General features: G+C 31.6%; 4 protein-coding genes and 1 non-coding gene across 6 annotated transcripts; 3 read left to right on the top strand and 2 right to left on the bottom strand.

Moving 5' to 3' along the window:
• Positions 1–1085: 1085 nt before the first annotated feature.
• On the bottom strand, positions 1086–6539 carry LOC113404257 (uncharacterized). The gene is made up of 3 exons (XR_010309268.1): positions 6410–6539; positions 4470–4597; positions 1086–1273 (listed from the first exon to the last, which is right to left on the bottom strand). It is a non-coding gene; the product is annotated as an uncharacterized LOC113404257 (transcript).
• Positions 6540–57420: 50881 nt separating this feature from the next.
• On the top strand, positions 57421–102936 carry LOC113401412 (uncharacterized). The gene is made up of 7 exons (XM_064216083.1): positions 57421–57608; positions 79918–80123; positions 85536–85671; positions 87384–87517; positions 91308–91427; positions 100293–100458; positions 102809–102936. The coding sequence occupies exons 1-7, from the start codon at positions 57545–57547 to the stop codon at positions 102889–102891; spliced, it is 909 nt and encodes a 302-aa protein (XP_064072153.1). The 5' UTR covers positions 57421–57544; the 3' UTR covers positions 102892–102936.
• Positions 102937–121886: 18950 nt separating this feature from the next.
• Hyls1 (Hyls1 centriolar and ciliogenesis associated) lies at positions 121887–124079 on the top strand. 2 transcript variants are annotated; one of them, XM_026645358.2, is made up of 4 exons: positions 121887–122158; positions 122471–122800; positions 123065–123246; positions 123929–124079. In XM_026645358.2, the coding sequence occupies exons 1-4, from the start codon at positions 122032–122034 to the stop codon at positions 123974–123976; spliced, it is 687 nt and encodes a 228-aa protein (XP_026501143.2). In that variant the 5' UTR covers positions 121887–122031; the 3' UTR covers positions 123977–124079. The 2 variants fall into 2 exon arrangements, with proteins under 2 accessions (XP_026501143.2, XP_064072035.1); XM_064215965.1 differs by having other exon boundaries at positions 123065–123261; positions 123945–124079.
• A 3-nt stretch (positions 124080–124082) lies between these two features.
• Positions 124083–125487, bottom strand: LOC113404451 (large ribosomal subunit protein uL4m). Its single transcript, XM_026645347.2, has 2 exons — positions 124711–125487; positions 124083–124320 (listed from the first exon to the last, which is right to left on the bottom strand). Exons 1-2 carry the CDS (start codon positions 125358–125360, stop codon positions 124104–124106), a joined length of 867 nt encoding a protein of 288 aa, XP_026501132.1. The 5' UTR covers positions 125361–125487; the 3' UTR covers positions 124083–124103.
• Positions 125488–128172: 2685 nt separating this feature from the next.
• LOC113404241 (aminoacylase-1-like) lies at positions 128173–140847 on the top strand. The gene is made up of 9 exons (XM_026645097.2): positions 128173–128401; positions 132576–132745; positions 133545–133716; positions 135023–135169; positions 135584–135654; positions 136346–136462; positions 138289–138384; positions 138773–138906; positions 140551–140847. Exons 1-9 carry the CDS (start codon positions 128314–128316, stop codon positions 140753–140755), a joined length of 1200 nt encoding a protein of 399 aa, XP_026500882.2. The 5' UTR covers positions 128173–128313; the 3' UTR covers positions 140756–140847.
• The last annotated feature ends 3332 nt before the right edge of the window (positions 140848–144179 follow it).

Genomic DNA, 144179 nt, shown 5'->3' with positions numbered 1-144179 from the left:
TATGAACAAAAAGCCTAAAATTCGTATTTGTGGATTTCCATACAGACAGGCCTTTGAGAAGCAAATAACCCGGGTGACACTTGTTAGCGGTGTTACGCCGAAGATATTCAAGTCTGGTCCAGAACTGAGGCGCCTTAGATGTTATTTTAAAACTTTTTTAAGAGATCGCACCCACGCACTTGCGCAGGCGCTTACGCAGGCGCAGAATATATTTTAATAAATAAGCTTAGACAAAAGAGTTCACTACATTTTCTTCTTGAGTTCTTCTCTAGTTGGGAAATGTCGTTCTTTTTAATATTTGGTAACTGATGTTACGGAATCCGAAACATATTGATGCATGCATATTGTTATCAAATTTTCAACATTGGTTACGGTCAAATTATGACCTCTGGAGAAACATTCGTAAATTTAATTGTACCTATATACTTGAATTTCACTTGTGAAAAAGAGTAAATACTCAGTTTCTGATCGGTTCTTCTAAGTATAACCTACATTCCGAACTTGGCTTTGAACTTTATACTTATTAAAATCAATAAAAAATACCTTCAATTCAAAGAAATATTAATTAAGCTACATTCAAAAGGAATAAAAATAGAACTATTTTATTTTCTAATGCCTTTTCATGAAAGTAGACCTAATTAATTACACTTCAATCGTCAATCTAACCCACGTGCCTCACAAAATTGCAGACAGATGATATTGACATGAATGCCAATTGACAAGAGAATCAATATAAATGCTTAAAATATTATCTTTAGTAACAAATGTGAAGACGTTTTTTTGTAATGTACAATTGAAAAATAAATCTACGAAAGCAATGTACGTAGAACTTATGCCAGAAATGCAGCGTGTTTCGAAGAAGCTTTAAGTTTATATAAATTATTAAATATTATATATTATTAAGTGCGTGAACGTCATTGATAACATTAGGTATATGATTTAAAATATTTTAAAAATATAACATAATAACACGTCGGTGAACAATTTTCTTTAATTAAATTAACAAATATAATTTGTACATTAATGGATTAACCAGTAAATACAGTTTAAGGGTTTTTTTGAAAATACTGTTTTCAAAAAAAATGTATCACTTAGACGTCAACTCTTTGTTTTAAGTATATAATTTACCAAATCAAGTAATAAAGGAGCATCGAAGGGACATATTGAATATTTTTTTTTACAATGTTCCGGATTATTGCGTATTGATCTTCCCTTGGAGTATGCGGATTCGAATTCTTTCTGAGCTATTTTGTCCTCTTCCTTTACTTCTAAGCTGCAACAGAAAAAAGGGATTAAAGCCAGCTTTGAACATTTTTTGGTAGTGGTTATATAAGTACATAGTTCACTAGTTGTAGTCCGCGCCTTCGCTCGCGTTTTAAGGTTCGGACGTCATGTGTTAGGCATAAAAATAATGCTTATGTCCTTTCTTGGAGTTCAAGCTTGCTTTTTACCAAATTTCTTCAAATTCCATTTAATGGCTTGGCCTTGAAAGAGCAACAGACAGATAGACAAAGTTACTTTCACATTTTTAATATTAGTATAGATATAGGTAGGTATTAAATATTAACCCTTGTTTTGTTTTTATTTAAGTGTATGTTTTCTCCAAAATTAATCATAAAATTGTTGTTAATTGTTTCTGAAGATTCTTATGTTATTTGCTTAATATTTAGTACATTAGCAGCCTGCTCTCCCTTTGAGGAGAAGGTTTGGAGCATATTCCAACACGCTGCTCCAATATGGGTTGGTGGAATACACATGTGGCAGAATTTCGTTGAAATTAAACACATGCAGGTTTTCTCACGATGCTTTCCTTCACCGCCGAGCACGAGATGAATTATAAACACAAATTAAGCACATGAAAATTCAGTGGTGCTTGCCTGGGTTTGAACCCGAAATCATCGGTTAAGATGCACGCGTTCTAACCACTGGGCCATCTCGGCTCAATATTTAGTAGATAGTTTTATTCTGTTATTGAATTATAGTAGTTTTTTTTATCACAATCAGGATCAAAAACTATTCATTTTCCACAAAAGGTATTATGACGTCAGCTCAATTGCTGAGAACCGATCCGCCATCAACCTGTCGATGAATTTGGAAATAACCACGAGTATTGTATGAAAATTCTTAATATAACAGTATTGAATATCACAAAGTTGTCCAATTTAATTTTCACTTTTGAAATGACAGTTCTTTTTTTAACACGATATCAAATAATTTTGTGATATTTTTTTAAAATAAATGTTATATGAAACTTGCATATTAATATCACAATCTTATAGTATTTATAGTCGTAATAATCTACATAACTGTCCTGCTTCAAGTGTATGATGACCCCTATTAATGATGCTACTGGTTTCTAGAACTCCTTAGCGAATATCACAGCTACAGTTATAAACCTGACTGTCTCGTTTCCAAGTAAGATTGTTATGCAAACGTGAAAGTGCTTAATGCAAACAAGCAAGACGCATATCGTGCATAAGGGTCGAACGCATTTAGTAAACCTGTTTGAAGGCGATATATAAAAAACTCTTAAAGATAAAACTTATGGCTCAGTTACCTCACAACTTGCGACACTACCAACAAACGCATACTTATAATATTATTATTTCATGTACGTTGTATACGTTGTATGTACGTACATTACAGTTCGTAATTTGTAGGTCAATAGTCCGTTGAGCAAAGTCTTCTGCCTTGTTGAGAAGCAGTTGCCAAGTTAAATCTACAGAGTTCAATGTGCGTTTATAGATATACACAAGGCATAATTTCATCCGATTTTTTTTCCTCTCTATATATAGATATTTATATTAGGCGCTAAGTAGAAAATATATTATTAACACAACATTTGCGGTAGTATTTATCGCTATTGAAAATAATAAAAATTAAATCGGATACCAAAAATTTTTAGACAATTTATGTATTTTATTTAGTATTCTATTCTTTATTGGTGTTTTTATAACCATGGATCAAATTAAAAGTCATGGTAAAACCTAATAAGGTCAAATAAACTTCCCAATATAAACAGTTAAACGAATCAATAATGGACTAGGTAGCTACATATCTAATTGACAGAGTTGCACCCGCGAAATCGGCGACACATCGCAGAAACTTCAGACGTGCTACACGGTGCTCGTTCAAGTGATTTAACGACACACTTTTTGACAGTTATCGTTATCGACTTCCGAGTAAACACATTTACAATAGCAGACGTTGACATATACATATATTTATTTTTTACTAGCGACCCGCCCCGGCTTCGCACGGATGCAATGCTGATACTAAATATACTACAGAATGTCTTACAACGTTCACAGCTTTTCAGTACAATTCAAACCGCTATATCCCTGCGTTTTAAATCTGTAATATCTTCGTAAAAAATATTCATTTCAATTACATGCCGTAAAGGGCAATATTGATTTATATTAAATGCACAATGTATTCAAGGTACTTAATTGGAAAAGGATTAATGCTGTATTGCTTAAAATCGCTTCGAAAATAAGCCATTATTTCTCGTAAAAAGTAAAGGATAAAAAATGATTATTGTGAGTTATCCCTGAGAGATAGACATATACCCTCGCTGACTTTTTTGAATACTTTTTTGAGGTGTACTATACTGTAGTACATTATTTTGATGTATCTCGTAGGGTTCAGCCAGCGTTTGCAATGTAAGCGCAAAAAATGTGTTTATTTCCGACATCACTTCAGAAACCTCTAAAATTATCAGTGAATCAATCTATCCATAAAAAAAAACTGCATCCAAATCCGTTGTGTGAATTTATAGATTTAAGCATATATACATACAGCCGTAAGCGACTTTGTTTTATACTACGTAATGAAGTATTTCGGATTTTACCTATGCGTAACAGGTCTTCAAAAAAAGGTATAGTATTAAAAATAAATCTGTATCTAGTTTTAATGCAGTCGATTTCCGAAGAAAATGTTGCGCATTTATCTTTCTAGAAATATAATATAACAAGAAATTAGAATATTTATTTAAACGTACGTAAGTCACGCCACTCAGCAATATAAAGAATTTGTGCAGTAGAATGTTTGGTCAACTGGTGAATCTACATTATTACGGTAATCATTGTAAATCAATAACTTTTGACTTGCTCGGGGTTTGATATCAGGACTTAAATCCCGATCACGAGACCGTTGAAACTAAGTTGATGTAGTATATATATACATATAGGTACCAATTACCTTTGGCAACTTTTCCTGACACTCTCATTTAGCGAAAATGTTTGCTCCAAATATTCGTGATAACTATTTTCTGTCTCTACTAATTAAATAACTCGATTAGTTTTAACGTGAATCAATAAATCCAAACAAAGAGTCTTTATTAATATAATTATTAGTATACTCACAAAATCGTTTGTCCCGCCTGTCAACGCACAGCCAAATGGTAACTTTTCACGAAGTCGGGGAGGGCAGTGTTAATAATCAAGATATTTTTGTATTATAATACTTACGCCAACATGTATATTAAACCTCGTCGCAAGTCACTGTCTGCTGAACGAGCTCCAAGATCACAATAGAGGTACCGGGCACATTGTAGTGGATCGTATTTTAATATTCTCTTCCATCTTACTGTTGGAGTCTAGAAGTAAAAGCGTAAATTGTTTAACATCTTTTGTTACCAAATATTATTAATATAAACATTTTCGTATAAATTTCTTAAGCTCATTAAAGAAGTGGTGTTTAGTGTAGATATGATAAAAAATATCTTGAGGCTTATATTTTATGATCTACATTCGTTATATATTTCCTTGATGGCTATTAAACATAATGTAATTAATAATAATGTATTGAATTTTAAAAGTAAATTTCATATCTTTTAGTATAAATGCATTTTAAGGCCTTCATTAATTTTTATTACTGAGCATCGTGTATTTTATCTATATAAATGTATTTAAATTATCTATTGTGTGATTGAGATTAGTATTCTTGACCGTATTAAATGTTGGGATAACATAGTAAGTTATATAGAATCAACAAATAATAAAGAACTTCCAATTAATATAATTATAGAAAAGATGCTTGAAATTAATGATGACTTCAACTGCAGGATGAGGAAAAGATGCGTGTGTGTGATTCGTAAGCGTTTGGTGTATGTTGCTATAAGCCTACCAATTTGTCCATAGGTCTTTGTTTTTAACCAGTAAAAACATTTTTTTTTTAATCTTTAATATTGTTCGTATGTAATGTATTTTATAGTGGTATTTACAAATAAGATACTTAACATTTACCTATACAACGACAACATTTTTTATGATAGATTTTTTAGATTTATATTTTGCTGACAAGTTGAAATAAAATTATAAATATTCAAGTTTTGACTGTTTTAATACTGTTAGACTTCGTAGACTATATATAAGTATTTATTTTGTTCTAACAATTGTTGTTTTCGAACTACTAATGTTTTTATTGCTAAGGTCGGATAAGGTTAGGGTAATTTTACCATTTTAGTTGCCGCTTGACATCTGGCACCGAAACGGTAGATTTTCGATAAAACTATCGGAAACATTGTGCGTATTTTTTTATATCCCGTTGGACATTGAATTAGATGAGATAAATTTTTAATTAGTATATTTTTTATATGAGGTAAATATCAAGCCTATAGCCTTGTTATATAATAGGCAAAAGCAATCTTTGTTTTTAAAGAGAACGGATGGAAAACGAATAAATACATCCAGCAGAATCATCGGACAAAAGCAAATTTCTGAAGATTTTTCTATAACTGCGAAGTATGAAAGAAAGTCAATCAACTGAGTATTACTTATCCAGACCTTCACTCAAAACATATAATGTGATCTGAGGTATAAGTAAATTAACTATAGTATTTATAACATTTAAAAGACAAGTTTTCAACATTTCACAAGAACATTGAACCCTAAATAACCCAAACTCGGGTATACAATAGGGAGGAGCACCTCGATACAGGCGAATTAGGTTTTAGTTATTAACTTACAGCGGATGTTACTTGATGAATTTACAACTCATTTTTATGGGTAAAACAGCGATCTCTTTAAATGTATTTTTTTTTGTATTTTTTATTTATTTTTTTCAATAGATTCTATTAAAAAGAGACTAAACTTTTGTACAGTATCATTTCTTTAAGTAACTGGTAAATACTTAAGTCACAATCCCTTTAGAAAGTCTGAAGTTCTGAAAACGGCATAAGCCCTCTTAACTTACTGTTAGAAATATATAATATTAGTAAAAGTTTTGTCTATGACTAAATCTCATTGTCTTTGATTAAAAGGTCTATGATATATTGGAGGACTATGTTGTAATAATCAACATATATTATAAATATAGTATTAATAAACAATTTAGCAAAAAATAATTATTTAATAAACTTTTAACTGAACTGACTTTGAACTCTGAATAGTGACAAGTATACACTCACGTAATTGTTTGTGGAATTAATGTCTCGTTTAAAAAGTAGGCGCAGCAGTTTCGGTGCAGTGATGGCTTGGTAATCTTGAGCGAGGATGTGTAAACCATATAGTACTCCTACTAGAAGACTTAAGAGGACGAGCAATCTGTAACAAACAAAAACTGTAACCATTCTTGTTATAATTATGTCTCATTAACTTTACTTCGTGGTAGGGCTTTTTTTGTAGAAATAAACTTGTGCCCATCTGGTATCATCTACTCATCAGATTTTCTACCGTCAAACAGTATTGTTGTGTTTCGCTTTGAAAGGTGAGTGAACCAGCTTAACTACAGGCACAAGGAACATAACATCTTAGCCCCAAGGTTGGTGGCGCATTAGTGTATTCTAAGGAATGGTTATTATTTCAAAAGACGCCAATATCTATGGGCGGTCGTGACCTACCTATAAAATACAAAAAATGGATAGCATAATTTTATGAATTTGCTACCCATCCCGATTTCGTATGGGTAACATAAGAATCGAATTTATTTCTTTAATAACAATAATCCTAGAACCCTATTCTGGCGCCACCTAACGTGTCCAACCTATACCATCCAGGAACGCACTCAAATACAAAACAAAAGAAATCGTCAAAAAATAAAAATGACAAAAGGAATATTTTCATACAACACTGGGTTCCGGATTTTAAATGATGTACGTACTGCAATAACAGTTTTTATAGTATCATATTTTCACTTGCTTACTCAGCAAGACATAGTATCAATATAGAATAAATTCTTACTAAAATATTATTAGTATATGAAATATGCACATATATCAACGGCAGTATGCAAACTTGTGCGTCTATGCTGATGTCATTGTTCAAACAAGGGGTTAATTCTACTAACAAAATTCTCACTTTATAAAAATCCAATTGAAAGTAATCGTTGCCGCTTAACTGCCTCCCTATTTATTAACATAACGATTCAGACATAACGGTTGTTCGTCGTTGGGTTGCAATGGAATCGAAAACGTATACTAACGCGTAAAGTAGAATTGCCCCTTAGTTACGATTCAGCTGAGGTTTATTTTTGTGAGGAATAGTCAAAGTTGGATTGGAATAGAGTACTGGAATAGAGGAGGAACGTATCGTAACCAGTATGAACTAGATAAATAAGTATCGAGCCTTAGCGTCTGGTTAAAAAAGGATTCATTTCTAAAAAACTACGACAGAGATCAGAAACAATCCGTGCGCTTTGAACGCATGACAAACATAAAATATGTATTATGTTATGTTTAAATATTTAAATAATATTCTTTAAAATTAATTCTCTCCAGTAATACTATTGTTATTTTTGACTAAACTTTATAAATTTGAATATGATACCAAATTACGTAACTGAAGTAGAAAGTATAAAAAAAAACTATTATTTTTCACACTAATTATAAGTCTTTAATAAAAATGAAATAAGATACGCATAATTATATTACTGTTCATTAATAAGAAAGAAAACAAACATAAATTTAACAAAATTTCGAATATTCAATTAATTGTAGGCGACGAAAGATATTTTGATTTTATTTAAGTATAAATAATTAATTAATTGATTCATAAAATATATTTGAACAAGGACGTCAAATTATGGACATTGTACTAAAAAAAAATATTTTTTTGGATACGGCAATTTTACTTTATTTTTAAATGAAAATCAACTTTGTATTATTTTTTAAGTACCTACCTATAACTGATCAAATATACCGAAACCATGAATTTTACTAGAATTCAAAATAAATCCAGATCGACTACATTTTACTTGAAATAGTTATATTCCAAAATTTTAGATGATTACATTTTAAACTAACTTCGTCACTCAACGCTATGAAAAAACTAATTACGTTACCATGGTTACTTATTTCAAAAAATGCTTTATGTCTCAGAAGCTCAACGATAAAACGGTGAGCTTCGTTCTACTTTAGTTTCTGCTACCAAATGTTTTATAATCATGATTCTTAAATTGAGAATACGTTACGCGGTTGATTTAAATGAAAAATCTAGCTACAACTTTTTTTTTAAAAAAAGTACTACTGAGATTCTTGCTGATTCTACATTCCGTACCGATGATAACGTTACATTTAACTCAATGCTAAAATTGACGATTCGTTTGCCAATTATTTCTTTTATGAGTAAGGAACAACCGATTTTGATTAAGCTCGATTATAAATCGAATAAGGTCTAGAACGCTCACTAAGTAGTCACTTAAAATTCCTCCTCATGCGAACTTTAGTAACTTGCCGTTACTGAGATCACATTTGCATTTAAATATTAAAACTATTCTCAAATTGGTATCATATTTTTGGAATATTAAAGCATATTAAAGCAAAAATAATTTAAACATTTTATTATGTATATAAAAGATTCTGATAAAATCAATTTGGTTTAAAAAAATAAGCGGTTTATTTTAGTATCATTACATAGTATAAAACAAAGTCGCTTAACGCTGTCTGTCTCTATGTATGCTTAGATGGTTAAAATTACACAACGGATTTTGATGCGGTTTTTTTTAACCGATAGATTGATTCAGGCGAAAGGTTTATATGTTTGATACATACAATGTAGTAGAAAAACACTGATAATTTTAGAGCTTTCTGTCTGAAGATAAACATATTTTTTGCGCTTACATTGCAAACGCTGGCTGAACCCTACGAGATAGATCAAAATAATGTACTACAGTATTGTACTTACACCTTAAAAAGGTCTTCAAAAATGCGATGGTAGGTGTCTATCTCTTGGGGATAACCCACAATAACCATTTTTTATCCTTATTTTTTACGAGAAACAACGGCTTATTTTCGAAGCGATACAGCATTAATGCGTATCCAATTAAGTACCTTAAATACAATAGAGAAGAGCCGAGAATTTCAAATTTCCTTGCCGGAAAAAACACAAGAATACTTTATGTCTATCTTTTTATGTTTGTTCTTCAGTCTAAAAGTTGTATATACACCTTTTTATCCGCGTGAATAGTGCTAGTTTAATACAAAATTTAAAACTTGTTATAGGTTAGGTCCTACAGAAGCTTCAAACATTAGTCAACGACTATCGATGATCCAACAGCTTACAAACGCTTAAAAACGAAGTGATTAAAAACAAAATTGTCTAAATATATATCTCGCCAAGGCTTTCTTTTGTAAACTTAATTATCATAAATTACATCAAGACTACAAGGAACGTCCTTACACATTCAGGTCTATTAGACTTTAAATAACAAAAATGTTTATACGTAATACCGTTATCGAAGGCAACACGGGCAAAGGGCAACAAGTGTATTGTTGCCCTTTGCCTATAAATGTGTCTACCGTAAATTATTTAAAAAAAAAAAATTGTCACAGATATACACTTTTAAAGACGTTTACGTTGCAGTTGAACGACATGAATAATATTTGAATATCATTTTTCATTTCATTCATTTTCATTTTCATTCATTTTTCAAATTTGAAAAAAATAGTAAGAGATGAAAGAAATAATAATAACTTACTTTATTCCCATTTCGATAAACTTTGAACTGTATAATCACAACGCGAATTGAATTCCAAAGTGAGGTTTTTCTGTGTTTCCTTCTAACTACATGTTCAGTATAATCCTTTAGAAATGGGATGGTCACGTTGAATTTGATAGTGGGGGCGTGAATGAGATGTTTTAATATAGTCGTATAAGAACGCTTATGGGGAGAGGAAAGTGGTCGCGGTAAACCAAACTAACAAGTTATCATTTAAATGTATTTGATATTGTTACGTTTATTTCTGGTTTGTTACAAATGTTTAAACGCAATGGTAATCATTATGATAATTAAAAACAATGTGGTCAAAGTACGCCCCGCAAAAGCGAAATACGTAAAACGCTATTGAAATAATTTATAATTAACGAAAGCCAATAAATAAATACAGGGTATAATACATTAAAACTAAGAGTTTTGTTAATAAAATTAATGTATATTTTCTTATATTATATTATAACAACAAAGTATATTTCATACGAGCCAGGCACTCTTAATGTACTACACGTCATTTGCCGTCACGGCAAACAAGTAGACGTTAAATAAATACTTACTGTATTTATTTACAAGTAACAAAAATAACGGCCGATACGACTTGGGAACCTTCGAGAAAAAGCGTACCATTTCTTAACCATTAAATTGCCAGGAAAAATAATAAATATTTATTAAAAAAAAAAATTTATTGAAAATACAGTTTAGACTTTATTAATTATGTTACAGAAAAATGTAAAAAAAAAAATTAGCCTTCAGGTTTTTCAAGAAATGCATTTATGCCAAAGTATACATAGCCAAATGCACAGAAAAATAATGAATTAGTATTCTGTATGCCGGGACATACTTCACTAAATATAGCAATGTAATGCAACTCATAAAAAAAAAAACTAAGAAATGTGTTTGCCGTGTTCAAAACGCATATAACGGCCAAAAAATGATAGTTGTCGGGATCTTACATGAAACATCTTATAAACATATCAGGATATAAGATTTCAAATTAACATAGTTATTTTTATTACTACGAGTATTTAAAACGGGATATTTTTTTGTTTGTGTTTACCATGTCTTTTTTTTTTGTTGGAGCTTTACCAAATAAAAATAAAAAACATAGTAAATATCCCGTTTCAAATACTTGTAGTAATATCAGGATATTAATAATTAGCATTCAGATTACTTGTGAAGAATTATATGTAATTTTTCACCCATAATAATTATGTTGTAAATTAGGTACGATATGTTATCAATACTAAAAGGATCCGTCGCTTACTCGACATCGCATTAGCCCGGTTAACTGCAGTCAAGGACGGTCCACCACGCCACGATACCGCGCCCTTAGTAAATGCTTAAATTTTTCAAATATAATTAAAAACAAAACGAACATAAAATATACGTATTAATTATTCTCGTTCTTAATTATTTACTTTAAATTTAATTGAGCGAGAAAGAAATAATTTAAGGATATTTTAAAATCATTTTTTGTACCTACTTATATTTTTGTAATTAGAAATTCCAATGACATTTCAATTATTAATTGACTTTAGAAATCAAGAAAAATTATAAATTACAACTTAAATCCACTTTGTTGCATTAAAATGAATTAATCAATATCAAATGTTGAAATAATAGAATAGTAACAGCCTGTAAGTTTTCCACTACTGGGCTAAGACAATCTCATCCTTTAAGGACAGCTGATCCAATGCAGGTTGGTTTTTTTCGAAGTTCATTGAAATTAGATACATGCAGGTTTCCTCACGATGTTTTCGTTCACCGCTGAGTACGAGATGAATTATAAAAACAAATTAAGCGCATAAAAAATCAGTGGTGCTTGTCCGGGTTTGAACCCACAATCATCGGTTAAGATGCACGCGTTCAACCACTGGGCCATCTCGACTCATTGAAAGAATCATGACAAGAAATCCTTTATAATATATCTTAGAATTATATTTCATACATCAAGTTATTTACCGACTATGTGTCATTATTTGTTTAAAGAATATTTTCCGTGTAAGCCTGAATCAAATGAGCAGGACGTTTGATCTTTAGTTCTTTGTTTGCTACTTAAATATATTTTTTAAAGAGGAGGATGTTCTTTTCAAAACAACCCTACCTCACCTACCTACCTTAATGTCATGACATTTTTAATGATCATAGCTTCTCAATTACATTAATAATATTATTGTTATCCATAATTCTTAGAGTAATTTTAGTTCATAAATTTTTTTGTCAACCATTTCATTAACTCTATAATCAAATCGAATCAAAATATTATTCATTCAAGAAGACTCATAAAAACATTCGAATCGTCTTACGATATTGAACTGGCTATAAAATACCATCGGTTCGTAAAGTAGATACCGGACAAAATTTCAGTGGTTACTTTCATACAAGATTTTAATTACAGAGTTTATATATATCATGCCTTTTTTGGAAAGACTTCACTGGAAAAACACAACGAGTTTCCTCCACATTAATTGGGGGGGGGGGTGACTAACCGGTGCCCAGGATGCCTTATACACCGGAATACTCACAAAAAAACCAATGGTACCCTCTCCGTCTTTTCGGCGGGCGCCACAGGATCGCTTTCGCATGTTACTGTGATGATAAACAATGCATGGATAAGCACAGATTATAAAACAAAAAGCAGATGGATGGTGGGGATCATTATATTGACGATACAATACGAATACAAGCCCCCGGCAGTGAGTATTTTTGTTATTACATCAATTATAAATAATTAAAACGAGAGTCCTTTTGATGTTTCAACAAAGGGACGCGTCATTACGCACATAAAAACATAATATAAATATGTTACACACAAATGTTAATACATCACATTGAATTTGATAGACTGGAATCGTTATAATGAAGTTGAAAGCATAAATTATGTACAAATTAAGAATATTATGTACAATTATGTTTCGATGAATGCACTGGTTCCTAATGAAAACAGGCTATTTTAAACATAGTAGCTGGACTGACGTATTAATTATTACTAAAACTTGAATTTGCTCTGAATCCCTGCCATTGAAAATATTATTTTTTTTATTTATCCGATGGCATTTAACCTAAAATGCTACTAATGATACCTGCCACTTGTAGTTGATCGCATGACCAATATCATAATTAATGTTTCCTAAGTTGCAGTAGTATTCGGAAAAGTATCTCTTTAAAAAATCTGCCACTGGTTCGGAAAAAAATACGAGAACTAGGAAGTTCCAACGAAAGAGACAAAGCGATTTTTACTTAGTTTTTTTTATAATTGGAACACGAATGCAAATCAATGCGTTCATTGTGTGTGTCATTTGTGAAGCGCACTAAGCGCGCAAAGTCAGTGGCAGCACCAACAGCATCCTCGGCATGATCGCCAGCAGACTTGAATGCTAACGGAATGGCACAGCAGTGATTGTAACCAGTTTCATTTATTTTTATTCATTGTACTGAACACTAGGATAAGAATATGTTCACTAACAAAATCGGCATATACTCTGAAATATATAATTGATTAATTATTATTATAATTTTTTTCATTCGTGCACCAAATTTTTATTTGTATATGGAAAGTATTTTTGACATTGGTTCTATAGGAAATATTTACCATTCCTTACATCGACAAAGCGCTACCGACCTTGGGAACTAAGATGGTATACTTTGTGCCTGTAGCTGCAATTACTATTATCCATGTCATTTACAAAATGTATTCATGAAGACCACAATCGACTAATCATAATAAATAAATATATAAATATTGGACAACATCACATACATTACTCTGATACCAACGTAAGTAGCTAAAGCACTTGTATTATGGAAAATCAGAAGTAATGACGGTACCACAAACACCCAGACCCAAGACAACATAGAAAACTAATGAAATTTTTCTACATCGACTCGGCCGGGAATCGAGCCCGGGACCTCGGAGTGGCGTACCCATGAAAACCGGTGTACATACTACTCGACCACGGAGGTCGTCAAATAATGAGCGATATATTAAAATTTCTTAACATAAGAAAATTTGTGTTTAATCAATGTGCAAATAAAAATATTCGAAGCGTTGGTGTCGCTCACGCTTGACTACTAAAAATAAATTATCGAAGACTTAACGTAACGTTGCAACACGTATTATTAGTATATCATATTCTAGAATACAGAGTTCCTACTCTTATGACAAACTTAGTTAAGAGTTGAACGTAACGATAATACATCTCGAGAGACCAAAGCGTCTTAATATATGTTCAAGTTGCCTAATACAGCTGCGTTCCGATGTAGTTTCGAACAACTGCCACGCAGTGCTGAAATAACCCAGTACATAATCAGCCTGTAAATTTCCCACTGCTGGACTAAGGCCTCCTCTCCCGTTGAGAAGGTATGGAGCATATTCCACCACGCTGCTCCAATGCGGGTTGGTGGAATACACATATGGCAGAATTTCGTTGAAATTAGACACATGTAGGTTTCCTCACGATGTTTTCCTTCACCGCCGAGCACGAGATGAATTATAAACACAAATTAAGCACATGAAAATTCAGTGGTGCCTGCCTGGATTTGAACCCGAAATCATCGGTTAAGATGCACGCGTTCTAACAACTGGGCCATCTCGGCTTATAACCCACTGCCTTTTTGTAAAATAAAAACGATCAATACCGTGAAAGCATATCATCTCATCATTTATAAAGTCGATATATACTGTATTAGTGGTAGGGCTACGTGCCAGTCTGTCTGGGTAGTTACCACCTACTCATCAGATATATACCGGCAAACAACATCCAGTACTGTTGTATCCCGGTTTGAAGAAATGGTTAATATTACTTGCAGCGCCCTTGTCTATGGGTGGTGGTTAACACTTACCATAAGGTTCATTGGCTAGTCATTTTATTTATATCATAAAAAAATGTACTTGGCGTTTAAAATAAATATTTAAGGATTAATTTAGCTCAATTGCTCTATCATCAATCAGGGTCTATAGTACAATGGCTACGTGCCCACTTTACTGGGCGAACCACGTAAATTAATTAAATTAAATGGAAATTATAAGATTGATATCGTAAATTGAATAAAAATAAGAAAATGTTTATTCAGGACAAACATACATTGCAAACATAAATAAGAAAAAAATAAAAATACAAAAAATAAAAACCATAGGAAATATAAAACAGTAACTAATGACTATAAGAAAACAACAAAAAAATAACTAAATTGCATTGATTAACACTCTTATTTTGATACATAACTCAGATCTATATTACCAGACATTTGGATTACAAAACTTTGTACACATGCAAATTAATTACATTTTCAGGATTTCGTATTTGTATAATATAATTAATTATACGTCATCTGAACAATTAACGACTTTAATACAAGAGTTTTGTAAATCTTTTATTATATTTGTAATATAAGTTAAAGATAATTCTGAATAATTAAATAGATAGATTTATAGTACATAGATACTCAAAGGTACTGATATTTTTACTCAAATGATCCTACAAATGTCCTTACGAGGTAAAATTCGCTTTAATTTACACGGTTTAGATTTAGAACGAATAATCTTTTTCGAAATGTTATTAAAACTTTAGTTTCAGAATATTATATTTTATTATGAATCATGCTCCCGTAACTGAAACTGAAGAAACCGTGAATTTATAGTATAAATACATTTTAGTTCCAACAAAAAAAGGTTAAAAAAAATAACAGTTCTATGTTACATATTCTTGATAAATAGGTCTCGTTGTATGAACTACGACATTCAAAAAATTAAGTTGATATGTTGATCTATTGCTGCGCGGATTATTATATTAATAATTAAGTTTATTCATATCTTTCAAACATTCTAAAGTACGAAGATGACAACCTCTTTGTAATTTGTAAGAAAAAAATACGTGTAGCGGGAGACCTCGATGTAAGAATGACAAATTGCCACACTTTCACATTATATAACACAAAATATTACTGGTGTTACGCGTCTATGACATTACATTAATAGCTTGTCGCGGAAAGTCGTAAGTGGTTCGTATTAAGTATTCATGTAATTTAAAACAATCGCTGCTCACAATGAGGGTTGTTTTCACGATGTTTCCTTTTACCCGTTGCGCGAAATGAATTATTAAAGCGAATTAAGCACTGAATTTTATTGGACTCAAAAAAGTTACGACATTTTGGAGTTAATACATTCATGGTATATTATCTGTTTCGTTACATTAACATAGTATCAACTAATGCTATCGTATTATATCTTCAACGGATTATTTTAATTGATTTTATTTGGACTTATTTTTATAAATAGTTTCTGTAACCGTGAACAGTACGATCCAACAGTCAATCTCATTGCCAATGAAAATTGGTGTCGAAGTTTCATTCTTAAACAACATTTAACATTAACTTTTCTATGCAGAATATATTAACATTTAATTGAATTTTACTGACATACTATGGAATCAAAATTTTAAAGCTAAAATTTACAAGAGTCACTGAGTTTCTTGCCGGTTCTTCTCGATGAAATCTAAATTATTTTATTTTCAACTAAACAACCAACAGCAGATAAAATATCTCATAAAAAAAAAAAAAATACATTTCAAAATTATCTTGGCAAATGTTCTACTGTTTACAGGTAGTCTCACCATGCGCAATATATATTAAAATATAAATAATATAATCAATGATTAGATATAAGAATTATAATATATTTTTTTATCTATTATACCTACAATAAATATTAATTAATAAAACCAATAAATTATATATATAATAGAAATGAACACAAATACAATTATTTATTTTTCGAATGAACTGAGGGCGGCTGTCGTGACATGTTACGTCTAAATGTTTTACTTGATTACTAACGGTGATGTATAGCAATGTTAACCTCGATATGATGGATTTTTTTCCTAATTACGTTCTATATAACCTTGTATAAAAGAAATTACCCGTATTACGTGAATTAATGTGAGGGACGTTTAAGTAGAATCTTGATAAAAGTTCCGAACGGTCAATATTATTGTTAAATAAATTAAATAAAAATTTCATTGACATAATTTTTCGTCTATTCTCCAGACTTTGTATAGAAGACTATGCAAATAGATTGCATCTTTCATTATAAGACTTCAAGTTTATCCCAACTCTGTGTGATACGTGACGAAGAAACTTTTTTTTGAACCGGTGGTAGCTCTTATTCAACAATGTAAAATGCAAGCTCGTCTGGGTAGGTACCACCCACTCATCAGGTATTCTACCGCCAAACAGCAGTGCTCAATATTATTGTGTTCCGGTTTGAGTGAGTGAGTCAGTGCAACTACAGACACAACGGGCATAACATCTTAGTTTTCAAGGTAGGTGGTGCATTGGCGATGTAAGGAAGCTTTAAATTTCTTACAGTGTCATTGTCTATGGGCAATAAAGACCGCTTGCCACCAGGTGTCCCATTTTCCCGTCCAATTATAACTAAAAAAAGGGGCTTTTATCAGTCTACATGAATAAAAAATATTTTGATTTGGATTTTGATTTTATAGAGCGTATAAGAGTAGACTTTCATAACTCACTTTCAAATCTAATCTTATTGGACAGCATGCCGACGTGATTGGAATTAGATAAGGTGCAGAACCAACAGCCATTCGTGCTTTGCGAGGCCCGAGAATGTAACACTACTTATGTACCTCCTAACTTTGAGATGCTATTGCGATATTCCTCACAGATAAACGAAACAATTTTTAATGGCCCAGTATTTCAAGCTTAGCAAATAGAATTAAAAATAAAATAGAGGCATTATATTAAATATTAGTGGTGGACAAAATAGTTTTTCTTACAGATTCTATCGCTTATATAATAATAATAATGATAATCAAATACAATTTCGTAACATTAAGTTGTTAGCCACGCGAAGTATATATAGTTAATATTTTCCATTGAACAAAATGGTATATTTTGATTTAAAATATGATTTTTCTTTTATAAGTTACTATATTAAAGGCTGCATTTTATTTCGGTCTCGCTAACAGTACATGACACATGAATGAAAGGTATAAAAACCAAAAATAGAACAAGTGTTCAGGTATACGTTCCCTTTTAAAACACTGTTTTCTTAAATCTTGAATAATTTTTAAAACAGCTATAGTTCATTAAAATGTATTTATTTATTTATAAGGTAATCCCATAGCTTGTTTATAAAACTCATTACATTAAATATTATTTTACTAGTAAATCAAGACAAAATAGAAATACAAAAAAAAAATATGTTTCAATTTACATCTATTCAAAAGTAAAAATAAAAAATAGTTGTTACTTGAAGTTATAAGTATTTTATGCTCAGAGGATCGGAATTGCACTCAACCGGGAAATACTGCTAGCATTCTTGCCACCATTCCACGTGGTCATGATATGTACAGTCATTATTTTGAATTCTTATTTATATATAATTTTACGTATTCATTTATTACTCAAATTGACATCGAATAAAAACAAAATATATTTACCTAATTATAGATATGAAAATCTAACATGCGCATGCGTGCATTCAAACGTATGGATTTATATGCGTGTGTGTGTGTGTGTGTGTGTGTGCGTGTGTGTGTGCGTGCGTGCGTGCGTGCGTGCGTGCGTGCGTGCGTGCGTGCGTGCGTGCGTGCGTGCGTGCGTGCGTGCGTGCGTGCGTGCGTGCGTGCGTGCGTGCGTGCGTGCGTGCGTGCGTGCGTGCGTGTGTGTGTGTGTGTGTGTACAATGTATATACTTTATGTATAATTATAATTCAATTATATATATCACGGTATCGAATGGTACCGAATATATGTGTTTTTATGGGAGGTCAAAACTTAATATTATGCATGTTCATTCATTGCTTTTGTAATTTAATTTTGAATATCTGAATACACTGATCGTATTAATTCCCCCCCGTTTTAATGTTCTGCGATTTAAGATTTGCGTCTAGACGGCGCCCAGTATCTTTGAGTCATCGGTATATTTATGACGAACTAGCTACCAGTTCGTACATCGAGTAGTTTTTGACGAACGGAAATTGAAGGTACTTATCACATTTAAATATTGAGGTTATAAAGCAGACATTTCACGAACGACAAGCCAGTCGATATTATACGGGTGTAACATATTTCAACGAAAATTTAAATAAAATTTTATGCTTACTTAGAAAAAAAAAAGTTGTGTTTTTCTTTTTTTTTTATCAACACCCTGTGTTACATTTTAAAGAGCTCAGAGCCTTTACAGATTTGCAAATCTTACCACTCAATTTTTTTTGTAACGCAACTCCAGAGACCATATAATTGACTACAATACCAAATATATTCATATATTTATAGGATTCACTATTCTATAACAATTCAATCTTCTACACTTGGAATTATCGTTAAATTTTTGAACATCTGTATACTATACAATCAAGGCTCAATAAAAAGTATTGATTGTTTTAATTCGAATAAAAATTACAAAATACTTTTTCGCATATTTAATAAACATATACAAAAAAACGAATACGAAATACAAAATATATTCACGTATTTGAATATATTAAATACAAAATCCAATATTTTAATATTTTTATCTAAAATACAAAATAAATCCAGAAACTTCGGTTCTAATAAATTATCATAAGTGCCCTAATAAATAAACGATTTAAACTCGCAATCCTGAAAGTATCATATTGCTTATGTCAATTTGAAACACGGTATAAGTAGAGATTTTCAAATTATTTCTTGTACCAAATACAAAAGTAAAAATTGTCAATATTTGGAATATTTTTCCATGGTAAAATATACTTGAAATGTTTTGTGGAATCAGCCGTGGACTCACGATTTTTGCTAAATGTATTTTGAACCCATAATAATTTGTCAAGTAATTGAAATTTTAATTTTGAAATATTCAACGTCAGATATTTGAAATTCTAATTAAATATTACATGTTTGGGAAGTAATTAAATAAGAAATATAAGGTAATTCAAATACTACCCTCGGCTGTACAATATGATTTGCGGAAAATTCTCCGAAAACAATTCACCGAATAACAATTCACCGAAAACACAATTCACCGAATCACAATTTGTGCATGTCAACTCATTAACTGAGCAAATTTTACGGAGTCTTCCAGGATAACCGAACTCTCTGTTATACGAAAAGCATGAATGTAATTAATATATTTACTTTTTGTCTAATATACATAATACACTATATACTATCACTTGGTGGTAGGGCTTTGTGCAAGCCCGTCTGGGTAGGTACCACCCAGTCATCAGATATTCTACCGCCAAACAGCAGTACTCAGTATTGTTATGACTACAGGCACAAGGGACATAACATCTTAGTTACCAAGGTTGGTGGCGCATTGGTGATGTAAGGAATGGTTAGTATTTCTTACAGGTCCATTGTCTAGTAGTAGTAGTATGTGGTCACAACCACCCAGGTGACACATTCGTATGCGTACATATTAATGCTAAATTTAGCTTAACGTTAAGATAAACCAATAATAACTTTTTAATAATTGTACTAGTGCGCAAATCACGTGCGATATTAAGCGACATGTTCACCAACATTTCATCGACCGTTTAAATACATATATGTACAGTTTATGTAACATTTTATGTTCACCGTATCTCAAACAGCATTAATAGTTGTTAATCGGGTGGTCGTCTTAACTTAAGCTACAATCGGTCAAATATATTATACATCATCAAAACTTGTTGGAAATGTGATGACAATACTTGGACTGTTTAAAATTTATTTTAAAAATATCACGAAGTTTCATTTAAGACCAGATATCCAGGTACAGAGCAGTTCGTAATTTAAGTTTTATAAATTAAAGATGTGCAACAGCCCTTATAAACTTCGTGACTTTGCGCAAGCACATCTCGGTAGGTACGACCCACTCATTAGATATTATATCACCAAGCAGTACAGTGGTACCAGTACTTTGTATTGTTGTGTTCCGGTGTGAAGGGTGAGTAAGTGATCTGAGTTCTTAAGGCAGTTGCACATTTTTAATATTGGCTTGGTTATCATTTCTTAGTCTTTGAGCAATGGAGATCGTTTACTATCAAGTGGTCCATTTACTGCCTGCCTATTTTCAATAAAATAAAAATAAAATATTTTATATATTATACAGTTGCAAAGTAAAGCTTGTTTCGCTTTACCCGAGCCCGAATTTAATAAAATTATGATCAACTGTTACATAAGTCATGTCACGAACTTTACAATTATAGAGGTGGGTTAGTCATATTCAAATATTATCATCACATACCAAATTCTGTACTTTGAAGGAATTTATTTTAATTACACCAATGGAATAATTAATTTGTATAGTAAAATTTTGTGAGTAATTTCAATTAAGGTTCTAAATTATTAGGCCAATCACGTTTCATTTAATTTTCAATAATATAAGCTGTGTGTTCTAGTTATTCGCTTAAATACGTACAACCGATATAACTCAGTAACTAGTACACGTAAACTGGAATCGCACTTTTTATGTTCTTAATGTGAGTTTATAATATTTTTTTTTTAATGCATAGGTTGTCGGACGAGCTTACGGGCCACCTGATGATAAGTGGTCACCACCGCCCATAGACAATGGCGCTGTAAGAAATGTTAACCATACCTTACATCGCCATTGCGCCACCAACCTTGGGAAATAAGACGTAATGTCCCTTGTGCCTGTAGTTACACTGGCTCACTCACTCTTCAAACCGGAACACAACAATACTGTTGTTTAGCGGTAGAATATCTGATGAATGGGTGGTAACTACCCAGACGGGCTTGCACAAAGCCATACCACCAAGTAAAACAACAATTCATTTCACGCTTGTTAAGAAAAACTTCTAACGACGATAACGCAAAGAAACCTGAGCTCAAGAACTGCCTGTTCTTTCTTACGTCTGCCATTCGTTGTCCGTTTCCCTTAATTTTTCTTCTTGAATACGTCACATCCTTATCAAATATCAAAATGATGCTTTCTAATTATCTACTTGGTACCAACATAGTATACATTGCTACAAATACGGCTACAATGAGTAACATAGTACGCCTGAAGTAAGAATATGAAAATATGAAGGATGGTACTTTTATAGAAAACTGGAGCGCGAGGCTATACGGGCTTTAAGTATTAGCTTATACATAAAAAATAATAATAACAAAGATTGATTTATTATACAATCATCATTAAGGAATTTAATTAAAACAGATTTAAAATTCTGACTTCCCGTACCGAGATTGAGACTCAACTGACTGTCTTCATCGCTACACCTTAGCCTCATAGTGATGAGATCAGCATATTAAAAAAAATTAAGATTTGTCATTAAAGAATAATAGAAAATATATTTATTAAGTTAAAATATAATTATGTATTACATAACACAAAAAATTAAATAAAATAACAAACAAACAATTCTCCATATCAAACTCACAAGAAAATATAAATATAAAAAAGGGAAAGATTTGATAAAACAGTTGTGAAACTTGCCAATGTCAGGAATAATTTGTACGTATTCGAAATACAAAATATAATCTTTTTTATATCATCTAAATCTCATTCTACCCTCAGATTAACTTCACAAACACAAATTAACTTACAAACAATACAATATTACATCGTATAAACCTTTATGCATACTAATTTAAATTTGAATTCAAAAATACTTTTATTTTAGCAGAACATCTAGTTAATACGATTATGTTACACAAAACACGCTTCACTACCATTGACACACATATAATTGCCTAAATATGGATATATTTATTCAAATGATACAAAAAGACTGGTATGATATTTTTATACTATTGCAAATACGACTCTATACACAGTAAGAGAAAAAAAAAACGAAGTTTTGTAAACAAAGTAAACTAAACACTCTGTTTATCCTACAACATGGAAAAACAAATGACTAAATCATGTTACAAACCTTTTTTTCAGTTAAAACAATTTATTCAAAGTATTTGTTTGCATATATTATGCAAAAAGACATAATACCAAAAGGCATTCTCTTCCAGTCAACCATAGGATGGACAAAGAATTAAAATGCTAAAATAAAAATAATAATATATTTTTTTTTTATTCAATTGAGCACTATTATATTTTTTTCCAATATTTTCTGTATTTGGAATTTGGCTCAAATCATTTCTCTTCCCAGTTAAATAAATTATTTTATTTTCTATCTTTAATAGATAAAAACATTTTGTACTAATTTGTTAAATTATTTGTAATCATCAAAAAAATAATCAAAAAAATGTAAACCAGTTTACCTGGTCGTCGTAAGTCAATTCACAACTAGAGATAGAGGTCTTCCAGTCTTCCAAGATGAGTCAAAGATTATTTTCTTGTTCTTAGCACTGATAACAAGTATAAATATATTTATCAGCACAAATAGAACTTCATTAACGAGTAACATTAAATATTATTCATTACTTATAATATTCATTTGTTATTCTTGCTCGATAGAATGATCCGAGCTTTTCTACTTTTTTTTTTCTTTTATAACTTGATAGCCAGTTCGCGCCCGCAATAAATAAAAATTGGATTTGGCTTCAAATTGGATTTTCGATAATCCATCGTCAACACATTGAAACGGGGGTACTAACTGAGATGTTAGTATTAAAATCCTGGGAGCTTTTTGACTGAGCATCTCGGAGAGTTGAAAATAGGCAGATATGTTCCGTACCTACGCTTAGTCAAGTAATACTGCTGGGTTACGGCCGACTCTCTTTGTATACGAGCAGGTTAGGGATTTCCAACTTGCTGCTCCAATGCAGATTCTAAGATTCTCATGTAAAAGTTTTTCACTGCACGCATGCAGGTTATCTAAGGATTTAATTCACCACCGAGCACGAAATGAACTAGAAACGTAACAATTCAATAGTGTTTACCCGAATTTGAACCTGTAATAATCTGTTGATATTCACTTTTTCGAGCTACTAGGATCTCTCTTTAATTTAGTTAATTAGCTTTGTAATCATATCAGTTGGAAGACGTCCACTGCTAGACAAAGGCCTCTAATTTATGAGTATCTGCTAAAATATTATTCGCAAAAAGCACTTCTAGCGGAAAAACCTAAATTGTCAAATACTCTTAACCCGTCCCGACTTTTTGCCAGTAAAATAAGGATTATCTCGCGCTGTATGTACCCAAGTAAGTACTTATATTGTAAAAAGGAAAGTTTAGTGTGTTGGATTTTTTCTGGTTTCACGCAAAAGCTATCATTTATTGATATATTGCTCAATATGCCGACGATACGTTGACGTCTATGACGAATGGGCTTTATTAAAAAAACTTTTTTTTACTGACGAGTGGTACTTTTTGCATAAATATTGAATATATTGGTTTTTTTGATTAAATATAAACGAAAAACTATATACTAGAATCGGAACAAAACAGTGCTAAGTATTGCTAAGTTTGGGTGTAAAATATCTGATTAATGGGTGGTACCTACCCAGACGAGCACGCACAAAGCCCAAATGAACTCACTAAATAAATATATATTTTGAACTTAATCTATATATTTATAGACAGAAATAAGGTCTTTATTACTTCTATATTTATACTAGCGACCCGCTCCGGCTTCGCACGGGTGCAATGCCGATACTGAATATACTACAGAATGTTTTACAACGTTCACAGTTTTTCGGACATTAGACAATACTAAACGCTATGTCCCTGCGTTTTAAATCTGTAATATCTTCGAAAATGTTCACTTAAATTACATGCTGTAAAGGGCCATATTGATCTATATTAAATGTATAATGTATATAAATTATTGTAGGCTATCCCTAATAGATAGACATATACCATAACGGATTTTTCTGAAGACCTTATTAAGATGTACAAAACTGTAGTACATTATTTTGATCTATCTCTTAGGGTTCAGCCAGCGTTTGCAATGTAAGCGAAAAAAATATGTTTATTTACGACATCACTTCAGAAACTTCTAAAATTGTTAGTCTTTTTCTACTATATTGTGCATGTATCATAAACATGAACATTCCGCTTGAATCAATCTATCTATTAAAAAACACCGCATCAAAATCCGTTGTGAAATTTTAAAGATCTAAGCATACATACGGACAGATAGGCTTTATTTTATATAATGTAATGTAATGGTGATGATATGGACATAATACTGATCTTATTTATTCTGTTCACCTAATAATCTTACTTATACTGGTAGACTTTAGTACTGCACCGTAAATGTCCGGTAAATCTCGTGATCTAAGATGTTATATCTCTTGTGCCTAAATTTATACGTTGTGTATGTGTGTGGTGTTTTTATTGTGTGTGTGTGTGTGCATTGTAATCATTTCTTAGTAAAAGTGTTAGTATCAACGCCAAAACCGACATCGATATCGTTTCATATTACTTTACTCTATATTATGTATGTAATCTCAAACACATATGTATATTATGACGACATTATTTGTCATGATGTAATGGAAAGTATGACGTCATGATAAATATTTGTGAACTATATTCGCGTATGACTAAACACGTAACGTATACGTAACGTTGGACCATAAAAATAATATATTGTTTCTCTAATCTATATGAAACTAATAGATACCCTGATAACCTTATATCGTGATATCTTATGGGAAACATTGGAGCGGTTAAAAATAAATTGGTTAATTAAAATAATTAGTTCATTACCCCACAGAGAAGAGAGACTGAGAGACAGAATAATTACTGACTCTATCCGGTCGACTAACGGGAGTAACAAGCTTGTGTTCGTTTCTTGTACCAATGCTATGAGTATCACATTTTCTCATAAAATCATTAATATTTTTCCGTACATACGTAACATTACAGAATATATGTATATTGAGAAGCAACAGTTAATATCTTCATTTCTTTAAATTTATATCTCAATGATTCTTTAGCTCCTAGGATAATAATTTTCTGGTCACACAATGGAAGTATGCATTGTGAAGATGTTATTTATGATATGATGAAAATATCCCCTTACAGACAAGCGACCGTCAATACCAAAGAACCCTCGTGCGGATGTATTAAATTAAAGCAATTTATAAATCTAGTTCCCTCACCCTCCAAACAAGCCCGCAATGTGTATTATGAAAATTTTTGGTTTATCGGTAATATTAACAAAAGTAATGTCATGGTACAAAATGTTATATTCAGAGGATAATATATGATATATTCATTCGCAGGCCGATTAAAAATAAGCAATTTCGGAAGAAATATATGTTGGTTTTTAGTGAGTATTCTGGTGTACTCTAGCGCGCCCAAGGCACCAGCAAGTCCCATATATCAGCCCTCTCCCCCCTAACACCTCAAATTAGGAAAAGGTAATACGGTTTTCCAGCGAGATAAAAAAGGTACGTTAATTTAATATTATAAAATTATATATGAATCATTAAATTACGTATAAAACAAAAACGATTTCTCAATTCGAAAAAAAAATCCCAAATCAAAATTCAGATATAATTGTATATATAAAATAAAAGTAAATACTAAAACGAAAATTCAAGATGGTCTCATATAAAGAACACGTGGATCTCAACGGACGAATACGGGTCAATTCCGGTCAAGCACCAGTGTGCACTCATTTTGTTCAGTTTGTGTTTATAAGTTATCTCGTGTGTGGCAGTTACGGAAGACATCGTGAGGAAATCGGCACGTGTACGGTGATATGGCGTGAGATGTTTTTATTTCATCAACCTTTGAAATTAGTACAAAATCTTGGGCTGTTACTTATTTTATTTGGGTATATGATGAATTCAACAGCATATATTTTTCAAATGTTTGCATACGTGTTTTTATTTATAGAGTCTAGCACTAAATGTATCTCTTCCTGTTTTTACAAGACTGCACAAAAATGTTATCAGGATTCATGTGTGTATGTATGTTTCTTTATTCCATCACAACAGATTTGGTTGTATGTTGAATCATTAGAACCCTTATATATTGTGTATCCTATATACCTTCAATATATATTAAAAAAATATATTTAAAGGTTCACTAACATACTGCAGAAACAGGCTATTTGTGCAATTTATGACCTGGATGAATTTAAGGAAATAAAAGTTTTGACTGTCGTTTATTACAAGAATCAAATATAAACTAGGTACTCCTGTTACCTGGTGCCACAGTAAGTAATTCTTTCTTGGGGCATTGTATACGCTTTTACAACAGGATCTCAGAGAACATACCCTGGGAATGAAACGATAGCCTCCAGAATGTTTAAAAAATAAATAATTTATGATAACAATCAAGCTGATACGTTTATTCCGAAACGGTGGTAGAGTGTTGACAATCAATAAGAAAGTCAAATAATAAAATACTTCCATGTTAAATAAAGATATTTGATCTTTTAAAATCAAAAGTTCTGAGAGTTGTGCTTTATATTGATCTCAAGGAAAGTAACGGTATATGTTTTAGCAAGGTAATTATTTCTCTTTGAGATATTTATGAATTCAGAGAATCAATCATAATCTGTACAATGGTATTACAGTCAATAATTTACTTGTTAAATATAACATGCGTAGGCAATCTGTATGGATTAGTATATGAGCATTACATGTATATCAAATTACGCATCAACCACAACTACATGAACTTCAAAGATACTTGAATTAATTTTGTAGTACATTAGTACATTAAATTTCATAGAGAATTATATACTATATACTTTTATAGTTAAAAGTGAAGAATATTTGGTGGTAGGGCTTTGTGCAAGTCTGGGTAGGTACCATCCACTCATCAGATATTCTGTCGCCAAGCAACAATACTTGGTATTGTTGGATTCCGGTTTGAAGGGTGTGAGAGCCAGTGTATTTACAATGTAAGGGATGATTAATATTTCTAACAGCGCCAATGTCTGTGGGCCATTGCTACCATTTGCTAGTCCGCCCACGTATATCATAAAAAAAAAACAATCAACAACTATCTGTATCCACCGCGTACGGTTTATGTTACTGTGGTTGGTAATCCCTGCCGTTATCGTGTGCTCATACTGACTCATCGGTTGTCGTTCTAGCAGATTGCACTGCAAAATGACCTCATAATCATATATTTACGATCTGACCCAATTCTGTTTCATATATTATATTCGATGAAACGAAATTTTGTGTCGACTAAGAATGCCTTTTATTTTAGACCAAACGTAACCGTCACAAAATTCGCGCTGAGTTAAAATTCATGATAGTTTGTCATTTATAAATTGTCTTGGATTAACTTTTTTGTATGCCGACATGACCCAGTGGTTAGAAAGCGTGCAACTTAAACGATCATTGCGGGTTCGAACTGAATTTTCATGTGCTTAACTTGTGCTTATAATTCACCTCGTGCTCGGCGGTGAAGGAAACAATCGCGAGTAAACGTGCTACGTAAGCCTGCATATGTCTAATTTCAACGGAATTCTGCCTCAAGTATATCCACCAACCCGCATTGAATACGCTCAAAACCTATCTACCTATCTATTCAAAGGAATATGCCTTAGCCCAGCAGTGGGAGATTTACAAGCTATTGTTTTACTTGTGGGTTTATTTTGGATTTAGATAGTAGAGTAGTTAGACTAAGAATTATCATTGAATGTAATGTTAGAACTTAATACGGCTAATTTCTGTGCTCTTTATTATGTAAATGGTATAGGCAGCTATTATCTTTAATTGTTATATAAATGCCCGGAATAAGGCTGTGCCTAGTGTAACGGACTATACTATACAATTTACATATATACGTGAAAATGAATTATTGATATATCAATACATTTTTTTTTCAACATAACATCGGTCGCAGCGCCACCTACCAACATAAGCCGTCCGTAGACGCAATTAAGCACATATTAAAATTTAATCAAAATTGGTCGAGTTGTTTTGGAGAGTTTACATACATACCTACATACATACATACATACATACATACATACATACATACATACATACATACATACATACATACATACATACATATAGAATCATAAAAACATACCTACAAATAAATTCATGAGATTGCATAGTAAATGTATACATATACATGGAATAATAAAGGATATTTAAAGGAATTACATTATATTAAACATACTTTTTTTTCATACGTTTTTGGTGAAATCGTTCGTGTATTGAAGGATATGTTCGTGTATTGGCGAAGAAAATGACGTGCCACTTTTTGAGGAAAAATCTCGGCGCCAGCTTTTTTCCATACACAATTCTATAGATTTCAGGTTGACCCGCGCCGAATGTCATACTCGTTGCGGCGCTTATATAGGAGTATGATGCTTGACAGCTCGGTTCAAACTGTACGCGAGGAGCAATGGGCTCGCCGCACCGGCCGCGTGCAATAATGCATATCAAATTACATAATTAGAAATGATACTAGGCGGTGCAGCTGTGCGGGTTATAATGCGAGGCTGCTAGCTATGATTGATTATTCTGAAATATGGGAATGGCGCAGATCCGTGTGACAGTGTAGTGTCTACTCATATATCAACGGTGGATGCATGGCAAAATATAATTATAATGAGAATGTGCTTCGTGCACTTTACCTATAAATAATACAAATTATTATTACAAATGACGGTATGGCAGGCCGTTATATGAATGAGTGTTCTCAATGAGACATTATATTTATTATATAAAAGCGATATAAAGAAGGTCAGCGTTTACCTCGTATAAAGTATAATAATGAAATTAATATGATATAGAAACGGTTTGATGGTAGCCTTGCAACTTGGTAACTTGCGAGAATATCTAATTAAAAATACGTATGTACTGGGCGATACATACTGATAGTAGGGGGTTACCTCGGTGACTATTAATTATGAAATTTAAATCAAGTATATTAACAAATAGTAATAAGGCTATAAATAATTATTGAACTTCCTTCAATAATAATTAATTTGTTTAAAATAACTAAACATATTGCTTGTCAACTTCGTCTTCAGGTTGCAGATTCTTGTGAACCGTAAGCGAAGCAAGTTGTAGTGATATTATATATATATTGTAAAACTGTGACGATCGACGGATGCAAGTCCGTAAACCGGTCGTTATAAAACTCTTCAAATATTATCAGTAAACAGATCCAAGTTTGGTATAACTGTTTGGTACGATCATGACGACAACGATCTAATGATGTTGATGTTTTCAGATTTTTATTGTTAAATAACAAAACCTTTATAATATATTTGTACTATGCACCTGTAAAATGATCGCGCACGAGTACTGTACTGAATATACTCTGGTGAATTCTTGATGATTCGACGCGTGGTATGAGGCTGTGTGGCTCGACCGAGAGTCGCTGCATTAGTGTCCCTCGTGGCGATGTCGTCTTGAATTTGCTTAAGAGATGCAATTTGCGAGGTTTGAGGTTACTGTATAACGTCTTCGGCGATACGATAGTGTCCCTCCTTCTGTTACTAATGAGGCTGCCTACGTGAGATAGTTTCGGGGTTTGAGGTTACTGTATAACGTCTTTGGCGATATGGTAGTGTCCCTCACTCTGTCTTACCGGGTTGCTAGAGTAGTGTATGTACTATGTGGTACTGAGCTATTGCTGGTTGACGTTACGATGTCGTTATTGATGTCTCTCATCAATCGGTAGTACCAGAATCACGACCGAATGTTGCAGGGCGTTGCGGAGTCTGCAATAATGCTGAAGTGAGACGTTCATGCAGTGAAGGACTCAAATAATGGATTTCATCCGTGCTAGCAACACTATATATGGCGCAGTAATCGCTTTATACGAGAAGTGTCGTTTGTAGCAAAATGTTCGTCCTTTTAGGGACGCCTCCTTAGCTCAGTGTTAAGGATATTATAAAAGACATTGTAGTAGGGCACCTAGTTTAGTAATAAGGCTGCGTATATCTCTTTGAAATTGGTTATCACGTGCAAATAATGATCTGAGTTCTAAGCTGGCTTAGGTAATCGACTATCGGGTGTGTGCCTGTTGTAGGCTAGAGTTAAGTATATCCACTGTATAGTTATAGATTTAAGTAAAACGTAATACGCGAAACGTTTATAAGGTTTATAAGCTAGTTAATAAAACGTTCGATTTAGTTATAAGTCTTAGATATAAGTCTTAGTTATACGATTATACGTTTATGATATATATTCATATTTTATAAACTACTACCGTAGAAAACATAACAAATTATGTTAAATCCACTTAAATGATTCCTACGCGGTAATCTATGAGTTTCATTGAATATTATCCATTATGTTTGGAATTAAAACGTATTATCTTACGATAAAACGACACCCTGCGACAGTGGATATAGCAACGTTTTGCTTGCATTAGACCGCCTGATGGTCGTGCACTTGAACTGTTTTGAGAAACAGTGATTTAATGAAATGATAATCCAGGGTTTAACCTATTGACTACAGATTTCCTCAGCTATGACTGATTGACTATTTATGGGACATTGATCCTTATTTTTATTATTATTTTTAAAAATATGTATCCGAGAATCAATTTTCCCGCCATGGCGAGTATCTGTCAATGTTTTTTTTACCAGATTAAAAAAATAATTTTATAATGTTTAAGAGACAAAGTGACAGATAGTTGTCAATAATACACAGATAATAATAATTCATATAATATTGATTACAAGCTGTGCCCGCGACTTCGTGCGCGTTTGAATTTAACAAAAAAGTTATTGTTCAGTTGGCAGATTTAATATAACTTATGACTGTATTAGGCAGCTTTTGTGATATTAAGTCGTTGGTAGGAGGCACCTGACGTGACGGCGGAGTGATAGTACGCGCGAGGGCTGCGCATGGTACTGGACAGTATTTGGACATTGCAGCGTGACTTTATTATTATTTTATTAATAATTCTAAAATAAAAAGCCTAAGCTACTCCTTATTACATCAGCTATCGGCCAGAGAAAGTCCTGTCAAATTCGGTCCAGCCGGAACAAACAGACAGACAGACAAAAAATGTAATAAATGTTATTTTGGTATATGTACCGTGTACACATGCATATGCATGTAGTAAAAAGCGGTTATTTTAATATTACAAAGAGACACTCCAATTTTATTATGTGTGACGACGTAACCCTGACAAAGGTGATCTCTCGCCTTTATATGTATAGGTATAGGTAGATAAAGTATTACATTTTATAAGATTTTAAATTAACATGGTTATTTTCATTACTAACAGTATTTAAAACGGGATATTTACCATGTTTTTTATTTTTATTTGGTGGAGCTCGATATTTCGACATTTTCTACGAATGTCTTGTTCACGAGTTCTCGTGAACTAAATATCCCGTTTTAAATACTATTACATTTTAATTGAATCTCACACATAACAGAATATGCTGTTTTGACATGCTCCAAATTATATATTCCTTTTTTATTATAGTCAATTAAATTCTTAATTATTTATCATTGGCTTGTCTTTTTCTTTTCTATATTAAAGTCCAAGCTGTATATTCTGACGCAACAAGAAAACGAATTTGGCAGACTTAAAAGTGTAGCTGAGCAGCAGTTACTGAAGCTAGCCCTTCTATTCCTAGCATGTTTTTGATTTTTCGCCACCATTATTAATATTGATGGATGCGTACCTATAATATAAAAATTGTTTTAATCAGATCTTACGACACGCACGAATAAAGATCGAATATAGACCAGGGGCTTTATCCTACTCTGTCTGAAACGACCGGCCGTTTATTTTTATGTTATATATGTTATGTTATATGTAAGTAACTAGCATCAAAGTAATATCGGCGTTCCATATCCAGTGCCAATTGACAGTTACGCCGAGCTACCCTTTATTGAACGTCCCACCCCACCGGCCTTTTTCCTTTTGCGTTTTTTTTTCGGTCACGTACACTTTTTTATCATCGAAACTGTTAAATGTGATATCACTAAAGATTAATTTTAAAGGACTCATCCTCTAAAAGCCTGATGTGACGAATACACTGGTTTGCCGAAATACAAATTTGAGGGGAAATTCTGTAAGCTCTGTAGTCATCGTTCGATAGCCAAAGTTTTTAGATCAATGAAATTTAGATTCTTATTGTTAGTTTTGTGTTCTGTCATTTAAAACCCCATTTATCAATAATTAATTTTATGTAATAGAGCCGAGCTGGCCCAGTGGTTAGACGCGTGCATCTTAACCGATGATTTCGGGTTCAAACCCAGGCAGGCACCACTGAGTTTTCATGTGCTTAATTTGTGTTTATAATTCATCTCGTGCTCGGCGGTGAAGGAAAACATCGTGAGGAAACCTGCATGTGTCTAATTTCAACGAAATTCTGCCACATGTGTATTCCACCAACCCGCATTGGAGCAGCGTGGTGGAATATGCTCCATACCTTCTCAACGGGAGAGGAGGCCTTAGCCCAGCAGTGGGAAATTTGCAGGCTGATTATGTTTATGTTATGTAATAGGTAGGCGGTAGGATAAATAGAGCAACTGATTGTAAGTGATTACCACCGCCTAAAGATTTACTGCTGTAAGAGATATTCAACATTCCTTACATCACACCATGCGCCTTGAGATCTAAGACGTTATATCCCTTCTGCCTGTAGATACACTAGCTCAGTTACTCTTCAAACCGGATCATAATAATACTAAGTATTGCTGTTTAGTGATAGAATATCTGATGATCAAGATAAATACATATCATGTTTCATAATAAACTACATATATTATATTATTTGTATGAACATTACAGTCGCTGGCACGAAACTCTAGTAAAGTGGATAAAACTGCGAAGCGCAGTCAACTATATGACAAAATTATATAACATTAAAACCTTCTTCGAAACGAACTGCATTTTCTGGTTTTATGCATCTTAGCTTTTTTTCAGTCGAGATTTAAAAAAAAAAATAAACGTCTCTATACTTAGTTATATAGTTACAGATTTGTAAAATATTTAATCAAACATGTAAATTGAAAAAAGTGTTGCGCTCAAAAAAAAAAAGGTAATAACGGCATGAAGTTCATGATATTGAAAGATGTTGAGTATTAAAACATTTTTGCTAATTGAAAGGGCATATAGAATACTAATTGGATACGCGGAGAACTGTTGCATCAGAACGTAATCAACTTAAAAGCACCGCGCGCCGCGAGAACGCCGATCCCTCTAAAACATCCATATTATCAACGGTGCTCGTGTAAGTGTAGAGTTAATAAAGTTAGTCAATAGACAATTTCATAGTTTACCTTTATCTGTGAAAATATATTTAATAAATAATAAAGTGTTTACGAATTATAAAAACAAACGTTTAAAACAAAATAACCGCGTTTGCCTTATTAATATACAATATACTAGCAATACCGGGCAAACTAAATGACCTGGTAGTTATATATAACATAATATATATATAAGTTACATATAAGCGAAAAACTAATTATCAGGGAACCTCTGAAACTATATTATTTTAAATTTAACATAGGTATATATATAATATTTTACTTATTAGCAACCTCGCTTTGATTTAACTAAGATCTTAAGCGAGCTTGATCATTATGATATATTTTATCTTTACTAATATTATCAATGCAAAAGTAACTCTGTCTGTTTATCTGTTACACTTTCGTAGGCATAACACTGAATCAAATTTGATAAAATTTAGCATGGAGCAAGCTTGAACACCAAGGAGATTATCTTAGTCCAGCACAACTTTTTTACTGACTACGGTTATTTTATTAACTTCACTCTAGCAGAGACTATTAACATTCGTACAAGAAGCAAATTATATAAAATCAGATGCACGCTAAAAACTCCCACTACCAAATTAATATTATGTAATATAAGACCACTTGAAATAAACTACAGTTACTGCAATTTGTAACAATGAATACGTACATAACTACTGCTTTATGTGAGCGGTAATTTTTTCTCGCTAACAAGAAGACTGTAAACTATCGAATGAGAAATCTATTTTTCGTCTGTATTAACAAAAAAAGAAACATTCATATTGGAAATTTTTCATTTGAAACAAATATTCACGTTGGGCGTTCTACTATTCCGTATATTGCTAATCACTTATAACGTTTTCAGAGTTTCGTAACGTTACGTATAACAACCAAGCAATAAAACCTTTGTAGTAGAATCAATCTCACGTTAGCCCGTCTGTCTATTTTCTCCAAATCCACTCGTCAAAAGTGATTGAAATTTCGTTATCCTATGGGACTGATTACAGCTTTATGACATAAATAAGCAAAGTATTATTTTGAACGTTCATTTTGAGACATAATTGAGAATCACTTTTTCAAGATACATATATGTATCCACATGACTAGTAATAAAATAAATAGGCTATTATATATATATATATATATATATATACGGCATACAAAAGATTTATATATCAAAGGCTAACTGATTAATGAACGCTCAGATTAAACTAAGCGACAAAGAGACTCCAAATGTGGAGGAAAATCGTTTCTCAATGAAGACTAGCACAGAAAAATGATGTTCTGAAATATTATTTATAGCATCACTGAACTCCATAATCCCTTCAACCAATCGCCCCATTAATGAATATATAAATATAAATATTGGACAAAATCACATACATTACTCTGATCCCGATGTAAGTAGCTAAAGCACTTGTGTTATGGAAAATCAGAAGTAACGACGGCACCCCATACACCCAGACCCAAGACAACATAGAAAACTAATGAGCATTTTCTACATCCACTCGGCCGGGAATGGAACCCGGACCTCGGAGTGGCGTACCCATGAAAACCGGTGTACAACTACTCGACCACGGAAGCCGTCAATAGTGTTATTTACTTACATCCAGGAAAATAAATATTATAGTTTACGTTTATGAAATAAAACCAAAATGCACTTAAAACGCTATAATACACATGTATATTTTTAAATATATATATTTTTATTGGCAACGGCGAAGCCGCCCGAAGTATTTTCTACTTAAGCATAAGACTTATGACTTGCCAAAATAGCTTCAGCTATCATCAATTCTTACAATGACGAATAATTTATTCCTTCCCAAATTCATGAGCCGTGAAGAATAGGCCAACAAGGACTACATATAAAGTAGGACAGTCATCGCTGTGTAACATATATATTACAGTATATTTCTTTACATATAGGTATATATAATAACGTAAAAGTCGGATAGTATTACATTGCCAATACAACATACTAATTAAAATTTTAGATTAGGACCCAGATGATGCTCACTCGACTTCGATCCGCGATCATTACTAACCGGTGTACACCGAGATTTGCAAAACTTAAGCAAAATAATAATAATAATAAATGGGTCACCCATAACGCAATATACGGAATGCGGGCAATTTTTCAAAAACTTGTTGCTAATATTTTAAAATCGTGTGGTTCCCACAGAGTGTAATGTCATATGTACTAGTGAACAGAAATGTCGTAAGAGCCGACTAAGGTATATATATATATATAACAGGTACAAGATACCGTATGTTCGCGAAACCGGCAATGAATTATTTTCATTTCGTACAATTTACAGATTGTAATACTTACTTGGTTGTACCCACACATTAGAGTCATTCATTCTACCGCCAAACAGCATTACTTAGTATTATTCTGTTCCAATTTGAAGGGTGATTCAGAAAGTGTAACTACAGGCACAAGGGACATGACATCTTAGTTCCCAAGCTTGGTTGCGTATTGGTCATGTAAGGAATGGTTAATATTTCTTACAGCGCCACTGTCTATGGGCATCGGTGACCATTTACCATCAGCTTTCCCATTTGCCCATCCTTATAAATATATCATTAAAATATAAAAAAGCGAATTGAATTTACGAACTTAACAAATTATTTATTATTACTTGACTTGAAATATTTCATTACTTGCTGAAAAGGCATACTCTTTCCTGAAAGACCGGCAACGCACCTGCAAGCCCCCCGGTGTTGCAGATGTCCATGGGCGGTGGTAATCACTTTCCATCAGGTGAGCCTCATGCTCGTTTGCCACCTATGACATAAAAAAAAAAAAAATACAAAACAGGTTGCATCCAAAAATAGTTGAAATATGAGAAAAGCTGATCAGAATCAAAGTGCGAACACCTAATATTACGTACGCACATCATAACAACACACAAATAGACCTGGCAAGACTATCTACCATTATCAATATTAAAAATCCTAATTTAAAAAACATAGAATGACAAAAGCGAGCATACTCCATGCGAGTAAAATTAATACAAAGTTACCTCTCTATCAAACCCATTAAAGTTGCGTCGCAAAAGCAATAACTACTAAATTTCAAGTCAATCGGATCTATGGTCTCGGAAATCTTGAGATATGAGTGAGTCAGTGTAATTTCGCTTCTAAATGTATTGAGTTAAATATTTTATACTTTATACAGCGTTATATTTAAGTTTTGTTCAAATTCAAAAATATTTTGTATTACAGAACACCTACTTAAAAGTCTCGTATTCAAAATGCAAACTATTAGCCTGTCTATGACGTTCGTATGAATGAATGCTATTCATGAAGTCTCAATAATATTAGAAGGAAATTTTATAGTTTGTAAGCCTCGAAAACATAGTGTTGTTCTCTCTTTAGAGCGTGTCGTTGAAGTATCCTGTGTATAATATCAAATGTACTGGATAGTTTGCTTATACGGCCCTATTTTTCGGAACGAAGTTCTTTTGCGCGGATTACAGTAGAGTCAAGGTAGAATTTGTCACGTAAGGGAAAAGCATTTTTTTTAATGATATCGGTTGGCGGCCGAGCAAATGGGCCACCTGATGGTAAGTGGTCAGCACCGCCCATAGACAATGGCGTTGTAAAAAATATTAACCATTCCTCACATCACCTTGGTAACTAAGATGTTACGTCCCTTGTGCCTGTAGTTACACTGGCACACTCACCCTTCAAACCGGAACACAACAATACTGAGTACTGCTGTTTGGCGGTAGAATATCTGATGTGCGGGTGGTACCTACCCAGACGGGCTTGCATAAAGCCCTACCACCAATTATGCTCACCCCAAGCGGACCTTCCCTCTCTGTATCTCTCTCTAACTTTTTCTGTTTTATACGGTTACATTTTCTATTATGAAAACTTATTTCTTGTTACTGTATTAATTTACACGATATTTTAAATAACAACTACATTTTGTTATCGTCATTATATATTTATTTTAATGTTGATAATTTATTTGATTGTATCTGATATTTAATACATTATATATAAATATTTTCTAAGCCTACTTATATAGTACATTTACATAACTATCCAAACAAACATACAACCAAAGTTCAACCCAATCTATAATTAATAAACTTACCAAGCAAAGTAGTATGTACCTACAGTTTTTTTTTATAATAAAATCTAACCTAACATATAATATATTCTACTATCCTAACATAATAATATTATATAAAACTAATAATTCTAAGCACAGATTTTTTAACAAACAAAATTATACTTACAGTATTTTTAACTATAAAGCAAACAAACAACGAACCAGCCTAAGCTAAACCCTATTTCTGACTACATTAATGAGAGCTCAATCTACATTGGAATATGTTGGTTATTCCTAAATCTCTGAATCTACATTTTTTTTTTACTTTGTGTTCATATTAACTTATACATATTAAATTATTACGGTTGTCCATACTATAGCTTACCAAAGTTTCAACCAAATCAACTTGACGATATTTTACCAATAAATATTTAGACGTATTTTTTTTAATTGACATATCTTTATTATTTATGAACCGATTCAAAAAAATTAACGCTATATGTTACCCCAATGTTAATACATTACACCAGTGAAAACCGTATTCAAATCTGTTAAGACGTTTGTACGATTAGTGTTAACAAACGAACAGACAAAAATTCAAATATTCATAATTTTGTGATCTAATACGTTAATAGATAAAGATTTTAGTTTATTATATTAATTATTTACAATAATTCACAGATAGTACTTAAAAAACTAAATTAAATGTAACTATACAGGAATGACATTAATTACAAAAAAACACGTCACATATATGAGATAGACTCGTATTAAACTTATGATCAATTTTATTATCTAGCTCTTCTAACCGAGTTCGCTGACACGTCAAAAACTTTCCTTGCTACTCATGAATGTCAGGCGTTTGTACAGTTTAGTGAATTCTGATTTAAACAACAATTTGTGTAACCTATTAGGGCTTGATTTTTTTTTTTATCAAGGTATCTACGTACGTACGTGCTAAAGGAAAACAAAACAAGTCTTACAATAAATGTATATCATTTCATTAATTACATTAATTAATCGTCTATTTTAATCAGAAAACGATCTAATTAAGTAGCTATTAGGGTTAGTATTTGCTGTTAAATCTTGCGTTTCCTAAAAAACTAAATTATTTATATTTTACAATGACAGTGACAGCACTTGTCAATTCAAAGTCCTCCAAGCAACTAATTAACTTGTTATTTATAGCAAAGTAATTTTGCTATAAATAACAAGTTATCTGTGAAGATATTTTCTCCAATTCAATTTTAATCCTTATTCATATAATTCCGACAGTACCGTCATTCATTTAAAATATATAGTCTTTCACACTATACCTTTTAATAAAAATAATTTAGAAAATACCATTTCCAATTTATGGGCACCCAAAGAATTGTTCTCAGCGAATTGCGAAGGCGGTTACATAACTAGCTGTAACAATATTTAAAAAATTCAAATGTTAATTTAAATACCGTGTCCTATTCTGATCTATTTCTTAATAAAATTATAATTCGAACCAAATTTTTATATTTATAATTTTATATATATCATTTTGTTGTGTCTTTAAACCGAAAAAGTCTTTAGTTTTTTTAATATCCTTTATCATAGACACCTTCTTTACACGATTCTTTACAATTGTATATTTTTCAAGGTCTTCTGGGATCTTGTTGTAAATACGTATAGGCCCACATAAGAGTGATCTTTTTAAGCTGTGGTGATATTTTTTTTAAAAGAAAGACCAGTCGTTGCGCTTACCACTGGTCCTCGGTAGTGGTTACTCATGTGCTCGGCCGTTAAAGGAAATATCGTGAAGAAAATGTGTTGAATGAAATTCTACTACGTATTGAGTATGTGGAATAATCTCCATATCATCTTCTCGACAGCAGATCTTTGCCAAGCGGAGGAATATTAAGGTTTTATTTTACATTTTTTTTAACGTATGATTCCTAAATTGGCATAGAAACCATAAACTCACGACCGATACAATATAAATAATGTTCGTTGTAAATAAACAATGTAAATATTTTTTGCATTTTGAGCAGTGTTACTTTTAAAAGTTTTTGTCTTTGTTAGTACTGAATTAAATATTACATTTACTGGATAGACATTTTTCAAATCTAAATTTATGTTATTTGATTTTTTTTAACGGGATCGCGGCAAGCCCAGCCCGTTTATCCAGAACTAATTACAGCTTACCGTACACCGAACGAGAAATTCTTTAAATACTTCCATTCAAACATATTTTATGCTCGAACTACTTCTCGATTTTTGTTTACTTTGGTGAGGATTATATTATATTTGAAAAGAAGAACAGAAATTTATAATAAAGCGTTATTTAATCGTTATAATTATTACTTACATTATCTGTTAAACGTCATTAAATCCTTTTTGGAGATTTTACAATATTTATAATTTTATTTCCTGAAAACAAAAGGATTGATGCTTACGTAGAGTGTAATTATAGGTTTTTTTTTTAACTTAAACTTATATTAACTGCTTAAACGGAGACCTAAAAAAAAGTACAATTAAGACTGCATCTTCAAGTGCGCTTATGTTCCGAGTTTATCCTAAGAAAAAAAAATGTGTTTATATTTAAGAAATTCGCTTTTGTTAATTTAATTCGTAACCATATGTTTCTTTATCACAAAATTCGAACACCGCGCCTTGGCAAGTCCTGGACCATCGGTGACGAGCCCCAGATAGTGGCACCCGGTGCTTAAGACGGGGCTGAGAGCGTTATTACGTCAGTTTTTAACTTCAATCATAAAATAATAGACTTCCAAAAATATTTTTCAATCACAAATTATTTTGTAATTATAACATTTCTGCAGCAACTGTACAACGAATAGAGAAAAAACGAAAATATCGTCTCTAAAACTGTGCAGAGTTTCAAAACCGATCAGTCACGGCTGTGCCATACCAGTCCTATGCGTTATTAGTGAGCGAAACGTGAAAATAGTGAAAATGTCTGTAACTAAATGTCTTTTAGTTGCAAAATTGCATCTCATATAACCAGACGTCATCGATTTTATGTATTCGTAATGTTTAAATAGTAACATCATGTAAATCCCACCTCTGGGATAAGGTCTTCTCTCAATTTAGAGGTTATTCCACCACGCTGGTCTAATGCGTGTTGGTAGATACAAATGTGGCAGAATTTCGTTGAAATTAGATACCTACAGGTTTCCTCACAATGTTTTTCTTAATCGTCAAGAGCGAAATTAATTATATTCAGCACTGGAATACCTCATCTCGTCCTCAAACTCATCGTTTAAAATGCACGCGTTTAAACACAGGGCAATCTCGGCTCAGTATTTTTATAAATACTATCTATTTTGTCATTCAAATATTTATAACCATATAAATATTTCACATTAATAGAATTAGATACTTAGCATGTTAACTTGGGCTTAAATAACTTATGTTCTGTTAAACTATTACCGACTTCATATGTTTTGAAATCAAATAATATTCACCTCATGTAATAACAGCCTTTTCAATCAAACATTCTTTGATTATTGATTGATCTTATGAATTTTCATAAAATATACGTCATTATAATGTTAACTCTGTTCAGCTTAACACAATTAAAAGTTAATTTAATACGTTATAATAGATGTATAATACTATATCGAATTATTAAACATGTGTGATCCTAAAATGGTTAAGTTTTTCCTGATCCAGCGTAGGATTAAAATTAAAATGTATAAACTTGTTTAAAATTGTAATAATTAAAAAACAAAAAAAAAACATTACAAACATTGTTGTACTTTATTCAAGAAAATTAATACTTTGTTTTGTTCAACTCTTTGCGGAAAACCACTTGATCCTATTTAACCAGATCTCTTTTTAATTTGTTCCTTTATATATGTACCTTCGTCGATTATCTGACACGCTGTAATATGGAATATCGGCACGTACCATCTCCGCAATTCTACGAAATTTATATGGTGTCTTAATAAAGTGCGGCCTAGAATGTCTGACGCCCATATCAATAAGAGAACATAGCATCTAATGAAATTCCTTTTAAAATTCTCCGGATATCAGCTGGGTAAGTCGTCATGACATTTTATTTTATACCTCACCTAACATAAAGTTATTTATTATTATTATTGTTAAATATTATAAAATTTGATTAGGAACTTCACGGTTCAAAAAGTTTTCTTCAAAAAATATCTTGTTTTTTTTTTTTTAATTAACGGGGTAATCAAATAATTTGATAATGTGAATTACAGCCGACGGTCGTAGGTGGCGGTTTCAAAGAAACCTTTAAGGTTTTTCTGATTTTATGGTTTAATCGGCCAAAGTAAAACTAACTGCAGTTATTACTGCTCCAATTGTGCTCCAATAAATATGTTAATATTTTTTTTAAAACAATTTTAACAATGCCCCATTTTAAGCAATTACTAATATTCCAATTAAGCTTAAAGTTTGTGCTAGGATTGGGGACAACAGGGTAAGGATCGAACCTGCGACTTTTTACGTCACTCGACGGCTAGTCAACCATTGCGATATTGACGAGAGTACATTTATTTAAAACATATTATATATTTTTACATTAAAATTAATGAGCAAGAGTGATATAAGTCTTGCAGCAGTATATGTGATTTCTATGCAGAGGTAAGATTTTCCATAATGTAAATTGAAGATTTTCAGCGGCAATATCCAAATGTATATTCAATTTATCTTTAGGGTTTTTTTATTAAAGGATTTGTTTGGAACGCTGCGTCACAAGAATTTAAACGAAACATTAATATATTTTGCTGTTGCTGTTAGTCATATATTTATTCTGAGTTGCTTGAATATTGTTACCTTTTACATTGCAAATCGTAGTAGCAAGAAAAAGGCAATGGCAATACAGGTTTTCAATTTAAATAATTATTATGTATAAAGTTTAGTAAATGTTTTAAAAATAATTATATTTTTTATATTGTATTAGAATTTCTTGAATATATTTGTTATTAACTTCTTTACGCAAGCGTGAAGCTTTTAAAGATCCGCTCATTAAATACTAAAACATCGATGCTCGAAGATCAAAACATGATTATTAAAAAAAAAAACAATGTAACCAGAAGAAAATTATATAATATACTTGTAATGTTACAAAACTAACAAAAAAATTTAAATACAAAAAAAAAATGTAATTAAATTTGAAAATATATAAATAAATAAATAAGATCCTTCATTCAATATTATCATTACACTTATTCCAGAAAATCGGCATAAAAAAAAATAAAATATATTTTTTTTATCATCGATCATAAATGATTTAATTTCAATAATGAAAATCGACATGATTTTTATTTTTAGATTTTGTCAATGTGTACAAAATTTCCATGGCATTCGGGAAATGCGAGGCTTGGATGATAAAGGATTCATCGTATTCGATGCACAGTATTATAGACGATAGCTTTAATCTAAGCTCCAAAGCGCTTTAGTACTGACAAATTTCAAGAGGCTTCATTAAAAGTGTCTATTAGTACGTGGAGGTTGAATTGGAATGTAAAGAAAATGGGAGTGAAAAGAGTATTTTATACGGGAGTCAGAAATAGACTTCATAGGACTTCCAGGCCGGGCCGATGAAAAAGTTACTGGGTTTTTCTATCGAAAAATTCACAGTCCAGACTCTTAAATTGATATCATGTAATAACTAGGTTTCACGTAGGTTTTAGGTTTTGATATATTGTCGAGCCATTATAAAAATCTATCTCAAAAATCCAATACAAAGCTAAAAGATTTATTATCATCGGACATACAAACTAAAATGAACCTTGCATAACATACTCAAGGCCGAGTTTCATTTGTTCTATTGAATTTCACAAATCGCCTTATACAATATATTTCAAACTTGCGGAAGTTGATAGTTTTGTTTTATTTTATTGCGTCAACAATTCTACCGGTATTATTCATTCATTTAGTTAATAATTATAAATTAATATAATCCGATAATCAAGCGCACCGCGTTTTCTCAATAGCATTATCAATATAAAATCAGATATGAATGACAAATTATTTGTAATATACTGCCTATATACTGTAATATATAATATATAAGTAGATGTACTTTTTTATATGATTGGTGGTAAACGAGCAGGAGGCTCACCTGATGGAAAGTGTCTACCACCGCCCATGGACATCTGCAACACCGGGGGGCTTGCAGGTGCGTTGCCGACCCTTCAGGAAAGAGTACGCTCTTTTCTTGAAGGTTCCCAAATCGTATCGGTTCGGAAAAACCGCCGGCGAAAGCTGGTTCCACAGAGTGGTTGTGCGAGGCGGAAAATGTCTTAAGAATCGCGCTGCTGTGGATTTGTTGTTGCAATCTAAAATCATCTTATCAATAATGTAATATATTGAATTGATTTTGACTTTTAATTTTTTATACGTGATTCACTTTGGTGACAGTTGTTTCATGGCGATATTAAAGTTCAGCTGTACGATTCTGTGAGAATCCGCTTCGTATCTCGCTAGTGAAATGTTCACAACCGACTTATGGTGATACGCAATTTTGATACGTGTATCTTATAAAGTTTATATTTATTATAGTCAATTTCTCATATCACTTTCTGTCAGTTTACGTTCCTGTTCTGGGGTGAGTATCGAGTTTCTTCTTACAGAATAGCTCAACAGGTTAAAACGAATCGAAAATACAAATATCGCTACGGTCTTTATATTACAGCGCTTCACATTTGTGACATTAAAAAAGGTACTAAATTATTTGCTAATGTCTGCCATTGAGAGTAATGGTCAATATCATCCTGAAAACAGGAAAAAATTGTGTAGATATCCTGGGCTCTGCATAATCAGACGTAGTTGTGATAATATAAAAAATAAGCTCCATGAAGCCATTAGCTCATAGTTCTAGTTGCGTCATTCGATCCTTTATAACTTTCGAAAAACGATTATAAAAACAAACAAACTTTGCTCACCGTCATGAGCTACAGACGGCGAGTACAGAAATTATTATTTCGATGCTTTTTAAACGTAGAATTTTACAAATCATTGACGTTTTTGAATATCATTTTTGAAGTGCTGTAAATTGCCAACGCAGACGTGACATACCTGGAATTTTTATGATCTTTAAAAATATCAGGTGTACTTAAACTTCATAAACATTTTTAATGTTAAAATCTCGTTAAAACCAATTTAGTACAAAAGTAAGATAAAAACTGCATCTTCGATTTTCGTCGTTTCTAGAATGATTCTGACAATCAGCATCAGACCAAATATAATAACATTCATTTTTTACAAATTCAAAGTACGTACTTTCAACCAACATTGAACCAATACCTAAGCAGAAAGCCATAACATTAATTACTGTTACATAACATAAACATAATCAGCCTGTAAATTTCCCACTGCTGGGCTAAGGCCTCCTCTCCCGTTGAGGAGAAGGTATGGAGCATATTCCACCACGCTGCTCCAATGCGGGTTGGTGGAATACACATGTGGCAGAATTTCGTTGAAATTAGACACATGCAGGTTTCCTCACGATGTTTTCCTTCACCGCCGAGCACGAGATGAATTATAAACACAAATTAAGCACATGAAAATTCAGTGGTGCCTGCCTGGGTTTGAACCCGAAATCATCGGTTAAGATGCACGCGTTCTAACCACTGGGCCATCTCGACTTGTGTTATCAACATTAATAATATGTGCCACAGGAGCAAATCAAATAGAAATTTTGCTCGCAAGGATTTAAGCCTTAACTTGAACTTGGACTGAGTCTTATAGTCCTACAGTAGTCATAGTCATTTCACAGTTATTATCAATGAGTAACCAACCGACTTCAAATTAGAGTATAGCTTGCTTCGCAATACGAAATGTTCAGTAATTAGTATTGTATATGTTACTGTAAAAGCTCGAACTACGGTAAATCTTAAGATTTACCGATTATGAATGGTAAATGTGTCTGGGATTCAAACTTTTACCATCATTCACTTGGTAAATCTTAGGATTTACATGTTAGGTTAGGTTAAATTGGAACGTTAAAAGTCCGAAAAAGTCGTCCCTTTATAATAAAATTTATCAACTCATGTCAATCTTAAGATTTACCTTAGTTCGAGCTTTAACAGTAACATATATAAACTAAAACATATAATTACCTGTAATAATTTATAAAAAAAGGCAAAAATAAAAGCATATGCACTAAAAAGTACAAAAGACTAATCTGGTCCGCTTAGAATGTAATTATATGTATTACCGAGAAATACATAGATTGATGAGATGAATAATAATTTAATTAATTAATTACGGGAAGCACAAGCAAAGTCATTCAATCGGCTTATCGTTTTAAATACATTCCACGAAATATACATTACGCTAAAAGGGATGTGGGCTGGTCATGTCTACAGGCGCCTTGATTGAACTCGTGCTGGAGTGCCACGCTTTGGGAAATGTAGTGTAGGACGCCCTGTGGCGAGGTGGATGGACGATTTAAAAAGGTGGCAGGTACGGTATAGATGCAGGCTGCCCCAGATGGGATGGTTGGTGATCTGTGGAGGAGGCTTTTGTTCAGCAGTGGACCTAGGTCAACCGTTCATAAAACACAATCACTGAACAGTCTGGAGTTTGTGGTGAACATTCCTTATATATTATTATTGTTATGTAAGCTTGGTAAGGTCAATACATGATAATACTGTTATTCAAATATTACGTTATTAATTTTATTGAATCCGTTTACAGAACACAGCAAAGGATACGCATTTGACGACCCCCGTGGTCGAGTATGTACACCGGTTTTCATGGGTACGCCACTCCGAGGTCCCGGATTCGATTCCCAGCCGATTCGATGTAAAAAAAGTTCATTAGTTATCAATGTTGTCTTGGGTCTGGGTGTATGTGGTACCGTCGTTACCTCTGATTTTCCTTAACACAAGTGCTTTAGCTACTTACATTGGGATCAGAGTAATGTATGTGATGTTGTCCAATATTTGTTTATTTATTTAAATGTTAACACCTTAAGGTAACTAACTTTAGTTTGTTTAAAATCCGTAACTCTTGTCGTTAAAGATTTAATGGGTTCACTAGAGATAAAAATCTTATCTGTGATTGTCACATTAGTATAGGGAATATTTAATATTTATCATTTAACCTTGAGAACTAAGAGGTTTATTTGCCTGTAATTGCACTGGCTAGCTCTTGTTTATTAGATGTTTTTGCACGAATAAATTCATTCACTAATGTAAGAAAAGGACGGAGATATGTTCATAGTGTACAGCAGTGCGTAAGATGATCTGTGCCAGCTACGGAATCGACGCGAATGCGGCCGACATCGTGGCGCCAGTCACCCTTCAACGAATGGTTCCTTTCAGCGGGTGAAGCGCTTTAGATTTCGATATACATTCGCAGCTAACTCAATAATAGATCCCATACCATAATACTTAAATTATTTTTTTAAAATAAAGCAAGAAAATTATATAGTAATTGTTATGTAAGTATTTTATAAGAAATAAATATAAAAAATAAATCAACACATTACAATGACACCTGATATTCTATATGATATTTAAATTATATAGTTCAAAAACCATTCTAGAAACTCTAGAGTCATTTTTTAACTCTAAACGCCACTGTAAGTCGAGAGCTAGACGGCTCAGAGGTTGAATAACACGTGCATCTTACCCGTTGTTTGCGGGTTAACGCAAGCAAGTACAACTGATTTTTAATGTGTTTAATTTTTGTTCATGATAAAACGAATGATTTTTTTAAATATACGCTATTCTCAGAGTACCTGTGCAATTGAACAAACAATATTGTTTATTTTTAATTTAGAATTTAATATTTTTTATCTATGACTGTCAAAAGTGAAAAACTAAACTAAAACAATAATATAAATCCTTCGTTTTTATTATTATTAATTAATTATTTTTATAGATACAACGTTAGGCGCTTATTAACGATCTTAGACATGAGTTCCCATTTAAAATAAATATAATTCATGTACCTACCTATTACATATGTATACTAATGCACATATTGTTTTTTTTTTATGTTATAGGTAGGCGGACGTGCAAATGGACCACCTGAGTAGGTATGGTATGGGTGAGAGACATTGGCACTGTAAAAAATATTAACCATTTTTCACATCACTAATATGTTATGGCGATTGCACCTGGCGTTTGACTGGCTCACTCAACCTTTAACCCGTACCACACCAATTATTACTAATATCGAAGCATATAAATGTCTTATTCAAATAATAATTCTCCATTCCACCAATAAGATTTAATAATAATTCTAAAATCTTATTGATAGTCAAAGCAGTTTTACTTTATACCGGGTCGGAAAATAAAATACTCTGACCCGAGAACTCGTGAAAGAAACTCAGCGAGTTGTTTTTATGTTGTTTTTTAATTGCTTACAATTCTCGATGTAACAAAGAAATAGCCAGGAGGCAATCGTTTCATCCATTAACTTGCTAATTGTGTAATAACCTTTTGTACACTAACATTACTCTAAATTCTTTTTTCATTTGTTTATACAGACGGAGTCTTTACAGTTGGATAATAAGAGTGACCAGTTTTGGAATATTTCTAGTACCAACGTTATGAGTATCACTTTTCTAGCAAAACTTTAATATTCTTCCGTATTATTCTTTACGTATTGAGAAGCAACAGTCAATAATTTAATTACTTTAAATTGATGCATTTGTGATTCTTACGTATCACAAATACCCTAATTTACCCCAAAGCATAATGCTGTAAGACATTAAAATAACGAAATATAATATTACTGCAATGATTATAAACAGTATAAAAAATATTATTGCTTCAAAACCTAAACATATATACTGATATTATAATAACGAAAGTGACTCTGTTAACTCACGCTTAAACTGTTGAACAAATTTCTAAATAAAATTATTTGATCAATTTCGTTTAGAAATAGTTTGAGTCCCAGTAAAGGACGTAAGCTACTCTCATCTCAAACAAACAAACAATTAGTTTTATTGATAAAGACATAAAAACTAAATGATATTTAATATTTTAATCTGGTCACACCATAAATGTAATTTGCTAACAATATGATAGGTACATTTTATGGATATAAACATTAAATCTTATTTGATTAATAGAGAATTAATTTAGATGACATATAGATTACTACAATGAAGTCTGAGACGAACTTCCAACATTTCGTTACTTAAAATTGATTTTTAAAAAAAGTTAATTTAAGGTTTTTTGCAAACTGATAATCAATATGTATATATATATGTCTGGGCAGAACAAACAGAGAGATCGACTTATTTAAAAATATTTCATCCAATTAATACTGAATCGTAAAGCGCAAAGTTGCAGCGACTATTCTATTCTATAATATCCACAGAAAGCGCTTGATTTGCTTTAATATAACATTTGTTCGGTATTGTTTGCTCTGTATGGAGAGGTCATTGCCCCTATCGTGCTGCATTGGCTAGACTCGTTTTCACTGATATACTTGCTTTGTTTGCCAACTGATTCAGATTCCTCGATTTCCTGTATTGTTAGTCAAATCAAAATATATTTTATTCAAGAAGGCTCTTACAAAACTTGGTTCGCACTAGAAAAAACCCAGCAATTATTTATTTATTTATTCTTTTAATCCTTTTAAATTAATAAGGCATGACAATTAAAGTTATTTATCCGGTATGAAAATCAACGAGTAATAACCTCAATATTTATATAACCCATACAATCTTGTACTAAGCAATACGATATGAATCAGTCATTATTTTTTTATAAACGTAATATTTTAATTAAACAATAACACATTTCTTATTCTTGGTAGTGGATCTTTGTGCTAGCCCGTCTGGATAGATACCACCCACTCATCAAATATACAACCAAAAAGCAATACTTAGTATTATTGTGTTCCGATTAAAGGAGTGAGTGAGGCGGCAAGTTTCAGCCACAACAATAACATCTTAGTCTACATCTTCCCAAGGTAGAGGGCGCATTGTCTATATAAGGAATAGTTACTGGCGATGACACTAACCATCAGATTAAAGTATTATCATAAAAAAGTTGGTATATCTAAAACTATTTATATCTTTATATTACAGAAACTAATATGGAAAAAGAAGAACTGACCATGCGGAAGCAGAAACTTGATGTTACAAAATTAGCCTTAATCCGTATTTATGTTTTTCTCTGTATCTTCTCAAAATCACAATATTCGTACGTACATATAAAGATGTAAATTTACTGTGACGTCATTCTATGTATTCCTACTTTGTGATCACCTCGAAGCTGAAAATATAAAAAGGACCTTTAATTGGTTGCAAAAATAATTGGAACCTGTTGAGTTTATTTTGACACATTGTCAGAAGTTACATGAATAGTTGGATTACTTTATTTAGATGTAACGATTTCACGAAGTTGATCGTTTTTTTTTTTATAATAATCTTTAAGTGCGAAATTCATTCAATCGAAAGTTCATATGATCCAATGGAAACATTTCTCGTCATCCATATAAATTACTTAATCTAATTTAATTGAAAATATAAACAAAAAATCAGAAATCTTAGCGGAACTGCTTTAAAGTACCTAGATCTCAAAAAAACTTGTTAGTTCACTATTAGGCAATATTTTGTATCAATTTGAATAATGTCAGCCGAGGCTTTTCTCCACAAAGACTAATCAATTGTGCAAGACATTTTAGTTCATAAGTTTGTAAAGCAAACCCAAGCGGACTCTCTAGTCCTTTCCTCTCAAGATCTAATGGAAAAGCAAATGTGACACGACCGGAAAGCAATAATATTTGTTCTTTTACTGAGCTAACATAGTAAGGGAACTGGTGAACAAAATTACATCATCTTTTTTTCATATGGCGGATAGAATTAAAATCTATATTTTTTATAAACCATATAAAACAATGTGCATTTAAACCACCATCAATAGACTGTAAAAAAATAAAATAGCCAAACGATTTGCAAATACTTGTCTCCAAGGCCGATTATATAAATTTAATAAAATTTGTTCGACAACTTTGTCTTTTAAATCTTAGAAAACAGTAACTACTGAATTTGTTGTCGGTACTTCTACATTTCAAGCCAGTGGTAGCTTTACATTTAACAAATTCTGGGAAATTACGATCTAATAATGAAAAGCCTACTTAAATCAAGTATATTTATATTTAGAATCCGAATGGAAATGTTTATTTTTTGTTTAAAAACGTTTATGAACATGTGCGATGAATCTATCATTTCATTAAATTCAATGTGGAAAATGTAGCAGTTTTTTTGTGTATTCATACAAAAATGCCTATTGAACATAGATTTCCAAATGAACTCAACAAGTCAGTTCAACAAAGAAAATCGATGAGGCAGACATCCAGGACTAAAATAATATTATGAAATAATATTGTTACTACAAGTATATAAAACCGAATATTTACCATGTTTTTTTATTTTTATATGGTTGAGCTCGATATTTCGACATTATCTACGAATGTTTTGATCACGAGACTAAATAAATAGATATCCCGTTTTAAATAATTGTAGTAATAAAAATAACCATGTTAATTTAAAATCTAATATTATTGTTACTGGTACATATTATAATATTAGTAAAATAAATATTTAATAAAATTTTCAAGTCAAAAGAATCTGTAGGCGGAGATGAATTACTGTAACAAGACCATAACGCTTTCTGTAAGCTTGAGTCACTAGTATACAATAAAAAGCTGAACATCCAGCTACGAGCGAGATTAGCATGCTGTTATATTTTCTCTATTATCTTGTATGGCGTTAAAGCATGGATCCTCAAATAAACGAGCTGTAAAAATATTGAAGCCTTCAATTTTGAATTTTTTCTCCTGTATATCCATAAATATGGATGATTGAATGTTAAGGATATCCTGTAGAGAAGTTTAATGCGTTGTTAAGAAAATACTGCTTGAATATCTCGGCTATATAATACGAAACCGAATATATGAGCAACTAAAACTCATCACACAGAGAAAGATTCAAGGAAAATGAAGTGTTGATCGAAGTAGGTTCTCTTGGCTTAATAACCTACGGCGATAGTATTAAAAAGCACCCGTTCATTATTTAGAGACGTGGATGAGCGCAGACATTTAGTAATGGTCCTTAAGAAACTTGGGCCCAAGTTTAACCTATCTAATTTAGTAGCAATTATATCATTGTGTGCATTATATATTAAATGAGCATCACGCATGCGTTACATGTATAATGATCGCTTTTCGCAATTTTATTCATTGCATTATATTTTCAATAATTCTTCATGTATTTAACGTACCCATTCAATATCGGGGCTACGTACCGTTCGTTATTTTTTTACTTACCGTAAGTATAAATTGAAACACTTGCCATGGTAAAATCCATTTTGTGTTTTTAAAGAAGTATATTTAGCTTGTAATGATAGAAGTTTTTTATTTGATATCAAAATTACATTAGGAACAGTTGTTCAAATATTATTATGAAACGGTTTCTGGGTGATTATTTTGTAAAGCAATATGTATGTAGGTTGGTAGATATTATTGGTCATACACATTTATATTTAAAGGGGGAATCGTGTTACGGTACTGGATTTGTTTATAAAGATTATTTTATGCAAATACTTCGAAAATCGTAAAATAAAAACAGAGCTTCGTTCATTTAAATAGAAAACCATGTTGATCGTGACTTTTTAACAACGCAAAAAGAGAGGGGTTATAAGTTTAACGTGCCTGAGTATCTTTCTGTGGTATCGCAGCTCCCAAACGGAGGAACCGATTTTCGTTTAGATTTTTCGTGTCATAGATAATTTAATCCCGAGTGTTCGTAGCCATGTTTTATGAAAATCTGTTCATCCATTACATCGCTAATGCGCAAACAACCTTGGGAACTAAGGTGTTATGTCCCTTGTGCCTGTAACACTGTCTCACTCATCCTTCAAACCGGAACACAACAATACTGAGTACTGCTGTTTGGCGCTAGAATATCCGATGAGTGGATGATACCCAGGCGAGCTTGCACAAAGCCCTACCACCAAGTAAAGTTCTGAAAGTGTTTTTTTCAATGGGGCAAAGCCGAAAATGGCAAAATGAGATAAGAGTTTAATACAGGTAATCCGATGTAATTAATAAAGCACAGCTTGACCCCTTTTTGTTAAAATTATATTATGAAATATTTGTTAAATGACACTCAAAGGCCTTTATAACAGTCTATTTGAATTGAATATGTTTTCGTTTCATTTGTACCTCATGAATTTTTTAAATTCTTTCAACGATATTTTTTTAGTAAAGGAATTCGATTTAAAAGCTTCGGCTGATGAAACCTCAAATAAGAGAGAATACCATATCAATAACATAGATAATGCTGTCTACTAGTGGTACAGACTGGACACCCCCGCTGATTCGATTTGCCTCACCCACCGGGATTTCCATAGAGACACTTTTTAAGCAAAAGCGATATGCTTGAGAATGCAATATATCAAGTAACAGAGTGATTCTTGGAAGAGATATTCCATGTAATCATCGAAAAGTTAAGGTGATTACAACTTCCTTCATAAATGTTCGTAAATATAAAAAACTAGATGAAAACCAAGTTTCGCTCGGGTGACATAAATAAAACAAAACAAATACGGTTTATCATTTACTTTTCATATGTCTTTTTTATAAATGTTATGATTATTAAACATCTATATTTTCTATTTAAGGTGAAAACTAACAACAATTATTCTCTACACAGCTTTCTGAACGCACCCGTAAACGTCAAACATGACCGCCTGTTGAACGATCATGTTATTTTCATGGATTTAATATCGAAGTAAATTTTGCGAATATATCTTTTCGACTTAAAATATATATTCGCAAAATTGGATCGGGTTCATCGGAGACCTGCAAGAAATTATTAATATAGATGGTACGGTGATCGTACGATGGTTTTTACCCTAAAATAGTAGTAGATGCTTGATCAGAATCTTATTATTCTGCTGTTATCTAAGCCCGCCAGATCTTATTATCGTATATAAAACAATTTAAAAAAAAAAATCGTCATCATCGTACAGACGGTTGCAATAATATATTTTCTGATAAAATAAAAACAATTATTTAACATAAATTTCATATTATTAAGAATTTATATATATAATACTAAACTTGTTACTGCTGGACCTGCAGTGTGATTTAGTAAGAATTCATATTCTCTCACTCGGGAAATTTTCCCAATTACCATGGCACGCCATTTTGGAACGTGTGTTCTATATTTTTTTTGATTATTACAGTCAATATCGCATATCATATTCTGTGATTATATTTAGTCTTACAGAATAACTCTATATAGAAAAACTGATGTACGTATTGTACATATTGATGAGATATTATAATTTAAAAATTCGACTGATATATTGTGACATCCTTACTTATTTCTCCTATTCACCCACACATTGATATTTGTTGTAAACACAACGCTACCGTACACGTACACAAGGCTACGCTTGTGATTTATCTTACAAAACGGTCGTTTCATACATATATTTTATCAAGAGATTTCGTGGTTTGCTTAATGCGTAAAACATGAAAATATTCCGTAATTGTATTTTTTTATAAATCTAGCTTTGTCGAATTCCATGGAAATTTTGTTAAATGTTTACAGAATATTAAATAATACTAAACCTTATTATAGTCAAGAGGAAAACTGAAATGCTTATAATTGAAGAAAATATATTTAAAACGGTATTACAATTAAAGATGTTATTAGTGAGCCAAAAATTTGAAAACAATTTTTAGATATTTATTACTAAGAAAATAACCTATATAATCTTGTTATTTATTATTAACTTCACCGAGATATTTCACATGCTTTAAATGTTAGTACTTCGCCACGTGCGTACCTAATAAACGTACGTACATAAACGTGCGTACGTAATAAATCAGGATATTAGCGCGTTTAAATAAAAATATATTCTAGCTTTACGTAACAGTACAGATAAAAATCATTTCATAGTTTTTAATTTTAAGGATTTCATTGTTAAGATTCTATGTAAAAGTTATACATTTGTATGAGAGCCTCGACGCTATAGCGGCTAGATATAAGGTTACAGATACCGAGATTCTGGTTTCAAACCCCAGGTCGGAACGATAAAAAGTTCTCAGTAACAACACGGACTCTGTAAGTATCAAACTTACATACACACGTATACTCCCGTGCACTCTCCCCATCGGATTATGTGTGCGAGGGAATACAGAGTGCAATTGTCTTGTGCACTATAGTATTTCCTGCGTATTCGGATGGTCTCCCTTGAGATTGCCGCCTTGACCAAAATGGATTAGGTTTGAATTAAAACTTCAACCATAAAAAATTTGAAAGAATTTGTTATTCTAAATAAACAATATTTCCTCTCAAACTTTTTACCAAAACTATCGCCTTACTTAAAGATGTTTTTTTCAAGATTCAATCAAAGTAACACGATATATGTATAATGTATATATGCATGATCATATTTTTGACATCGTGTGGCAATCGCACTTGGACCCGATCGATCGGATAAAGTTAAAGATAAGGAGGGTGCATCACGGCCCTCTAAATCAACATTCCACAGAATTCATCCTTATTGAGTCTGTACATTACGAAACTAAATTCATTAAGCTAAATGTATAACTATAGATAAAATTAGCTAGAAAAAATAAATAATGAGTCACGAATCGAGACACACAGCTTGTAAACTAATGTCTAAAATAATTTATGTATATAATTTATTCTTGTAAGAGACTGGTAGAGACCTGTAAAAATAATAACAACACAATTACTACTAAAGTATACATAGGGTAATTTAAAAGATATATAAAATCAATATAGAAAATAAAAATAGATTTATTCAAGTACTTTTGAAACGTCATTTTACAGAACCACATCAAACGTAAAGCTAACATCGGTTCGGAATAAAAATGCTACCAAGAAGAACCGGCACAAAACTCAATAGTTAATACGTAAAATACTTTTAAATATCTGATTTGTACGCATGCGTTTCATTGGGAACCTGGAGACTAGCTGGCGTCCCAATTCTCCCATCCACCCCATTGTAATCGTACTTAAAATCAAATATCTCGCAAAGAATACCAGAACAGATCTTTAATGGTTTCTTGGTTCTGGTTTACTTCAAGTTACATAGTCATTTAAATCTTCACATAAGTAAGGTAAGCATACAAAAGTTAAGAATACAACAATATTTCCAAAAAAGTGTTTAGTTATAAATTAAACTCCTTATTTATCGAATAATCTTTGGAACATTTGAAAAGACAAAGTAATTACAGTTAGATTAAATTTATTTTTAATATGTTTATATACACATGAATGTTGTAAAGTAAAGCTACCAGTACTACGGGTCCACACGCTAAATTAAGGTTCTACATAAGTCGTATATATTCAATCCATTGAAAATAATATATATTTTTTTATTAAGATAAAGTAACTAACTTGCATACTGATCAAAATAATATATATATATATATTTATCATTGCGAAATTATAACCATGAGATTATAACCATGTAAGAAATTTTAACGATTCCTTATATTGCCAATTCGCCATTTGGAGCTAAAATTTTATGAACTTTGTCTCTGTAATTGTCCAGTCTTTAGTTATCAGGCTTGGCAATAGAATATATGATAAATTTCAAACAACCAATATGAAAACATCGAAAGACCCTAATAAAAATGTCTACAAGTAACAAGTAAGTAACTTCTAATAAGAATCTAGTTTAAAATGGAGGAATAAAATCATTTGATAAGTCATGCTGCGATAAACAAAAAAATGACCGAAAGTAAACAAAGACAAATATCAGCATACCCGACTCTTATATTCATATTTTTATACTACGAGCCTTTATTCGTCCATTGGACATACGCCTTTTTCAAATTACGCTACTAAGCCCGATTTTGGACTCCTATCTTACAACCCCAACTATCTCGAATACGCCGTCGCTCCCCTAGCCTGGCCTCACTTATATTTGCCAAAACGCGGTCACCTCTCAAGAACTCGTCTACCCAAAATGTTATCTGTGCTACGGCAAATTTGATCAATCCACAGCCACTCGAACTTGCTAATTATCTAGGTTATATCAATACATTTCGTCCTCATAATTATTGTTACAAATATAGACAAAACAAAATGTTTTGATTACAATACAACTTTTATTAATAAATTTATTTTAAAAAGTTATTAAATATATATTCAAATATATATTCAGTACTTTATAATTTAATTAATTAATCTTGTTCAGTATTGAGAATACACATATTACTTGCAAAGTTAGACACAACGCCTCCAGCGTTATGAGTCACGATTGCTCTGTCGGGCGCACCGTGGATCTCAGTCTATCGCTAACTGTCGTTACAGCGCCCGCTTGCTACGAATTTACGCGGTTGCTACGAACTACGTCACGCATCCGAAACATTTTTATTTACGTTTTTTATACATAGTTAATAATTTATGTTTCTTATCAAGTGGAAATATTACTTATCAGTGGTGTGGGGTGATTGAATATATTAATTTATAAAAAGTTATATATTTATAAAAATGAATTCCAAAAAATTACAACTCTTTATGGAGTTGTTGCTGCCAGCCCTGTTTCTATTACAAGGTATTTCTATCCTATACATATTTTAGTTTTCTTAAATTTATTAACCTACTTATTCTGAAAATGTTTTATGATATGCTATAAATAAACCGTCAACTTATAAAAGTATTCATTTCAACCAATAATTCACTCGTATATTTTTGTTTCCATTTTTGAATTTTTAGTTCGAAAATGTCGTTTAGTATCACGATTCAATGTTGTTAAATAGAGTTGTTAAACGAGTGCTAAGCCCAAAAGAACGCAAAGCTTTCATTTGCAAATTGAGGTTTGTTGCTATGTTGTCTTCTACTAAAAATACATACAAGTCAAACTTGAATTTTATAATAATGTTTATGAAGGAGATTTCACTTAAATTGACTTTATTTACTGTATTAATAATTTTCGAATATATTATTTAATTTGAGCTGTGATTATCCATGGATTGTGAGTTTGCCCGAAGATTATGAGTTCAAACTGGGACTAAACATTGAAACATTTTTGCGGAAATTAATAAGATATAGATAATAAATAAATACGTATGAATTTCGCAAATGCGATCTCAAAGGCTAGTCGACTACATATTAAATAAATAATGTATACGTATAATCGCAAACAGAAATACAATATTCCCAAATACTAATCCTGTATTTCTGGGCTAGATACTCGAAATCTCGAGCTAGCTTATATCAACGTACAGTACTATTTATACATAATACTATATATATAACTATATTAGTGTAACGACTAAAATCAATATAGGGCGGAAGATATATTATTATATTGAATAATTTATTAAAGGGATCAAGAGATTGAATTAAATCTTGTGAAATGACTATTCAAGTGTAATTTACTACGTGGTAGACGTAGTAGGTGGTGATGGTAGGTGGTAGGACGATTATCTTTGTGAAATCCCGTCTGGGTCGGTAGCACCTACTTATCATAGATTCTATCGACAAACAGTAATACATATTAGTGTTCACAAAGGTTAATTCGTAAAATCGGTTGAGCAGCCGTGTGAGGAATAGTTAATAGTTCTTACAATACCAATATCAATGGGCAGTGGTGACCACATACCATCAGACGACTCACTAACAGTCTGCCTACCTATTTGATATAATAAAAATAATATTAGCAAGAAAAGGAATAAGAAATATTTCCATGCAACAAATTAGTATAAAAATCGAGTTCCTATGATATACTCGAAAAGCATTTTGTCAACGACAATACAATTTCTTTAATACTTCTACTAACTAGATTTAATTTATTAAAGCGCTTTTAGCATCATGCTGTATAAAGCTCAAATGAGAATATTTCCTAAATAATAAATTTGCACAAACATATTTCATGTGATTTGTTAAATATTATTAAGTTCTTACGTATGAAATTGGCGTTTTGTTCGGGAGCAATATAAAGTCAATTTCTTTTTGTATAATATATTTAATTAATCAAATTATGTATCACCGTTGTTATCTATGCACTTTTTCCATCTCATAGCTAGTTCATTGATGCCTTTACTAAAAAAAAACATGGGGGCGAGAATCAATGAACTCTTTGCAGACGGTTTGAACCGCCGCATCGTAGTTGAATTTTTTTCCTCGTAAGAAGTTGTCCAAATTCCGGAAAAATGGTAATCCGTTGGAGTAAGGTCCGGGAAGTACGGTAAATATCGCAGACATTCCAATTGTAGCTCATCTAACTTCGTGGTTGTTTGTTGTGCAGTTTGAGGTCTTGCGTTATCGTGAAGCAGCAGTGGCTTAGAGCGATTGACCGATCTTGTTTGTTTAGCAGCTAGTTCTTTCTTCGTGGTTTGCAGTTGCGGACAATAGATATCTGCCGTAATCGTTTAGCCAGATTTTAGAAAGCTGTAGTGAACGACACCGGCGTTGGTCCACCAAACACTTACAAGTTTTTCTGAGTCAATTTTCGTTTAGGGCAAGATTTGGCTGAGTCTCCGGGGTTCAGCCATCGCGACGAGCGCTTCCGTTTATCGTACAGTATCCACTTTTCATTTCACTCAATTCATGAGGTACCAATCGTTCAAGTTTTTTGACTTTCCCAATTTGTTTCAAGTGGATTAATACAGTTTTATCACATACCCCGAAGCCTACAACTATCTCTGAACTGCATTGTGATGGATACGCTTCCACAACAGCCTTTAATTCTTTATTTTCAACTTTGGTCTCCAGCCGTCCTAGGATTGGTTCTAAAGGTCGAAACATCCAGAATGAAAACGTTAAAACCAAAAACGTACCGTGCTTTCTTTTGCGACACCAACGCCGTATACATCATTAATTCTTCGAGCTGTTTCTGCAGCGCTGGTGCCACGGTGAACTCGTACTCATAAATATACCCATATTTCATGTTTTCCAACGTGCGGTAAAAAGCGACGCCAAAGAAAAAAAATTGAACCACCAAAGAGGAGATATTTCAGATCCAAGTGGTCAGTAAGACCAAAATGCTAATTTCATATGGAAGTACATAATATTTAAGCAATTAATAAGCAGTTCGCAAGTTCATTACTTCGTAAGTTTACTTGTAGCGTTGTCCCGAATCCATTCTAATTCGCCCTCGGTGAAGGATCTGTTTTACAAATCGGTAATGAAAACTTTGCCAGCAAAATAGCGAACATTATACGAAAAATATATCAAAAGCTCAAATTACAGAAAATAATACGAATTAAGAAAGTATTCAACTCCTATTTACCAACTATTTTTTTTCATCTAATAAATATGATTATATATTTAAGTATGATTATTAAATATGATTATATAAAGCGTCCACATCGCAATGGCTTACGGGCGATGTAAAATAGTCGCAGAATCGATCCTAACCCCTTGGACTATTGTCGTCCACTAGCACAAGCTTTAAGCATAGTTGTAGGTGTAAATATGGTTATTAGTAATTTCTGAAAATGAGGCATTGCTACTTAAAAATTATGACACTAGATTTAGCGATGTTCAAAGGTTAATCGTGGTCACAGGTCACCTTGTGCTAAAAGCAGCTTACTTAACAATAAATTTTAAGGTATTAGGGTCGAGTTTATTATTTAACGGCTGCTTTTGGTAAAGTGGCAAGTGAATATTTAATAAGAATCATAAAGTATATTCTACAAATAAATCGTCTTTTTTCATATTGAAAATATATATATAAAAACGTTTATAATTATGTTTGGTCAAATATAGGATACATTATAAATATATATGTGTACAGTTATACAGATTTCACTGTACATGTTATAAACCTATATTTAATATCAGTAAAAATAATCAAGGTTTAATGATTTTTTGGCCAGAGGAGAATTTCGATTCAATCGAGAAATACTGCTAGCATTCTTATCACCTTTCCACGCGGTCGTGATTTATACAGTAACTTTTTTTAATTTTTATTTATAAATATACGTATATAGTTAAGGCCATGGTGTTAATAATTCTTAAGTAATTAAAAACGTTTTGAAGTTTAACGCTTCTCTAATGAATAAAGGTTAATGTGGCGAACTTCACTTGTCAGTTCACTTTCAATTATGCAAAGAAATCAGTCGATGTTTTATCCTTTGCAAAATTACAAGCCTATCTCTGCTATAAAGAAACGCTGAATTGGGCATATAATTCAGATCGAAGTCTCAACGATTTTATGTTTAGCGACACTGGTAGAGTTGTTTATATTACCTTCTTGTATTGGGATGTTTATCGCTCTTCCAATTTGTTCTGTAGTATTGATTAAGGTTTTATCTTTAAGCTCCAGAACGCAATGTAATTTAATGTCGCTAACTCTTGTTTCCTTATCGATTTCATCAAAATGTCTGTATCTATTTACAATCACTCTGTCTTCGAAGAAAGATAAAATGACCTTTTTTTCGTCCCGTTTTTTTTCTGTTGACTTAATGTTTAAAATAAGACAAGAGACTTCTCAACTTCTTGAAAATTTTCCTCAGTTCCATACTAACTTATTGCGAAATCAATTCCTTTGCTCTTTCGCTTATACCCAATCAATAGCCAATCAAACCAATCTGCAATTTCTTCATTTTAAGTTGTAATACTAGTTTTCCAAATCGGGTAAATGCAATGACCACGATCTCAAATTACCCGATTGGTTTCTACCTGCCTAATAAAATTAGCTCATAAATTTTCTTAATATAATATATTTTTATTTCTAAGCAATATACAAGTACCGGCCCCATTTCGTGTTACCGAACACTTTAAATTTTTTATAATTCATTAACTACAATTGCGCCCTTTGAATTTTTAACAGTGAAAGAGTCAACAGCTGTTATTAAGTTTATCGTAGATTGTATAAAATAACTTAATGACTTAAATGAAGCGTGTGGAATGACCTAGCAATTTCGGAATGGGATATAATTTCCCAGGCTTCCTACCGTGAATCGTATTGTAGTAAATGCAATTTACTCAATTATTCAATATAATTTTGCCATTATTTTTAAGTCTTGTCAACTGAAATTCGTTCTACGTCATCGTAATTGTAGGAAATTATTTACATATAAATTCTGTTCTCAATAACATACTTAGTGTTACTTTACTTTAAAAGGCAATCATGTAAGTACTCATTGGTCATATAAAGCAACATAACGAAGTATTTAAATTAGTCTAAAATTACTTAGAATCAAATTATTGGGAAAAATGTATTATTTCATAAATTTAACGACGGTAATATTATAAAAATAAAAAGCTCAAACTGCTAAGTAAATCAGAATAAATATTATTTGAACGTTTTAAACAAAATAAAAGAGTGTGATTCTTTACACTCACAAAAATTAGCAGAAAATTGACAAAAATATCTATAAATTGTTGACGGAATCGAATGAAAAACTTAGTATTGTATGTATTTGACGAATAACTACAGTTGCGTTAAAATAACTAGCTGTATCCTAAGAAATAATATAAAATCGGAAGTAAAAAAAATTGCCGAAATATAATTAAAAATATTAGAAATAAGCAACACGATATTCTAAGGATGGATTATATGTAGTCCAACGAACCCGGAACGAAGCCGGAACACTCACAAGTGTACTAAAAAGTTATGGCAGGTATTCTAGAACCTTCCAAAAATATTGCTACACTGTACTAAATAACCAAATGAAATCAACATATTATTTATTGAAGTAGGCCTTATAGAAGCAACAAGAAGAACCGGCAATAAACTCAGTAGTTACTCTTTTCCAATTCATTTTAACTACAGAGAATGACAGAAAATTGCCATCACAATTTATATCCTGCGTAGAAATCAACAAATACATATCCCACACGTGTCACACGAAAAGACCCTAATATAAAAAAAATATTAGAAACTCACGATTTACACGACACAGTAAATATGAGCACGTGGAAACAACGACATCGAAGGGCCTTAAATTAAATACAACAAACATAACGAGGTTTATTTGGGCTGAAAACAAAACTAACAAGAACACACACACGTAAAAAATACACAGTATTATAATATTTAGGCACTCGAGATGTACATGGAAACGCATTATTATCGAGGGTCCCCAGATTACTGACTCATAAATACAAGTTAGTAAATAAACTTTTATGTCCGAAAGAGGAAAATAAAAAATACAGTCACGGACAAAAATAAAATTAATGTCACGTACAAAAGGCGATCTGACATCGCGATCTCTCCCAGAAAACCTTTCGATAAAGAATTGATAATGCGAGTCTATAGTATTTGGTAAAATTATGATATCAATTTAATTAATAGTATATTTTTATGGTATACATTTATATACATCGATATATCATAATTTTAAATATATATTAATCTAGTGTTTCATTTTTTTTGTTATTTAAAATGTATAATGTAACGCCTGTAGTAGTGTACAAGAATTTGTTTCCTACATTTAACGGTATATTCTGGATTACATTTAATGTTGACCTTTAGAGCACGCATTATATGAACAGACAAATAACAATCAAATCTATAAATAAATAACAATATATTAAAACGACTGACTAAAATTAACATTACGAATTTGGAATATATAAATATAAATGCATGGAAATTCATCAAACCTGATGTTAGAAATATGGAACTTGTTTTTGTTTTTCTTTTGTTAATGAGCATTGACAACTGTCATTAAAACAGTTGTAAATGGTTTTTTGAAAATTCACCTAAACGACAGAAATTTCGGATGATATTTTTCTATGGAAATTACACATTTTTGCAATTAAAAAAAATGTAATTCGCTAAATAAATAAATGTAATCCACCAATAAGTCAACATTTAAAATCTTAAAACGTCTAGAAAGTACAACTCAAAAATACCTGTTTTGATTCTTTTATATTGACTTCTGTTTATTAGTAAAAGTTCTTTAGTTCATTTTTGTTTTTTTTGTTGCCAATAGGGGATGAATATAAGCTAACGTGGAAGTTTTTGAAGCTAGAATTACGGAAATCGGTATTAGTTCTGTATATGACTATTCCAAGAGCCTTTTTGATAATACATCATTTAAGGGGTTTATGATTGTGTATGAAATCTTTAATTAAAATTCGTCAGTTTTTATATTGAAAATAAGGACATCGTGTTTAGCTTCATTATGAGTAAAGATAATTCAATTAAAACAGCTCTTTTATACCATGCAAAAGAGTGGAACTGGATATAGCAAGTATGAAAGTTCTTTATATTTTTTTATATTTTTGAGAATTCAGGATGAGTGACAAATACGGAAAATAGTATACAGGCAAGGTATGTAACAAAATAAAATCTTGGTGCGTTTCATTATGACGTTTCTGGTAGGATATCCCATCGGATACCAGGGTAGTTAAATAATAATCAACATAAAAAATAACACTTAGTAAGTATTCATATCGCTTAAAAACCATATATTAATATTTCGTACAAAAGGAGGAATAGTTAATTGAGAGAAATTTCCATCGGAGCATAGAGTACTGTTGTACAAGTCTTTGATTCAAACCGCTGTTTCAGGTAGTGATTTTATTTGGTTCGTATTTGGGTTAAATATCAGGTATACAGAAGAGAACGCAAGATATGTGATCATCAATCCTACAAAGGCGGATTGGACGCCACTTAATTTTGTTTCGAAATTCAGAAACGTAGTCAGTTTGGTCATGTCCAAGAACGTTACTCGAGTTTATTTAATTGTTCTCTCGGCGGAATTTTGATACCTCGGCTGCCCTCGTCCTATGACAGATGCCAATCCCTATTCTCTGTAAATCATGACAAATTGAATTATTTGAAGAATCAAAACAGGTATTTTTGAGTTGTACTTTCAACACGTTTTAAGATTTTAAATGTTGACTTATTGGTGGATTCACTATTGGAAAAACTACTATAAGAGAGCTCACCAAGTTTCTCCGCCCTCTAAATTTTGCCACCCTAGGTCTGGGCCTATTCGGCCTATTGGGAAATCCGCCCTTTGTTCACCTTTTAAAGTTAGGATAACTGATGTCCGCATAATCAAAGATAGCTAAAATAATAGTTTGTACTGACGCAGTCTTGGGAATCGGTAGAAGATTATGTAATCTGCGTGAACTGAATCCATTCGTAGAATTATGTCACTCAAATACTTACTTGAGCATAGTTTGTTAAGGTACACTTACAATCGAAATACTTTATAATTAAGTATTTTAATGTTAGAATTACTGATATGTTTTACTAAATGAAGTAATTTTTCTTAATTTAATGTAAAGTTTTCTTTAAGACAAAAAAAAAGAAAGATAGTCCATGTTATGTAATAGCACACCGGAATATCCGTGAAAAAATCTGTCCTGACTAATCAAATCGTCTGCCTTGATCGAAATCTTGAATTCAGGATATTTGTATTAAAATTGCATGTTCTGTAGATTTCAATAAACCAAAACCCGAATTTTACACGGTGTACATCCTAAAATAGTATATAAGCTTCTTAAGGGAGAAGAGATTAAATTTCATGAAGATTCAATTCATATGAAATATGTAACTGTAGATTCCAAATCCGTAATATTGACATCATGGAAGTAAAGATACTTACAGCTATTGACATGATATCGATATGACTAGACTGAGCCCTTTTCATCGATGTTTAAGTACTACGCCTGGATTGGAAATGTAGATATTCCCATTGTCTTCATTAAAAATAAAACTATACACATCACACACACACACTGCCAATGAAACTATCTGATGACATAAGAAAATTTTGTACGTTATTTAAATAGAAAAATCTCTCACATATTAACGGAGTGTGTCCGAAGTGAGGTGCCAGACTGTTAGGATTCGAAAACATCGTTTTGACTAATCCTACATCCGTAGCAGCAAAAAGGATTTATAAGATGGTGCGCAATAATATGAATCGTAGAATGAATTAGTTTTAAGTTAGTGATAGTTTAGTTTTTGTTTTATATAAGGTAGCCTTACGAGAACTACATAGTCATCATATTGACTCAGTTCTAAAAATGAGAATTAAAAAAAAAAAAACACAGAAAAACCTCGGATCTAAAACCGTTTAATGTACACATATTTAAACATTACGGAATATTTACACTTTATTGCAGGAAAACCTCACTATTTACGTTCTAATATTTATTTTAAAATTTACAACAAAATTTAAATTATTTTATTATGATAATAAATATAAAACAATTAGTGTTATGAATACTTAGAAAAAAAAGGAAGCTTAAATGATTTATTGTTTTACAATGTTATTTTGAGTTGAAAATAAGTTTCGATGCTGTAAAAGGGAAGGAAGAATTAACAGACAATGATGCATTGATACCTACCTCCTTTTTTTCCCGTTGGAAAAACGCGTTACGCGCTTCCCCCACGTGATGGAAAGTGGGGGGGTGTGGGACTCCCCGGAGCCCTGGACGCCGAGTGCGCCCAGGTACGCCGGGTTTACCCACTAAAAAACCAGCGGTACCCTCTCCGTTTTTCGGCGGGCGCCACGGGATCGCTTGCGCATGCTACCGTGACGCCCTAGAGGGGGTTCTCGGGGTACTGAGACCCCCCTAGTCCCTGCGACGCCTATTGAGTATTGATACCTACCTCCTACCTCGACCTCGCCCATCATTTTAATTTATAACAAGGCAAAAATGTATGTATTTTCATTCAATGTAATATACACTAAAACTTCAGCTTAATGCTGCGTTTGTATATTTGCTTTGTGTACAACTAGCTACCACGCGCTTTTTTACTCGCTTTAAAAGTGACTTCTTCACCATCGACGTACCTTAATGTTATATATTGAATAAAATGGATAATCAATTTTATTAAAGAAGAAAGAAGGTTATGATATCATTACGAAATACTTTTTCTACTGGTAGATCTTGAGATTATTAATTGTATTCAAATAACCAAAAAATCCTGTATTTATAATGTTAATATTTGATCAACCATAAAGCTTGGGATCATAAGCCCCTACATTGATTCTTAACCAATAATAACGAATATTAGGGTAGCCTTTATTTATAATATAAATTTATTAATATAGATAATCTGTTTTACGTTTCTGTGCAAATAATTCAACCACTTATCAAATTAAGTGAACTCATAACCTAATCCCAAATAATTGTCATCGGATAACTGATATTTAACTGATATTTAATTGAATTTCCTTTAATCTATATACAAACGATATTATCCACTGATAATGCTGGCCTTACTATTGTATATAATATTGTTGTTAATATTTCATCAACTATTTCATGAATTATTACTCCCAAGATATTCTATTTAGGGTCTTTGACAGATAGGCTTATTAGAAGTTAACAAAATATTTAATTTACCAAACACGATGTTATGTATTTTGTTTTGTAACGAAATACTACATACTTAATGACAGAAATATCTCTACATAGTATAAAATAAAAGTCACTTTCCGCCGTCTGTACGTTTAGATCTTTTATATTTATATATTTTTTTTATGTTTTTATATATTTATAAAAAATATCTTAAATATGTGATTGATAGCACACCTTGGGAATCAAACGATCATCTCCTAGCTATTTCTTTTCATATTGAATATGAAAAGAAATATAATAATAAAATAGTTAAATTTTACTATCAATAAGTAGCAGAATTCGTTTATAATGACTCCGCCTATATTGACCAACCGTTTATTGTGACGTACTTACACTATCAAGTTTGGTTTTCATATAAAATTCTTTGTAAAAAAAGTCGGATATAATGACTCCCCTTATAGTAACAGTTCGCTTATTATGACCCATTTTTAATAAATTATGTCCGGTTATAATGACCGACGTGATTCTTTACACCTTCGGTAATGTTCGTTGATTCCCGGCGACGTTCGGCACCTTTCGTTCGTTTTTGTTTTTTATCTGAGTAAGTAATTATCAGTCGAAAAAAAAAAAAAAACGATGTCGAGGAAGAACCATTACCTTCCGCAGAAGAGGCATTAAAGGCTGTAGATTTGTTCAAAGCGATATTGAAAATGATAATTTGACCATGGCCATGTCTTCTATTCACAATAGTATTAGAGACTCTTATTACAAAAAAAAAAAAAAAACAAAAGCAGACAAAAATTAAAGATTACTTAAAATAAAAAAAATTAAAAACATAGTACCTACATACATGTATTGTATGTACTTATTACGTGCAATTTTTATTTCGATTTAATATACCTACTATGTTTCTCTATTAAAATACATCTATAAAAAAATACGTATACATGTATATTATAAATATATATGTATATTCTTCACAAAACGCTTTGTATGACGTCCGGTTATTATGACGTGTTTGGCGATTCCATTCGATGTAATTATAAACGGATTCCACTGTATATTGAATAAAGGATTTTGAGATTTAGTTTGAGTTTAAATAGTATAAAACGATGTAGGAGGCAAATTTCTTAATTTCATTTCTTATACTATCGCAATAAACTCACTTTCCTTAAACGTAGAACGTAATTGATATATCCAATAAATGAGTTACAGTATTAAGTTCGGATAAAACTATAGTTTAGTGGAGTTGTAGGGAGTTTGTACAGATTTTGTTCAATGTGACTTTGAGCTGACACTAAATCTGGCGACGTACTAAACTATAATAGTCAAACCGAATACAATTAATTATGCAGTCTTTTCGTTTTTTAGTAATCATTATTAAAATAAACTGAATGGGTTCGCAATACCCACAATAACTGAAACGATCTTGTCTTTGGTGACGGATTTGTCGAGCTCCGTCACCTTTATACCACCACCCTTTTAGTGGGGCGGACGACGGTGGCCACCCCATCCAACATCGTGTGAAGGTTGTGTTCTCGGCAGTTCCAATACTCTGGTAACAACCAAACGTCGGAATTTGTGCCCGGCATTGATCCCGAGGTCCTGAAATTTACGCCCTGTTCGGCGCACTCCAAGGCCTGGACATGCGTGACACCCTTCAGTACCGCATCCGGCTGTAGCGTCACCACTACTGCAGCTGTAAGAGGGGCGAAAAGCTTGGGTATGGCCACTTGAGATGCCTTAGAAATTTTAGGCACAACTGTAGTAGTTGTTCAATAACAAAACCAATCGTGAAAGGATAACAAAGTCAATTTACAAGCTAAACTCAATACTATATCGCGACAGAGAAACAAAACCCAATAAACAAGCGAGGGTAATTCTAAAAAACTTCCGAGAAACATTGACAAAACAATTTAACTCTGACTCGACCGCACGGTACGACGGGTCGAGCATAATCACTCGGGCTCATTCACCGGAACACAACAATACTAAAATACTATTATTGTAAGCCGGTAGAATACGAGTATGTTATGACTGATGAGTGGGTGGTTCCTACCCAGGCGGGATTGCACAAAGCTCTATCACCGAATAACTTATTCATTATATGGACATTTAAACTAAGATTGAAATATAATTTACTATACTAAAAATCTTAATTAAGCTTTTCAGAAGCGATAACTATCGCCGTTTTTATAAGTAGGCAAAGATACTTAACCACAAGTTTTTCCAGTTCCATACTATAGATAAAAACTTTTAAGTCTTAAAAAATTATGAGCTAAAATCTAAAATAAACCTAAAATTATTGATTACCTTCTCAAGGCAAACTTGGTTACGTAACTAGAATCATTCGGTCACAGTGCTTACATTATAAACAATCCAATTAGATGAAGGGGATTGACCTGGTGAACCCCAATACCGTTACATTAAAATTAACTTCATTTTGAATATAAGACTCATTTTAAGAGATGTCTGACTCATCAATAGTTTGACACCGGCTATGATAACTGCCTTGTTCGAGGGATTGTAATTATTTATAACCAATTAGGTCTCAGACCAGACCAGACCTATTAAGAACTGAACCATTAAGAAACAAAAGGGAAACTATGTCATATTTGACAGTGATACGTCTAACAACTTGTGATAACTAACAACTGATGGTAACTTACTGTATAACAAATAACGCACACCATAAACCGGTGGGTCTAAGAGTGACATTTTGTATTCCTTATGGAGCATGGGAGACACATAAAAGGATTTTTCAAAATTCAACTCTTGAGAGGAATAAATTTGAAATCAAAGTTTGCATGGATGTTTGTCTTTTTTGACATCAAGAACGATGACATTTATTAGACAGACCTTTATTATGTTCTTGAATAAAAGACAATTACTATAGTAGATGGCCCAGTGGTTAGAACACGTGCATCTTAACCGATGATTTCGAGTTCAAACCCAGGCAGGCACCACTGAATTTTTATGTGCTTAATTTGTGTTTATAATTCATCTCGTGCTCGGCGGTGAAGGAAAACATCGTGAGGAAACCTGCATGTGTCTAATTTCAACGAAATTCTGCCACATGTGTATTCCACCAACCCGCATTGGAGCAGCGTGGTGGAATATTCTCCATACCTTCTCCTCAAATGGAGAGGAGGCCTTAGCCCAGCAGTGGGAAATTTACAGGCTGCTTATGTTTATGTTACTATAGTATTAAATATTTCCGATACGATATCTCATCGGGTGTATGATTAGTGTTACAATATTATTTGTGTTAAAGTTTTCGATTCTCACACTCAGCGGGACATGTCGTACAATTATGTATATAGGTCATGTAATTATAGGTTCTTTCTCATATTACCTACATTTTCAAATTAATTACATAGAAGTCCTCTGGCTGGATTTTTCTCTTAGGTTATTTATTTTCTAAAGGAGGTTTAACAAAATGTAATTTTCTCCTAAACCGTATTGACCAAAGACGAATTAAATCTTCAGCAATATATTTAAAAAAAATAACACATTTCCTAGAGGTTCGCTTAAAAGCGTTCAGTTAATTATTTTCCACGGAACAATTTGAGGCTAAAACTAAACTCAAAAAACTTAAAACTAAACTAATATTAAACTAAATTTAAACTCGGTCGAACAAATCTGGAACTAATTAGTTATATCGTATCGGTAATATTTAATACTATAGTAATTGTTTTTTATTAATGAATATAATAAATGGCATAACATCGACTGTCATCGTTCTATATACATTCGTCTGCGATGTGGGGTCCCACTGAATGTAGGAAAACAAAACTCGATCTACTATTTGATAAGTTTAATATTGACTATACGTGACACGTGACTTGACATTAAAAATAACGTGGGTTTAATTAAAACTTTGACTCACAAGAAATAAATGAATAAAGCAACTTCCTACGTTCCTCTTCATCCACCAATCCATTTAGTAGTAGTAGCTGAAAGCATTTTGTGCGAGCTCGTCTAAGATTGGTATCTATGTACGAGCTTGCACAAATATTGCTCCAATATGATGACCCGCTGGAGCAGGACAAACAACAACTCCAGCTGACCCTCCAGGAACAGAAGGTGTCTGGAATAACGGGTGATTAATAATTAAAAGAAAGGGAAGACAATGAACAAGGGTTTTTGCAGATTATAAGAACAAAGGCTTAAAACTTGAATTGAACTTTCAAAAATATTCCTTTTTACAATTCAAAAGATTTTTTTATGTACGAATCTAATAAGTTTTTATTTGATTTCAAATATTGAGAATGAGATGATTGCCTCCAGGCCGTTTCAAATAACGAAAATGTATTTAATTTTATTCTATGAAAACAATAACAGTTAAATATGACATTTAAAAAAAAATCCCGCTGAGTTACTTTTACCGGTTCTTCTCAGGTCCGAGGTATATATTTTCGAACCGGTGGTAGATTTATGACTACCAATAAGGGTAACACTTCTATATTAAATAAAGATTTATACTTAACAAGCGACCCATCCCGGTTTCGCATGGGTACAAATTAATATGAAAATGATATAATATAAATATGACAACGAAAAATGGCTACAATCTCTGTATAGACACGAGGATGAAAGATAAACTAATAACACCTAGTTTCCGACTTCGCAAACTTAATATATCCTTCCTGGGGCTCGGTATTCTTTTCTATGATAACATTTTACATCTATTTTTAATTAGGTCTATTAAAAAATTTAAAAATCAATGAAAAAAAGATACAAAACGTGGACTTAGTGTTTATTAATTTCTGGGCAGGATATATAAAAAGATTGCACTTTACTGACATACTTTGTCATTAAAATAGTGGAAAACAATAACTATTGAATCTCTTGTCGGTTCTTCTAAGTAGAATCTACTTTCAGAACCGGTGGTAGCTTTACCTTTAATTCAACGCACAAAATGACGACTCAAAGTGCTTTTATAAGCCTACTTGAATATACAATATTTTGACTAAGATTTATTTTATACCCACTCAGGAATTATGTACCTTTCTTCCAGTGATTTTTTTCAATTAGGTCATTAGTTCCGGAAATTACCGGTTATTACCGGAATTAGTTAATTATTATTAAATTACAAATTTTACATTTTTTTATCAGTATAAATAAAATACTAAACAAGGGTCTAAAAGGAACTGTTAATACCGGAGGATAAACTTCCGTTAAGCTCATACCTAATACCTAAACTGACATCGAATATGGTATTCAAAATACCCACAATTGTTATTTTCAAGGTCAAATCGAGGAAAATATATTTTTTTATGCTTTCATTTTATATTCGACAAATATGTTTTCCACGAAGTTGTAGGTAATAAATAGTTAGTAATTTTTGTTCAATACATTTTTACCGAATAATAATATCGAAATTGTTGGGGATTTGGTGAAATATAAAAAAATTTGGAGCATCTTATTTTCCCAGAAATTACTGAAGGTACACGAAAATTACATGGAACTAATAATGTCTACCTAGTCAAGGCCTAAAAATTGTTTCGGGAAATATTTACCTTAGATTAGTTTCTATTCTAAAGTTTGTAACTATTATCTGCCTATCTTAGTTAAAATATAATTTTATGTTTATATTTTTAATATTTAAATATAGGTTTGGCTCATGATTTCGTCTAGTTAGTTAGGGTCGATATAACGTTGACTTTGTGTAAAAGCCGTTTCTTTTCGAGCGTCAGAGATTAAAAGTTCAATAGACTTTAGAGGAGTCAAATAAAACCAGGTTTATCTTTTATATGCGTTTTTAATATGAATATTATGTTCAATTAATTTGAATTACTATAATCGGTCGGTAATATGAGATATCGGTCCCATTTCCTTTAACACCTCTTACGAGTAGCTGAAGGATGTCGCTATTTCCCATCTTTATATATTGAACTGATTTTGAAATAAAACGGAGGTGAGGTTGAATGGGCCCCGCGCATGGGAGCAATTTTATAGAGCACCAACACTTTGTTAAATAATATATGAAGAGGAAATAAAATCCAGCTGGTGTCACAGCCGTAGCTTAATTGTATAGAAAACTAATAGTCTTATTAATAAACTACGGTCTAGTAGTCCAGTGGATAGCACAATAATAACTGCGGTATTTAAATCGACGATTAGACTTATCAATAAGTATATAAACTAGACCGTGGTCCAGCGGGTTTCACAGTCATAGCTGTGGTGTTTATAAAGTAGCCAATGTCACAACAATCATGATAAAAATAAGGATCAAAGTCCAAACCAACAAAAAACCATAAATAGTCAATCAGTCACAGTTGAAATCTGTGTTGAACCAATGGATTAAACTCTGGATTATCATTGCATTAAATCCTAGTACATCCGTATTTGTAATTAGATATTTTTATATCATATTAATTTCATTGTTATATTTTATTCGAGGTAAACCTCGACCTTTTTTGTACGTAAAATATGTATTTGATGTCTCATTGAGAACATTAATTCATATGACGGCCAACCGTACCATCATTTGTAATAATAATTTGTATTATTTATAGGTAAAGTTTACGAAACACTTAACCATTATAATTATATTTTGCCAAGCATCCACCATTGAGTTGAGAGAGAGTAGGTACTGCACCGACACCCGGATAAGCGCCACTATTCTAGAATAATCAACCATAGCTAGCAGCCACGCAGCATCACCCGCCCAGCTGCACCGCCTGGTATAATTTCTATTTATGTTATTGATATGCGTAATGGCTCGCTGATCTGATCCGGTAGGTCGAGCTGCGACAGAATATATATATATATTAGATATAATATTAATATGTTACAAGTTGACCTTGAAAATGAAATATGCGAGTATTTTGTCTATCATATTAATTATAGCCGCGTCGAAATAAATACTTATATATCAAAATATACCAAATACCAAAATTTATATGAATATGAGGTATGAGCTAAACGGAAGTACACCCAAACTAGTTTGAAACATAGGACGACGACGAGGACGACCGTCAACATAAATTCTGTATATATTCTAACATGAAAAGATTACTGAGTTTACTAGCGAAAGTAAAGTAAGTAGCTCTGTATTAAAATATTCATTAAAAAGCAAGAAACGACTTCCTGAAAAATCTTAGCTTCGTATTTACGACTGTAGAAATCATAAGCATCGGAGAAAACAAGAAAATCAAACGAAGTGAAGCGCGAAGCTCAAGGTCGAGTAGATAGAGAAGCATAACGGCAAACATTGCCTAAGAAAAATAAGATCTTAAGCCAAAACAGTAAAGTAAAACCACTTATCAAGTACAAATCCATTGTTGAAAGTTTTCGTTATTACAATCCCTTTAAAATGATGTACGTTTTCAAAAACTTAAATATACTGTAATAGTGTGTTAAAGATTAAAAATCAGTACCGTAAGCCCGAAAGCGCATATAAAGCACATTCAAAGCTTTCGCGATTTAATGTGAGTAGGGAAACGTAAATAAAAAGTTTTAGGTTAATTTCATCAAAAGGGAAAGATGAATATGTTTGAGCTAAAATTTTAAAAATAATATTTTAAGTAGAGTATTATATACAGTCGTATTTAATATAGTCATATTTCACGAGTTTAATCCACACCGCTTTACTGCGGATTGTTGAATAAACATGAGGCTTTCGACTCGTATGAGTCTTTACTGTTTGAATTTGAACTTTCCTTACTAAGTTTTCTTTATTATTCTTATGACCGAACACGAGATTAATTACACATATAACAAAAAAGCACACGAAGTGTGCTTGGTGTAAAAAATAAATCTCAATGGAGATAAAATAATATATTGACCATAGTTAGTTAGTTTGTTTATTGTAACGTTGGCCACAGAAATATACAAAATTTGAACGAGCAATTTAAATCCAAAACTCATTGAGAACTTCCAAAAAAGATTTTCGCCATTAAAGATCATGCAACATAGATTAAGTGGATTTAATTTATGAATAATTGAAGTTTGCGTGAACGTTTAACCACAACCTCTGACCACAGATAAACTCATATAAATCGGGGTGAACATCTGAGTTGTTATCATGTTATGGAACTTCACGAAAAGCGTTTCCATGTTAGCACTTACATAAAGTTTGCGCCAGCGCGTTGTTACGTCATTCGATACAATTACCAAATACCGCAATATACGATGCCACATTTGAAAGCGATATTTCTAATGAGGACTGAAATAACATGCCTATGTCGCCGCTGAAGACGTAATGAAACATAACAGGCTATGAACTATATATCTTCTCTTAATAAATATTCATGATTGCTTTTGTTGTAGTCTTACAATTTGATCGAACAGCGTTCGGTTCAGCGTATTACCGCAAAATACGTCTTCACTATAGTCACTTTCCATCTGGTGAGCCACCTGGCCTTTGTATCCTTTGCCATATAAAAAACTTAGAATTTTTAAACAAACATGAATCTTTATTTTTGGGCTACTAATTAGAAATGAGTAGATATGTATTTAAGCATTTCTGCATATTCTACCCTTAGGGGTTGACATTTCTTATGTAGGTTAGTCTCGAAATCCGTCATTTTTGAAGTTATAAGCATTATTCTTTATTTTTAGGCTAGTGATGAGAAATGAGTAGATATGTATTTAAATGTTTCTGGATATTCTACCCCTAAAGGTTGAAATAGGGGCTGAAATTTCATATATAGGTCAGTCTGGAAGTCAGTCGTTTTTGAAGGTGTAAGCATTATTCTTTATTTTTGGGTTACTGATGAGAAATGAGTAGATATGTGTTTAAGCGTTTCTGGATATTCTACCACTAAGGGTTGAAATAGGGGTTGAAATTTCTTATATAGGTTAGTCTTGAAGCCCGTCATTTTTTTATGTTAAGAGATTGGCGGGCCAATGATGTTACTGAGGAATTTAAAACCTCAAAAATTATGCAACGGCACCAGAGTAATATTAAGGGTTCTCTATCGTAATGTCATAGGTTACAGTTATCACTGTACTAAAGGAGAAATAGTGTATATTCCATGAATATCTTTGATACCATCAGAATACCCCTTTAATTTCAAGAGACTACAGTTCGCGCTTAAAGTATGCTTCACCATAACAATTAAAAAAGTACATGGTCAAATTTCTAAAATGGCCGGAGTAGATATAAGAGAAGACTGTTTTTCGTATGGACAGCTCTAAATAACGAAAGTCGAACCACAAGTGAGGTCTTAAATTAACGTAATATTTTAAATTATTCTGTAATATAATCAATTTCCACGCGAGCAAAGCCGCGGGCAACAGCTAGTTTTTATATATGTTGGCAACGTATTATACAGTAGTAAAATTACTTCCGCTTAACAAAAGGTAAGTGAGCCAGCGCGTTGACGATGTCGCCTTGGCCGATTTCGGGCGCCAATTTCTATGAGCGATGGCAATAAACCTAAGGCTCAATTGCCAGTCCACCTAGAGATTAAAAAATAATAAAAAAATACATCGCAGCTGAACAACGGAACATCCGTTGTTCAGAGTGTATCTGTTATTTAGTTCTTTAATCATATATAATAAATGTCTATATGGCCGTAGACAGAAATTAATTTTAAAGGGTGTCGAGTAACAACTTTATATTAAAATAAGCATAAATTAAGAAAAAAATTGTACATAAATACAATTTCAATTCAAAGATAAATAACGACGTAGATAATGAGTTCGTTACGATGAATTTTCTTCAAAGTCAATCCAGTTAATCTTGACTTTTCTCTACTCTTCCCAAAAATTTTTTCAGTCTCCTCAACGAGGAAAAGTACGCTGTAGTGAATAGGGGACGTTGCTACGTTACACTTGTCCAGAGCTTTAGTGGTAGTGGTTTAGTAGACCATTGCGCAGTAACCAATTTTTATCACTTCGCTTCCCACTATAAACTGCAATTCAAAATTTATAACGTCACGGATAATAGGACTGCAAAATTAGACTGCGCTATGCAGGTCACGGGTACTGGCTCTAAACTTCTTTGGCATCAGCAATTATATAGATTTTAGTTATTTTTATGACTAATAATAAGGTCAGTAACCGGAATAAATGAAGCGCGCCTGTTATATTCCTCGGGAGTGTCAACAGCTACGTTGCTTGGATGTTGTTGGCGCCCCACTCTCTGTGAAGAACGCAAAGATATTTATTTGCTTTGCTTCATTCTCAGTTCACTTATAAAGTAATAAGTAAGTAAATATCGACTTGATCACATGCTGTTGCGAGATTACATCCTACACCTTGTAAATAATTGCAAAGATTGATCATTACTGAAAAATATCATCAATCAAATTGTTGGGTATGTTCAGATTGATGAGAAAAACTTCGTATGGAATCATGGTTAGCCGCTTGCGAATTCTCCCTCTTTATCATTTCAAACATGTGCTACAGACAAAATAATTTTATCAAATGTATCAAAATTTATGGTTTTATATCCATCGAGTTTCGAACATTGCTATTAATGTCTTGTGTCCAGAATCTGGCAAAAGTCTTGATCAATTCTGACAGTATAGTCGAACAGTGCCAATGCTTAAAAAAAATCCCGACACAAACTATAGAGCCTAAACCGTTAAACAGGCTCCGTATTTTGCAAATTTGGTGAATGAGAAATACAATGCAAGTAAAGTGTTCGGGGATATTTTCTTCTTAATACAACTATGATGGTGTATCAGCGATGGACCATCATAGGCTTAGCCTTAATCATCTCGAAATGAACCCTCATCACCTGTGGAATGGATGGAATGAAAAGAGTTTAATGATTATTTTAATCATTAACAATATATTACACTTTTATTTCACTGGTACCAAAAATGGGGAGTCCCAGTATCGTATAATAAATCCGAAAAAGATTCGATAAATTAATTAGAGGTAAATAACTGTATGACGTTCTGTTGCTCACTACAGTTTATGTATTAAAATTTTACGACCTGTGTTACCCTTGCATTATATATAATATATTATAATAAAAAAAAAACTATCTGAAAGTTGATATTTTCGACTTACTTAAAATTAATGTAATTATATACTAATTCTATTATTTATACACGAATAAATAGAGAACGGAATAGTTTCTTCTGAAAATATATTTACTTGTATAAATAATTGCATATAAATTCTACAGCAAAATTTAACGTTTTGCTTTTCATTGGGATGACTGGCCTTTTAAATCTTCGTAGCTAGTTACTAAATTATCACGCTCTGCATAATGATAAATTTTCTTAGTAACATATACATGAGCGATAAAATTTGTATACTAGTTAATTACGTACGTCGGCAGCGTAGGTTCCAAAAAATAAAATTACTGTAATTATTTTATTAATACCTACTAAAATTACAATAATTTATTTAAATATATATGTGACAATTGTTCGATGTGAGAATCAAAAGTGACATTTTAAAATAAAATTTTTACTCAATTTAAATTCACACAGAATTACAAAAATTTAATGTCCTCAATTTCACTGAACACATTTCATCACTTGAATCACGCCACTGCAGATAACTTAATCAGCAGATCCTCGACGCGTGGGAATGTAAGAAGATCAATTGTTTTTTTTCCTAGGGAAGCAGATATTAATTCGTTCAAAGGGTAAAAATACGATGAGTCAAGTGAATACAGTTCATTATGATAAATACAAAAACATAACTTTTTAAAAAAAAAAAAACATACGTCTAGTGATATTTCAACTTACTGTAATTTTTATATAAAGTTCTTTTTTATAAAGTAATATAGATCAATATGACCCTTTGCATGCAATTTAATTTACAACATGTAATTTAAATGAATATTTTCAAAGATATTACAGATTTAAAACACAGGGACATAGCGGTTTGTATCGTCTAACGACTGAATAACTGTGAACGTTGTAAGACATTATGTAGTAGGTATATTTAGTATCATCATTGCACCCGTGCGAAGCCTGGGCGGGTCTGTAGTTAAAAATAAACCGTACCGTATTAAAAATACTTCGACTTTATTGTAAAGTTCACCAACGCGAAGCCTCTGCAAGGCCGTTTTATTATCAATGCTATTATAAACAGCTTTAAAAACGGTCCATACTTGTACTTCGAATTAATTTATTAAATTTATTGATTTTTTATAATATAGGTTGGCAGGCGGGCAAATGAGCTGCTTATTGCAAGCAGTCACCACTGCCCATTGACACTAGTGCTAAAAGAAATATTAATCATACCTTACGTCACGAATGCGCGACCAACCTAGAGAGCTAAGATGTTACATACGACCTCCGTGGTCATCAAAAAGATATTCGATGTAGAAAAAATCATTACTTTTGTATATTGTCTCGGGTCTGGGCGTTTGTGGTACCGTCGTTACTTCTGATTTTCCATAACACAAGTGCTTTAGCTACTTACATTAGAATCAGAGTAATGTATGTGATGTTGTCCAATATTTATATTTTTATAATTATATTTTATCTCGTGCCTGTAGTTACACTGGCTCACTCACCCATCAAACCGGAACACAATAACACTAATTATTGCTACTTGGCGGTAGAATATGTGACTGGTACCTATCCAGGTAGGCTTGCACAAACCCTACCATCAATTATTATGGATCTCAGAAATTAATTATTACTAACAGTTCATCTGACAAATTAAATAAATAAAAAAGATATGTTATAAAATAGTATGTTTTATCTTTGTTTTAGGGACGTTGTGTCTTCGGAACGTGTACATGGTTATACCTGAAGCAGTTGAGCGAGGAAAGACAGCGGTCATTAAGTGTATGTACGACTTAGAGAACGAAGAATTGTACCAAGTGAAGTGGTACCGAGGCGATCGAGAATTCTGTCGGTATTCGCCTAAAGATGTTCCACCGCTCAAAATATTTCCCATACGTGGAATAGAGGTCGATGTAAGTGTTCAATACATAATATATTATTAATATTTTCAACAATGTACTTATTATTCAAAAGCACACGTAGATAATTTACAAGCAAATAGAGCAATTAACGATATTTATTCGTAAGTAGACTAGCACGTTGCATCAAACTTAGTGGTTCAACGTAATACTGATTAATAAGTTATGTGTTTGACAACATTGCGAAAGCTTAAGGAAATTATAGAATATTTAAATATACATAGTATAGTGAATAAAAAACAGGTGATCAGTTGTTGTAAACAATCAAAAATGTAATCTGTTAGACAAATAGTAAATTCAATATTCACTTTAATAAGTGAGTGACGTGAGTCAGTGTAGCAAGAGTCACAAGAGATAGTGGCGCGTTAACGACGTAGGGAATGATTAACATTTCTTAGGCGCCATATTTGCACGTCCTTCTACTTATTAAATAAATAAACGATCAGCTATAAAATCACGTACAGTACATAAAGTAACTAATAATAATAAAACTCAAATGCAGTCGCTCAGTGATTTTTTGATTGATTTGCCCCAAAGATCAGCGAAAAAGGACGTCTCTCAAATTACAAGCACAAATACGAAAATCACATAAAACGGTATCAAAGAATATTTTACAATCGTTATAATCTCTCGCCATATTCTTATTTTAGGCATTTATAATTCAATATTAAATTCAGTTGGTTTAATTTAAGCTATTTTAAAATAATTATTAAAAAAATGTAATTTATGATCTAATTTAATAACGCAATCATATCGATGTCAAAATAATAACTAATGGATCTACGTGTATGTTAATCTTTTTACGTGTAATGAATAAATATAATCACCTATATAAAGGGATTAAAACAAACAACAGTAGAAATTTAATCATCGAAACGATTTATTTTTAAATGAAATGCATCATTTGAAATGTTAATGGAACGTTTGATGTAATATATTTATTAACATAAGAATTGATAACATTAAGTGCTTAAATACATATATATATACAAATATGAATTAAAAATAGTTACTGTTTAAATCTTGACCGCGTGGAATGGTGGCAAGAATGCTAGCAGCATTTCCCCGTCGAATCGCAATTGCGATCCTCTGGGCAAAAAACGAACCAGCCCTCCTGTCACCAGTGGAGGCAATAAGGCGAGGTGGTATACTTTTGATGAAGCTTTTTGCATCATTACTCCAAGGGCCACGTATTTCGACAGCAAATGGGACAAAAAAGTAATTTGACATAAGACACGAATATTTAGATTTTTTTTTTTGCTTCAGCTTATTCCGCAGCGGCACCGGCTCTTAACATTGTTTCTTAAAGTTTGATTAATAATTATTTAATCCTCTAGACCAATTTGCACTAATTATATTTGCCAACTGCACAAAGTGGCAATGCCAACAGACAATGGCATTCTCTATTCTAACAATCCAATGGGACGGCAAATCCAACATGACTGCAGAGAGTTCAGGTACAGGAGTACAATAAATGCTGACTTTCACCGGGCTACTACTGAATTTCTCGATATTACAACCCAATAATTATATTGGCAAATGGTTTAAACCTAGAACTTTTGCCTCTACGTAATTAGCTTGCTACTAGACCTACGAGGCAGTCATTAGAACGACTATTAGTAATAGGATAATATCGTGGCCTAAGTATTGTTTACATAATTAAAACAGCACAATCAATCACCCGCCAACTCATAAAACAGCACGATCTCTGTTTACAAAGCGACATGTCTATACAAATGTTTACAGAGGTGCTTGATAAAAGATTCAATCAAACTATCAATCATTATGTAAATATAATATATTTGTTGTTATTTAATAATACTAGATTTAAAAAGAGTGTAAAACCGTACGTCTTTTGATATTCGAATCAGTAGATAATAAATACTGCGTAAAGCCCATTATATTATATTATATGTACATATCTGTTAATTTCAAAATTAAGTATATCTTATCTTAGCTATTTAATCTTTGTTATTTTTACAGTATTACTTATTTAGGGAAGTTATTTAAAATATTTAAAATTCTAAGTAATACTGTTTGGCCGTAGAATAAGTGATGAGATGTTACCTACTAACACAGACTTGCACAAAGCCGTACCCAGTGATTTGAGCACAAGCACAACATTAAGACACATTTCTAATCACGACTTTACGTACCGTGAAATCATTATTAGGCTTACTGTCGTACTCAGTGACATTTAACGGGTACTTAAACGTAAAACGGTCCTTAGTATATACTTTATACGTCAAACCTATTATCAGTATTTTAAGTAAGTAAGTGTTAAATGTTCTCTAAGTGAGCCAGTGAGTGAGATAGTACTTCAATTGTTAAAATTTTTATTTCAATCGTTTTTATGTACTTATAAAATAATATGCGTATTGATAAACTAATACAATTCCTGCTTTTATATTTTCTATTCACGTAGGGCCGTCGGTCGTAACGTCATTGAATTAAAATAGCCGACCTTTTTCCCTATAAGCGTGTCTCCACGGACGTTATCCAAACCTTTGGTTAATCCTTTTATAATTTGAATTTACTTTATAGCAGACTTAACAATATAATTAAACTCATTAGAGTCTAATATACTTATATCAATTCTAACGCTCACATTATAACCTCCTTTTTATAACAATAATTGTAAGATTGAATTATTAATATAACTTTGAAATGTTGGTTATTTAAAATACAATACAAATAATTTATTCGAACGTATAACCGTCATTTTTATATCATTAAACATAGTTACTGTATACATCATGACCACGTGGAATGATGACAAGAATGCCAGCAGCATTTCTCCGTTGACTCGCAATAACGATCCGAATCCCAATGTTTTTGTTTAGTAACTTCCTTAGGGGTATCATCGTTAGGGCTTAACCTAACCTTAACCAGTTTTCCGTCACCTCGTTAACAATTTTACATATTTAGCTGTCTTGGTGAGATTAAAAGATTAGGAACGAGCTGATTGGATAAGACTGGAGAAAGAAAGTGAAATGCTTCACTTAAAGTTTTACTAAGAATGGCTTAGATCAAATCTTCAGTTGGAAACAAGACAAAATCATATTTAGCTAGAGAATTAAATGGGCATTATTTAAGTCGGTTAACCAAGTCTAATCTGAAGGGCATGCCAGTATTTGACGAGTAAGCAACCTTCTTCTGTTTTAAGCTACCAAATCTTATCTTAAACCCATTTTTTTTTTATTAATGTATCTTTTATGACTGAAGCCCCAGATAGATATAAAAGTATATTTTGACTTCCAGATTCCTTGGTTTTAGATACAATTCCCGTATCCCAAAATTTTAGATCTTTGTGTCGGAAAAATCTTAAAAGCAGTCCGTCTAAAATTTAAAAGCGATCTTGCGCTTAAACTCTTTTTGATTGTATCGGATTTATCATCGGATTATGAGACTCGAGGGAATGGAGAGTTCACTTATGTTTGCACGTATATTTGTATTTCATACTATATCCTACACAGGTGGCTATTCTCCTTTGGTAATGTCCAGCGTGGCCGAAATTAGCCAGTGGTCCGTTTTTAAAAATAAATAAACAGTAAGTATCAGGGCCACAATAAATATGAAAGTCTCTTAAAGGACACATGATCTTGGAAGGGTTACTATATAAGTGTCGCGATTAGGCGACTACGTGCAAGGCCGATATGGTTATGGAGCCAATTTAAAACGAACGCTTCTATAGTTCTTAAATGAAAAAGGAGAAAGAATATTTTTTATTTGATTCGTTCGGATTCTTTATTTTATTTTTTATAAGGTTTTTTTGTTCATAAGAATTGTATACATTAAGGCCTTAATTGTATAAGAATAAAAATTTTAAATAGTTACTATACAAATCAAGAAAGCTTGTAATGGTGGCAATAATGCTAGCAGCATTTCGTCATTGCTTCTTTAATCAATTAGAAAAATAATAACAGCAGTAAAACAAAACATCCGTGGTCGAGTTGTGTGTACACCGGTTTTCATGGGTACGCCGCTCCGAGGTACGGTTCCCGGCCGAGTCGATGTAGAAAAAGTTCATTAGTTTTCTATGTTGTCTTGGGTCTGGGTGTATGTGGTACCGTCGTTACTTCTGATTTTCCATAACACAAGTGCTTTAGCTGCTTACATTGGGATCAGAGTAATGTATGTGATGTTGTCCAATATTATATTTATATTTATAAAAGCATACACGTCACGATATTGAAGAAACAATATAAAACTTGACTATTACGAGCGAAGGTATGAACTTATGTAATTCGACTTGTTTGAAAAGTCGTTACGTTATTATTGTTATAATAATACTATTTAAGTAAATTATCTGACACGAGACTTCTTTATTAATTTAGATCCAAATTATAACAAAAACTATATGTTAAAGATAAAATGTAATATTCTTGATTGTACTGATTCTTATATTGTAACTTGTGTATTGTAACTTATGTTGTGTATTTAAGTAATTATTATTTATTATTATTATGTATATAAATATTATAACTATCAACTTTTTTTGTAACTGCAGATGCCTCCAAGATACGAGTAATTTTAATTGTTTAATTACTTTATTGTAATCTTAAGCTAATTTTGAGGAGAGATCGTGCTAACTTCATGATATATAAAATGACATTATGTTATTGGGCTTTTAATTAAATTAAAATCAAATCAACTTTATTTAAGTAAGCTCTTACAAGTTTAATTAAACGTAATGCGGATTTATATTTGCCGTATTATAAAACGTAACCTTCGTAAAATTAACGCTCGGTACGCTAGAGGCGGGACAAATATTTAGGATTCCAAAAACAATTTAAAATTTAACGAAAGTATATCATTGTTCTTGATTGTTGAACTTGGTTGCCAGCGCGTCTGGTCAGGTACCACCATCATACATTGTCACAAAGTATAGCACCAAGTAGTAATACTTAATGTTGTTGTGTAGTAATGTTGTGTCTCTGTGTGTGTGTGTGTGCGTGTGTGTGTGTGTGTGTGGGTAGGTGAGGCAGTGTTACAGACATCTTTGTTCTCAAAATTAGTAACGCACTGTTGCTGTAATAAATATGAACTATCCCTTACAGAGCCAATATATATTGGACGAGGTATTAGATATTTATTATTTTGTATCAAGCATTTTTGTCCGTATAGGTACAACTTATTAATCCGTTACTCTACCGACAATCATTTCATTGTATAACTGTTTTCCGGATTAAAGGTTGAGTGAGTCCGTGTAATTAAAAAAAACCTAACATCTTAGACTAGCTTTAGTGTCTATGGTCGTAACTGCATATACGCTTGTCTGCGTTATTAAAAAAGACAAATAATTAAATATATATATATATACCAAATTCACCTATAATATCAACCAAATTCGATACTTAGCTCCATAATAATACTATTGATATTAATTATGATTTTTTTGTGCAGCGTGAAGCTAGCGATTGGGAGAAGGTTACAATAAAGGCCGTAACGAATACAGCAAATGGACGATACACTTGCGAAGTGTCAGCAGATGCACCTTCTTTTATAACATCTCAAATGCAAGGAATGTTGTACGTGGTTGGTAAGCGGTTTGCTATATTAGAAAAAAAATGCATTTCCAACAAGTTCAGTAATAGTTGCTGCTATTATAAATGCTTGTATTGCTTGAAAACTTTTTTGTCTGTGTACGAGTTATGATTGTTAAGTTTTATTTAAATTTAGAACGATTTTGTATATGAAACTAACACTTTATATTTCTTATAACAGAGCGAGCCGTATGTATTAGTCCATTGAAATGTTACATTTTTTAGACACCTTGCGTTTTTCAAAGGACGCAATTTTATTTAGGGGATGTTGGGGGATCAGTAAAAGCTTAACCGTAAATTTGTGGGGTTGCAAGCTTTGTCCCGCGGCTGTCATCTTAGAAAAAAGAGGTGCAAACGCCTTTGTCACTATATCTCTGTAACTACTGATCTTACAGAAAATTTGTAAAGACATAATTCGCAACGCATAAAAACGACATAAAACGCAAGGTTAAATGTAACATTTCAATAGACTATATAGTTATTATATGACGAGGGATCAAGTAACATGCCCACTTATACCTAAATTCTTACGTTTTAAAACAAAAGGCAGAAATTGTATTCGCTTTTGTTGCTTCACTATATTGTTCAGCGCGTTCCATATACCTTTTACATTATTATAGCTATCATAATGAAAACGATTATGATATTAATATTTACATATAAGATGATTATTAGGACATAACAAATAATAAATTCAGAGTGAGATCTTGATTGATTTTATAATTTAAAAAGCATACAAAGTTACACCTTCCATTTTCCCCTTAATGTTTAAAATTTTCGAAAAAAAATCTCAATAGTGTCCTCGTCGTGAAAAGAGTACTATACTAAATTTTCAATCGTTCCAATTGGAGATCTACTGAAGAGTCGATCAGTTTTATTTCGCGTATTATTATTTCTAATCATTCTGTCTAACCGCAGTTACACTATTGGAAAAAGCCTGTTCGCAAGATTAATTATTGAATATATATATTAATACGCGTTTTATGCGATATCTTGTAATTACATGGCAGGATATACAGGTCTGAAGACCCTGGGGCTAACAGAGAATGTAGACCCCTAATTATATTCCAAATAAATAGAAAAATATGTTCTAGACGTTCGTATTTATTAACGAACTAATTAATTTCTTATAGATAATAAATATTTTAACTAAACTCGTTTTTAAAGGAAATCTATCGATAATAAAATACAACAATTAAATTGTATTTCACTTTTAGTTTACGGTTAATTTATTAGTTTACTCTAAAAAAAATAGCTCAGTTCAATGTCAATATGATTAGATATAACGAAAATTTTCATTTTTTATTTTGTTACTCAAACAGTTCAAATACTGACGCATTTTAAGCGACTCCATATCGAACGATATAACTACACGAAGTGATTATTTAAGGAATTATTTGCACATAGTCAACAAATAGGCAAAAAAATATGAGACCTTTTGACGCAAAGCATATTTTAAACTTTCACCGCTTGCAAATGCTTAAATAACGTGAGTTTTTATTTTAAAAATAAGTAGTTTATATCACTTTATTACATATAATATTTTTTATCGGGTAGTCAACGCATACATATCGAAACAAGGTCTACAAAAACTGAGTTTGTTGCGTGTATCATTTTAATTAACCGAATGTCACATGAAATTCTAGACGTAATAATAAAAGTGATGGAAACAAAACATATCTAAGCTTAATACTAATTTTGTTTACAGATTTACCCCAAGATTATCCCGAGTTGAATGGACTTAAAAATTATTACAAGCCGGGTATGAAACTAAAGGTTGAATGCATCAGTCGCAACTCGCTGCCACCAGCTAACATATCATTTTTCATCAACGATGAAAGAGTAGGTTAACAACTATTTCATTATTATAAAACTAATTTAAACCTAAATATATATTCAATATGAATTCCCACACACTCTCACCCCACACTCTCACACAAACGCGTTTTTGCGAGAGAATATAACTGGATTAAATATGGAGAAACGTAATTGACATGCAGACAAGACAGACATTCGAAAATTATATTTAAGTTTATATACAATAATGTTACAAATATGTTTTTTAAATATAATTACTTATATCAAAACGTATACCTATACTTATCTATGCACATATACATGTATAATTTATATGTAAGTATATATTATATTATATGTATGTATATATCAATACGCTTGAGTATCAATTATTTGTCTGTACCTCAGATCATTAGGGTTATATAAAACCGTGAATACGTTTAACATGATTAAAGATGAAAAGTTCGACAACTTATTTCTCATACAAAATTGATTTCAATATTTTTATATAAATCCTTGAAGGGAATTGAAAATTTCTCTTTGCGTATAAGGATGATATCGACATTATTTTAGTATGATTTTCGATGTAATTAACAATTAATAAGTAGCTTAAACTGAAACTTTTAAACGTGTGTGATAAAGATTAATTTTCACTTTTTAGTATGTTAAAAAGATTTTTTGTAATTATGTTTTAATAATAACTAAGAAGCTCATTTCTCATCGATTCCTTTGCATGCAAGCTGGTAGAGAGTAAACACAGGATCTTCTTTGTCGCATGCTAAGAAAATGTATTTGAAATGTATTCGTGTTGCCCCCTATTCAGGACCCTTAAACTGTAAAAAATCGTTGTTTCTAGGTGGTCTTCTTCTTCCTTTATGGAGCAATGTTGTTTACAGTGCAGAACAACTTTTTTTTTACGTCCAGTTAAATTTTTTGGCATATATCCTAATCTGAGAAATGTGTAATATTACGTATTAGTTAGAATCCAAGAGTCGTATCTCTTTTCCCGCCTACATGTCTACAACAAAGACAAATGTATAAGGACGTCACGCATTCACAAATCTGAACACACACATAAAAAATAACACAACTATATTCTCGTCTAGAACACACACATAAATTTGAGGAAGCTTTCTCTTGTAGACCACGGTCATTCATCGCACATAGACACAACGGATAGCAGCTAGGGAAAAGAAGCAGCTTTTTATCAAAATTATTTAAAATGCTATCGATGTTATTTGTTTTTCTCCTTGATTAAAAAAATACATTTTAAATTTAAATCATATTATATAATAAAACATCAAATAAAATTATAAATACTCATTAAGTGAAACGTATAGATTCTTAAATTTGTCATAAATTATTATTTTAAAAATTACAGGTATTAACTAACGACTTTGAGAAATTTATATTAGAAATACGGAAATAATTATAAATCGATTCATACCACTACGCATCACTATACAATAATATATTAAGGATATCAATGCGTTAAATCGGTATTTTTACAATTTTATGTAACTCATACCGTAGCTGCGAATCGACTTAGTGAAGTACGCAGTGCAATTGGACCTACGAGTTACGGTCAGTTTGACACTTGCCGCATACCGAAAGCATTTCCTCTAATATATTTGCCACATATCGTCTTCTTTCTCTTTAATGAAATATTCATTTAAACGATCAGCTAATTTAATCGTATTCGATTACAGTTCCAGTAAGAAAATTAGGTAAATTGAGCTGCTTCTAGTAAACGGAAAAAATAATTTAATTAATCAGCAAGTAATATCGGGCAGCCCTAAAATTAAATTTAATTAAGCAATCAGCGGGTAAGGATTGTGTTTAACTTTGTTCATAAAAAAATATGGAACCTAACAAATTTATTTTCATTCCAACATACATACGGTATAATTCTGCTGACCGAATAATATCTAAGAATTGTTTTTTTATTCAAAAATAAACATTATCAAGCCTACCAAATGTGTATATATTTTCTGATAATGCTCGATTAAATTTCTGACCAGGAATTTCTGGTGGAATTATTGTACGGCCGAAAAAACATATTATGTCATCAAACCAAACTTTTAAAAATGTATTACCTACTTAATATTTCATGTATGATACGCTTCTGAAACCTAGGGGCACAACTAGTGAAAAATAGTCTACGACGCTTATAAGTTTTATTCATGGATCAACTAATTAAAAAGAGAATTAAAATGTTTAAAATAGGTTACTAGTAAACGTATTTACAGTGCGGCTGCCTCATCTATTATGTTAAAAGAGGTCTCAAATTAACTGGTTGGTTTTACCACGATTTTGTGTTTTCAACTCATGAGCTAACCGAGCGGCCTGAAGTAATTATAATGGATTCCATTATTACAACAATGTACTTCTATAATAAAATACTTCTTAGCCAATTAATAAATTAAATCACAAAATAAAAAATATAGATCATAAAAATGCAGATACATCATTTATTGGTTTTCATGCAGGACAAATAATGATCTCCATTCGACCCTTTAAAGAAGTTAATGATAAATCTGGGACAGCCGTTTGCACTCCCAAGTAGAATAAACGGTTTATTTCTTTCGTAAACTTTAAAATATATTTCTACTGCATTTATTCTTCCACAAGAATATCTCGTACCTTTTCATTTTTGTACAATTGCGATTGAGCAGATGAATGGGAAATATTAATTGATCATTATCATAACACAGAAAATCTTTCTTACACTGCCATATTTGTGTTATTCCAGTATAACTTTGAATTGGAATTATGATGTTTAAAAAAACCCTCGACAGTTCTTGGCCCATCACGATGTTATCAGACTTATTTGCCAAAATTTAATTATGCCTGTTATGATCGTTCGCGGTCGCTAGGAGGTGGAGGCAACTGTTTGCCAGTGTAAAACCTTTTTATGATAATTTGATAAGGTTTGTTTAGTGTTGGAACTTTTCGAATATCGTCATCGTCGTCGGATCCCCCTATATGTGCGACATTTTTCTTCAGGTCCTCGATGCGCTTTGTTAGCTTTTGGGCTATGATTAACGGATCCAACTTAATTTTAAGTCCTTTAGATGTTATTCTAATATCGCACAAACGTGGTCGATTTTCTTGAGCACCACTATTTCACTTGGTAGTACTTTGTGCAATAACGTCTGGGTAGGTACCACACAATCTTCTTTCGCCAAAAGCAATATTTAGTAATATACACCACGCACAAGGGACTAAAATCTTAATACCCAAGGTTGGTGGCACATTGGCGATGTAAGAAATGATTTTATGTAACTTTAGTGTTTTTATGTTCCTGAGTTTTTATCTTTTTTCTGAATATCTTTTACTTTAATATATTTTTAACGCTTTATACAATATTCTTAAAGTTGCGTAATTAGATGGATCATTTTATCCGACGTCTATTTCTGTTTGTTTTGTGATAATATGTTGAGACTTGATTGTTTTTACATCTTTTAAATATTTTAATTATTTACTTCATGATAACTGTATGTCCTCCACATATAAACAATATACAATAAATAATTGATAATTCTTACAGGCATATCTGTCTTGTGGTGGTGGTGACAACCAATAAATTAATAATAAATATCAGTGGAGTCATTTGTCGTCAATCTACTTATATTATAAAGAAATATATTTTAGAAATCTTCTCATTTAGATTCCTACTACATTGAAAACAATATTTAAAATTATGAACTTGAAATATTTACAAATAATGTAATTTCATCTAGATCAAACTACCGAAACAACTCGTTCCTCTTCTTACCTCGACCACATTAGCATCACAACTCGTATCCGTTTTTAAAGGAGTTTTATTTTTTAGGCTCACTCGAAGCATGTATGGCACAAAGTATCTGGTGGCACGAACGGCAGCCTATGGACCGCCTACAGCACTATACAGTTCGTCGTGCAAAACCACCACTTCATAAACGACAAATTAAGGGTAGGTAATATTTTTTTTTTAATGAATAATAATTTTAAATAGGTGGGTATCATTGTTGATCACATCACATAAATTTGACGATATCATCATTAATTTAGCAGCTATAAGGCCGCAGATCCAAAGGTCCTGGGTTATAAGTTATTTGATTCACTTGCCTAAAAAAAACACCAAGCACCTTAAGTGATAACTAAGAAACTAATATGAAAAAATATATATATTATAGTCTTTACGTTATTGACAAACTCAGATTTTTTAATTAATAATATCACATTAAGATTTATTTATCCTTTAATACAGTTCAACGACGAATATTTATATATACATAAAAAATCTGATATAATTAATCGGGTTTGATCAATTATCTGGTACGGAGAAGTCTCTTTTAAAATACAAAGTCATAGTACTAACTTTATTATTACAACGATTCTCAGACGTTGTACTGATTGGTCTGTGCTTCAATGGTTTCTTTGTAAAGTGAAGAGTCAATAATTAACTATTTAATAATTATAATAGTTTAAAATTGAATATTTTCAATTCTTTCTCGTTTGAGACGAATACCACATCCCACCATACTATATATTTTTAAGACACAATTAAACTAATTTCGTAAGGAAAAGAATAATTACTAATTTTTGGTAATTCTACACTTAAATTATTTTAAACCTCTTTTATCTTGGTGAAAATCCAATAGTCACTGATGTTTTGCGATCACAAAGGTTTTACTGGGTAAAAGTACAACATAACGCGATACCTCCCTAAAGGATCGAGGGTAATATTCAAAGATTTCCCCAGCGAAAATAAAATTCTCTATTTTATTCGGCTGCAAATTTTGAGGACCCGGTATTGAATGAACATTATCGATATTTTCTAACAAAAAAATATCAATGAAAAACTTTAAAACAGAATAGTTAGAAGTAGTAATTTACCACATATTGCTCCTATACGATATACCTTAAACCTTGTAAAGCCTCTCAAAACAGTTTTTAATCTAACAAATTGAAGTTCTTATAATACCCGTACAACAAACCAGATCAAATAACCAATGAAAACTATCATCCTCCAATACCTCTAAACATTTGAGAAATAAAAATGGTTTAAGCAACTTTCAACATGTAAAAGTTTCATTAAGTATTTAACAAAATTACCAGCATCACAAAATATAAAATATACATATATATATATATATATATTACATTTAAACAGAGAATTATTTATAACGAGGATTATGAGTATATAAAAATCAAAATTAAAAAATATATATTAAAATCACTATTACGTGGGATGATTATAAAGCAGCCGCGCTAATATTTCTCGGGAAAACGTCAACGAGAACCGGAACTAAACTTGCGTCTGAAATCGACTCTTTGTAAAGTAAAGTCAGACTGGGGCTAACTCAACATGATCTAAATTAACCCTAATAAGACTCAAGTTAACACTTTGATTGTTAAGACAGGCCATATTTGTCATATCTACTCATTTGAGAACCCTTGCCACAGCCATCATTGGAATACTTGTCATCGACATTTCGAACGTCGTTCAGTTCCGAGGCCAATCGGAAGGTAAAGCCAAATTGACCCCACAAGGACCTGTTCTCTTGTTGTCTTAACCAGTACCAGCTTCATTCATTTGACCGCATTCAAATTAGAGCCGTTCGAATTGTCGACTATCAAGCTCTTTCCTTGTCTTACAATTTATATCCGGTTTTTCCGAACCGCTATGACTTGGGAACCTTCAATAAAAGAGCGTACTCATTCCTTAAAGGCCGGCAACGCACCCGCCGCTGTTACAGATGTCCATGGGCGGTGGTAATCACTTTCCATCAGGTGAGCCTCCTGCTCATTTGCCCCCTATAACATACAAATATATATATATATATCTATTGACATATAATCTAAAAAAAAATTAATATTTGTAAAAACAATACGCAAATTGAAAAGTGGACACAATAGACGTAAGTATATGAAACAAATATTAAACAATAGGAGCAAAATTGCACTTTTAACAATTCATATTTATATACACCGAATGAAATGATTCAATTTTGATTAAGTTAAAGCAAAATGAGACGTATCGCGTAGGCAAGTAGTAAGTATTTACAACAGCAATAATTTAACAATTGGATGGTCTATCAGAAGCAGTTTTAAAAATCCTTTTTTGTACAGTCGGCCCAAATTAAGAAAGTAAGCACCTAAATAAGAAGTATGTAAATATATTTTATTTATATACATTAGGTAGACGAAGAGTAAATGGTAACCACTACCAAGTTATATTGGAACTGTAAGAAAATTTAACCATTCTTTACATGGACATTGCGCCTCCCATCTTGGGAACTAAAATGCTATGTCCTCTAGTCACATTGACTGGCTTACCCGGATATACATAATAAGTATTGCTGCTTGACGGTGGAATATAATATGATGGCACCTACCCAGAAGGGCTTGCACATATACATATAAACTATATTATGAATTGAACTTGTAAAGGACAAATATATTTTATCAATTTATTTCAGAGAGTATAAAATATAATGTACCTTTGAACTGGTGATTTTTTTTTTAAATTAGGTTCTGTAGTTCCAGAATTTACTCACAATATTCGCGATATTTCTTTATAATATTAATAAAGGTATCTTTTTTATTTTATTTGTTCGTCAATCACGTGAAAACTGCTGAATGTATTGATATAATACCATGACCATACGACGCGGAAACACCCTAAGATGCGTGTAGACTGTAAATTTGTTGAATACCCCCTTTTTTATTTGATGCCCAGCTAAGCTGGCAGTATTATTATATGCTGGTTGTTAGTCTTTTCAAACATTAATAATCACTATTCAAAAACGAAATCATTCGAACCACTAACAAATAAATATATAAGAAAATATCATTTGAATATATTATTGTATAATTTTAAACAAAGAAATATTTTAAGAAATTCAGTATGCTGATTCGCTAATACGCAGCAGGATTAAACCTAACTTAGATTACGAAGCTTAAGCTCAATGACCTGTTTATTGTTCAACAAACAATACACAGCTTACAAGATAATTAAATAATTATTATTTTTATGTTTAATTAATTACATATGTTTAACAATCGACTGTGGACATACTAATAACAAATTATATCAAAACATATCTAATGATTTCGTAGGAGTTTAAAGAATTCGTGTTGATTCAATATAATTTTATTGTATTGTAAGCTGTAATAGTACTGTTGTGTTCCGGTTTCAAAGGTGAGTGAGTCAGTGTAACAACAGGTACGAGGCACACATCTCACAAGGTTGGTGGCGCATTGATTATATAAGAAATAGTTGAAATGTATATGTCCTATAATGTCCTATGAGCTGTGGTGATTATTGTGAAATATTTATGTATATCCCTAAAAATAAAAATTGTATGAGAAATGTGTATGCCACCTGATGTTCACCATCGCCACAATACAATACAAAGGTACTGTGTGACGGTTGAGTATGTGATCAGTGGTACCTACCCAGACGAGCTTGTAAAATAGCCTACCATAAATTTAATAATTCAAAATAATAATTAATAATTCATAATTTTAGTTTTCAAACTGTGATAAGTTAATGAAAAATATAACTAAAGTTATACGTTACATTATATTTTAATACGTATTGTTATTTGTATAAAAATATAAATATATTTATTCCATGAATAATATAATAGACCCCCAACAAAGTTATTTACAGTTGTCTATAGCAATTACTTTTTGGGAATTCCAATAAAAGTTTCATAATACTCGTCCTCTAATTGCTTTGTTTATGCTTTACAGTTTTATCTTTCGTCGAGAGGTTCGCAAGTTTATTTATTATTAAAATTTATTAATTAACAGGTTAATATGAATTTCCAACAATTATATTTGTAAAAAGCTACAGTCAATTGTTATAGGAATTTAATTACATAAGCTAATGCTAATGCTAAAAAATTTAATTACAACTTACAAGTGGAGATACAATCTCGAATTCGTTAATGTTTTGATGCGGCTATTTGTACTAACGTTTGCACGTGTTTTATATGGTTACATAAACATAATCAGCCTGTAAATTTCCCACTGCTGGGCTAAGGCCTCCTCTCCCGTTGAGGAGAAGGTATGGAGCATATTCCACCACGCTGCTCCAATGCGGGTTGGTGGAATACACATGTGGCAGAATTTCGTTGAAATTAGACACATGCAGGTTTCCTCACGATGTTTTCCTTCACCGCCGAGCACGAGATGAATTATAAACACAAATTAAGCGCATGAAAATTCAGTGGTGCCTGCCTGGGTTTGAACCCGAAATCATCGGTTAAGATGCACGCGTTCTAACCACTGGGCCATCTCGGCTTAATATGGTTAATTTTCCCTAATTATCCTAGATTTTTAATCTAGGTTAGACAATCTTAAAAGTTCTAATTGGCATCTCATCACGAAGTTTACATTTGAAACTGGTAAGATACATAGACATCGTTATAAGTTAAACGAAGTAAAAATATATAAGTTTGATGTTCTCATTAAAATTTCAATAATTAATTTTATCCGAACTATGACAAGTTTTCGGAATATATGAAAATGATATTATAAGTATAAAATCTTTTGAACCTTTAAAGATTATGCCTAGTAATCTTGAGTTTTTCATTTATCATACAATTCCTTTACTTAAAAACACTAACTAACTAAATATTTTCTTATACTGGCACTAAAAATAAAAATTATAATTCTATACTTTATTCAAGTACATTTATGCCCTGATATTAATTTAAAAAAAACTAGATAATTGGATAGTTATACCTTTCCATTGTTATCATCTTAATTCGACAAATATCGACCCCACGATAAAAAACATTTTTGAGGTTACTTACCCTTTTTACCTAAAAGTTGAATATAGTCGAGAAATATCAAAAATTAATTCTCCCTTAAATTTAAAATGGCGGCTAACACACTGGCGCAATTCGGTCGCCACTTTAAATTAGGACTCACATTGATATTCCGCGGCGGGTGCGGCTCATAACACTGTTTCCCTGATATGAGACGGGGTCATTAATGTACACTAGTGTCCCCGATCCCGGGGAACTAGTGACTTTATGACTTCCTATTATCACGACTTCCTCGCAGGTCAATAAAAGCAGGAAGTAAAGTAAGTTTACGAAATATACTAATTAAATAATATTAATTTGACATATATTTATTTTAAGAAAGAGTTTCTCGTCTAATCTTTTTGGTAGAATCCATATTTCGAACCGTTGTCAGCCGTGAACATGACATATCATAAGTGCTAAATAAGAACCCACTCGAATAACAAAGGCTTGAGGGAATTTGTTCATTAATGAATCAGTCCACCCGACCCTATCTCTCTAATATAAATTACTTAAATTAGGTATCTTAATTAGTAGCACAACAACATAAACCTGCTATAACTTTTATTAATTAATTTTAATATTTCTGAACGATTGCCTCAATAATAATTTACCTTTAATATTAAATATTTTCACTTTTAAATAATAAAATACTCGGTAATAATTGAATGAATACCATACACAATTGGATCATATTATATTATTAAAACCAATGTATTAATTCTGGTTTATATAATGAATTCACGGCTATCATAATCGGCTTCAACTTTTTTATATTTTGGTAAATAATACCAAGGTTACTGTATAAAGCTGTTTTCTGTGGCACACTGGAATTCTTCCAAATACAACAGGGAGCTGGTGTAATCTAGTTATGTGGAATTTTACACCCGGCCAAGATGGCCTTTTACACAGTGCTTCAGTCGTTTTTCAGATCAGAGGGGATGAGCATGGTCTTATCTCCAACTCCCCCGTTATGCCGGCTATCATACTCCCTCGGGTTGGTTATCATAAACCAACCCGATCGTCAAAATATCAAAATTGGCAATATTTAAGAAAACATATTATATAAAATATACCTTTAATGTAGTATTATTAATATTATTAGAAAATGAATATAATATAAATGACCAAAATTTACCAACAATTCTTAATCGCACGCCTCTGACGCTGTGGGATATGCGGAACCCAAACGAATGCTACGTCAGAACATGGTTAGTCAAGAGTAAACTTCACCCCATAACCTCTAAACCTTAAGATTTATGGAAGTCTCTGCTCGTAATGGGACAGCTATGAACTTCGTCGATTAATAAATACAAATAATTTGATAAAACATTAATAAATAACACAAGTTATTCAACACAAGATTATATTTAATATGATAAAAAGATTGGAGTTAATACTTTTGACTTTCAGACAGCATATATCATATAAATTTAATTGTATATAACTAACATAACTTTGTATTTCAAACATTTGAAAAGTTAACTGTACCGAGTTTCTTGCCGTTTCTTCTAGATAGAATTTACATTCTGTTGCTTTACGTTTAATACAATTCTGAAAATGACGATTTAAAAATACTTGTAAACGCCTTCTTGGACATAATATATTTCGATTTTGATTTTGAACTGTGACTTGTTACTGAAATAAAAATATATACTGGAAATCGAAGCAGCATCAATTACGATTATAAATAACGCACTGCTTTGGATATTGATACCCAATTATAGGCCCAAAACTACTTTGTCAGGTACAGCTTACAATCCATATCAACGACACAATTATAATGTTTCCTTCGAACTAGTCTAGTTGAGTCAAGTCCAACTAGTTTGAAGTTTATGAAATGTATTTCGTTATCCTATTACGTAGTTTGATTTATTCTTGATTGTGCTTAATTTTTCGGTTGCTTAATTCTCGTATACGATTTGTTTTCGGTCTACGAAAATAATACCATATTTCCTTGTACCAATTTGATTTTTAGTGGCTCCATGTAAGCAGACTCCATAATTTTATCCAATATGCGATCCAGTGGCACCCGAACATCTAAAAAGTATTTTTCCTTTCTAAGTTTTATGTTGAGACTTTGGTGCTTACTTCCCACTGACGCAAGAAAAACGATTACTAAAAAGTCACTTGAGTAAAAGGTTAAAAGACTTCTGCTCAAACTGGGACATATATTACTAAGCTACATTAATATCAAGCGACTCGCCCAGCTTCAAATCGCAATGAATTCATAAAGAAAATAATCTACCTCTCACAGATTAATGATGAAACCTTAGAAAGTACAACACCTACAAACTTAAAAAGATGATAGATACATAGATTCCTTATAGGATGTAGACATCCGTAAGGACGGATTTTAGGGAAACCCAACCCCTAAGGGGTTACCCCCTTACGGGGGTAGAAAGTTTGTGTTTTATAAATTCCGCGCGGGTAAAGCTGCAGGTTCAGCTAGTATGATATAAAAATAATTTATACCCTTTTTTGTACTCCGGAAAAATGAAGCAAACAAACAAATTTTACCACTTCATAATATTAGTTTAGATTGAGAAGACGTTTTTATTGTCTTTCCTAACTGAAAAAAACAACACAAAGAAATTTTTTTATAACATGATGCAGCGCGATTCGGAAAAAGTTTTACTACGTTACCTATATACAGCAAACAACTTTAAGACTATACGTCCAATCCCCGTTTTACCCCCTTAGGGCTGGAGTTTCGTGAATCCTTAGCCGATGTCTACCCTCTATAGGTAACCTACATGCCAAATTTCAAGTTTGTAGGTGTTATTGTTTCTGAGATATAGTGATTAATATATATATATATATATAGAAGATTATTAATAGCTATGATTATCAAACGACAACAAGTTAATTTGACTCAAAACTAAAATTAATTTCCTTGCTTGTTTCTTATCCCATATCAAGTATAATGATTATTATTAAATATGAACCGCAATTTAACGTTACCTCTGTGAACTCACGGAGTTTTCGGCGAAACTTATTAAACTTTTGCTCATTTAACTATACGCAAGTAATAGGTGAGATTTCATAGAGAGATTGGTTAAAGTTTATGTAACGATAGATGTCTATCTATACATAGATAAAATTACATGTTGGATGATAAATAAATAGATAGAACAAAAAAGATATATAAATATCTTTTTTTAAAGACAAAGAGTGAAAAAAGGATAATAATAGTACGCATGATTGTAATTAAACGTACCGATGTAACTCTATTTCTACCGTCTAAGAATAAAATGATGGTGGGGCTTTGTACAAGCCCGTCTACCCAGCAGCAGCAGCAGCAGCAGCAGCAGCTGCAGCGATAGCTTAGAATTAATATTGTTGCGATCCGGTTTGTAGGGTGATGCAGCCATACATAACATCTGTACAATATACGTCGCCAATGTATATGGTCATCGGTGACCACTTACCATCTGATGGCCTATAGTAGATCTAGGTAGGTCCACCGACCTGTCCCATAAAATAAATAAATACAAAAAACTAAACTATAAAATGAGTCCAGAAATACCATATATAATTGATAGGAACTAATATGAATAAATTCAGCCGTTATATTTAAAGCACAGCTATGTTTTACATCACATAATAGACAATACCAGTTAGCCGATATAGCACAGTGGTTTCAACGCGTGAATATTACCCGATAGCGGATTCAAACCAGGATAAACGCGACATGTTAAGCACGTTTTCGTTAGTTATTTCGTGTTTAGAAGTGAATATATAGGGTTAAAATCTACTACATGTAACCGCCAACCCTCAGAGCGATATCGTGGATTAAGCTCCAAAATCTTCTTTGCCTCATGACTGTTACATTTATTCGGCAACATTATGTATTCGTGCAAAGTAAAATAGTATCAGTTCATTTAAAACTGAAACTCAGACTTAAATGAAAATGCAATTATGTTATACATTCTAAAAAAAAATATTTATTTATCCTGTTTATATAAAAATAACCATTTAATTTAATTATTAATGAGAGTTCATTTCCACAGATCCGATGTACAGCTTTCATCTATTCAATATATTCTAAGAGTCACGAGAAAGTCACAACCCGAATAAGAGATAGGACGACAACGCCACCAGAGCTGGTGACCAGACAGAGGATTGTTCATCGCAAAGATCACAACCGTGTTTCTGGATTGTCTGTAGCAAGCAGTGGTAAGATATTATTATTTTTTAAAATATATATTAATTATATATTGTTAATAATATCGTATAGATATGGTGTACATTTGTGATATTTCAAATATGCGTGTGCGTTGATTTAAGTTTCTGTTTGTAATTTTAAGTGTACGTTCATAACGATGCGGTTAGAAATTGCAGTAGTATCGTATGCTGAACGTATACAAAATAAAATATATAGTAGTTATTATTTTTGATTTACTTGGTGGAAAGGCGCAAGCCCGTCTGGGTAGGTACCACCCACCCATCAGTATTTCAACCGCCAAACAATAGTACTTAGTATTGTTGTGTTCCCGTTTCAAGGATGAGTAAGCCAATTTAACTACAGGCACAAGGGACATAACGTCTTAGTTCCCAAGGTTGGTGGCGCATTGGTGATGTAGGGAATGGTATTTTAAATCTCATATCATATGTATAAAGGAGGAAGGATTAGCACGTGTGCATCTCGTGCGGCAGCTGTCAAACGAATGACGGCCACCATTCCTCGAGGCGACACCCACTACTCAATTCGGAGTTACCCGCTCATATTTTTAATACTATAACATAATCAACTAAAACTAAAACATTATTAAAAATTCGTAAATAATAATTTCGTAATTTTTATCATTAAAATTAATCAAAAATCAGCGCGCCGTCATGTATATGGGCAGTGGCGACCACTTACCATCAGTTGGCCCATATGCTCGTTCGCCTGTCTAGCACATATAAAAAACCTCAACTTTATAATCTACTATTTAATTATATTTTCAATCGAAATACTTGTTAACCTTTAGGACTGCTACCTAATTAGCTATTAAATATATCTGACAAGACGATACGAGATAAAGAAATGATTATAAATTAAAAATATTTTTCATTTATTATGAAACGTTTTATGAAATCTTATTAATAGTACGCATCTAAAAGAAGATTAAAAATCACTTTAACTTGACCTTTTGTTGACCTTTGAAGTTATCTTATGCAATTAATTTTGTGTTTATTTACAATAACATATTATTATTACTATATGTATACATTTTTATTCAATAAACTTATACAGTACCCATTTTGTAGTAATCTTTAAGCTGTACCATCGAAACTCGCTAGTTAATTTTTTAATTAAATTAAATAATATAAACAAATAACATACAAAATTGAGTTCACTCTACAGGGCTTTTTACCTTTTCCCTGTTGCCTTGAATTTAAGTTTGTATTTTTGTTTATTCAATAACTCGTGATTTTTTACATTACAATAACTTGTTGGGAATTAAACAATTCTTACAATTTTGTCCTCATCACTCTTTTCCTAGGATCAATATTGTTCGAATTTTTTCTTAAGATCATTTCGTGCAAATATAAATCGCAGGACGCATTTTCTGCTTTATGCCACAACAGAGAAAATTGCGAGAACATCGTCGCATTTAGAGAACTGCTTAATGAAAACTTATCGTTTGAACGTGTCAGACTGACCCACCTACTCCTGAATTTCTGATCCTAATTAGACTAGATATAAAGCGGGTAGAACTATAAAATGCATCTACTAATACAGTAATATCACTGTACTATATTACATATAAAACAAAATTCTCCTCCACCGCATCTATCTGTCTGTATTTTCCAAACGCGATAAACTCAAAAAATATCAAACAGATTTTCATACAGTTTTTACCAACAGATGAAATGATTTATGAGGAAAGTTTTCTATAAATTGGCATAAATATGACGAATTTTAACTGGCGTGTGCCGCGTGTACCAATAGATTGCATATACAATATAAATATTATATGTAGACATTTTTTTTGTAATTCCTTACTGAAATAATGTACTCAAAACAGAATATACACAAATCTTATACCGGATGAAGCAGTGCGTTTCCTAGAAGGTTTTATTATATAATATTGTTATGAAAGTAGCTGCGCTTCGCTGTTTCAGACTTTGGAATATTGACGTGACAAGCGTAAATTTCTTGTTCTTGTATGGACATAAATATTCTACACCAAAATGAAAACCGACTTTGCTTGGGTAGAATAAACAAAACTAAACAAATGCGGTTTATCATTAATCAGTAGTTTATTGTGGATAAGTTTCCATTGAGTTTACCGTACCCGAAATTATTATTTGGAGCACACTTTCTGAATGTTAACTTACCATCCACCAACCAACATAGGAGCAGCGAGGTGGAACAAACTCCAACAATTCTCCTCAAGAGGAGATTTAGCAACAACACACACAAGAGACATTATACTTAGTTACTTTTTTAGGTTGAAGTACTAAAAACTTATCTTAAAATATTAAAAATTTACGTTATTTTATATTTACGATCACTAAAGTTTTCTTCTATTTTCAGATGCATGGAGTTTTGCGGGGATTGCATATAGGGAATTATTAATAATTACACTAATGCCATTACTAGCATATGTATTAAATTAATTTCCGTATGCCTTAGTTAGGAATTTACTATCTGATCATGATATATTATAGTAATTGAATAAGTAATTAATTTTGTAATTTATTAATATATGAATATTTGTTATTATTGTGTGTTAATATTTATATATATTGTGAAATTTATTTTTAATTAGAGTCTAAGCTTTGACTATCACGTTAGTCAAGGAATAGATACCGGTTATTGAACCCTAGGTCAAACTAAAAATCAGTTTTGGTTTAGACATTCTTAGTAGACTCGTAGTAGTCTTAAGTTCGGAGATATTTCCAGTCCCGTGCCTCAAAAACTACATAAAACCTACTAGCCTTCTAAGGTAAAGATCCTGAAGTCTGCATTTCATCTCGGATAGACGGTCTATCTTATCTTATTATGAGATGACTAAATTGAGGACTAATATATCTGCAGCTCAATATGGACGCTAAAATATATATCTTCGTAATTTTAACATCACAACTGAAACAACAATATTCTTTATGAACAAATATATAAAACATATAATATTAAGCATAGAAACAGTTGTGGACAAGTTATCGATATTTGTTTTAAAAACAAGCAATATCTATTTGGAGAGCAATCATATTTTCATCATACAACTGGCGTCCGGAATCGATCTTGGAACTTGTACAACGTTATGCCAAACATATCTCACACTGTTATTAACAAATAGCATAGATATTTCATGTGATGTTACTATTTATTTTTTTCACGAATGTATTACGATAGAGGTTTTGCCTTTTTTTAATTTGGATTGCATACTATTATAACGTTATAAGTGTGTTTTTATTGTTAAAGAGCTCCAAATTTAAAGAAATATGGTTCTCAATTTGATTTATCCTTATTACCTCATAGTTTTTTTTTCATTTAGTTTATCGACTCTACTCCGGCATACCACGTACATTCTTTGGTCTCATTTAAATTTGAAGAAAAAATACCACCGTCTAAAATTATGAGATGATATTTTTATGGGCTCTAATTTTATTTATAATTTATTTTCTCTCGGTCAGTGCCTCATTATAGTTCGGATATTTATTTGTAAAAAAATATGTGATTTTTTTACGACGCGTCATCACGATTCTTAAATTATATTTTTCTATATTTTACTGTTAAATTTTAAATAAATATTTACTAGAAATATTGTGATTATACTATATTTTGATCAGCTAGTAATAATTATAAAATAAATGATGTATTACTGAATATGGAGTCTGGTGTTTATGACTGAAAAAAAAATATATTTGTATCGTTGTATGTTAGTAGTTGTGCCAACCCGAATTTATGTATTTCATTAAATGAAATACACTTATTAAACTATTAATGTATCTAGTTTGATAAGTGATTGACTTTTACGCTTCACTTCACGATTCTCACTTTATTCCATTTACGTATAATGATTACAAATTTTACTTGTTAAATTTCATCGAGTCGAATTAAATATATATTTTAATACAGATTTAATTTCTTAACAAGTATTATATGACGCGCGGCAAATCCAATCATTATTAATAATATACCGTAACTACCTTCAGAAAATAAATATAGATGTGTATGTATAAATTATTAAATGCATTTACGAATAAATTTGATAGAATATCAGCAATTTTATTAATAATATAATTTTAAATAATTTATCTTTCCAATTCCAAATTTTTTAAATTCGATTTCCACCCAATAAAGGAATTTCGTTACTATCACGTGTTCTAAATTCAAATTATTTTTTTCAATATTGCAACATTAGACTTAGCTATTGATTGTTAAAGTAAAAAATATTAGCGGATTAAAAATAAACCATCTATTGTCAGGATCGTTTTAATATATTTAAAATAAGCTAGAGGCGATAATTTCATTTCCACGATAAAGTTAAATATTCCGTATTATATTATTTACATTGTTTAAGTTTTATTAATTAATGTACAATGCATTCCGTTAAAGTTAAAATATTGTATATACATAAATAGCTACATAATAAACGTTACTAACAATTTTTGTTTGTATTTACCTTTATATTTAGAAAATGTATCTCATTGTTCAGCCATAATTTTAAATTATACTTTGAATAAATTGATTACACCTGTTAGTAATTTAGCAAACATAAATTGTATATACGCCGTTTGAAGAAAAACCCAATCTCTCATGTAAATAATCCCAACTAATACCTAACATCATAAAATGCGAGAGCGAGATTGTTTGTTGGTAAAGCTTTCACGTCTTTAAGTACTCAACTGACCATCAATAAATATAGTATATTAGGGGTACAGGTCGACAATTCTACTAACATATAGCGGTAATGATACGTTCCCGAGTCTATTCCGACCTAACATGAACCTGTTAAGAACATAAAAAGTTAACCTCTGCTTAATCGTGACTGAGGACCAATACTTATTTATATTGATTTAAACGATCCAGATTATATTTCGATCCAACTTTGACCGAACCGCAACTGGATCATTGCGTTTGTAGAATATTTACTCTGCTGAACAGCAATGATTTCGTTATAGCGTTCATTATAGCGGTATAGCTAATACTTGCCTCCACCGACAACTCTTCCCACGCGTTCGGATACTTGTACTACTACTATACTTATATTTATATTTTGTTATAAATTAAATACAAACATCTTTAATGCATATTGAAAACTTATTATTTGTTTGTATAACATATGTAAATAGGTTAGGTAATGATATGTGGTATCAGTTTAAAAGCCCGCTCTTTGAAAAACCTATAAAAATGAAGCAAAATATAACTTCATTTTAAGAGTATTAGATGTATATTTTATTTACTAGTATAATATATTTCACTGTGTAATAACATTATATGTAATTCTGTATTCTTGAATAAATTTTATTTACGAATATAAATTATAATGTTAATCATTTTAAACTTTAATTTAATTGTACTCATTATATATTAACGCTTTAATTATCCTAACTAGAAAATATTGTTGTAAATGAAGATGAAATATCAAATATAAAAATAAAAAACGAACGCAACATGTTTTATTTTTATACATTAAATTTACAATTACTGTTTATCTGTATCTATATTTATTTATTTATTTATTTATTTATTTATTTATTATATATATATATGTATATATATATAGTAACTATGTCTGTCTGTTACTCTTTGACGGCCAAACCTCTGAATCGAATTTGATGAAATTTGTTACATAGCTAGCTTGAACTGTGATGAAGAATATATACTTTCATACAGACATATTTTTTCATACCGAACATAAAATTAAAATTAAATGTCGTAATTTTTAAGCTATAAATCACGTGACCTAAAAACGAGCCGCCGTGGTGTGACGTTTAAATGAGGAAAAAACTGTCTGTGAAAAGTAATTGTAGGTTATGTTACCATCACCTTCATTTATACATATACAGGAAAAAAGGAAAACAATTATTAGATTTTAATAATGGGGTTTTACTAACATTGAAATAAGCCTCACATAATACAATCGACTTTTAGTTGATAAGGATCTCGTTTTGCGAGTACCAACCAAACATTCCATTTTCCAATATCATCTGGAACTTTGATAAACAACTTTTTTGGAGTTTTAATGTTAGTATTTGTACAATTAGATACTACACACCAAAGCTATCGGCTTTTGTAATTCATTATTTTCCCAAAAAACAACAAATATTTTAGTAAAAATAAATCCCCTTTATGTCACTGAACGTGTCGACGAAGGTTATAGTTGAACGCAAATATTAAGCTGACAAGGACTATATTTCTTGAAATACAATTCGGTAACTTTTTAAAACGTCGCTTCCCGCGCTAGGTAACCAACCGCCATCTTATTTTGATGCCCCGCCCCACCGAACGGCCACCAGTGTGCCCAGTTGATAAATAAATCATGCACGCGGTAAAGCTACTTTAAATTTAGGATAATTATTAAAATAAACCTTACATTTATAACAGTTAACGTTGAAGGAGTGCCGCTCGTATTTACTCGACTGTTGTTTTCTTCAATGTGACGTCACCAAAACGACTGACAGCGTTTTTGCGGGAACAAAAAAGGTTTAAAGTTTAATTTAATTTAATGGCAAGAACGCGTATTTATTACGACGAAATATATTTTTGTGGCTTTTTATTAGGAAAATCAACATTTTGAAGTACTTTTTCAGGCATAGTGAAATACCCTATTGTTATTTATGTTACATATAATGACAAATAATTATTATGTATCAAAAAATGACATCAATAATAAAATGGAATTAATTGATATTAATAATATAATTAATAACAATTCATGTTTATTGACATGTGATAGGTGTCACCTATCAAATTTTTATAAGAGACAGACAGCAAGCACGCTATCATATTTTATTGTTACAAAATCAACCAACTGTTTGGTTGACCAGACAACTGCTTCTATTGAACAGTATTATAATAAAACAACTCACATTACCTTAACTTCCATTATATTAAAACCACTCGATACATATATTACTTATAACTTTAACAGCAAAGTCAGCAAATATCCGTCCTTCCTAGTTTGTCCTCCATCTTTTTCTCCCAGTTAAAAATCCCGCGCTTCTCCGTGCCAGGCAATACCAGCTCGCCTCACCACGCCACGAGACGAAAGAGACGGGAGTGCCACAACACGGTGTCGATAACCGAATCAATAATCATACTTCATACATGTTATTTCAATTTAAAAAAAACGTATTTTAAAGTCAAAGCAGTACTAAATATTATTATTTCAATTAAAATTATATAAGTATATTTAAAAAATCATGACAGTATAATAATACAAGACCATATATTTTGGAACATGTTCCAAGTAATTTAAATTAAATTCTAAGACAATAGAGGTAATCTCTGGCACCAATAGTATAGTTACCATGTAAGCCAATAAAAAGAAAAAGAAAATAGCCAATAATAAAATTGTAAACCTGGTGCACCAAAATATTCAAGGAATGTTAGGGAAGGACCTAGAAATTGAATTACTTTTGACCTGTAATGATATTGATATTATGTGTTTAACTGAAATTGGCTTCTGAATTATCAGGTCATGTTTAACTTTAGTGGGCACCAGATGGCTAGTTTGTTCAGTAGGAATAAAGTTATACACGGTGGCTCTTTAATACTTATGAGTAAAAATTTTAAATTTAAGGAACGTAAAGATATTGTGAGCCTTTCTATTGAGCAAACTATAGAAATAGCCTGTGCAGAGCTTGAGCGTGTCGTTGTATGCGTATACAGGCCCCCTAGTGGATTATATGAATTGTTTGAAAATGTATTGGAAAATGTTTTATCGAAATTATCTGAATCTAATAAAGAAATTATTGTTTGTGGAGATTTTAATATAAATTTACTGCATAATACAAACACAAATATTAGATTCAGATCATTGTTAAGTTCATATAATCCTGTAAATCTGTTCTTAGAACCAACTAGAAAAACAGATTCCACAGCAACTTGGATAGATAACATATATGCAACCCATATTCCACAAAATACAATTATTATTAATAAACTAAATTCAGATCATTGTGGACAACAAGCTTTATTTAATTTCCATGTTAAAAAAATAAGCAATTCCGAAAAAATAATGTTTGTTCCTTTGACCACAAGTCGTATTGAGAAGTTTAGAAGTAATATTATGGCCAATCTCCCACACCTATCTTTTAGTAATAATCCCAATGTTTTGTATAATAATCTATTTAAATTATTTAGAAACAAGTTTAATGCAATATTCACTTCTAAAACAGTTAATACAAAAAACTTTTTAAAATTCAATGATTGGGCTACTATTGGAATTCATAAAAGTAGGCAACGAATGTACGAGCTTTATAATGAAAGGACGTACAATCACAGTGCCACTTTTGCCAAGTATGTAAGTAACTATTCAATGTTATTTAGAAAAGTGTGCTTTTTGGCAAAGTCTTTAACTATAAAAAATAGAATTAAGAATGCACATGACAATATAAAAATGACTTGGAAAATTATTAATTGTGAAACTGGTAGAGGTGGCAGTCGCAGCTCCGAATTGAACTTAAATTATAATAATAAAGTCATAAATAGTGAACGGGAAGTTGCTTCAGTTTTTGAACAATTTTTTGCTGACATACCAGTTTCTACAACTAAGTTACTTATTTCTTCTCCAGCAGTTGCCGAATCATTGATGAAAGAAAATATACGAGAATTAATAGAGAGAGAATTTGTACATTGAAGTCATTAGACATTAAGAAAACTGCTGATCTATAGGGTATTTCTGTAAAGGTGATAAATTCAATTATTGATGTGTTTGTACCTTATCTTGCAATAATATTCAATGATTGTATTCAACGTGGTGTATTTCCTGACCTGATGAAACATAGTAAAGTCATTCCAATATTTAAATCTGGTAGCTCTTCAGCTCCTAAAAACTATAGGCCAATCTCAATACTACCAACCCTCAGGAAAATATTTGAAAAAAATATTCTAAATCAATTATTAGCATATTTAAATAGATACAGTCTGCTTCATAGAAAACAATTTGGATTTACGAGGGGTCGCTCGACTACCGACGCAGGTATTTTATTTTCATTAGGACAACCAACAGTAGATACAATATCACATCCAAAATAAAAAATTACATTTCAATATTATCAAGGCAAAAGTTCTACTACTTACAGGTAGTCTCACCAAGCATTTTCATATTACACAATGTAATTATTGAAAATATGAATTAAATATAAGCATAATAATTAAAAATAAGAAATACAATACAAGGGCTCTTCGCGCAATCTGTAACCTAGGAGCCAAGGAATCATTAAGGTATAAATTTAAAGAAATTAAGATATCAACTGTTGCTTCTCAATATATATTCTGTAATGTTTTGTATGTACGGAAAAATATTAATGTTTTTATGAGAAAATGTGATTCTCATAACATTGGTACAAGGAACAAACACAATCTTGTTACTACTGTTACTCGACTGCATAGAGTCTATAACTCTTTTGTGGGGCAATGCATACGCTTCTACAACAGGATCCCAGAAAGCGTTCAAAATGCTTCTGTTGCCAAATTTAAAAAAATTGTTAAGGAACGCTTGTGTGCGAAAGATTACTATACAATTAGTGAGTTTATGTTTGATAGCACACCTTGGGAATGAAGCGATCGCCTCCTGGCTGTTTCTATTCATATACAATTATGTATCTAATTAATTTAACAAAAAAAAAAAAAAAGAACCGCTGAGTTTCTTTCGTCGGTTCTTCTCAGGTCAGGGTGTTCCTTTTTCCGAACCGGTGTAGTGTTTAATTTGACCATCAATAAGTAAGTGTAATGCTTCTATGTTGAATAAAGGAAGATGCTAGAGACAGACAAATGCATTTTATATTTTATAATTTCTAACAGGTTGGCAGACTCGCAAATGGGCCACCTAATGGTGAATGGTCGCTGCCCATAAACATTAGCACTAAGAAATATTGAACCATCCCTTACATTAGCAAACGCCAAGTTTCCGACTCCGCAAAGTCAATAAATCATTCTTGGGGCAAGGTATCCGTTTCTATAATAAAATTCCGCAGACATTTTTAACTATGCCGTTTCATAGATTCAAGTCATTTGAAAAAAATACATTGGTAAAGAAGGCATATCATTCGATACAAGATTATATAGACGATAAAAAGCGTGGAGTTAATGGTTGTAGACTTCCAGGCAAGAGACATAACATACATATGTATATAAAATATATTTAACTAACATGACTGTATTTTTAGATGTTGAAAAAGAGTAACTACTGAATTTCTTGCCGGTTCTTCTCGATATAATCTACATTCCGAACCGGTGGTAGCTATTCTTTAAATAGTTTGTTAAATGACGATTCAAAAGTGCTTGTAAAAGCCTACTTAAATAAAGTATATTTTGATTTTTTTAAATGCAACCAACCTTAGAAACTGAGCCGTCATAAGCTTCCTGCTTGTAGTTACAGGCTTACTAACCTTTTAAGAGGGAATTCAACAATAGTAAGTTTTGCTGACTGGATGTAAGATATATCATAATTATGTAGATATATCCCCACCGAGAAGCACAATGCCCTAACACCATGCGGTATAATAGAGAAGTGACAACGTAACATAATCATAAACATAATCAGCCTGTAAATTTCCCATTGCTGGGCTAAGGCCTCCTCTCCCGTTGAGGAGAAGGTATGGAGCATATTCCACCACGCTGCTCCAATGCGGGTTGGTGGAATACACATGTGGCAGAATTTCGTTGAAATTAGACACATGCAGGTTTCCTCACGATGTTTTTCCTTCACCGCCGAGCACGAGATGAATTATAAACAAATTAAGCACATGTAAATTCAGTGGTGCCTGCCTGGGTTCGAACCCGAAATCATCGGTTAAGATGCACGCGTTCTAACCACTGGGCCATCTCGGCTCAACATTATGGTAAACGTACATTATGGTAAAAAAAAAACGAAGATCGGTCCAGCAATGGATGAACATGGACTGCTGATGAGGAATGACGATGATGTACAACATATTCTACCACCACAACACCATTTTATAAACATCTCTACAGGTATATGAGTTGCACTTTATTTAAAAAAAATCGATTTAAACTCAAGAAAGCTGATTAGTCAATCACAAACCCCTGTATGTCCATACGATAAAGCTTCTGGAACTCCGTCTTCCACATCCAGTCCGGTCCCTTCGTGCCAAAAGTCCATCTGCTTGAGAGGCGTCCTACACTGCGTTTACCCATCCGCTGTCTCCTCTCTAGGACTCGTCAGCTCGATTTTTTTACTACTTAATTTTTTTGTTTCTTATTCTTTGATATGAGCTTCAAATTTTTTTTTTATACATATTTGATGAATGGTCAAAGATATATTTTTATTAAAAATACGTATGTTAATAGTAAGGTAGTGACTGTTCCACGTTATATATTTAATTTTGGGCTAAATAGGGGGACATTGTCGCCAAAATCGAAATTAACGGAAACGCTGATCCGAGGCGATGATTAATGAGATTAAGACTTCACTTTTGCTCAGTGTTGTGTTGTGTTGCTGCATTTAAAATTACCCCATTCTTAAATAATTTATTTATGGCATTTTTTGGCCTTTAATTTTTTTGTTATCAAAAAGAATTTAATTGAAAATATAACTGTCTGACATTACAAATATCAAGAGAATAAAATAACAAAGAAATACTTTAGTCACTTTCAGATAAATGCTAAAATATGCAACATTTAAAAAATCCAGCAACAAACAAATAGTTTTACATAAATAAGCAAGTTTTTAGCGCGTTATAACAAATAATAAGCCCTTCGGTTATATTAAAATATTAGTATAACTTTTTTTTACTTTTAAATATTCATACTTTTCTTAAAAGCTATGTCTTGCAATGTTACAGTTCAGTATCGAAACTAGATACTTTACTAGATACAAGATACTTTTAGCAAAAATACAATAATTCCTAATAGAAGCGCGTTAGGTCTTTCATATTGTTTAGCACGTTGGCTGCGGCTTTTTTTTTTATTTTTTCCATTCCTGCGGTACGGGGCGTTTAAGACCTCGTATGAAAACTATCGCAATGGCGGTACAGGGTTTATTAGACCCCGTAACGCTTAAGAAACTAAAACAGTTTGTTTTTTGGTTAAATCTAAAATAATCCTTGAATTTTGCGTACATGAAGCGTACATCCAAGGGTTGGTGTATTTAGAATCTGTAGGTAAAAGAAAATGAGGGGTCTTATGAACCTCGTATCGCACTCATTAAGGAAAGTTTTACATAAATTTTAGTGATGGGAAACAAAAATATCGATATATTTTTTACTTTATTTTTATTTTACTAATATTTCTCATTAAAACAATTCAAACATAAAAATGATTGACATGACATTGTATGACAATTTTTTTTACTTTTTTTTACTTTGACTTTCGGTTCATTTTACCAATAATCTGGCCCTTCCGTAATTTTGATGTAGTAACTATCACTGGCAATTTTTTTCTTCTTACATTTAAAGTACCACATATGAACGTTATCTGTGACAAGAGTTTCTCTGCCAGGTCCACTGAAGTATAGTAATTATCTACTACATCAATTCTTCCCTCTTCTGTTAGATTTCTCACTAAGCGTAACACAACACTGTGTGCGGTACGAGGTCGCCGCGGTACGGGGTCTTCTAAGCCCCGTTTCGCACTGAGGTAAAATTTTATTTCTTCGGTGGGGTTCGTGGTCGAAATGACCCCGTATTAAAGTAAATACAAGACTGCATTCTGTTTTCAATAGGAATCATATATATATATATTTATCTCTTTCCTAAAATATACGAAATAAATGTTACGGCCTCCGCACGACAGAGAAGTTCATGTTTTTCTTAGCCGCACCGCAAGGGAGACACATACGAGGCGTATTAGACCTCGTTCCGCAGTGAACGTGTTAAGATATTAATAACACACGTGGTGCATGTATGCGTGTTGGTAAACCTGTAACACGAAGTTTCCACCTCCGCAAAGTTAATACATCCTTCCTGGCCATGGTATTCATTTCTATAATAAGATTCCGCTAGGTAGCAAAACACCTGTTATAAACTTTGCCTTTTAATAAACTTACGTCTAGTGTTAAATAAAACAATATTTGATAAAGATTATTACGTACAGCAATAATATCTATAATACGGAAAGGCCCTAAAATTCGTATTTGTTGATTATGTTTCATTTGAGGACTGCTGCTGCCTTTCTTGCTCTTCTTTTTTCTTGGTCTTCTATATGAGGGCTAAACTGTTTTTACCTTTCCATACAATTTATTCCTGTAATATATTGATTTTAATGATTAAATAAGAGTAAATAATAAAATCGGTTTTAATATAATGATCTTTACTGTATGTGAACGATTAATAAAATTAATAAACAATTGAAATGCATCAAATAAACAAAGTCAGATAAACGGCAATATACATAAAAAATATTAATTATTTATTAGACAAATAAGAGCGGACGCCATAGTTGTTTTCGCGCGCGTACTGACCTCGACTCTCAATCTTCCCGTCAACGGCAACGGGCCGACCGTTTAGAAATCCTGTATTAAGTACAGGATTTCTAAACGGTTTAAATAAATAAAATTTATCTATCTGTGTAGGACAAAGGTCGCAAAATTAAAAAAGAAAAAAAATATATGTTTAGTTAAATCCCATCGTGTTATTGGACAATGTAATATTATTTCGTAAGTTAGATTTTAAATAACATTTAAAACGTAAGTTACAAAATAACATTTGACTCTGACGCTGTGTGGAAACGTATACAATTTCACAAAAACGATTCCAATAAATGTTATTAAATATATAATTTTTTTATAAATTAATTTAATTATAAATATTTAAAACAATAAATTCTTAACTTAAGCATTTTAATTTATATTCATCTACAAACGAAAATAATATGTAATGTACCTTCAAATAGCTGTGAGATGATGAAACAGTTTTAGAAATACATAAATGCATAATGGTATATATACTAAAGGTTATATACCATTGTATATAGTCAATCAAATTGGTGTGATAACAAGATTCGTTTTATATAGAAATATTTATCAATAAAAACTCTCCCTTTAAATAAATAAATATAAACAAGTACAATAGCGTATCATGCAGTGGGTAAAATAAGATGGGGTCGTCATGTTTCGAACCCTCCTAAGCAATAGATCATCGGAGGGACTGGGGAGGAAAGCAGTTTTCGGTACAGTGACAAAGAAAATTTAAAAATTTTTTCTTAGATCTTTTAAGACAATCTATATAAAAAAGTTAAGTGACCCAATGATTAAACACGTGATATTCATCCAAACTTTTTGGGGTTAAGATTTTTATACTTATTTTTTTATAATAAATCTCATGCTCAGCGATGAAGGAAGACATCGTAGGGGAACTTTGTGTTGGATGAAATTCTGCCACATGGGCACCAAATAAACTGCAATAGCAAAATACATTTGGAATGTTACAATCCTTTGACTAATATGCACATAGTAGAAAAGTATTGAATATCCAACTATGCAAAAAAAAACTAAGAAAAGTAGTTGAATATAAAATATGGAGATCAGATGCAGTATTTATTTTAAAATAGTTTGAGAGTACAGTGTCTAGATTAAGACTATATCAGCTCCTATTTTGGGAAAGGAATTCATATCTAGTTCAGGACCAGTCACAGTAGCAACAGCGAAAATTTTTATCTCTTTTGATTCGTCGTAAATAACTAAAACAAATTTGATGTTTTTGAATAATGTTCCAAATTTTTCAAATCATAAAATATGTGTTATATGAAATTTCACTAAAGTTCAGTATAAAATAATTTTGTGCTTAATAATTATTGTGTATTTTATATATATCTATTTATGTTTGTAAGTATATATACTAAAGGTTATATAAATATTAATAAATCTGCATAAATAAATATTTGCGTACGCATTATAACATTTATGAATAAACTAATTATAAATATTTTTCTTGTTAACTGTACATTTATTTTAGGACCCTCTCTAGTTTTATAAAATGAACCATTACAAACATTTACTTTTATCTTTGATCGTAAAATGTTCCTGATCCAAATTCTAGTTTCAAAAGATATGCATTAATAAAGTATATTTTATTAACGATGAAAAAAGTTTTTATGTTAAAATTGCCACTTCATTCGCGCCCATTTAATTATACAATACGTGACGAATGCCCTATTTTTTCATCCTTGTGCCAATCTTATGAATTGTTTTCTTTAAGCTTATAGAAAATCTTGCACTCGAATTAAAAAAAAAGAATAATTAAAAAAAGAAGGAATAACAAAAAAAAAATTCCAATTGACGAAGATATCGGATGAAATAGACATGACAAGTAAAAATAAATAAGAGTTTGCATTGTGAGAAGTTTATTTATTTCGACTTTTAATAAGTAGGAACCTATTGGCTTTAAACATCTCGATTAATATATAAATAAATAACAAAGTCAGCAAATATTCGATACAGGTACTGCGTGTTATAAAGAATATAAGCCGAATTCAATTTTATATTTTCGTCTTCGAACGACTTTCTTTTTTTGTCGATATTTTCCAGCAGTTCATTACTAATCAAGCCTTAAACCTATATTACTATAATATTATCATTGAAGCTTTAATATTGTAAAATTTAGCTCTCTCATATATTCCTAGTTAGGTTAGGGTAAGTTAGGTTTTGCGTGCGACTAGGTTATTGGAACACCGAAATCACCCGGAATTAAAACGCCTAATATACTCGTAAATTATGTTCCTAGTCGCTAACATTATATAATAATATTCGTGGCAGACTAAACCAATGTTACATAAATGGGAACTTTATTACATACGATATAGCCCATAAACGATGTATTATGTTTGATCAAATTAGTTTACGGATTAGCTTGCTGTTTACATATTGTCATTTCCATTGCGTACTAAATAACATGTGTTACAATGAATATAATATGTATATTATACTTAGCCATATTTTCTAAATACAACATTTATATTTATACACATATAGACATAAATGTTATAGTATATTAACTCAAAGGTGTCCTACAAATTATCTGACCGATATTTGTTCCAGTGCACTCGGGTACGCGACCCCGTGTCTTCGAGTCACCATTATCACACCTGCATCCATTCCGTCGAAGTGGTGTCCCATCCCCCTATTTCCTTCTCCTCTTTCCTGACCCTTCACCCTCTCTTTCTACCTCCTTCATGGTTCTATATCCTTATCCGTGTTTTAGAAGTCAGATGGCAATAGCTCCATAAAAAACCAATTTTGCCGTTCTAATAGACAGATCTAAGGAAATGCTTGGAGCGGCAAGGGCGTTGCCGCTAAACGACGCGCAGGTACATCGCCTTAAATTTGCGACAAGTGGCTATCCAATAAATCCCGTAACATTGGACAGGTTTACCAGCTGGTACTCCTGAATATAGAGACGAGTACAATGCAGCCAAACGTGCTGGCCAAAGAGCTGTAGCCAGAACCCTTAGCGATAACTTATCACCATTATATATTAAGCTAGAGACAGCAGAGAGGCAGAAGCTCATATGAGGGCACGTGCCCGGGATAAAGCGACGCAAGATATCACAAAATATCTCTGCGTAAGAACTCCTAGGGCACGCTGCTTTGTAACCCAGCCTTGGTGAAGGAGAGATGGAAAGGCTACTTCCGGGAGCTGATGAACAATAACCACCCATATAGTCTCCCATCCGAACCAACCCCTATCCTCGGCCATGTTGTCCCAATAATACCTAATGAAACTCGGGATTTTATACCTGATGAAACGGGTATTCGCCGCATGAAGAACCGAAGAAGCGTCGTCTGAGGTGGTATGGACATGTCGCGCGTCGACCTAAGGACTATGACTGCAAAAAGTGCCTTGATATGTTTGTGCCTGGAACTAGGCTTCCCGGACGCCCCAGAAAATTATGGATGGATGTCGTGAACTCTTCATGAGAGCCTATGGACTTACACAGAATGACACTAAACACCGTGCAATGTAGAGTAGGCTTAGTCTAAAGACGGACTGCCTAACCTTATGATAATATGGCAAAGGTTATACTTAGCCATATTACCTAAATATAGTATCTATATCTGTACATATATAGACATAGATACTATATACGTGTATAGATATATCTCCTCGTGAGGAGAAGTTTTTTTGGTAAAAATTTTATAATACTATAGTAGTATTAACATTTATTAACATTATGGTATTAATATAAAAAGCTCCGCAGTTTCACCTGATTTAAATTTAGTCTATTGATGTAAGATGCGTGAATTCCATGTCATATAAGAATAAAAAAATTATCAAGCATGAAAAAACTTCATGCTTGATTATTTTTCATTCATTCTGTTCATTCTGTTTATTCATTGTTTTATTTCTAATTCATTTGATTTTCTAATTTTTTTTTTCTAATTTTTGTCCCATTTGCTGTCGAAACACTTGGCCCTTGGAGTAATGGTGCAAAAAGCTTCATCAAAATTATAACACCTCGTCTTATTGCCTCCACTAGTGAAAGGAAGGTGGTTCGTTTTTAGCCCAGAGGATCGGAATTGCGATTCAACGGGGAAATGCTGCCACCATTCCAAGCGGTCAAGATTTATACAGTAACTATTTTTAATTCATATTTGTATATATATTTAAGCGCTTAATGTTATCAATTCTTATGTTAATAAATATATTGATGATATTTAAAAAAAAACATTTGGTAATTAAAATATCTAAGATTTCTAAGTCAACATGTTTGAGTGTGTAGAAATGTATTTTATATAGCGTCATAGTTGAATTTCCTCAATCACAGCATTAATAAGAATTGATTTGTCTCCGTCTGAAAGTAAGCTTTTGATTTAACTAATAAAGTTTATTATTATAATATCGTAATTGCTTTAAAAAGAAACCGATTTGATAAAAAAATGTATTGGCTCTGAACGTTAATTATTGGAAATTGTTGATAAGTTTTAAATTAATTCGCTTCGATGAGTGAAGGAAGTTGTGTTAGCTTTTTTCAAAATAAACTCTTGAATAACTGAAAATCATTTGAATATTTCAATAGTATTTACAAATGAATAATAAAATTTTAATTTGTATATTTCGATTTCCAAAAGCAACCAATCTTTACATAGTATAAAACAAAGTCGCTTTCTCTATCCCTATGTCCCTTTGTATGCTTAAACTACGCAACGGATTTTGATGCGGTTTTTTTTAATAGATAGAGTGATTTAAAGAGAATGATTTTGTATGTATAATACGTGGACAATATAGTAGATGAACACTGATAATTTTAGAGGTTTCTAATTGATGTCGTAAAAAGACACATTTTTTTTTTGAATTTAGGATATTCTACCTCTAAATGAACGTTCGTATGGAATTTTTTTAAGTTAGAAACAAAACTTTATTTTTGGGATACTAATTAAAAATGATTATATACGTATTTAAGTGTTTCTAGATATTCTACCTCTAAGGGGTTTAATAGGGGTAGGACATTTTTTATATAGGTTAGTCTAGAAATCCGTCATTTTTTAAGTTAGCAGCATGAAACTTTATTTTTGGGCTACCGATTAAAAATGAGTTGATTCGCATTTAAGCGTTTCTAGATATTCTACCGTAAGGGCTGAAATACACACCAATGTGGTATACAAAGAGGTTATTACATTAACGTAACAATTTAAGTTAATTTGTATATATATTCATATTCTACGCGGGCAAAGCCGCGGGTAACAGCTAGTTCATTTATAAAATATCCACACCATTCATAAAAAAAGATATTCATTTTATGATAAAAATTGCATTTTCATTGCATGAGTTGAGCTAAAATTACGAAGTGTTTAGATATGGTATAATATATTCCACGACCACGCTGAATCTGTACCGAGGACGGCCATCAAAGGGGGCCAAGTAAGGTTAGGTCAGTGGGGCAGTTTGTTATAATATACTCAAATCTTCTTTTAATTTTTCTAACAAATTTAGAAATTAGTTATAACTTTAAAAAAAATGTATGTCTCGGGCAACTAGCTTAATTAGTCATTCAATGAATAACCTTACCTTTTTGAGCGGCGTAGTTTAATAAACACACTGAATGACATTCAGTCAACAGATCTTCCGTTCATATATAATATTAGGTACATAATTTGCTTTAGAATATAGACATACTAAAAATATAAAAATGTGCTGAAAGTAAATATATAAAATTTTATTTAACTAAATAATTTTTCTAACTTGTCCCTAGTATTCTTTTATGGTTGCTTTTTTTTAATACTCATGACACAGTAAAGCCGGTATCAATTTAGTAAAAATATAATTAATAAATATAATTTACGTTCGGCGACACTATCGAGTGATGTAGGTGTTTTTAATCTCCTTAAATATCTTTTTTTTATTTGTTGGATTTATTCTTTACACACCTTTGAAATTTATATGTATTAAAAATGAATCATCAAAATTGGTTGCCAATCAAATATATTAATACCACAAAAAGTGAGGCATAATTATGGATAACCGAGTTATTTTTTCAAGTCTTCCCTCATTTTAAATTTGTTGTTTTGTTCAATCGGAATATATTCTTGTATATTAAGACTAGTTTTGAGACTGGTCCATAAATTAAAAGCCAGCTATGATCGTGAACGATAAAATCAGCAATTTGGTTATCCGGAGATAAATCGGAACTACCAACATAGCTGGCATGATTAGCAAACTGAAGTGGCACTTACGTATATCGAAGGACCAATGATCGTTGGAACAGAAGAGTCATAGAGTGGATACCGATCGACAAACGCAGCGTAATGCAGATGCACCGATGACCGGAAGAAGATGGCGAGACACAACTGAATGTGGAAGGCGGAGAACCGGGAGCTATGGCGTACTTTTGGAGAGATCTATATCCAGCTGTGTTTTACGCTAATGATATGAGGTACATAAGTATTTTTATAAAATAAAATAAATCTTTGACTTTTCATCAACTATATTATTTCTATCAAAAAAAAATTGTAAACTTAAAATGATGCATAAATAAAAGAATAATTAAAAAAACTGATATTTTTTTATTTTGTACCGCTTTCGATATAAAAATCCCACTCAGGTCATAAAATCCCGCTTTGCTCAAAAATATGGCAACGCTACCTTACACTGACACTACAAGCGTAAAAGTAAAGTAAAATTAAAATATAGATTAAAAATTTCACCCACATACAAATTTTATTATAATTTCGAGGCTCGTCGACGAGGGACGACTTGACTTGACTATAACTGAGAAATTAAACTTATTTTGAGTTCTTCTTTTTTTATTTCTTACTTTGGACCAAAAAACGGCCCTTATTTTATTATCAAATTTTGCCATCAAAACTTGTAGTTAACAGATTGTTGTATGATAAGAAAATTCTACAAAAAAATATCACCGTAAACTTTAAGGACTGTTAGTCTAATTATAAATGGGTTCATAAATGAGTACAATAATTTAAAAACACTAAGGTTTTTTTTATAACTTGATGTCGTTCGTATTTGAAATACATAATAAATGCGTGGTACCTGGATCTGAACAAACATTAATACAGATTTGAATTGAGAACCTCCTTTTTTGTAGTCGTTACAATACATTGATACGATTTATTGTTGACAAAAATTATATAAAATTACTTTTTGTGTTATCAAAACATTCTAAAGAAGGCGATCTGCTCGTTTATCGCTTACTGAAATAACTTACAATTCATTTTTAGAGGTGAATTCGTTCAATTTATATTGAAGTATATGTGAAATATAAGCAATGTTTATTTTTCTATAATTTATATCAAAAAGAGAAAAAAAAATTCGTACAGTATTTTTTGTATGAGTAACTGATAAATATTTGGCTCACAATCCCTTACGAAAATGTCATGAAAACGTCTAATCCGGCATAAGGGCTCTTAATATTTTTAGAGATAACTATTTAAAATATTTTAAAGTAGGTAACTCTGTATGATTTACAAAATGATGAACTACTGTAACTAAAATTAAATTGTGTATTTTAGAAAGGCAATAAATTTGTATCCAGAGCCTGGAATTTAAACGACCATGGCTTCCGGATCCCAATATTGAAAATCAAATGTGTATGTGTAATTTGGTAATCTTATATTATATCCTGTATGCATAATAGATTGTATTGTATAATTTGATACAAAAAACTTAAATATAATCTGTACGAGACCTAAAACTAAAGATTTTCAAAAGTAGTAAAAATATCATCCATATTTCACTGTCTAGCGACTTTCGTATAACGGCAACACTGTTTTTTTTAGTATATTATAGGTCATTCGAAGTAGAATATAAGATTTAAATCAGGCAAAAAATATGTCTTATTTATATGTATATTATAATAGGTACTTTTTGTAATAGTATAAAATAACTAATAAGTTTATCCAATGGCAGTTTAAAAGTTTAGACCAAAGACTATATCTATATACTAGTATAATGGTATAATAATAGACAACTTGGTTTTGACTTATGACATTTCAATTCGTAGTTCGTTAATTTGAATTCGTAATTCGTATATAGATTTATTTAGTATTACAAAATTACAAATAGAATTCATTACTGTAGTAAATATTTAACTTGCTAAGATCAGAAACATAGTGTTAAGTTTTGCTTGTGTATGAAAAAAATACGACTTTTATCTACTGACAATCTTTTACAATGGAGCAAAATACAGATGACTATTGTGATATTACTTCACAATTAGATGCAAGGGAAATATTGAGGTATTTAAATAACTTAGGGATACGTAATATTAATGGAGAAGTTCTAAAATATTTCATAACTGGTAAGTAGCACATATGAGAAGTAATCTTTTATTACTGGTAGATCAGGGTTTTGATTTCTTAAAAGACACACTACAAAATAATTCACAGTGCAATTTAGAAATTACATATATATTAGTTTAAATTATTTTTCAGACATTATAGAGTCAAAAATAAAACTTATTATTCTATGCAAATATAGAAATTAATATCTACTGGTATTTTCTTGTCAGTTTTTTGTAAAATGCTTAATAAATTTAAGTAATTATGATATGAACAGTTTAACTTTAAGTGATAAAAATAATTTATGATTTAGATATACTTTTTGATTTTAGATCTCAAAAAGCTCATAAAATATGATCTTCAACACACAAGTGAAGATCATAGTGAAAAAACACACAGAACTGAAAGTGTTGGCGTAGAGAGGTTGCACAGTGCAAGTACATTTTCATCTAGAACTAGATCCAAAGCTCCCTTTGCAAGTTGCCCTAAAGAGTGTCAAAGACCAAGGAGAGTAACAAACTTGCGTAACATACATTCCGCACCTAATATTGGTCAACAATTAGAAGAAATCAAAACTTCCAGAAGATCATGTTCATGTGTAAGAATTGAAAAAAAGATTGAAATACCTAAAGGAATACCTAAAACAACTGTTAGTAGTAATTGTGAGTAAACAAGAAATTTTCTTTAAAATATTAAAATGGCAGAAGTAAGCATATAGTATTGATACCAAGCTTTCTTTATTAAACTATATAAATTTGGTATATAATGTGTGCTTATTTGATATTGTTGAATGCATTTGAATATTCATTTAACAATAATCAAATTATAAGTCACTACAAATTATACTGTGTATTATTATATTGTTTTCACAAATTCACAAAAAAAGATGACAAGATAATTTAGATAACCAAATGATATATTTTCAGTGATTAAAGTTCCCAAGCAGCAAATAAAAAAAAAAAGTGATCCTGTTTCACTATATCATTATTACATGTCACTATGGGAAAAGTACAAACCAAATGTGCCAGGAGAAAATAACTGGGCTGATCTAAGATGGAACATCCGTCAGAAAATGGTGGGAAATTCTCCATCACAAACTTCAAACAAAGTAAGTTTTAGTTTTGTTGTTAACACTGTCGTGAATGTGTGTGCAATATAGTTATATATATATATATAACTTAAGTCAATTCAATAACAAAAATAATACCTATTAACTGAGAACTGAACTGGCGAAAGAAATGCCGTTTGTTTTTTTTAATGTCTTATTTTACACTAATTGTAAATAATTGTTTACATACCTGACAGGTTAACTATATCTATTGTTATATATCAATTAACTCGATTATAAGATATATATAAATAGATACATTGAATATGTCTGCATAGTATAAAACAAAGTCACTTCTCAGTCTCTATGGTTAGGTCTTAATTTTATTTTATAAGTAGGGCAGTTAAATTGGCTACCTGATAGTAAAAGGTGACAACGCCATCACCAATGTACCACCAACCTGGGAACTAAGATTTTACGACCCTACTTTCTGTAGTACTGGCTCACTAAGTCTTCAAAACAGAATATATGATGGCACCTACCTAGACTGGGCTTTCACAAAGCCCTTCAACCAAGTCTTATTAATGATATTAATATATTATATCAGTAGTTCTATCAGATTTGTATTTGTGGATTTTTCATAAAAATTAAGCAATATTTATTTATAGTAATTTACTAAATAGTACCAATATATAATTAATGTGTACTCTATATTACTAACCATTAAATAATATCTTTGCAGGTACAAGAGAAACAAGACACATTTAAAAAGAAAAAAAACCCCATGTGATATTCAATATAATGATAATAGCATAAAATGATGTTCCTATAAAATCAATAACTAATTATATTTTTATAATTCTGGAAAATGTTAATAAAAGATGATGAGATCTCTCTAATTTATTTAATTTTAAACTCTACACTTGATTTAATTTGAACTTGGCTTGTTGTGGCATCGTATTTGAATGAAGATGTTGTAATATCTTTTCTTCAATTCTCTCTGCTGCAGTTTGAGTGATGATAAGGGTGTCATGCTTCAGCATAGAATATACATTGAGTCCATAAAATGGTATTATATTGACATGAGGCAGGTTTTCTGTAGCTACTGTTATGTTCCGAGGTGCATAATCATTACTGAAAAAAAAACAGAATTATTAATGATACTGTTCATTCTTAATTTAAAATATATCAATTCAAATTGTAGCATTATTTCTCTATGAATACATATATTTTTAATAAGGAAAATAAAAATAGAACTGAAGTATTTGTTTAATTTAAAGGAATTGAAAGAAGTGTTTGTAAAAATTTCCTATTTATTACAATTCCTTATAAAATTTTGTAAGTTGCTATAACTTTTAGTTTACTTAGAACAAAATTTCCATCTAAATTTGGATGAACGTTTGAACCGCATATAAGATAATGTTAATTTTTTTTAATGCAATACATTTTTACAATAACAAATTGTTGAATAAATGTTATGAAAAGAAAGATCTAGGGTAAAGTTTTACTAAGTACTAAACTTACTCATCAACGATAAGTACTGAAGGGCCCCAATTCCTTTTCTCTATTAATTCAGCCAGATATTCTGGGTCCTCAGTCGGTAACTCTAGATTCCTTACAACATGTAAGTCATCTTGGGCAAATTTTGCAGATAATGTTGATGTCAGACCGTGTATACGTAAATGAAACGGAAGCATAAAAAAATGTGTTTTGCCAGATCGTGGTCCGTGAACAATACCCCCACCTCTCCATAATGGAGACCTAATGGATCCATGACGTGCTCGACCCAATCCTTTCTGTGGCCATGGTTTTCTTCCGCCACCATGTACTTCAGCCCTCGTCTTCGTATGAGCCCATGACACCCATCGGAATTTCCTTTGCCATATCACATTCCTGTGAATGATATCTATACGTGGTAAAACAGCATAGACCAAAGGATGTAGTTCAAAAAGACCGAGTTTTTTTTCGTCAATAGAATCTAAATTTTCGATCCATACTTCTCGTGGTTTGGTGAATTGAGGTGGAAACTTCCACTCTTTCTGTGTTACGTTTAAATCACTATTACTGTGACTATTTATATTAGAAACGTCAGTAGATCCTGATGAGATCAACCGTATCTGTGAGACGGTTGATATATTCAGTTTTCTTATGGCATTTATTAGAGAAAAACTCATTGTGAATAAAGTAAAATTATGTTGTATTATATGTTATTTTAAACCATTACATATACACTATTAACAATGTTAGGAACTATTCATATTTAGTTTTTAGGTTATTTCGTTTGCACAACAGTGAAAAGTCCCATAGACAAGAGTAGTCTTTTTAACAGATAGAAAAATATCCATCAAAGTCAATTGTAGTTTTTTTAGTTTATAATTTTTAATTAATGCGAAATAATATAAATTGCGTCTAAGATTACATCGACATAAGATTACAAACGTGGTCGCAATTCTAAGCAATATTTTAGCGAATATTAATATTTTTATGAAGTCAATATTTAATAAAATTATATAATACAACATCACTATGGATATTTTGATACTTTGTAATTTATTTTAATGTTTGAAATTATTTTTACCTTAATTAAAATATATATATATTTACCCTAATTAAAAATTTAACCTTAATTTTAAAAACCTACGAAACAATTTTTTTTCCTCTCATAATTTCTAGTGTATGTAAGTACCTTAACAGGATGGTTAAAATCATCTTGCACTTTGTCAGAAATAAAAATATTTCATTTTGTTACACAGCATTGTTTGACAAAAAAAAATTACAAGTACAAATAACCGTACCAGGCTTTATCAACGAAAGAGTCAGGTCACTAGTTGCATGAAATATCCTCTAAACATCTTGCTACACTTACGAAAATAAATGTTTCCCCATAACAGTAGGCTCTCAAACTGAAACAACGCTGTGCTTTGAGCACAGAAGCCCGTGAAGAAATTCCCGTGTACTCTGTCAGCTTAAACAGTATATATTTCCTAGGGATTTCAGGTGGGCCACCAATCAGGTTATCCACCACGGTTCTCTTAATGATACAATAAAAAGGGCTCATTCTACCATCGATTTTACTGCTCTTATTGAATTTTTTTCGAGCTGTTCTTCAAATATTATGATAGAGTATTCGGTGAAAGTAAGGAAAACATCAATTGAGAGTGACTACATTCGATCCCCATGAACTCGAAGCAATTAAATATTTGTCATTCAAAGTACTATGCATATTTAGATATATTTAGATTTTTTAAATACATACTTTTATAATTAATAAAAATATAATTACTAACATATATTTATTTTTTACAGAATAAAGAAAGTCGAAAACAATAACGCGGAAGCTATTTATATTGCGTAAGAGTTTAATTTTATCGATTTTGTTTATAATAGGAATTAAAGTTATGTATGAACTAATTTTATTAATAAAAAAAGTAAAGTCGTAACAAAAAAAAATGTAATTGTTGTGAACCAGAGAACTAGAATATTTAGAAGTGTCATTTGTACGTAATTCAAAAATGTGAATTTTTTTTGTAACGTCCGCCATATTGGATTTAATATGGAAGCAATTCATGAATCGTGCATTGTCATCGAGACTAAATATGTGTGCCAACTTTCATCTCCATAGCTTCAGTGGAAATGGGTGTAATATTGATTGCAAGATTCCAAGACATATGTACACACATTCATACATACAAATGAAATTAAATAAAAGATTTTAATAAAAAAATTAACACTAAATGTTTTTTTTGTAGTACCAAATATAAATACAAATGTTTTAAGTTTAATTAATTTTTTATTTTTTACAGTTTTATTTTTTAATCATTTTCGAATAACAGTCAAAAGAAATACAAATAATTCTAATATCCTATCTATTTTTATGAGATTTATGATTAAACCTAGTATGATTAACCTAGTTAACCAATGATTCAACCAAATCGACTTGACGACATTTTTTTCTAGTAAATATTTAGATGTTTTTTTTAAACTGAATATATATTTTTTCTTTGTGAACCGATATTAATAAAACGAACAGACACTAAACTATATAAGCCCACGGTTACTAAACTACAGATTTCGAACACTTACGATTTTATTATATAAATAGATTATCAAACTTTTATAAAATGTTAAAAATTGTATGTTTTAATATTTAGTATAAGAACTTGTGGTGTATAAAAAATTGTGGTATAATAATATAAATAAAAGAAAAAAAGGTTAAAACTAACTGTCTAATTTATTGTATACAAAATGTAAATAAAAATATTGTAAGTTTAATTGAATCAGTTTTATTTTATAATGATTTGTTAACTAACATCGAAAGAAATAAATAGAATTCTGTTGTTCTATCTATTTTTTATGAGATTTATGATTGATCTTACTTCGCTTGGTTTGGCGCCATCTATTAGAATAATCATTAGTTCACGGGCTTGCCGTTTTTGTCGATTTTGTAAGTGTGTGCGTGCGATTCTCAAGGGCACTTAGTTCTTGTAGTCGTCTTAACTGTAAATAACAGTTATTCTGCCACATAAATACTGACCATGCCTACCTACTTTACCGCAAGCAATGCCATGACGAGTTTTAATCGTTTTGTATTAGGTAGGTATCGCCTTTTTTACACCCCTTTATTTAAAATATTATGAATAAGGATTTGTGTGCCCATCAAGTAAGCGGGTACCTTTTCTAAAAACTTGGATTTTTTTTCACAATAAAATCATCAAATATCCAAAATAATACATTTCTTTAAGAGATCTTTAAATAACACGACAACGTCAGATCCATAACTACATTTTACAGAGTCAATGTATATAATTTTTTTAAATACCTATTGGTAAAATGTTACTAAAATACATGAAATAAAAAGCAAATCAAAGTCGTGCCTTGTAATTTCATTAATGGAAAATTTAAAGAGAATAATTACCCTTATTTATTTTCTTTTATAGAGTATTTGCTCGAGTTTTATCTTATTTATCTTATAATGCGGCGCATACTCTGCAGCGGCACTCAGTCAGTCCGATGTTTTCCCACTTTTGATAGCATACGTTGAATCAGTGTCAGTAATTGAACACGTTAACACAAGACGACGTGCTACTCTCCATATAACATAACAATATTTAATCTTAATAATAAATAATGTCAGACGACTATAAAAATAATCCTTCAATATCGAATTTTGTAGAGTATCTGCAAATAGCCAGCGTTCAACCAAACATTAACTATGGTGAGTTAAATATTTCTCTAATTATAGTCGGTCGTTTGTATCTACAAACTTACAAAGTTGTGTATTTATTTATTTTCGTATTAAGACTAAATAGTCAAACAAGTTTACGTTTTACATTAAAAGGTACATTAAGTTGAAACAAACTAAGTTTTGTAAACCAAAGAATATATTTATATACCTAATTGGTGCAATTCTTTAAAATTGTGTTTAAATCAAATTAAATAATCTCAAAAAATAGAGTGTGATATACCTTTGTAATTCCTATGTTTCAAAATGCAAATTTGTCGGATAATTTATTTTTGTTTCAACGATAAACTTCCTGACCTTGAATTACTACAACAATGACCAACGCGTCGAACTGGAACAGTCAAGAACATTTTTATTTACTCGAACGATGGAATTGAAGTATCGCCTCTTTATTTTTTCATCTTAAACGAGATATTAAAAATATTAGAGATATATTAGCATATTTTTTTATGGATATAATGGTTAAGAAAACTGTTTTAACTACTGTATAATCAAAGTCAAATAAAAAATATAGAATATGATATTATTACGTTGGTCGAGTCATCATTCACATTTCAGGATATTTTTTTATGCTTTTATTGCGCTGGTAACACCGGTTTCGTGAGATTTTGTGTTCGAATTAACATTAAAAAATATACAATACATGTACTTTTTGGAATGTTATTTCTTTTTTCTCACACTTCATTAAGAGATAAAAATATTTATTCAAACAATATGCAAAACATTGGTGTCGTTTAAAAACTTTTTCTATTATCGTAATTTATTTTAAAACAGGTCTATAATAAATGGTAATTTATATTAACAGAAAATGTTTGAAATTCGAATACCTATTTATATCGATAAGTTTCCAAATTGTGTGACAAATGAGTAATCGAAACCTATCGTTTCTATTGTAGGGTGAACACTACAATGTTTGTTCTGTGCGTCTTGAAATTTAAAAAAGTATTTATCTAATATAAAATAATATTTATAGGTTTTTTTTTTTTTAATTAACTTTTCACCAAACGTTCTAACTAATAATTACCACCAAACTAAACTTTACGAATTTTTATCGCTTCGTAATAATTGTTTAAATTAATAATACAATATTGGGGCGAGTTCGAATGACTTTATGTTTTACCCATTCTAATGACTTTTTAAATAATACAATATTTATATTTAGGATTTATTTATTAACTCAGGAATCATTTTATGTGTAGGTATAAATATTAATAAGTGGTTGGATTATTGACGAAACATTTTAAAGTTTCTGCTAATATTATTAAAAAAATAAAATCGAACATTTTTATACCCCTTAATTTTCCAACCCAACCCTTTAATATTCCGAGTACTTGCAGACCGTAAGTCTGATCTCCGTCGAGTTGGGTACTTATTGCCTTCAATTAAATAATGTACTAGTATTTAGTTGAGGTACCACAATAGCTAGAATACTTAAACCTTCCTTGTAGTTCTTATATACTTAATTATTTTTATAATTGATCTCGTGCTCGATCAAAAAAAACCCTTCTGAGAACCTGCATTTGTTGGTTGAAATTCTGATACAAGTATATTTCGTATTGAAGCAGAGTGGTGAAATAGATTCCAAGCCTTCTCCTTGATTAGAGAAGAGACTTAGCTCTTAGCAGTGGCAGTTATCGGCTGTTTCTGTTAGCTTGAAGTTGATAACTTGAGACATTTATCACTGAAACCATAACCCTAATTGAAGTAGCTAACGACAAGCTTTATTCCGTACATCTATATATTTATTTATATAAGCGAAATACCACTCACTCATTAATCACAAGTTTGAAATTTGGCAGGTAGGTTTCTTATAGGGCGTAGACATCCACTAAGAACGAATTTTACGAAACTCCACTTAAGGGATAAAACGGCGGTTGGAAGTTTGTGTTTTATAAATTTCACGCGGCTAAAACCGCAGGTTCAGCTAGTTTTAAATAAATTACTTATACATTTTAACTTGAAATGTCATGAATTGGTCATAAAATGCCTATATAATAAGTCCAGGGTAAAATTATACTTCTCCTGGAAACCAAATCATGATCTTAAAACACTAGACAGAAATACTATAATTATCTGAGGATATGCCAGCCTTGTATCCAACATGGAATGTACGCAATCAATCTCAATTGAGTAACGAGGATCTCGCGTTATTTTCCACTTATCCACTTTCGTAAGGCGGTATCAATGAATATATAGACCTATAAAGTTGATATACTAATTACGCGCCCCGATTCCACTCAGTTATATAACTAACTACATGTGATATTTAGAACTAACTGCATGTGCCATATATACCTTTCCTTACCAAATCTTCTAGACGTCTGATATACTACCCGTAAATATAAAAATCAAAAAAATATTGAAGTAATATCGTTTTCCATCTCGCATTTTTAAATTTGAACCGATATGTTTTGTTTTACAATAGACAAATAAACAATGTTTAATCAGCTTTATCGTAACTGAGGCTTATTAAATACTTTCTTTGAACAATTTATTTTATACTTATTATAAAAATGGGTTTTATATGTCATCCAGAAGGACATCCAGATAGATCCCCCGTGAAGTATTCGGGTTTTCAAGCAGGTTTGCAGGAAAAGTCTTTATAAATGTCCAAATAAAATTAAATTCATTATAAAACTTACAATCGATTTCAATATAATTACGTATAGGTTATGAATATCACTATTAATATATATTAATATCACTGTTAATATCTATAATATAAATTAATAATATTTTGTACATAATTAATAGTGATATTCACATTCACGAGCATGTGAAACAAGCACACAACAGTTGCGTAATCTTGTTTGAATGGCGTTATCCTCAATCTTCGGCGTTACGTCTAGCCTGAACCTCTTTATTTAAATTGATCACATAATTCTTGATGCGCCGCCATATGTATAAAAGTGCTTACTGCTGAATCACCAACTTCGTCCACTCGACTCGTTCAAAAGTGTTATACTTTCAACAAACCCAGACAGAAATAAAATATGAAGATAAAGTTTTTCATTTGGCAAATGTAACGAGTTAAGCAACATTTTTTTAACAGACAATAAACTGTGTCTTCTCTGCGACAAAGCATAGCGCGAGTCTGGGTCAACGAGAATTCTTGGCTGGAAATTAAAGAAATCCCTCCTTACAGCTTTTAATTACCTGCAGGAAAATTTTGAACATCTATGTTTTTTCATTCAAAGTTATTTAAAGTCTATAGATCTGAAACTCTCATCACCACATTTAAAATGTTGTTTTGTTCAGCTCTAGAATAAAAATAAAGTCACATACATATGTATGAATAACGTTTCAAGAATTGAGTTTCTGATTAGATACTCGTTAATCTGTTATCTGATTATTTTAAAATGTTGAAATTTCATATGGGAATAAACTTTATTTACAGCAAAAAGTAGAAACTTACAAATTCCATACTAAATATTAATCGTGCTCCATAATCAACTAAGTGAAGCAAGAATTATTAATACTTGAAAGATTGTCGTTATCAATTCAAACAAAGGACGCAACTCCCCCATCAAAATTTTGTACTGTAAATATCGCAAAGGCAGCCTTTAATATAGCAGGGATTATTTTAAGATAAATTTATTTCTCGAAACAACAGTAAATAATTTAATATTTTGTTTTGAAGATCTTTTTAATAACAAAACTGAATCGTACTTAGAATGTCCTCCTGACTGTTTTTTGCCATTTTCAGCCATTCTTATTCAAGATTGGCCAATTGCGCAGAATATATTTCGGCGACACAAAACACGCATAAACACATTTGTTCACGAGTATTGCACTACATGCAATGATTATAATTATTACGTAATTCGTTTGAAACTCCTCATCGTTTAAGAAATTGTTTAAAGTCTCACGAAGACGAATAGACATTGGCTTAAGATAAAATAGATGAACCGTAACATATTTCTATTATATCATCATTTCCTATACTTAGATTTATAGGTTAGCAGAGATATTAATACCGGACCGAATTAAATAAGTTACCGAAATCTCTTTACAGACACCATTTATGTATTTTATTTTCAAATAAAATCAAATTAGAATTCTTTAAAGTTTATCCATAGTTTGATTAATGTGAATATTTTAATTGAAGTGTTATCAAACTATTTATTGATAAAGAACATTTTTTCAGACGATTGTGTTGATTTTCTCAAAAGGCAAAGTGATGATATTGGTCTCGAATTCAAGATATATGAACCAGTAGAAAAGAAGCCGATTGTGGTTCTGACATGGCCAGGTCAGGATACGTCACTTCCTGCGATCTTGTTGAACTCGCATATGGATGTTGTACCTGTATTTGAAGTAAGTATAATTCTCTAATATTATTAATCCATCAATTTTGGTATATAGACAAATTTATTTCGTGTATTTTGGAACCGGCTCTTACGATTTAGTTCAAATTTTCTATTTATTTATAAGGTTTTGTTTTTGAGTTTATCTCTAAATATATATTTCTAATGATTTATTAAAGCCGAGCGAAACTCAGCAACTTACGTAGATTAACATTAAGTTTAACATATGAATTGGATATACTTTGAAGCAAATGGTAACTCTATGAAATAATTGTTCTCACGAAACTAAATACATAACAATATTAATTTACGCGGGCTGCGAGATATCAATATCATTTAGGTAATTGTATTATTAGGTATTGTCCTCGAAACTGATTATACATATAGTAATGTTCTTTGTAATCTGCGTATGTAAGCATCGTTGTATAATCCTCTTAGTAAATACAATATTAAATACTGTCTGTACTTATTCTGTTATATGTGGTTCTATGTGTTTCCTGATAATGGAAATTATTTAATGTATTGAATTAGAATACGTTGATTTTCGCAGTGGATGTTAGTAAATAAAAAAATATATCTTTCTTACAAGTTCTTATCGGTACAATTGAAATTCTAAGCCGACGTCAATTTAAAATTAATCTCGTAAGATTATAAACTGGAATAAAGTACTTACATATAACTTTTTTTAAAATAATGAAATAATAAAATAAAAAATAGTGGCAAATATACAGTATCCTATAAAATATTAGTAGGTTTTTACTAATTTGAAAGAAAATAATTTGATATAGAACAGATATATATTGTTATAGAACAGTTGGACTTACCCACCGTTTAGCGGACACATTGACAAGGATGGAAAAATATACGCCCGAGGCTCTCAAGATATGAAGTGTGTCGGTATTCAATATTTGGAAGCTGTACGTAAATTGAAATCGGCGGGAATCAAACTGAAACGAACTCTGCATATTTCTTTTGTTCCGGGTAAGTAAATTCTACAATTCGTAAAATTAATTTAGCTATTGTGAGATTATATAACCAAACCGGGATGGAGCTTGGAACGAATATTGTTTTCTCAGAAATCTATACGATACCATAAAATGTCCAAATATGTATATTAAATCCAAATAATACCACACGCACACTGCGGGAAATATATATATAAAGATATATTTTGAACGAACAGTAACGTGTACAAAAAGAAACACAAAGCCATCTTAATTAAATGAATTGTAAATAAAACCACTGTTCAAAATTTATTGGACTCAGCCTTTCAGATTTTCAGTCGAGTAACCTAAACAAATACTGGCAACACAGTGTTTAATTTGCATACCTAAAATATACTTATACTAAAAACAACAACCATGTTGAAATTATGTATTCCTTTCAAACGTATTGTAATATGCCTGGTAATATTTAGTCAGTATTTTCGTGTCATAAATATAGTGACTAAAGATGTTTAAGTATAAAGTAAATGAATTGAATTTGAAAACAAACATTTAAAACAACACTAAATCTATGAAAAAAAAACGCTTTTTTTTATAAACAAGTTATAATAGATGAATAATTTTAAAAAGAGTACGAGCTACGATACGACGTTATTCTTAATAATAATGTATTATATAATTAATGTAAGTTATTTAATCCACTGTATATATTTATAAATAAATATATGTTCTTGTCGAGCCATGTTATGTGACAGAATATGATGATTTTAATCCTGATTAAAATAATTTTAGTCAGCCAAAAAATCACAGAATAAAAATTGTACCATAAATTAAAAGGTTCTATCCATTTTGTATGGCTCAACAATAACTTATTTACATACTCTGACGAAAAACATTTCAATGTGATCTTACAACATCAAGCGATATTCGTTAAGGTTAGTTCAAGTCAACAGTAACAAAAAAAAATTAAACATAAGCTACTTCTTTGTTACTTACCCCTCAAGGGGTTAAAATGGGTGAGAGGTTTTGTGCGCTATAGCGCTATATATTTAGCATTAAAAAAATATATAAATTTCGCGGGCATTAAGCCACAGGTTCAGCTAGTTTCAAATAAATAAAAAAAAAATAGTCATAAAATTATATTCAGTCATCTTTTTTGCGTAGTGTTTACAAAATTTGACAACAACACACACGGAAAATAAATTCGTATTCGCTTTTTATGCTTTACTATAATTTTCCTTGAGCTCCATTTCCCTTGCGTCTTATAACCTGAGATTCTTGTATATATAATCTACAACTTTTCTAAAAGTATTTGTAACATTAAATGATTTATTTGAATACAGATGAAGAAATTGGAGGACACGATGGAATGGAGAAATTCGTTCTAACAGATAGTTTTAAGGCACTAAATATAGGATTCGCATTAGATGAAGGCATGGCAAATCCGGGCGAAGAATTCATCATCTTTAATGGTGAACGTAATATCTGGCGTAAGTGTTGTAAATCATCAATTTAATTTAAAAAAGTTGAGTTGTTCAAAACGCGCCACTTACATGGCAAGGACTTTCCCATGGATGAATTCCATTTACAAATTTACATCCGAAACGCTGGTTTACTCACGGCATTTCTTCCATTTCCGAGCACGCGATAACAAAAAAGTTGCATGAAAATTATTTGACACACTCAAACGCCTTCTCCTGACTGATTTCGGCGGCAAATCTCAAGGAGACTAGAAAACACATATCATAGTGCACAAGCCTGTGCGCAAAAATAGACGCAATCTCTATTCCTTCATTTCAAGTGTTCTCTTTACTCCTTTTCGGTTAATTACTACTCGTTTAATTTGTGTCATTGGCAAATTTAGTATTTCGTTCTTTATAATCTAAATCCAATTTTTTTTTCAGAAATCCATGTTATATGCACGGGTCAACCAGGTCATGGATCCCTTTTATTGCCAAATAATTCTGGCGAAAAGGTACAGATCATTTATGAAATATTCAACAAGGTGGCGGGTCTAAATAATTAGAGAAAAACATAGCCTCATATGTGTGTTATGATTTCCCTGATGTTTGGATACAATTAAGTACTTAATGTGAAATATAATACACTAAAACACATTATATTAGGACAAAGTTAAAAATAGGCAACGAAGATATTTTACTGTATTTAAGTCAAATATAACTAAACTAACAAATTAATTTATAAAACTATAATTAATGCACAGTTCTAGTTCCATTAAACATATCAATTATATCTGTATGTTTCGAAAACAATGACTTAAGTAAGTATGTATAATTAATTGAAATATTTTCACGGCTATATTATGCGAGACCTTACTTTACAAGCGAATTACTTAAATAATTTATAATATATAATTTTATATTTTGCCAACATAAAGTTAAAAAGTAATAAAATTTTCAATGGTGAAACCCACTCATCGAAACCAACACTGACCTGATTATAGCTGTAGAGACTTCTATATATAGAGAATAGCAGACTAATAATGACAATAATTAAAATCAATTATTACTGTGATGATACGAATGATAAATAATTAAATTGTTTCCGAACTCTCACAAAGAGAATTAGTTAATTTTAAACACGATTCTGATTGCTTTTTTGTTTGTTTATTATAATGCGGCTACTTCTGATTATTCTATTTACAGCTGAGATATATTATAAATAAATTTATGGATATGAGAGAAGAGCAGAAAACGATTCTGGAAAGCAATCCGAAATTGACTATTGGAGATGTTACTACGATTAATTTGACGCAAGTTTTCGTAAGTAAAATTTATATCTACACTTACTACTACTTTTAGCTTATTCTAATGGCAGGACACTAGAATACTTTGACATTGACTTAACATGGTATAGATTTATCGAGATTTTGAATAAATCAACGAAATCTTTAAAACAATGGTAATTTGAACGTCAGATTTTGTCGGAACTTTGGGAGTATAATTAAAGTGATTGACAAGGCTATCTGTTCTGATATTGACATTCCTTTTATACAATGTCCTCATTGATAGTCCGTTCAAATTAGACCATCAGTTAAATTGTGATATTTGCATCAAAATTTCACTTAACTCGAGGAAAAGTTTTCGGAGATTTTCCACCACGCTGATGCAATGATGGTGGGATTAGATTGGATACACGTGTGACAGATTTTTATAAGACACATGTAGGATTCCTCACGATATTTTCCTTCACAGGGAAGCACAACAATTTACTTTTAATGAACAATAACATAATTACACAATTACGCCGTGAAAACTCAGAGCTACTTACTTAATCTTGGGTTATCCGCGTATTTTTGCCAATGGGTCCTTAATAATATTTCGTTGTTATGCTGAAATATTAAAAAAAACGATAAGAGATATGTAGATATCATTGGTATTCATTTTATTATAGATACGTCAATCTAGATTCAAATGATTGACATAGTCTTCTTTAGATTAGTTAAACAGTGACTCAACATAACACAATCTATAAACTTTTATACCCACATCTTTGTTTTTACATTCTTCAACTTATTTACATTCTTTATATATTTTCCAAAAGTTTGTGACTTTTGCCCTTTTCATTGCTGTGTGTTACGGCTTTAGCCATAAATTGTTTAGACTCAAGGGATCGATTATTTAGAGAATGCTGGGTCTTCTACTTCTGGGCTTTGTACAAATCCGTCTGGTTAACAACCACTCACGACATATTCACCCGCCAAATGTCAATCATTAGTATTCCGACTCGAAAGGTCAGTGACCTAGCATAATATCTTAGTTTCTAGCGTTGGTAAGAAATGGTGAATAAAATATTTCTCACGGCAATATATATGAGCAATGGCGACAATTTACCATCAGACGACACATTTTCACGTCCGCCTACCTTTACAATTATGATTGAAGCAGAAAAATCAGCGTTAAAAGAAACACGTAACAATTCAGCAACGTCTATAAGAAAGGCCATTAGATTGTTGAAGGAACTTATGTCAAAAAAAAGTCTATGTATATACGAGTATAGACCTATGCACTCTGGAAGGCACGCCCCTCCTTATTAAATTTTATTTTATTTTAATGAAGATGTGTGCGTGAGAGGATTAATACAAGTGAAGGATGCAAAAAGAAATACAAATTACGCTACATACTATACTTGACTTGACTTGTTTTTAAGTTTTATTTTGTAATAAAGAAAAATTTGTAATTCTTTCCTTATTTATGAAAGTATTAGCATGTTCTCTTATCATGTCGATAATAATAAAACTATCCGAGTAAGTCTCCCGCGAAACTTCCCGTTTATTCAAAAGATTTTTTAGGAATTTCGATACATATGACAGGTTTTGTTTTGATTTCATTATGCAAGTCACTCATTTAAATTTGACGCCAAAACGATGAAACCTTTTTTAAATGAATTCAATTCAGTTAGAATTGGAGTTTTTCAATGACAATTTACCTTAATTTTGTTTACGTTTTTCATTATTTTTTTTTTATAAAGCCGTAGTACCGCTCTCTAACCGGCCAGTAACTTTTTTCCGCTCTCTAAAATTAGTCAAGAATCCTCTTTATTTTTCTGCACATGAAGCCATAACCGATTAATAGATTAAAATTTAAAGGGTGGAGTGCAGTCCAACGTTGTTCCCGAAAAATTGACCGCTGTCTTCGATTGTCGTTTAGCTGTTACTATTGACCAAGAAGCATTCGAAAACACTGTAAGTATCATTTATTTACTTTTACATAATTAGGTGTATTCATAAAAATATAGTTTTTAATAAAATTTTTATTTAACTTCGCGCCTGTTAGAAGGTACGGGTCGAACCTTGTAACTGAATTATAAAATATTTCTCATCTAACCAATTCAACTGAAATATTGTAAAAAAAAATACATATCATCTGAAATATCTAATTAATTTTATTAACTACATATATAGATAGATAACTTCCTAAGCGAGTACTAGTTACCAATAGTTTATAAATAAAAATTGTCCTCTTTATACTTTGACATTGCCAAGAGATTACTCGATCTTACACGTGGCACTCAATTAGAATATTGTTTTATTACCGAGTATCGTTATCATCAGCAAATATTTACGTTATCAGGTACGACAATGGTGTAAGGAGGCCGGTGAAGGCGTATCGTACGAGTTCGAGCAAAAAAATCCGAACGTTGAGTGCACGAAGACGGATGACAGCAATCCATACTGGGTTGCGTTTAAATCGGCTTGTGATCAAATGTACGTAATAGAAAATTAAAGAATTAATCAAATATTTTCCAAAAACATAATTGCTTATAAAAAAAAGGGAATTAAATATCCCACTTCTTGGTTGTCTCCTCTCCTTTTCGTGGTGAAGTATTGGAGCTTATTTCATGCGTGTTGGTAGATCTCATATAGATTTCCGACCGAATGAATTATCAATACAATTACGCAAATAAATATTCAGTGGTGCTTGCCAGGATTTGAACTAATTTTCGTTTAAGATTCATTGTTCTAGCTACTTAGTCATTGGCTATTGAAAGATCTGTTTGTAATCAGTTTTTATCATGATCTTCATTCAACCAATTATAGGTCTACTACACAACAGACTATCCCAAAATACGCCAAAAAATTCCTCCTATTCCTCATAAATAAAAACAAAGTCATAAATGTAACGAAATATTATTTTTTTTTTTTATAAATTTTAGTTTATATTTAAGTCAGTTAATATCCACCCGTTACTCTGGGCGTAAGTGACTTAGTAGTTCCTAGAAACACTGCTAAGATCTTATATAAACACGTTCAATTTTAATCAAAGCTTCTACGGACTTGTAAGTTGAAACATACATATATATTTACCAGTCTTGTGCTTGTCACGAGTTGATATTTGTCAACAGCGATCTGTATGATTTTGAAAAGAATTCAATATTATTAATCATTCTTTTCTTGCTTATGACATTTACACGCTGCCTGTATTTAAAATATGTAGTTTTTATTTGGAAACACAACGCCCATAGATGTTAAACATTTCCATGAAAACTTCGTTAGTATTTTTTTCATCCTCATTGCCTCGCGCCCATTATTTGGAACTATCTAGCGTACCAGCTATTTCTGATAATTTTAATCGTCGGTTGGTAATAAAGTAAAACTATATCGTGCACTTTTATGATAAATTCCGGTGCTGTAAAACTTTTGAGCATGCGAGGCGATGTTCAACTCGTACGCTTGTACGACCCCATTCAAATTCTGCTCATTTTTTCCCGCTACATATAGCGAAAAATTCCTGGGAAAAATTAAAAGTCTTTAATGCTTTATTACTTATTCAGAAACTTAATATTTCCTCTCTGTTCGATTTTTATTTTTTTATCATCGAAACAACAATTGTTAATAAGGTGCGATGTTTTATGTCTGTAATTTTTTCAGGTGAGAACGCGATTATTATAACTTTGCACCCATACTTGGTAAACTTTGTTAAAATGTGTAGAATTTATAGTAAAAAAGTAGTATTTTCTAAAATATATTAGCGATTTGTTCGTAGTTACGGATTGAAGTTTGACAATTAATAATAATATTTATTATGTATTTAAATATGAATATTTATTTGTTTTACGTACTCTATCTAATTTACAAGTCATATTACCTTAATTGATACAGAAGTTTACATTTATGACTAATAAATAAGACTTAAAATCACTACACAATATGCAAACAGTCTGTAAAGTTATACAGACTTGGAAAATATACGATTTCTCACGACAATAATTACAATGCAGACGGACTTTTCATTGGCTACTAGTAATCCTCTTGGGTCTTGGACCCAATCTGTTTATAAGTCGTTTTTTAAACTGAAATGAGTCTTTATTAAACTTCTTCAACTGTATAGAATTTAACTTATTTTTTCAGGGATCTAAAGTTGAACATTCGAATTTTCCCTGGTGGTACTGATAGCAGATATGTTCGTCGTGTCGGCATCCCCGCTATTGGATTTTCGCCGATGAACAACACGGTCATCCTTTTACACGACCACGACGAATATATTAGCGCGGATATATTCTTAAGAGGGATAGATATCTACGTTAATCTGATTACCGCGGTCGCAAACGTTTAGAGCTGTAATATAATATATAATGTTACTATATGACCATTATTATTATTATTAAGTAAGTATTCGTTGTTAATTGATGTATAAACCTGTAATCGCTACCTAGATTAAAATCAATTTGTTGTTTTATATATTTTAATTTTGTTTTAATTGTCATTGTAAATAAAAATGGCACAGTTATTATTATATTTATTTTTTATTCAATTAAAATGATTGGTTCATTTATTCAATTTTATTTATATTTTTGTCGCGTAGTGATGAGAACTTGATTTTTTTTAAATCGCTAGCGACCCGCCCCGGCAACGGATGCTATTAATAATAAAGAAAATTTTATCATTTAAACATCATGTACCCTATAGAATTTATAGAGAATAATAATAATAATTTTATAATTTTTCATAGAGAATTTTAATTGAAGTATCACTTCGTTTCATTCTGTAGACTCACTAAGGAAATATTACGTAATATTTGATTTTATGTGGTCGTTGCATCTTCTTTATCTTCAACATCTAATATATTCGTTCAAAGTGTATTTTATGCAGAATAAAAAATATATTTTGTATATTAAAAAATAAATGTTAATATAGCACTGCAATCCTCATGCACGGCTGGGCAGATTTTGATAAAAAAATGGTGTTTTTGAGTTGGTGCCTGGATGGTTTCGAACGCACTGTAGTGGCGCTGCGATTGAGTTCCAAGATTACTTAACAAAAAAGAAAATTATAATAAAGTAAGTACAATTCTTATTTTACTAAATAAATATAACAACGCAAACAAGCTGTAATATATATTCATTAACATTCGCAGGCTAAACGACCGGTATGTTAATTAAATAAAAATGTACATAGATAAAGTTTCCCACGATCATCCCATAGGGATTACTTCTGGCAATTATTTCTTCCTTACCACTTTGCATGATTTAAAATAAATTTGTTGTTAAATAAATGAAAAATAAAACTTATTAAAAGAAATCACCGTTAACCGCTAAAAAATCAATTGTCGCGTTTCCTCGTTTTGAGAACATTCCGATAGCCGCTACAGCTAGTATCGAAAGACGGCGTTGATGTTTCGAGCCTCATCCAGTACCGCGGTCAATTGGAAGATAAAGCCAAACTGGCATCAAAAAAGCTCGGTGTGCTTAGCAAGGCCAGACAGTATTTCACGTCGGCCCATCGCATAAGACTACAAGGCGCAAATTCGGCCTCACATGGAGTACTGCTCTCACCTCTGGGCGGGTGCTCCCCAGTACGAGCTCCTTCCATTTGACCGTATCCAATGCAGAGCGCCTCGAATTATCGACGATAAAGCGCTTTCCGATCTGCTTGATCCTTTGGCTTTGTGTAGATATGTTGGATCACTATGCATCTTCTACCAAATACTTCACGGGGAAAGTGCCGAGGAATTGTTTGGATTAATCCCGGCCCCTATAACAAAAAAACACCCTTAATAATTAAGAGAGGTTTTCTAGTTTGATTGAATGAATGATCTTATAAAACAACTAAGCCGATTCTTAGTAATTTAAAATAAAATTGCACTAAACCGCAAAAATAAAATATGTAATATCGCTTTCTTTAACTATTTAATCAACATGAGATTACGACATTTTAATTTCACAATTTCTACGTATCACTTTAAATTCGAGGTTCTGAACTGTTATTTTAATCCCAAAGACCCAAATAGCGTAGTTCCGAAGTGAGAAAAAGCGGAGATTCTCCTATTTGGACTATTAGGTAGTAATACTGTTTTGTTTTCTGTCCCCTCGACAACGCGTATGCCAACGTGCCAAACTACGTGACAAAACACTCATGTGGCAGGAATAAATTCAATACGTGCAGGTTACCATCAACACCGAGCACGCGATGAATTATAAAAACAAATGAAAAGTCAGTGGTAGTTGAGCGGGTTCGAACCCGCAACCTTCGCTCAAAATTCACGTGTAAAATAATAGTCTCAACTGCTTGAGGTTATTTGTTGCATTTTATATATCTCTTGGTGTTTAAATTTTAAAAGTTTTATATTAAAAGTACTACATAACATAACATTGCCTTGAAATTGCCAGGAAGAACTGCGATACTAAATACCGTCTTCTTTATTATTTGTTTAGTAATAATTCTGCATAAAGAATATTTATAGGTTTAACAGTAGGTATACAATTTGTTGCATAATATATATTTCGCTACACAAAAATTCTTCTTTTTCTTCTTCTTTACGAGTTTACCATAAAGTCAATTTTTACTTACGGAAATCTTCCATTTTGATTCCCGGTGTATTCTCTAATCTGACACCTTGAAAACAATATAAAAAATATTGACTTCTTTATAGTCGTTTTTTTTTTATATAAAAAATACATTCATTCTTATTAATTGGATACAATGTTTTTATTTTCAAAAGGTTAATTAGTCTCGGTTGAATTTCATTTAATTTTTACAAAAAATTATCAAAAAGAGGTGGAATTTCATAATCAAATTCTTCACCATCCTATTTTTATGACGTAGTTACCTAAAAAGTACAATATCCGAATTTCCGTTTCCGCAAAGTTAACTTATCCTTTTCCTCGGGAGAGGTGTTCGCTTCTGTAATAAAATTCCTCAAATACTTTTAGCTTTGGTTATCCGTAAATTTAAATATTATTTGAAATTTAAAAAGGCGTATTAGGCGATAAAGTATTTAACGATTAAAAACAATTAAACTATTTAAAAAAAATCTTTTAGCATTCGTTGATGTTTTTGAAAAATAAATAACAGTTTTATTTTATGTAATTTACATACTCAAATGTAAACAATTACAAGAAAAGCCGGCAAGTACCTACCTACTATTGGCTGTTCTTCTTGGTAGTATCAACATTCCGAACTGGCGCTTACTTCACTACAAATTCTAAAACAATATCCTTCCGCTGCGTCTGCTATCAGATCGTGAAAAACTTAAAAATTACTGAACAGATTTTCATACAGTTTTCGCCTATGGATGGAGTGATTCATGAATAAAGTATAAATCATTAGGTTATATGTTTATTTGCTGAACTATGATGGTGATTGTAAATGTCGGAAAAAATCATCTCAAATCATCCGATTGATATGTGCCACGTAAACCAATAGGATAATAATTATGTATTACAGTATAAACGTTATATTTAGATACTTATTCTACCCGTGAGAAGTACAGGTAACTAGTAAAAATTTAATCTTATAAATTAAGATATAAAAATTCGCGGAAGCTTAATTGATTAAACAAAATTTAATTTTTTATTTTAAGTTTGTACACTTATAAAATCAAAACTAAAGATATAATGTGCTTTTTTTTTCATTTCGCTATTGGAAAAGCAACAGTCGGAAGCACAATGAAATAATACGTTTGATGTTACGCTTAGTTGATTCTGGGAATGTGATTCTCTTTAATCTTTATTTTTTATATAAATTCCGATTTCATTATT

Source organism: Vanessa tameamea, chromosome 10 (genome assembly GCF_037043105.1).
Source record: "Vanessa tameamea isolate UH-Manoa-2023 chromosome 10, ilVanTame1 primary haplotype, whole genome shotgun sequence".
Classification (NCBI taxonomy): domain Eukaryota; kingdom Metazoa; phylum Arthropoda; class Insecta; order Lepidoptera; family Nymphalidae; genus Vanessa; species Vanessa tameamea.
This window is presented reverse-complemented; position numbering and strand designations above follow the sequence as displayed.

Excerpts from the sequence above, each read along its gene's own strand:
- LOC113401412 (XM_064216083.1), top strand. The coding sequence starts at position 57,545 with ATGAATTCCAAAAAATTACAACTCTTTATGGAGTTGTTGCTGCCAGCC. Across the intron at positions 57,609-79,917 it reads AGCCCTGTTTCTATTACAAG|GGACGTTGTGTCTTCGGAAC; the intron begins GTATTTCTATCC and ends TCTTTGTTTTAG. Across the intron at positions 80,124-85,535 it reads TACGTGGAATAGAGGTCGAT|CGTGAAGCTAGCGATTGGGA; the intron begins GTAAGTGTTCAA and ends TTTTTTGTGCAG.
- Hyls1 (XM_064215965.1), top strand. The coding sequence starts at position 122,032 with ATGGAGCAAAATACAGATGACTATTGTGATATTACTTCACAATTAGAT. Across the intron at positions 122,801-123,064 it reads AACAACTGTTAGTAGTAATT|TGATTAAAGTTCCCAAGCAG; the intron begins GTGAGTAAACAA and ends ATATATTTTCAG. Across the intron at positions 123,262-123,944 it reads ACAAAGTAAGTTTTAGTTTT|ACACATTTAAAAAGAAAAAA; the intron begins GTTGTTAACACT and ends AAGAGAAACAAG.
- LOC113404451 (XM_026645347.2), bottom strand. The coding sequence starts at position 125,360 with ATGAGTTTTTCTCTAATAAATGCCATAAGAAAACTGAATATATCAACC. Across the intron at positions 124,321-124,710 it reads TCAGTACTTATCGTTGATGA|TAATGATTATGCACCTCGGA; the intron begins GTAAGTTTAGTA and ends TTTTTTTTTCAG.
- LOC113404241 (XM_026645097.2), top strand. The coding sequence starts at position 128,314 with ATGTCAGACGACTATAAAAATAATCCTTCAATATCGAATTTTGTAGAG. Across the intron at positions 135,170-135,583 it reads TGGTGAACGTAATATCTGGC|AAATCCATGTTATATGCACG; the intron begins GTAAGTGTTGTA and ends TTTTTTTTTCAG. Across the intron at positions 138,907-140,550 it reads AAATCGGCTTGTGATCAAAT|GGATCTAAAGTTGAACATTC; the intron begins GTACGTAATAGA and ends TTATTTTTTCAG.